Raw genomic sequence first — 106194 nt, 5'->3', positions numbered from 1 at the left:
CCCCGAGTGTCCCCAAACCCACACTCCCGTCCCGAGCCGCTCGGGAAAGCGAACTCAGTTCCTCGCCAGGAGAACCGTGGCCCAGGCCCACCCCGGCAGCTAAAATCATGAGCTTTGCTCAAGTCACGAAGAAAAAATCTTTGTGGTCGGTCAGTGCCCTGTCCCCAGGGAGGTGTCCAGTGCTGTGGGTCCTCCTGGCGTCGCTGGCTTCGTGACCTTCTTGATGGTCACATTCTGGCCCCCACCCCACCCCAGCTTCTCCAAGCTGAAAGCCACATGCTCTTTCCAGGGCTTTCTGGTGCTGCCAGCCAGCCGGAGGTGCCCTCGTGCCACCCCTCCCCCCAGGAGCCTGTTCACAGAAGGAGGGGCCGTGGAGGGGGGGTGGGCCCTGGGATGGGGCAGATGCCCCGGGGGTCCCGGTGCTTGGGGGTGGGGGATAGGGAGTGGCTCCCACCAAGGAGACAGAGGAGGGGACAGAGGAGGGGACAGCGAGGCCTCCCGGCCTTGGCCACAGGGCACCGCCCTGGGGCTCCCGGCTCCCTCCTCCTCCCCCGAGAAATCCGACTCCAGCCCAAGCTGCCTCTGAGGTTGGAAGCAGGACGTCTCCAGGGCCGGGGCTGGAAGGCGGCCAGGCCGGGAAGGCGCGGCAGGCCCGGCCGGGTGCGCCGACAGCTTCGCAGCCGGGAAATGCCTCGAAGGCGGGCGTGCCTCCGAGTTGAGCCTCTTCCCAAAATAATCCGGGGGCAGCTGTCTCGGGCTCCGAAACTGGGTCTGGCTGCCGGGGCGGCGGGAAGCCCCAGGCCCCACACCCGCTCTGCTCCGGGAACAGATGGCCTGACGAATATTTTTTTCTTTTACCCAAGTCAGCTGGTCGGCGAACAGCTTGCCTAGAGAGAAGCGAGTTCCTCCCCCTCTCTCTGTGGCAACAGAGCCAAGTCCCCGCCTCCCCTCCCCCAGCCCTGCCCCCGCGCCTCTTTCCCGGTGCCACTGGGCATCCTTTGTCACTCCCGAGCTCACGGGGCCTCCCCTGGCGGCAGGTTCGCCCCGGGGGGGCATGCAGCCCCTGGGTTCTCGGGGGCCTGCACTGAGCAGGGGCAGCAGCCTCCCGGAGGCCTGGGTGGTAGGAAAAGGAACGTGGGGGGGGGGGACATGGGGGTGCCCCAGAAATGCTCCCCCCACGAAGAGCGGCCAAGCGACCTGGGTGAGCCAACAATTGTGTGAATTCGTTCATTTATTTACGAGCAGTTCAAATCAATTGATACGCTTATTGCCTAAAAAGGCATCAGTGCACGGGTGGGCCTTTATATCCCACAAACCCTTGTTGTGGACAAGCCATTCCTCACAGACCGTCCCCGAGCGCCCGCTGCGTGCAGCTCCGGGTTTGGGGCCGAGAAGGTGGAGGCGGCTCAGGTGCAGCCCGTTGCCGGAGGAGCCCACGGGCGGCTCAGGTGCAGCTTGTTGCTGGAGGAGCCCACGAGATGCTCAGGTGCAGCCCCTTGCTGGAGGAGCCCACGAGATGCTCAGGTGCAGCTCGTTGCCGGAGGAGCCCACGAGATGCTCAGGTGCAGCCCCTTGCTGGAGGAGCCCACGAGATGCTCAGGTGCAGCCCCTTGCTGGAGGAACCCACGGGCGGCTCAGGTGCAGCCTGTTGCCGGAGGAGCCCACGGGCGGCTCAGGTGCAGCCCGGTGCTGGCGGCACTCAAAGCCCCAGCGGAGGACACAGCGGGCCACAGTGCTTGAGTGTGAATCTGAGGCATGAATCCCAGGTGCATCCTCTACTCACTGTGTGACCCTGGGTCAATCACTTCCCTCCCTGAGCCTTAGTTTCCTTCCCTATCAAATGGAAGCAATGGGAATCTACTCTTTGTGGGGTTATTATGAAAGCCAAGAAAGAGAATCCATCTAAAGAGCTTGAAACATTGCTGGGCACATTGAGTTCAATCATGCCAGATGACATCACCATCATCATCATCACCATCATTCTGATCTAATATTCTGAACCATTTAATCATGGAATGAACCCTTACTAGTGGTGAGCTCCCCATCATTAGTGGTATGCAAGCAGTAGCTGGATGAGCACTTGTCAGGGTGCACGGGAGGAACAAAAGCAGGAGGTAGAAAAGCTTAGGACACCCTGAGCTCCTCTCCGAGGGGCTTTGACCTTCCGGTGTCTCTCTCCCTGCCCTGCCACCATCCTTCCGTGAGATGCTGGGCCATGTCCTCCCCGTCTGGGCCCCAGCGTCCCCGTGCTTCTAGAACACTGGAGGTGACAACATGTACGTGGCTGAAGCACCCTGAAGGACAAGGCTGCAGAAGGAAAGACCGATGTTATTCACTGTCACACTCAGCAAGCAGACTGGGAGCCACACACAGACATTCCTAACAGCAGCCACCGGGCCCTGCCTCGGGCTCGGGCTGCAGACCCCTCGTGAAGTCACGGCTTGCTGCCGCCCCCACTGGGGCTTGGCTTGAATATCCGCCAGCCACTCACTCGGGTTTTTTCTGAGGCAGGTAATACAAAGGGGGCGTCCAGCCGCAGTCAGGATGGGGTTTTTTTTTTAAGATTTTATTTTATTTTTAGAGAGAGAGGAAGGGAGGGAGAAAGAGAGGGAGAGAAACATCAATGAGTGGCTGCCTCTCATGTGCCCCCTACTGGGGACCTGGCACGCAGCTCAGGCATGTGCTCTGACTGGGAATCGAACCAGCGACCTTTCAGTTTGCAAGCTGACACTCAGTCCACGGAGCTGCAACCAGCCAGGGCAGGATGCTCTTTTAAAGGGAAGCATGCTGCTCCAGAAAAGGCCCCATCTGAGTGCTGAGCTGCTTCAGGGCCTCACCCTCCTTTTTGGAGTTGGGGGTGCAGGGCAGAGGCAGAGAAAGCCGGGTGAGGGTGCAGTGCCCTCCAGCTGGAAAGGCCCATCAAAGCCCAGGCCGCGTGGGCCAGGGCGCCTCCGTTTGGGTCCCTGCAGTGTGTCTGGCCCCCACTCATCAAGGCCGCTCGGGAAATGTGCTCAGCCCGCTTCCCCGCCAGCAGCTCCTCCACCAGCATCCAGGCGTCCAGCTGGCTCTCCCGTCTTCATAAAAGTCTTCCTTTCTGCTCCCTCTGCCCTCCTGCTCTGTCTCCTCTCTCCTCCCAGCACCAACGCTCCAGGAAAAAGAGCACCATTCCTCCCCATCTTTTTTGACTCCTCCCCGCCCCCCCAGGCAAGCTCTTTGTCCCGTGGGTTCCCTAAAACCGCTCTGAGTGAGGTCCCCAGCCCCCAGCCGGAAGTCCATCGTCGCTGGCCAGACCTCACGTGCTGGCCTGGAAGACAGACAGCAGCTCCCGACGGGCTGAGCGCCCGCTGCCCTCTCCTCCTCCTCCGGCTCCCAGGCCCCCGCATGCATCTGCCGGTGCCTCCTCACTCGCTTGCTGGTTCTTCCCGTCTCCCTGGCCTTGAACATGTTAGGCTCCCAGAACTCAGTCCTTGGACTGTGTGTATCTTAGTGGTCCTGCGCGGGGTTTTAACCACCGCTGAGATGGCAACAGTGTCCATGTGACACCTGGAGCCTGGGCTCCGCTCTGACCGCCAGCCAGGTTCCCACCTGCCTCCGAGACGGTTGGTTCCACCGGGTGTCAGAGCCATGGCCTCTGAAGTTCAGCCCGTCCACCCCGACCTCTCGCCACCTCCCGGCCGCCCCATCTCGGCTGGTGCTGGCGGCAGCCCCGGGCCACTTGCTCAGGCCGGTGCCTCGAACCCACCAGGGCTTCCTCTCTGTCTCTCACCCCCAACCCCATCTGATCTGTCAGGAAATCGTGTTGGCTCTACCTCCAACAACCTTCTGATTCCAGCCCTGGCTGGTGTGGCTCCGTGGACTGAGCACTGGTCTAAGAAGCAAAAGGGTTGCAGGTTCCATTCCCAATCAGAGCACATGCCTGGGTTGCAGGCCAGGTCCCCAGTAGGGGGCGCACGAGAGGCAAAGGATTGGTGGATTGATGTTTTCCCCTCCCTTTCCCTCTCTCTAAAAATAAACAAATAAAATCTTAAACCTTCTGATTCCAGAGTCTGACTGTTTCTCACCACCCCACCGCTTCCATCTGGGTTCATACAAGCCACCTTCATCCTCGCCCTACTGTGCGCTCTCAGGCCAGTCAGATGCAGCCCTTGAAGACACTAACTCAGAGTAGGTGACGCCTCCCTTCAAAACCTTGCCAAGTCTCCCATGTTTCACCCAAAGTACCAGCCAAGGTCCTGACAGGGGCCCACAGGGTCCTGACAGGGGTCTACAAAGCCCGTTGAATTTGAGTCCTGTACCTTGTACCTTGTCTGCTCACTCCCTCGCTCCCCCAGTCGCCATGCTGTGAGGAAGCCCGAACAACCTGTGGAGAGGCCATGGGGTGGGGGGGAAACTGAGGCCCCCCCCATAGCTGCAGCTGAGCGCCCAGCTTGTTGCCTGCTCAACCGCCAGCCGTGGGAGGCAAGCCATGCTGAACCCCGCAGCCACCCAGCGCCCCAGCCCCACGCCCCAAGGAGTGGAGAACCCACGTGCTCACCCCACAGAATCGTCCCAACAAATGGCCGGGGGTGTTTTCAGCGGCTACGCTTTGGGGTGCTTTGTTATGCAACAATAAATAACCTCCACACCCGTCCAGCTGACGACTCGGTTTTGAAATGTGCTTTAACGATGTGAAGACACACGCGTGTGTTTATACATGGACGGTGCACTGTGTAGCATGGGCACGGTTTGCCCCATGGGCGTCCTCGTGTCCCGTCTTCCTGTTTTGCTTGGCTCCCTTCCCCCCACTCGCACACCCTAGGTGCCCAGGTCCCACTGCCCATGCGCATCAGCCTGCGTTGATGTGCGGACACACACACACAGGTTCTGTGCGGGGCCTTAGGTCACAAACACGCGCTCTATCCTGTACTCTCGTGTCTGCACTGTGGGTTCTGGTTTGACAGCCCCTCCAAATCCCCGGTAGACCCCCAATTCGTTCCCTTGAATAGTTGCATACACTCCCACGGTGTGGCCTTTCCTCGCTAGCCAGACACCTCCAGGAGCGTGCTGGAGGTGGCGCACGTGAGCTCGTGACACCGCCTGTGGCTAGTTTTGTGAACCAGTTACTCATGCAGCCCGTAAAAAATTAAATTCTGTACGCTTATAAAGAAATGCGTTAGAAACAAGGGTGACAGACCCTCCGACGCGCTGTGGAGCGGCGTGCCTCTGCGCCGCTCTTCCCACGTCTGCGAGCAGGCACGCCCCGGGGCCCGTGCCAAGGGGGCCGTGGTGGCAGCGCACACACCGTGGACCTTGGCACACGCGACAAGCCAGGGCCTGATTTAGTGCCGCGTGGGCTGTCTAGACTTAAGACACGGTAGCATTAATAACGCAAATGCGACTTAAAACTGTCACGTCCGTAGCGATGGCATTGGGAATAGCGCACAAGACGGTGCTCCCCGGATTCCGAAACTGTTACTGGGTCCCACCAAGAGGAGGGTCCTGCCTCCGGGGAAGAGCGGCGTGCCGCCGCGTCTTCCGGTTTCGCTTCCGCCTTCCGCCCAGACGAGAACGACACTGCGCGCGCGCAGTGGCGTTCGCGAGGGCCCAGCTCTTGTTCACGGATTGGTTGCAGTAGACCTTCCGGGAGGATCAGTCGACTACATAAAACTTACAATAAAGAGTGTTGTATACTGTATTATTATTATTGGTAAACTCTGGGCCACACGTCCTCTATGCGAACACGTTTGATGGTAAATACAGGGGTGGACACGCACGCACACGTTTGCTTCCGGGGAGCTGCGTGCTCAGCGCTCTCAGCGGGGTCCCTGCTGCTCAGCATCATCGTTTCCATGCCAATGCGGGATTCCATCCCCTGCCATCCCGGCTGGGTCGTCGAAGGCTGCGTGTGTTTTCAGTTTTAATAGATATTTTCAGATTGCTTTCCACAAAGGTTAAAATAATTCTCATTTCCAATGGCAGTGCGTGCGTGCGAGTACCCTGTTCTCACCCAGCTGCTAACGACAGATTTATAGATTTGCTTTTTGCCAGTCTGATGGGTGTAGAGTGGCATCTCATTATTTTACTTCGCTCCCCTCTGCACCAGAGCGTTTGAAAGTCTTTCCAGCGTTTGTTGGCATTGAGATTCATTCTGTGAATCGCCTCTTGATGCCCCTTCTCCTGCTTCTGAGGTCGGGTTGTTTATCCCTCTTCTGTCGGTTTGCTCATGCTCCCTGCTAATTAAACATAAGCCATATATGTGTTCTCTGCGTTTACAGCTCTCGCTCACATTTGTGTGATCTTTTGTCATACAAAGAGTAATTGTAATATTGCCAAATGTTTACCATTTCTTCCGTAGCTCTTCCGTGTCTCGTCTTGATTAAGAACATTCTCTACACTGAGGGCGTTCATGTAACCCTTTAAAACTCCTGGCTGAATTTTTATTGGCTAAAATAGGGGTTCAGTTTTATTTTCTTCTGGATGGACATCCAGTCATGCTAACAGCATTTGTAAATACTTGTGAAACAAGAATACTAATTATATATTAATGAGCAATTCCCCACTGTACTGAAACACTACTTCTGTTATATTAAATTGTCATATATACTCACATATATCTCTAGTCTGATTAGTGTGTCTCTCTTTTTTTTTAGGATTTTATTTATTTGTTTTTAGAGGCAGGGGAAGGGAGGGAGAAAGGGAGGGAGAGAAACATCAATGTGCGGCTGCCTCTGGAGAGCCCCTCCCCTCCGCCACCAGGGACCCGGCCGGCAACCCAGGCATGTGCCCCAACTGGGAATTGAACCGGCGACCCTGTGCTTTATAGGCTGGTGCTCAACCCACTAAGCCACACCAGCCAGGGTTGATTAGTGTGTCTCTTCTTATGCCAACAGCATATTGATCTGACCACAGTGTGTTCAGACTGAGTTTTCGTTTGGGGATTTTAGGAAGACAACATATAACAGTTTCTGGGGTGAGGTGCTAAGAGAACCTCCCTTCTCTCTCGACTTCCGTTTGGTGGCGTTGACCACGGGGAAGCTCCGCGTGGAATGCTGAGGAGACAGAAAGCGAGAGCAGTTGGATTCTTGAGTCACTTTACGGAGGGGACTTCTCTAGGGCATTCCTTGGTGATGCCCACCTTTCTCTAGCTGCTTTTAAGATGTTCTCTTTGTCTTTTGCATCTTGAAGGGGTGCTACTTGCTTGAAGTGGCCCCACTTCAGTGCCGAAAGATTACATCCTGTGTAAATCCATTGACAGACATTCTTGAAATGACACAGTTATAGGATGGAGGACAGATCGGTGACTGTTGTTTGGTTCGGGGGCAGGGCTGGAGGGAAGTGGGTGTGGCCATAAAAGGCAACATGAGGGGGCCCTGTGGTGATGCAAATGTTAAGAAGCAAAGATTCTCGAATCTGTGGCTTCATGTCTTTAATCGTTTGTAAAAATGTCTCAGCCTTTTAGCTGTCCAAGTAGCCTCTTCTTCCTTCCCCCTCACCCCTCCTTGGAGCCACAGCTTCCTGCCAGTCGCACGTCTCCCACGATCGGGTGCGTTCGGTCCTTCTGGCTCCATGGTCGTCACCTGGGCATTGTCTTCCGACACATCTTCAGGTTCATTCATTCTTTCTTCAGTGGTGTCCAATCCGTTTTCCCAAATCGAACCTTCTCCTTCCTGGATAACTGTGTATTCCCACGCAGTTGTGAGAAGCAGTGCAGAGGGATCCCCACACCCAGTTTTCCCCGATGGTGACATCTTGCACGAACTGTAGGACAATGTCACATCGGCGGTGTTGCCATTGGCACGCAGATAGATAACATTTCCATCGTCACCAGGACTCCTCCTCTGCCCCTACTTATAGCTGCGCCCACTGGCCTCCTGCCCCTGGCCACCTCAGTCCCTGACAGTCACCAATCTGTCCCCCATTTCTATAACAGTGCCATTTCAAGGACATTCTGCCTGTGGAATCATGCCGTGTGTGACCGTTTGGGACTGGCTCTGTTCACGCAGCAGGATTCTCTGGGGCTTCACGCAGACGGTTGCACAGGCCACTGAGCAGCGCCTTCTGTTTGGTTGCTGAGTGGCATCCCTCGAGGGCATGCACTGTCTGTTCAGCCATTCATGGCTGAAGGGTATTCGCATGCTTTCCAGTTTGGGGGTACAGGTTTTTGTATGAATATAAGCTTTACGGGGGCACGAGAAGACCCCCCTGGTGTCAAAGGCATCTCCGTTTGCCCCCAAGAACGTGTGCACAGCAGCAAAGCTGTGGCAGCAATCTGCCCCGACTGCGCCCTTTCTCTGGTCCTTTTTCTGTCTCCCAGCCCCGAGACCCACTGGGCTGAGGAGGGGGAGGGGGGTGTGCTGAGAGCCACGCCTCACCCACTAAGCCATCACCTGCGGCTCAAGCCCATGGGGGAGGGAGGGAGAGCTCAGACTAGCATTTGACATTGAAGCTGAGCCGATCTGGGCCTGGCCCCTTTGCTTTTGGAGAGCCACGGCTCTGGCAGACTGTTAATGAGGTAGGGACCTGGGTGGGGAGGGGGCCCAGTGTGGCCCCTGGGGGTGGCCAATGCTGGAGGCACAAAAGCCCCCTTTGTCCAATAAACGTGTCTGTTCCCCCTCCAGAGCTGGAGGGCTGGTCCCTCTCTGCAGATGCTCCCGCTGGCATCGGCACGCCGTCACCTTCAGAGCCAGGTACTGACCTGCACCCGCCCAGGAACAGCCATTGTCCCACAGCGCCAGCTCAGGGCACAAGGGTGACATGGGGTGACAATGTAGCAGGGGCCACCGGCAACCGCGCCTTCCCCACCTCGCCTGCCAGCGCCCCTTCACGGCTCTGTCTCCTCGCCGACTTGGCTCTGGCCCCTTGGGGGGTGGTGGACTTGAGGGGTGAACGCTGGACCCCCTGAGGTCTTCAGGGTGGTCTCGTGGGACCAGCTGCCCTGATGCCACCTGAGACAGCTCCTTGCCCACCCTCCCTTGGACAGGGAGTGATGAGGAGCAGGAGCGCAGGTTCCCGTGAGGGCATTTTGAAACGAGGAAGTAAATTTCAATCCAGGGCACCGTGGACAGGACACTCCTTTATTAAAACCTAAGGGCATCTTTATAAAAACTACTGTATATAAAGACAAAAGCAGTGCAACAGCGGTCAGTGTAAAACACATCATTAGTAATACATTATATTATTAATTATTATTATTGATAGTAGGAACATTATTGGTTTTTGGTTTTCCCGGTTATCCACTCTCAGAGAGGCCCCACGCCGGTCCACGTGACGTCAGGGTTTACAGGGGAGAGAAGATGTTTCTGTCCCCCCCCGCCCCCCGTAGCCGTGCGCCCTGGTCCCGCCCACCCGCCGGGGAACCCTGCCTGGTGCTGGCGACTGAGCCCCGCCCTCGGCGTGCGCGTCACCCAGCCCCTGACGGTGTGGTTGGCGGACCGTGACACATCCCGCTAGCTTTGACACAGAGAACGGGGGAAGAGACGGGACGCCACCGTCGGTGAGACACTGGGGGTAAGGTTTCTAGAGAGGTTCTCTTCGGCCACCAGTCTGGTTCCCGCGGTGGCCAAGCCACCTGTCACTCTCCATCAGGTGCACGAGTGAGCCTCCCCAGGGTTGGTCTTCCTCGGACGGGGTCCTGTCATTTTGGGGGGTGGTTGAGGGCCACTCAACAGGGTCCCTCATCCCACAAGCCCCGGAGCCTCCATTCACAGTGACGTCATGGGAACGGTGCCCTGGGATCCTGCGACCATTTATGTGACGGCGCTGTGAACGGTGCCCCCTGGCTGTGGGCCCCGCAGCAGCCCCGCATTTCGGTCCGTCAAGGGCCAATGGGCCAGGGCTTTGGCGTGAAGGTGGGAGTTTTGGATACAGTGGGACTAATGGTTGCAGCTGTTCGCTCACCAAGCATCTGTCTAGCACCAGCTGTCTGGGAGGGTCTTGGACTAGAAACTCGGGGTGGGGGGATCACACCACCTCCAAGGTCACTTTCGCGGTCGGGAGAGGCACGTGCTCCCTGTCTGCTTCGGGAATCTGAGCGTTGCTAACTGTTAGGCACGACTAGCCCCTGCAGGACGACCCCAGCCTCTCCCTCGGACACAGCGCGTTTCCCGACGTCTCCGGCGCCGGCAGGGGCTGCTCCCTGATGGGCGCTGGGCTCGGAGCGGGGCGAGCACTGGCCGGGTAGAGGGGTGAATGCGCATGCGCACAAATGGGTTTTGTAGGACCTTCCGTCTCGCCTGACTGCGTCCGTTCACTCAACTACCGTGTGGCGCTGCGTCCGCATCCGCGCCTGCGTGGCAAGGGGGCCGGGAGGCGTGTTCCGGGGCTGCAGATGGCAGGGACCACAGTGTCAGGCGCTCGTTGGGTGGTTGGCCGCCCCTCTGACCTTTCAGGCGGCCTATGGAGGCCAGGTGGGCCATAAGACCGAGAATCCCCAAGAGTCGCCTCCACTACTAGTCCAAGCCGATCTGCATGGCAGATGAGGGGCCCCACTGAGCTGCCCCTCAGTGAGGGCCTGGCTGCCTCTCAGCGTGGACAGGAAAGGACCCCGTGACCCCGCCAGGAGCTCTCCCGTGAGGCCTCCGCCCCTTCACCCAAGAGGCCACGGAGGGCGTGCAGCTCTCTGCGGGTGGGGCACCGATCAGCCAAGTTGGAAACAGTTAAAATAAACCGATGATCGCGTTTTAAAAGCCCGTGACCCTGGGAAGCTTGTCTTATGGCACGGGCTCTTGTAGACACAGTGAACTGGGAGTCCACTGGGCCAGGAAACGGGGCCAGGGTGGGGACAGCGGGCTGGAGAGGCGGTGAGGGTCGGGATCCCTTCCTGGCGCAGACAGGGGCCTGGGGGCTCTGCTGGGGGCGTGGGGGATGGCGCCGGGCACAGACACCCTCCACGGCCTCGTCATCATCGGAATGACCTAAGTGGATCTTTGGACTTGACGGTGAGCTGGGAAGCCTGTCTGGGCAGAAGTCTGTCACCTCCATTGCTGGCCACGTGTGGCCTGATACCCCTGCCCCCTCAGTCCTCCTTTCCGGTCCTGGGGCGCACGTTCGCCCGAAGCGTTTTTCAGATGATGAGGGGAGATGCCGCCCGCCCCAGCTGGCTGCCTACCTGCTGTGTTTGCAGAGCCACAGGGACAGCGAGAGAGACGGGCTCTCCCTGCAGGATCACGTGGGTGCACGTGTGCGTGCGTGTGTGCGTGCACCGGTGCCGTGTGCACGTGCGTGCGTGTGTGTTTTCAATTAAGGCCTGTTTCACATGGGTCCTGGCCGGCGTCCGATGTTCGCCTGAGCAGGCTGCTCCTCGAGACTCGGGGCGATCCCAGAGGTCAAGGCGAGGGCGAGAGGCCCGAGGGGGCTGCCAGCCGGTGGGTCCCGACGGAGATCCCCAAACGCGCCAGTTCCACTCGGACGGGAAGGAAAGCACAGAACTGCTCACTAACAACACACAGTTCCCCGGGGGGCAGCGTCCTTACACACTCAGGGGCGAGTCACACACACCAGCATCCAACACCGGTTCCTCGGAGTCGCGTCCTCCTCGTCTGTCCTTTTAGTATCATCATTGCCGTCATTCTGACACGTGACACGGTGATAGCCGGGAGCTCACAGTAAAAAGTAAACGGAGGCAGCTTGAAGACTGAGGTGTGGGAGTCACTAAAAGTCACTAACTCTAGAAGTCTCTACTGGAACGTGTCACTACCCTGCATCTTATTCTCGGGGACACTATTCAGTTGGCATGTCTGCTGACCACAGTAGGGTGGGGACAGGTTTGGTGGGGACGGTCCAGGGTCCCGAGGGGTTTGGGGGCCCGCGTGCACTGTTCTTGGCCCTCACCTCCTCCCCCACCCCCAGCCCACAGGCAGGGGAGGCACTGAAACTCGGACAGGAAGTGATTTGCCCCAGGCCACCCAGTGGGAAGGGGCGGGGCTGTGGCCCCGCCCACCTGCACCACCAGCTGCCCTGAATCTGGTTTGCATCCTGCAAGTTGTAGATCTCAGGGCCGCACAGCAGGTGAATCCTGGCTCCAGCTGGTCCGTGTGACAGTGACCTCCTGCTCCAGGCTTCAGGGGCAGGGAGGCAAGGCCACCAGCTCCTTTCTGGCAGAGAAAGGGTCCCAGAATCACAGGAAGCTACACCTGCAGCCTCCTAAATGCCTGGTCTGACTCCTTCCTCTTACTGACTAGGAACCCGAGGCCAGAGAGGGTATGGGACTTGCCCAAGGTCACACTCCTCTTAATGCAGAGCTGCTGTCAGAATCTGGGTCTTGTACCTCCCTGTCCCCTAAGCCATGGGGTTAGGTTCTTGTGACTTCCCAGGCCGCACACGTGGGCGGCAGGTGTAGGCTGATCCAGCTGGGCCGAATGGCAACGGCTCCTCCACGTGGACAAGGCCTGGCACCTGGCCTGGACGACTCGGGTCCGAGGTAAGGGAAGCCATGCCCACCCCCCGTCGAGACCCAAGCAAAGGTTCTCCCACGTTGCCTTGCCCAGGCTGTCCCCCTAGGCCACCGTCTGGAGGAGTCTGGTGTCCCACAGCCCACCCGTGGGGCCTTGGGCAAGCCACTCCACCCACCTGAGCCTCAGTTTCCTAGTCCGTCAAATGGGGAGAGTCCCCTCTTTATGGGGCTGTTGGGAGGATGAGGAGCCAGGCTGCATGGAAAACACTTCACACCCCGGGACGCTCCTTCTGCTTTATCGGGGGAGGGGCCTGACTCACAGTGAACCACGGTGTCCGGGCTCTGTGCCCCTCACCCCTCCCACACTCTCTGGGTCCCCGCCGCCCTGGGCGTCCTCAGATCCCCCAAACCCGCTGAGCCTGCTGCCGCCCCAGGGCCCGTGCACGAGCTATCTCCTCCCTCTGGAATGTTCTTTCAGCTGGCTCTTGCTCATCCCTCCGAGCAGGGCCCGCCGCCTGCTGAGAAAGGCCCTCCCAGATGACCCAAGTGCAGCCCAGCCCGCACTCACCGGCTGTGCCCGGCTTCTCAGCAGAGCGCTCCCCGCTCTCCCCACCTTCCTCACCCACCACCTATTTCCCTCCGGCCCCTGCCCCGGCTGGAGAACCGGCCCCTGAGCAGTAGCGGGGCCTGCCTGCCCGCTGCTGCGTCTGCGGTCGGAGTGGGGGGGGGGAGCGGGCGGCTAAGTGTGGATACTCGAGCTGAGGGGACGCACATTGACAGAGCAGGGCCTGCCGCGCCCAGAGCTGGGGGCGACTTCGGTGTCACTGACACCAGTGGAGTGAGTGCGCCCACACCGGCAGGCAGATGCCCTTCCTTGTGTGCCCGGGGAGGGGGTGGGCAGGGGCCGTGGCGAGCTCCATGGGCGAATGCTATGGGCATCCAGGTCTGTGTGAAAGTCCCACCTCAAAATGAAAGGGTTTCTAGAACCTTCCCCTCTGGGTTTCCGCACACAGACGGTGGCTCCCCTGGGGCGGGGACGAGGACTGCCTGGCTCCTCTCTGTCCCCGCCACCGTCCAGCATGGGGCCTGGCACGCGGCAGGCGCTCCAGCAGAATGTGCTATGCGAACTGGGGTCCAGGGCAGTGACCGTGGAGAACCTGGGGTGATGGCCCGTCCCCTGGGAAGTGACCCGGAGGTGCTCTGGGACTGGGCTGGGTGCCCCCCTCACCGTGTGAGCTGGACACCTCCCCCTCCCAGAGCCGTTTCTGATGGGGGTTGATCACACCCCGTCACGGGCGGTGAGAACGGGTACGCACGAAGACACCCGACCTCGTGCCCGCCCCACGGACGGTCAGAGACACGCCCCTCACCACCACCCCAGCGCGCCCCAGGACTCAGCAGGGCTGGGCCCGGTGCTGGCTGGCTCCACCTGGCTCGCAGCTGCAGCGCCAGCAGAGCGCCGGCACCCAGGACGCCGGCGAGGACCCCCAGCGCACGGTGACACGTGCCCGTCAGAGAACGTGGAGGGACCCCATAAAAACCAACCAACCAAACAAGCAAAAAGAACACCCCAATCACGCATGTGCACACACACACACACACACACTCACATTCAAAATTCTGACACGCACAGGCCCACGAGCCACTACTGGAGGGAACGGAGGTGAGGGAACCCCGGAGATGACGCACAGCCCCGGATCCTTCCGCCTTGAAGGGGCCAGAGCGGCCTTGTGTTGGTCGTCGTGAGTCCACGATGGCGTCACCTCTCAGAAGCCACCAGCCCAAAATGGGACTATTGCTTGCGGACGGGTGGCTCAGAACCCCCTCCCCCGCCCCTCCGGGCTCCCGCCCCTGAGTTTGCTCCTAATCGTAGAAGTCCGCCGAAGGGGGTTTGGGGCACAGGTGGTGTTTCCTCCTCTGCCACCATGGCAACCGCCTCGGCTCTCCCTGGCATCTCTGTTGAAGTTGATCTTCTCGGAGGCTGCGCCAGGCGCTTCGGGTCTCACCTCCCCCATCCTGAGGCACGGCAAAAGGGTTTTCTGGGGAAGCAGAAGGAAACAAAATATCACACGGTGCCTCTTCCCTGGGGACACGCTGGGGACAGTTCTCCCAGGCCTCAGTGCCAGGAGAAGCTAGTGTTTCTCTAAGCCCGTGACTTGCCTTTGTCTTCTGGACACTGAGAATGGTTTGACTTTAAGACTGGAAGCAAGGCAAGCAAGCCTGTTGACACTAGGCTGTTCCATCTGGCGCCAGCATGCCTGCCCCACGCAATAAGACAAGAAAAAAAGCATAGAGTTTCTGGAGGGGAAGAGAAGATTCCCAGATAACAATTATTTGCAGATAATACACATAGAAAATTCAAGAAAATCAACAGGGTAGTTATCAGAACAGAGAGAGCAGATACAAAGATGTAATTTTCAATCTCAGACATCAGATCAGCTCACAAAACCAACAGTGTTCATCTCCCTCAACATGTCTGGGCTTTGGACAGCTCCAGTTAACACCTGTTGCTCTGACATGATTTTTTAAAAAATATTTTTAATTTATTTTTAGAGAAAGGGGAAGGGAGGGAAAAAGGGAGATAAACATTGATGTGTGAGAGATACATAGATCAGTTACCTCTTGCACGTCCCCTACTGGGGACCTGGCCCACAACCCAGGCATGTGCCCTGACTGGGAATCGAACTGGTGACCTTTCAGTTCACAGGCCAGCACTCAATCCACTGAGCCACACCAGCCAGGGCTCTGAGATGATTTTGAATATTGTTCCCCTTTCACACCCAAAAGTTTTCCAGTTTTGATGATAAACTGTATGGCCACCCTTGCTATAACAAAGTAAAAATTATTAAGAGCAGGTCCTGGTACAGTTCACCATTATCATGCCACCCACTATGACTCTTGGGACCGGACCACTGGCTGTGACCCTGTCACGCAGAGCCATGGGGAGGAAACTGGGGGCTCCTGGCTCAGGGACGGGGCGTGGGCAGCTTCGATGGGCAGAGTCGGGTTGCTTCAGCCCTTCCTCCCCTCTGAGTCACTTCCAAACAAGGCCAGTGAGGAGCAGAAACACAAACTCCCGCTGGACAGGCACCGTGAATTCCCTGTCCTGTACCCAACAGTAGGGCGGCCATCCAGTCACGGCCACTCCCCTTCCCAGACTCCTTTGCAGATAGGGGTGATCACATGAGCCATGGCATTGCCATGGAAGTCTACTGGGGAGGGGACACGAATCTAGTGACAGCAGGAGAATGAAGCCCCTCACTAATGCAGGGAGCGACCTGGCTCTGGGGGCGGCCCCCACCAAGCACCTCCCCACCAGGGCCACTGGGTCTCTGCTACTTGCACCTTATTAACGCTCTTAACGGAACACCCATCCTCAACCAAGCTGCAGCGCATGCGGTCAGGGGCGCGGCGGGAGGTCGGGGAGGGCCTGTGACTGAGCCTGCGCGGCCCCTCTTTCCGGAGTGAGTGGCACCTCCAGGGTCCGAGCCAGGGCCTGACTCCGCGTCACCGGGAGCGCGTAGGGAATCAGGGCGGGAGACTCCGCGGAGCTTTCTCTGCTGCCCCGAAGAACAAAGCCAGGTGCCGGCCCCCCACCCCCCGCCACCCGCGCTGTCTCTCTCCGCAGCACATCACGCGGCACACCTCACGTCTCCCGCACTGGTCAGGTTCGCTGTGCACCTCCCCCGCCCGCTACAAGAAGTCCGAGGTGTTTGTGCGGCGTGTTTGTTTTTGTAGCGCCAGGGTCTGGAACAGTAACTGACATACGGTGGGGGCCTCATAAAGGTTTGTTGCATGAACGAACACATGAACCAAGAACTGAAAGCCCAGATGAACCATTTTGAAGTACAAAGTCAACAAAAATGTTTTGAACGTCGTTTTGAATTCTAGTTCCCGCGAGCCCTTCTGATATAAATCGCTAGAGGGCGCACTTGGAGTCGATGGGGTCACTGGGGCGAGACCCCTGGCCGCGGGGCTCTGTCTGACCCGAAGGCTGAGTCCGAAGCAAGTCCGGGGACCGTGACCATCGCAGGAAGGAGCGAGAGAGGGAACAGAGGGCTGGTACAAATGAAAATAAATGGGGAGGGAGACGCAGAGACATTGTGTGTTATTCCTCTATAGTTGGAGGTCTAAAGAATCGCCTAGAGGTGTAAGTAACATTAGTTGCAAAGGTAAGTAGAAAAAATAATATGATGTCATCCACTGAAATCATGTGGGGAAAGAGACAGAAAGTAGAAATACCATATTTTCCCATGTATAATGCCCCTACCCACACGTTTTTAGCCTAAACTTTTGTGGGGAAAAAAAATCTTTCGTTTTAATTTTTTAAAATTCAATTATTTATTTATATTTAGAAACAAAACTGAATATCGTCTTCTAGGGAATTCTTTTGCACACAGATATCATTATTGCTTTCTAGAGTTACACTTTTAATGCATAAGCATAAATAAAAGAGTTAAAAACATTAATTAGTTAAACGAAATTAGTACCACCCTTGTATAACGCGCACCCTTATTTTCCCCTCAAAAATTTGGGCAAAAAAAAGTGCGCATTATACATGGCAAAATACGGTATGTTAATTTGGACATTGCTCATAATAGGGAGAAAATAAACAGTCGAAAGAAAGGCATGATTAAGGGTATCACATCCTTATAGTATAATTACAAAGCTAACCACGGCATCAAAAACACAGCTTCCCAAATTGTCAGAAAGACACAGACACAAAAAATAAAAGAAAGAAAACAGAGACATATGGTGAAAACTGACAACCCCCACGAAAGCTATAAAAGCAGAAAGCACATCGCCAATGATAACGACAGAACCGAGACCAACTGTATCTGCCCGAGCCGCCAGCGTCGGTGAGCCCAGCGCACCGCTTTAAAAAAAAAAAAAAAAAAAGACCCTCAGGCCGCATCGCACACAAAGCCCGCTGCAGGCGGAGTGATTCGGAGGGGTGCGGTGTAAAAGGACCAACAAGTGCCAGAGGAGTTCTGGTGACGGCTGCACAAAAAAGGAAATGGGCTTAATGCCACCGAACAGTGCACTTGCGACGGTTAAAACGGTACATGTTATGCTGTGTGTTTTATCGGCTTTTAAAAATAGGAAGGACTGAAACAGAGCCAACGCGGGCAAACCGAGAGAAACCAGGGCCCTTGAGCGGGCTGTTGGAGAAGGCCGGACTTGGGGCCACCAGCACGGAATGCGGAGAAGAGGGTGCCGAGTGGGCATCAGTGATGGGCCACAGTCGCCGCGGCTACAGGAGCGGGCGTCCAGGCGCCGCGCACACGGCTTCGACCCGCGGCGAGCAGGAACGGGTGGCGCGGGAGGGGGGAAAAGACGGACTGTTCCCGCGTGAGTGCATTTTAAGTCACCGCTCTCTGCCCATCACAGGTGAAAGTGGCCAAAACACCAGCAAGGGTGTATGGGGCCAGATAACCACGTTAGTGACACTGTGTGTGTGTGCGTGTGAGTGTGAGAAGCAGAATCTCCCTTCTGTTCAAACACCCTTGAAAACATACACACACACACCATGGACCATGGGGCCACAAAGAAAGCAAATTCCAAAGGGCAGCATTAAGATAAAATTCTTGGACCACAACGCACTAGAATATGAAAATATTACTAACGAAACCACAAAGCAGAACCAACTCTCCCAAAATCACCTGCAGGCTCCGGAATGGTAGGGCTTTTTGCGGGTGCGGGCCCAGCGCTCCACCCCCGGGGTCGGCGCCCACGCCGCCGACGCCGATGCAGGGCAGGCGCAGGGCGGGGCGCAGCAGGGTGAGGGGCGGCCGTCCGCAGGAGTAGAGCGCAGGGGCCTGCTTGCCACTCAATGGCGTCCAAGCGAATCAGAAAACCTCGAGGCAACGGGTGGGTTTCCAGGAAAACAGAAATCACCCAAGAGATCCAAGAAGAGAGAATCTGGGCAGACCGACTGCCAAGAAGAGGAAGAGAAACTGGCAAATTGAAAATTCAAAGCCAGAAATACGCGCAACGCACGTGGACGCCATCCTGCGGAACTTCTCCAGGAAGCTCCCACGCCTCACCCCGGCCCAGATCTGGAAGGTGGCGTGCACCACGCGTCTTCGGGGTTTTGGGGAGAAGCCTCTGCTGTGCCCAGCATTTCCACCCAACGATTATCCCGCAAAGGGGCTCACGAGGGTGCACACCTGCGAGCCTCCTTTCTGCAGCACCGTGGGGAAAGGTGGAGGAACAGGGTCAGTAACCTGTCCATCTGCCGGGCACCGGCTCCAGAGCAGTGGTCCCCCCTTCCAGGGAGAGCGCGCTGGCGCCAGGGAGGGCCGGCCCGCCGGCGGGGAGCCCCGGCTGCCCACTGTCCGCTGCCTCAGGAAGCCATCCTCGGACACCCGCACTTTCTGATGGCCGTGCTGGAGGGCTGTCCTCAGGAGGGCCTCTGCCCTGAACTTCACACTTGAATCCCAGCAGCTTCCTGGAGACGCCCTGGCGTGCCTGACAGGCATTTCTTTCCTCATGTGTCCAAAACTCCTTCTACCTCCCAGGGTTCTCCCCTGTCGGCTCCACCACAGGCAGCTCCAGCCCCCCAGCAGCTCAGGCAGAAGGACTCGGAGCTGCCCCTGACTCTTCTCTCCCATCCCGGGGTCGGCCAGGCCACCTTCCTCTCCCCCTGGGTTTCTGCCCTCGTAACCGATTCCCTGCCCCACCTCCCTGCAACGTATTCTCAACGCAGAAGCCAGAGCGCTCTGTGCGTTTATGAAAAACGTATATATGGAGGTTAAATCTCTTCTGCTTGAAGCCCTCCAATGGCCTCTCGTCACCAAGGCCCTGGTGACTCTCACGCTGGCCCCCCGTCCCTTCCTGATGCGGTCCCCCCGGCCCCAATCCCAGAGTCCCCATCCTCCCAGGCACTTTCCTCAGGGCCAGGCAGGCCCAGGCCACCAGTGCAGCTGTCACCAGAGCCGGAGGCTTCCTCTGCCAGGCCAGGGCTGGGGACACAGCCCCAACCAGGCGTGAGCTCTGTCCTCGGTGACTCTGAGTTGGTGGGGACCCAAACCAGAGCGGCAGGTCTGCACCTGTGCCAGCAGTGAGCGGCTAGGGGCCTGGGGGCGTGGCCTTGAGTGGGGGCCTGGGGGGAGTGGTCAGGGAAAACCCTCTGGGCTGGTGCCGAGCTGGGCCTGGGCAGATTAGTCAGGAGGATGGGAAGGGGCCCCAGGAGGAGGGTGCTGTCCCAGCCAGGGCCGTTCAGAGGGTCCCAGTGGGCGGCACAGGGTGCTCCAGGCCGCGGTGAGTCTGGAGCGGCGGCCACGGCCGAGCACCTCAGCTGTCAGGCGAGGGCGTTGGGACAGCCCCGCCACCCTCCCAACTCTAACAAAGGCGGAGTGAGGGCTGGTGCGCACTGGGGTTCCTTTCCTACAGAGGTGGCTCACTTAGCTCTCCAGCACCCCTGGGATGTGAGTGAGGCCTTGGCTCCCCCAGGTACAGCCGAGGGAGCTGAGGCTCAGGGAGGAACTGGTCACTTGCCCAGGGTCACGCAGTACGCAGTTAGTGGTGGGGTGGGGACTCTAGCCGGGGCTGCTAACCACAGAGGCCAGAGGTCCCTGATGCAGGGCAGGGGCCTGGGGTGGGGTGGGGGTGGGGGCTGGGGGCAGGGAGGCCAGCTGGGCAGAGGCCGTGTGGCCCTGATGACAGAGGAGCAGAGCCGGGACCTGGCAGTGGCCCCTCCCCCGGGCTGGCTGCACCTGCACCCTCATCGGGAAGTTAAGACAGCACCTTGCAATTTGCATAACAATGAGCACTTCCAGACGCTGAGAGCCCGTGACAAGGGACAAAAGCAGAGGAATCACAAGGCACACCCAGTCTCAATGCCAGGAGAACGCAGACAAGGAGGCCGGGCAAGGCTCAGAGCCTGAGGCTGTTAGTTTAGCCCTGACCGGCTGGGCCAGGCGTGGGGCTGGGGCCAGTTTTCTGTCACATTCCCTCAATGACACTGAGAGGTGGCAACGCGGTCCCCACACCTGACAAAGGAGCAGTCAGTGCAGGGGGAGTGGTGAAACTCCACGGAGGTGGGATCGCAATCCCACAGACAGAGCTCTCAGCCACCGAAGGCGTGGTCCCGGGAGGCTGCATGGAGGAGGTGGGCTTGGGTAATGACGGTGGAAGTGAAGTGCACACAGTGGGTCCGTGCCACGTGAGACTACAGTGAGCTGCTCCTACGAGGCCTCCTGAACCCGCTAAGATGAGAAGGGCAGACCACACCCCATGCCCGGGGGTGGGGGCAGGGGCCACAGGGACTCCTGGGTGCCTGGGGGAGCCCCAGATGTCTGGCTGCTGGGGGAACTGGCGGGCAGCACACACCGAAGCCAACCATCGCCTGTCCTGTGACCCCACGTACAGGTCTGGGCGCCCCGCCCAGATCCCCAGAAGCGGCGAATGGAGCCCTGCATGGTGAAAGAGACTCTGCCGGTGCCAACAGATGGAGGACCTGGGGGTGGGGCGACGGTCTGGCTTCCCCCTGCAGGCCTAGTGCGATCCCAAGGGGCCTTAAAAGAGGGGGGACGGAGGTTCAGAGTCAGAGAAGGGTGCGTGTCCCCTCCTTAGGCTCCCAGGGCTGGGACAGAGCAGCGAACGCGCCCCCACAGAGGCCCCGCCCCTGTGGATCGGACCAGCAGGTGGGAAGGCGGACAGTCCCCGAAGGACAGAGACAGTCCATGGGCGGCGGGCAGTGTGGCAGCCGGAGCAGTGACACCGGGGGTCAGGAGGGGCTGGGGGCATGGGCGGGTTGACCAGGTACCTCTGCAGATGCAGGGCTGAGGCAGCTCTGGCTTTGGCCTTGGCGGGGGGTGGGGAGCAGGATGGGACGAGGGCTCCGTGGGGCGCTGTCCCTGGCTCTGGGGACTTCATTCTTCACGCCCCGCATGACGCCCGCCTTCCCCTCCCTGCCCCTTCCTGACGTCCGGCCATCTCTGGGGAGCTCAGGGCCTTTAAACATCTACATCCTAAAGGTTAATTTTTAATGCCGCTTTGGTAAATATTTGATGTCCTTGCCTTTCCGGGAGATCTGAGCCCTACATGCAGCGGCTCCAGAGCTTGAGGCGCTGTGCTCTCATCCCCGCCTCCGTCCGGGACCCCTCCTCCGCCCGCACAGACGCACTCTCCCCCCCGCCTCCCGCCATGAATTTTTCAAAGCACTTCCCACGTCCATCCTTGCCCCTGACTGCGTCCCCATCAGCCGGAAAGAAGTGCAGAGAGAGACCTTTGGAGTTGAAAGACCCTGTAGAAGCGTCTCATCCCTTCCTTTGTCCCACACGGGGGGCAAGTGAGGCTGGGAGGGGCTCGGCTGCCCACGGTGACACGGCATGCCAGTGGTGGGCGGGGGCAATCGAACCAGTAGGTGCAACCGCAGCCCCGGGCTCGGCTCCAGGGCTGGGGTGTCCGGGAGGACTCAGCTGGTCCCGGCCCTCGCCCCACGTAGTGGGCGCAGACACCACGGCAGGCCGAGCTGGAGCGGGCAGCAGGGAGAGAAGGCCTCCAGAGGCGGCGGGGTGGGGGGGGGGGGGGGGAGGCCTGGGGAAGCAGAGGGACAGGGCAAGGATGACTAGGAGCCCGTGGGGGGCTGGGGTGGGGAACCCAGGGAGGTGCTCCCACCGACGTGTAGCTCAGAGAGGTGAAGCCACTTGCCCGAAGACACACAGCTGGGCAGCCCGGATCCCAGGCCCCCGGCCCCGGTGACCCAGAGCCCTTGTTGCCACACCCAGGCTACAGCGTCCAGCGATAGGCCTGACGGAGCCACTCCCAGACCCCCAGGCCGAAGCCGCCCAGCAGACAGTGTCCCCAGCTCCTGCGGGGCCCCTTGGGAGCAACAGGAGGGGCGTTCTGGGGGGCGTTCCTGAGGTCACCCGGCGAGCGCCGGGTCCCAGCACCCCGACGGAGCCGCAGGTCCCCGTTGGGAGGCAGCCGCTGCACCAACGAGCGTCTCTGCTTAGAAACAAACATTTTAGCAGTTTCTCTCTAATGGGGGGATCACAAGGAAAGGCTCCGTGGCCCCCCCTGCCCCACACGGGTGGAGGTGAGTCCTTCCTCCTTGCCCTGCTGGGTGGATTGGGGAGCTGGGCTTTAAGAGTCCCTGAACTCAGCGGTTTGGGGGCCATAACAGCCACCGCCCGACCACGGTCTCCCTTCCTGGTGGCCCCACTTCCTGGAGTTTTCCTTGCAGCCAGAGCACGACCGCGTGTCCGAATGACCCAGAGGGGTGCTCCTGGCCGGCGGGTAGTCCGGAGCCCCCAGAACCACCCGGTCCTCGGCGGAGCCTCTCTCTGCTAACTGCCCGGGCGAGCCGGCCCCTTTGTCTTTGCTAACCGGGACTGCGGTCGCCAGGTTGGGAGTCTTTCTCAGCTCCAAACTAGTGCACGGGGCAGGTGGCAGCAGGGGTCTCCTCCGGGGCGGGATGGCAGGCGCCCCTCCGAGGACGAGGTGTACCTGGCAGTGTGCCCCTGGGAATGGGGGTGCTATGGGGCTGAGCACCCCCTCTGAGCCCAGCTCCCAAAGGATATATCTCCACGCCCTGATGCCCCCAGCTCACAGGCATGGGGGGAGCGAATGGCAGCCCTCGGTCACCGGTCCTGCGGATCGGGCTGGCCAGACCCCAGGCCCTCGCTCACCCACCCCGCCGAGCCCAGATACAGCGGGCCCTCGGCTGGAAGAGGGGCTGTGGACAGCCGGGCTCAGTCTAGTTTATTCTAGAAGCGCATCCTCAGAGCGACGTGTCCACCATTTCCTCCGACGTGTGTTCATCCTGTGGCTGGAGGCATCGATTTTCCCTTCTCTTTTATCCTCAGCACTTAGCGCCGGGCACAGGCAGCCCTCCCTGAGTGCTTGTTGAAGAAACGAGTGGGTTTGCAGAGCCCAGGCCGCCCCCTCGTGATGGACTGCGTCCGAGAAAGAAAAGCAAGATGGAGCTGGAGTGTTTGCAAAGGGGCCGACGACCCGAGACGTTCCCTCCGGGGACCCAGCGCGGATACGGGACAGCCCAGAGGGGCCACTCTTCCTGCTGCCCGTCTCCCCTGCTCTCTCTGCTCGGAAGGGCCAGGAGCTGCAAAGGGCGGGAGAATCTCCTCCCTTCCAGACCACCTGGCCTCTCGTCCCAGCTCCCCGGGTCCCCGGAAGCCCTGGGCTCCCGCGTGCACAAGTGCACGCGAGCACACGCCCGTCCCCACGGTAAGGAGCACAGAGCACTGGGCCGGCGCGTCCTTCGAGGTGCTGAATGGGTGAGCTCCGGAGTCACTGTGGACGGCCGGGCGCCGGCAAACCCCTCGTGGCCAGTTCTCCAGCGGGAAACAGAGCCCTGCCCTGTCGTGCTTGCCGCCCATTCCCGTGGTGCAAACCCCGCCCACACGAGGTCAGGGACCTCGGGGCTGGGAGGAGACAGGGCGCGGCCACCCGGTTACAGCTCGTCGGTCACTGTGTGATGCGGACTCAGTAGCTGTAGGGCCTCGGGGACATGGACAGCAGCCAGTGCCGCCGCACAATTAGGAAGCGGAGAGGTTCCAGGGTCTATTACTTTTGTGTTTTATGTAATTTACTTAATTGCACGTTTGCATCCTTTCGCGTTCGTCCGCGGCCGTGTGGAACAACGGGCTCCCACAATTCCTGAAAATCGAACAGCGGCCCTCGCGGGCCAGGGCGCGGTGGCCCCCGCGGCCCTTGGCTGCGTTTCCGGATTTATTCTCGCGTGCGTTGGGGAAGGTCTGGCTCCTCCACCCCAGATACGACTGCTTAAAGCAAGTCGGAGTTTTCTGAAAGAGCGACTTGATTTAAAGTCAATTAAAAATGTATTAAGTAAATAGTTCCCGGGGAGAGAGCTATGCAGGCGAGAGGGGCACCCAGGAACCTGGGGTTTGGGAAAGACTTCAGTTACCACCTGTCTTGAGGGCAGAGCGAAATCAACGCATAAACGCTCAACCCACAGGGGAAAGATATGATTAATTAACAAAGGAAAGGGAAGCCGCTGGACAATCAGAGAAACAGCAAACCGTGTCAGAGCGAGGGTGGGAGCGCCAGGTGCCGGAGCCGGGGCTGCGAAGTGACGAAGTGCGGTCCCCCAGCGCCGCTGCTTTGGGAGGGACGGAGCTGGCGCCGACAGGAAGAACCAGAAAGCTGTCGAGGCCCTGGACTCAATAGCTTCCCGCTGGGAATCTATCCCGAGGCAATAATCCAAAAAAGGAAAAACCATTAACACCTACAGGTGTTTGCTGCCGCCCCTGCAACATTATTCATCACCGTAAAAAAAAAAACAACCCCAAAAACTGTCAGCCTTATAAACGCCTCCCTGGCAGGACGGCTAACCTCCTGCTGGCCGGCACATGGGATCTGGACGACGGGGCAGCTGCTAACATGGTGTTTACAAAAATTAAGTTAAATGGCAGGATAGTGGCTAGTTTCATGCAAGTGAAAAAAATCAGACCGCAAACCCACGTTAGGGCATCGTCGGGAAAGAGTAACAGCTGCGCCTAGAAAGTAGCCAACGGGAGAGGCCTGCGGGGGTGGGGGTGGGGGTGGGCGTGGGCGGCTTTCTTCTCTCTGCTGCTCCTGACCTAATAACCTAATGACCCCCGTAACTGCAGTCAGCACGCACGCACGGACGCACCTGTCCCTGGCCGCCCCGCCCTGAGCCTTGCTGGGGAAACTGAGGCTCAGAGCAGTTTGGCGCTTTGCCCGAGGTTCCTGGCTTGCAAGCGCAGGGAGCTCCGCACTCCATCTGAACCCAGCTCTGACCCCGAGACCGTGTGGGTCCCTCTCTCCGCTGGGTTTGCAGGGGTGTAGCCGTGAGGCTTCCCAAGTGAAACTCAACTTGCAATGGCCTGCGAGTTGCCTCCTCTGAGGTCCTCCCCCGAGGGGGCGGGGCTTCCAGAGGAAGGAGGCAGGTGGCCAGCTGCCACGTGGATGGACGGGTCACCGTGCCACCCAGCTCCTCCTTGGGGTTCCAGAAAGGTTCCGAGGGCTGGGACAGACCTCACAGACGGTGCAAGAGAAAGGATGACGACCCCGAACCACACCAAGCCAACCTTGCAGGCAGCCCCCACCGCTGGTGGCCACGGAGGAGACAGTGCCTGGGGGGAACCTACTGCGAGTTTCAGGTCGATACTGGGCCCTCGCCAGAGGGGAGCCCCAGACCTCCCGGGCTTCAGGGACTCCTCGGGGCCCCACGCCCACAGTGGGTAAGCCCAGCCCTGCACAGGGACGCCCTGTCATCAGGTGAACACAGGGCGAAGGCTTTGTGAGCACCGTCCTGGGGTTCAGCTCCCCCAGCAGCAGCGGCGCAGGCAGAGGCTGCTCCCTGTTCCGGGGAGGGGGCTCTGGGCAGCCGCACCTGGGCGTGGCTTCCAGCAGCCCTCCACGGCGTGGGGCTCTGGGCTGCTTGCTAACCCTCCACGTGCCTCAGCTTCCTCCTCCACGCACGGGGCTCAGGGTGACCAAGCTGCTGTGTTCCTGGGGACCTCAACTGGCTCCCTTTGTCGCAGCTGCTCAGCTCAGCAGCTCCTCCACCAGTGAGAGGTACCACCGTTAGCCAGAACAGTGCGCTCGCTCGCAGACCTGATACCTGCTGGGCGCCCACCCGGAGCCGGGCACCGGGCACCGGGCAGGAGGAGACGCGTTGACTCCATTCTTTCTTACTGGGCACCTGCGACCGGGTGCTGAGCTCACAGCAGACCGACCCCCACGCTCTTGGGGCTGCTCACTGGGGAGAAGACAGCAGACCACACCCCAAACACGGTGGCCGGCAGCGAGCACCCCGAGGAAATGGAGAGAAGATGAGGGGGTGGAAAGCGATGGCGGGCTGGGGGCCGGTGCTGTTCCATGAGCCCCGGTCGGTCGGGGAAGGACTCTCGAGCAGGTGACCCCCGGGCAGGCGCCCAGCGGGGCCGAGGGAGGGAGCCGGAGCCGCGCTCTGCCTGGATCGCCCATTGTCCCCTTCCAGGAAACGCCTGCTCATCCCCTGAAACCCTTTTTGGGTGTCGATTGCTTCCTGGCCAGATGGCACTCGGCCCGGAGGGCTGGGGGCCCCTCGGGACAGCTGACTGCAGTCTTCAACACCGCAGAAAGCCCGCCAGCCCCCGACTCACTGACGGGGAGCCAGGAGGGACATTTTCGGGGCAGTTCCTGCGCACAAGGGACTCCCACGTCTCCTCCCCGTGAGCAGACAGCACCTCGTGAGGCTGAGCCCATCACCCCTGTTTCCCAGGGAGGGGGGTCGGCCAAGTCACCCGCTGGAGCACCCCCCGCCCCCGTCGTCAAAAAACAAGGCAGCGAGATCGGAACCCGAGCCCATTAGCCTCTAAGAGCCCTTGCGCCCACCCACTCTGCGGTCTGCCTGTACGAAAACGAGAGTTTCGTAGTAGGCGGAGCTGTTCCAATGTCGGTGCTTGGCTTCTGGGGGGAGTGAGGGCTGGACCCCTGGTGGCCCCCGCCTGGGCAGGGACGGGAGGGGTTCTGAGGCCGACAGCTGGGGATGCTCTGGTCCAGGACTGGGCCACGCTCTGGGCGTGGGGGGGGGAGGGCCAGAGCAGGTGGGGAACCGAAAACCGCAGGTGGCCGGAGCCAGGGAAGTGGGTCACTGAGTGATGGACGGTCATCTCTCGGCGGGCAGTGAGCACAGCCGTGAAAGCAGTGGTTACACAAAGGTCTTGACGAGGCAGGAAGCGCGCCAGGACGTAACATCAAACGAAAGGCCCACGACCCAGTTTCATGAGCGGACGGCGGCGACCGTGGAGGGGAAATGCGCAGATGGGGGCGGGTGCTGCAGGGACAACTGGCGGCCCTCGGTGCCAGGGGACCAGGAGAGAGGCCACCACCAGGCTGAAGGGGCCGGGAGGCAAAAGCAGGAAGAGAGAGAGAGAGAGGGGGCCCTCGGGCACAGCGGTGGGCTGTGGGGGCTTCTGGGTGGGACGCAGCGGGGACAGGAGCCGTTGGGGGCGCTCGGTGAGCGTTCTGGCGGAGCCTCCCGGCCTTGCGCTCACGCCCTGGCACTTCCTGACGCGACTGTCGGGTGAGGACACGCCTGGGTGGCGAGCAGCCCAGAGTGTCTGCTGGGAAGGACGCACGTGTGAGAAGACCCACCTCGGGGGCCAGGCCGACGGGCGGTGCGCCGTCCCCAGCCGTCACCTCCACGTCACCAGGAGCCCCCCGCCCGGAGGACCTGCTCTGTAGACGTTTGTCAAACTCTGCTGAGCAAGGCCGGGTCTTTGTGTCCTGCGTGATCGATGGGGCAATTATTTGATCAATAAGCACAAGCTGATTTAAGCATGCCCTATTAATTATTTAAGTCATTCATTATTGAAAAGGTCACTGCCTGTTAGCTGTTTAAGTGGTCATTCCCTAGCGGGGTGGCATCTCCCGTGAGGATGCAGCAATGGCGAACTGAGCGCCTACTATGTGCCGGGCATTTCATCCTCAGGACAAGCCCAGGGCGAAAGGGGTGCATTCCTCCCAAGGACTGGAAGGTTAAGGGGGTGAAGTAACTCGCCTAGAGTTACGAGCAGGTAAACGGCAGGGGTGGGACTTGAACCTGGCTCAGGTTGCTTTCAAAGCTCATGGACTTGGCAGTGACCTCTGTGACATAGGTTTTTGGCACCTAAATCTTACAGCCTGGGCTCAGGGTTATGCCCTCCCGGGGTCACCTGCCCGTGGCTGCAGCTCAGCAGCCCCCCTGCACCCCCATAGAGTCAGAACCGCTCCGCCCAGCCCTTAACTGGAGCCCCTGCACCCAGCCCGGCTCCTGCAGGGGCCGACTCCCGCCAGCTGCGCAGAGGGTCCCGCTCCACGGTACACAGGCCCCGCCCCCTCCTTCCGCCTCTGCTGCCAGGGCTCCCCAGCTCAGGTTACTCCCGGCCGCCCATCAGACTGGGGCCAGGCAGACATGAGAGTCGCAGCAGAGCAGGTTGGCCTGGAACACGCCCCCCTCCCCAGCCCTACAAGGCCAGTCCCCCAAGACCACCCCCCTCACTGGCTTGCCCCCCTTCTCCTGAGGCTCACTGAGCAGGCTGCTCGCACTGCGTCGCCTCAGACGCCTTCCAGTGACTCAGCGCATGTGCACAGTGGAACCCCTGATAGGCTCGCATTCTAAATTCTTTCTGAAAAACCTTCTCCCCTGCCCCTCACAGACTGATTTGCTTCCTTTGACCAAACTATGAAAACTTGGAAAATCATCTGATTTCCCCTCTTGCCTAGGCAGCTGGGAAACTCACAACTCCATTTAACGCTCAGTGGCAATGACTCTCACACCAGGCTCTAGGTGCAATCAACTTGCAAGCTATGCCTCCAAGCTCCGTTTCCTCCCCTAATTTTGACTTCCCTGCCCAGGCACATGTTATGATGGGCAACTTCAAATCTTTCTTGGCAAATAATCAGGTAACCGACGAGTCAAGCACGGTGGCAACAATGATCTAGTATTTTCCAAGCTCGCGCGGGCAGCCTGGGACCCGATTGCAACCACTCACCAGGCAGACGAACTCTGGAAGGTCACCAGCGGTGGGCTGTGGGTGTCTCCCTGCAGTGTGTGCACAGCCTGGGGGGCTTGTGGCAGGGAGCCCGGGGGAGGCTGGGGCTGCGGGGCCGGCTGCGCTGGCCGGGGCCCCCGGGCAGGGTTCCCCCACCGCCGGGGGTCCTGCTTCATCCAGCGTCCGTGGATGCCCCACCGCGCCAGGTAAACCTTGCAAATGTCGTAGTTCATGGCGGAGTAATACAAAAGATCCAGGACCAGCAGCATCAGCACGAAGAAGCCATAGATCCACACTCCCAGCAGGGCGGTGTAGTTGCTGGGGAAACACAGAGCGAGAGAGAGAGGCTGAGAGGGACAGCGGTCCGTCAGCTGGGCGATCAGAGCACACGGCGCTTGTCCGGGTCCCGGGGGGGAGGGCCCCGAGGACTCCTGGCCCCCTCTCCTCACGCCCCCCCTCCCCTTCCTCTCCCCGACCTGCCCCGTGTGCCTCCTCCCAGACCCTGGAATCCACCGCCCTGGACCCTGTCCCGGCCTGAGCAGCTCCCCCCACTCCAGGTCCTTAGGCAGGGTCCTTGGAGGGGACAGAAGGGGCGGACACTGGTAAACCTTTGACCAGACCATGAAAACTCGAAAAGCCACCCAGTTTGCCCCTTTGGAAGGAATTCTCCGTCGGGCATTCAGGGCTCCCAGGCTGTGGCGGACTCTCCCTTCACCCTCATGCCTCCCCGCCACGTGGGTGCTCCTCACAGATCTGCCAGCTGTCCCTCGTGGGTGCCCCCTGCCCGCCCAGCCCCGGGGCCCTCCTTACGCTGCCCCTGCCCCCAGCTCTCACCAGACGGGGCCCCTCCTTGTCCTAGGTCCCCACCGCAGGTCCCTCCAGACCCTGAATGGGGCCGGGGAGCCGGGCCTGGAGCCAGGGAGTGGGCCTGGTTCTGGCTCCTCATTGGCCCGGCTTTGCTGTGTGGCCTGGGAGAATCCCTGCATCTCCCTGGGCCTGGGGGGCAAGGAGGTGGAGCCCTCCCGGTCTCGGTTCCCAGACCCTGCACCTGTCTTCTGGCTCGGTTCACCCCAGCCCGGCCTTGGCCTCAGCAAGGAGATGGGCTGCTCCCCTCCCACCACCTCCCGGGGCGGACCGGCCGGGGATGCTCACTGTGCGCACCTGTGCCCTCTGCCTGGGACGCCCTCCTCCCAGCCCCACCCCTGGCGGCCCCTCCAGGGAGAGGCCTCTGCAGGCCCGAGCCCTCGTACGGAGCAGAGCAGGCACTACGGGAGATCAGGGCTTCGTCTCTGCCCGAGCAACAAGTAACCAGACAGGTTCCATCACAGCCACCTGCCTGCAGTCCCACCACCAGCCACCACCTCCATGAGGCCCGCAGGAGTCTTGGGGGCTCGTTCAGGCTAAGGTGTGAGTGACTGCCAGCCTTGTTGCAAGGGAAGCCACACTCACTGGGGGACACCCGGATATGGAATTCCTCCCCTGGAACAGAGGCTGGCAGCCGGTGTGGCGTGCTGCGGCAGGCGTCCTGGGGTGGACGTCCACGAGGACAGAGGAGGGCGTCCCGGAAGCCCCCACAGCGGTGTGTAAGCACCGTGCCTCCCTCAGGGGTTCCCAGGGCAGCGGCCGACGGGCCTGAGGTGGGGGTACAGGGAGGGGGTGGCAGAGGCAGTTGTTTTCCGATACTGCCCTGCAGGGAGGGAGTCCAGGACGGGGCCGGCTGGGGGTGGCAGCTGGACCACAGCTGGGCCTGGAGCCTCCCGGACTGGGAAACGTGGAAGCAGCCTGGGCAGGCGTTGCTCTAAATGCTTCCGCCTCTTAGCCCCTCCCACACCTGCACCCGGAGGGAGGGTTATTGGGACCGCCCCTGCCCCCCATTTACAGATGGAGCAGGAGGATCAGAGGCGTCAAAAGGTGTGTCCGAGGCCTCACAGCCATTCAGTGGCAGAGCCGGGATTGAACCCTCAGCCTAGCTCCCGGCACACGTGTCTAACCTCAGCCACAACCTACCTGGGACAGGTGCCCCCCAGGTTCTGAGAGCAGACCAGCCGCCTCCAGCACTTTGTCTATGCCGCTCCTCTGCCTGGAACTCGGTCCTGACCTGCTGTGCCCCCCAGCTGGCCCTGCCTGCATGTCTCAAAACTGCTGTCACCTCCTCCAGGAAGCCACCCTGGGCTCCCAAAGCTGCTGGGTTTCCCAGAACACAGGGTGCTGCCTTCGCTGTTCTATGGGACTGTCGGCACCTTGTGCTCACCGCTGCCCGGGGCCAGGAGCAGGTCGCCTTATCTTAGTGGGCCCCGATGTCAGCACGGGGCCACCTCTGCCACTCCATAAGCCAACACACACGAGGGCTGATGGCGAGCTGGTGGCCACGGTGGCCTGCACACTAACTTCGTCACTAGGCTGCACCTTCCCTGCGCACGCTCAGTGAGAGTTAACAGTCCCGCAGCGATCACGACACGCCAGTGCCCGGGGTCACCCGGGGCTCCCCAGTTCACAGAAGAGGAGGTGACACCCAGAGGGACAAAGCCCCTCGCCAAAGGCTGCACAGCCGGAGAGTGGCGCCGTGCTGGGGTTGGGGCCCGGGTCCATCTGACTTCAGACTCTGCTGAATCTTGGAGAAATCCCAAGGTCAAGTCCAGGACAAACGTCCAGGGAGCCTGCCCGCATCTGTGTGGGTACCCACCTGTCCCGGCTCACGCACCACCGGGACCTGAGGACGGGCTCCAGCCCCCCACCCCCGCTGCCCACCATCTCATCGCGTCCCCGTCCTCACGGACAGGCCTCAGCGGTGGCACAGATCTCAGAGAAGGGGGCGGAGCCCCTGCAGGAGGGGCCCCCTTCCCCGACACCCCCTCCCCTGCGAGGGAGGCCAGCCTGGAGGTGGCAGCCAGCTGGGAAGCCGGGCCGCAGGTGCCGTCCACCACGGCTCTCTTGCCTTCCACCGCCAGCCCCGTTCGTGGCTGGCTGGCTGCGAGCATCTTGTTTTTCTTTTTTAAATTTAATTTTAAAAATATGATCTGGAAATTAATTCCGTGCAGATGCAGAGGTCTTTTATGGGTGTGTGTGTGTGTGTGTGTGTGTGTGCGCGCGTTTAAAGGGCAGAAGTTAAAATAGAGGCTGTTTTATGGGGCAAGATGTGAAGCCAGCCAAATTTCCAGCTCTGCATTCTATTTTGGGACATCTACTGATGTGCATTCTTGTGATGTCTCCGGAGCCATGAACGAGACCTTCCCTGACGGAGGAACCTCACCGGACACCTTGCGGGGGAGGAGCAAGCCGGTGAGCGGAGGAGCAGCTGTGGCCCGGGGGAGCCGGTCGGCACCCGGCGGGCCATCCCGGGGCGGACGGACGGACGGAGGAGGCGACCTCCTGGAGCCCCCGGGTCCCAGAGGAACAGCCTGGGCCTGCCTCACCCCAAACACCCCAGCACCCAGCCCGCTGTGGGGCAGCCTGCGGGCCAGGGCAATCGGCTAACTGGTGCCGAACTGTGGACCAGGTCAGGGCTGTCCGAATGCCAATGCCAGCTCTGCAACACGCGCTCGCTGTGGCCTCGGGAAGCCGTCTGCAACCTGGGTGACAGGGGTCCCTGGCTGTGGGTGTGGGTGTGGCGCTGAGGCTTAGTGAGATGCCGCGGGGCCCGGAGGGGGCGGCTCCTGCGACTAAGGCACCTGGCGTGCTCACTGCTCTCGGCCCAGAGAGGCAAGGCGGCTGGCCCAAGGTCACACAGCAGGACGAGGTTGTCCAGCGCCCAGAGAAACATGGGCTCGGGGCCGTGAAGTAGAGTCCACAGTACTCACTGTCCCCCCTGCAGGCCTGCCCCCGGGATCCAACCTGGGTCTCTCCCCCTCGCTGGAAACAGACCTGGCCCAGCGATGTGCTTTGCCCAAAACAAACAAACAAAAACAAATTTAAAAACACACACACAAAATTAAAAGCAGGTTGTCCCAGCTGCTCCTGAATGGGAGTCACCCTGTGGTTCTGCTGGCACTGTTGCCCTCTGCTGTGGGGACTGCCCCATCGGCCTGGGGCACAGACACCCGTGTCAGAGCCGCAGGGGACCCCAGGGAGACGGGGTGGGTGGGGGCCAAAAATAAGCCTCTGCGCCTCGAGCCCTGGGACGGCCCTGGGGCTGCTCATTCTCACGGCGTAACTGAGCCCCAGTCTCGAACCCCGCTCTGCCACGTGGGTGCTGTGTGACCACAGGCAAGTCTTCGCCCTCTCTGAGCCTCAGCCCTGGTGTGGCTTGGCCAGCAAGGCCTCCTGTATGGACAGCACCTCTACGCGAGTGAGCGGGTTGGTGGGAGGCCCATCGCATCACCCCGAGTGCAAGTAAGTGCTCACTTATCTCCCGTCCCCATCCCCGTGTGGGGGAGGGAGTGTATTCAGGTCAGGAAACCTGGATTCTAGACCCTCCCCTGTCCTTACAAGGCTGCCGGTGTGAGCAGGTTTTATGCCTAACGGGCCTTGATGGGGCTGAGCAACCGGCAAGATCACCTGAGGCTTCTGACGGTGCCCCCGGGGCTGGACGCAGAGTCCAAAGTGCGATGGGGGGGATGGGGGGGGGTGCCTGGCCCGCAGGACCGGCCCAGAGCAGCCGGGGCCCTGCCACCCGGCCCTCCGTGCGGCTGGCATGCTCCTGAGCCCTGGGGAGGGGCAGCTTCAGGGAAGAGGTTTCATGCACAGAGCGAACCCTCGTCCAGCTCCCCCTCCAAGGCCCCTGAGCGTGCTCTGTGGCCCCAGAAGCCCTCTCCCACGCGCCCGCCCGAAGCCCATGTGCCTGGCGAGGGAGCACCCAGGTATCCCACAAAACCGCACTCCTTGGCACCAGGGCCAGCGAGACATTCCCTGTCCCCAGAGAGCGGACTGCTGACCCCTCACACCCCACCCCGCCCCGCCCCACCCTGTGCCCAGGACAGACGCTGCTGCCCGGCGCCCGCAGGGGAAGGTGAGCGGCACCTCTGTCCTGAATGAACGCCAGGGGTCCCTCGCCTGGCAGTGGGCTAGGGGGCGCTGCCTCCCTCGCTCGGCCTGCCCTTCCGCCAGGCGGCCAGAACCCAAACAAAGCATTCTTTTCCTCCAGGAAACACAAATAAATGTCATCAGCAGCACTCTCCCGTGCCTTGTTAGTGGTCCCGCCTCCTGGCCAATTCACAGGCGGGGCGGCCGGGTGGGCAGGCGCCAGGCCGTCCTTGCCCCTGACGGACCCCCTGCCTCTTCATGGAGCCCGACCCGGGTCACGGCTGCCCTGGTCCGTGCAGACTGGCAGCCGGCGGGCGCTGCCCTGTCTGGGGTGTGGGACCGGCTGGCCTCTAGGCTGAGGTCCGGTGCATCAGACACATCCTGGCGGTGGCAGAGCCGGTGGCCAGAACAAGGGCCTGGGTGTCCCTCGGGTCATGGGACTGGAGCGAGAACAGGTGAGCGCACCTGCCTGAGCCCGGCCCTTCCTTCTCCCTCCTGGAGTGTCTGTGAGGATTAATGACTCCCCCAGGGGATGACCCATCCTGAGATGGACTCCACCTGGCTCCCCTCACACACCAGGGCCAGCCAGGACCTCCCGGCCTCGCAGGCCCCGTCCCTCGGGGTCCACGGACCCATCCCGAGCAGAGCTCCGGGGCTCTGCTCTCCGCTCCCCATGGCGCAGCTCCGGTCGCCCCTCTGCCACACCCTCCCCCACCCCTTGTCACCCTCAGGAGAGAGTCTGAGTGCCGACCCCGGCCCACCCCGCTCCCTCCCAGACCCTGCTGCCTCTCACCCCGGGGAGGGGGGGCTATCACCTGGGGGGCTGATCCTGCACCCACACTTCATCGTCGGAGACCCGGTGACTGGCACAGCTAGGGTGCTGGGTGGGGCCAGGGGTGCAGCCCCTGCGGGGAAGGGCGGGCCCAGGTGCCAACACAGCTTCGGCCCGCACCCCTGCCTGGGGCCCCTCCGGCTCCAGCCTGCCTGCTGCAGACCTGGGCTGGCGCTGGGCTCCACCATGGACCAGCGGCCCCGACCAGGCAGCTTCCTCGGCCTCCCCTAGCCTCCACCTCCTCCGTGTCCAGTGGGCGAGGGATGGGGGCCCAGAGGGGAGGGCCGAGCACAGAGCCCGCCCCCCACGCCACACGCTCTGCAATGCCGTCTGAACCTCAAGCTTAAGGACTGCACTAAGCATCTGATCTTCAGTATTTCCGGTCCCCCGAGGGAAGGCCTCTGTTTGGGGGTCCCGCTTTCCGCCAGCGCAGCCGGGGCCCGCTGTGTGAACCGGCGAAGCGCTCGGTGTGAGATCCCGTGTGAACATGCGCGTGTGTTACAGAAAGCTGCGGGCTCCCAAACGAGGGTCCCGGACGCTGGTCGCCAGAGCCTTGGAGACGTCTGGCCACACCCCTGTCTGGTGTTTGGCCGGCGACCACAACACGACACGTCGGGGTCCTGGCATTGCCCTCCCCCCACTGCAGGGAATCCGTCATTGGTCTTATGAACGGCTTGGGCCAGATTGTGGGCCCAATTCCAGCCCTGGTCACAGACAGCCCTTGCTGACAGGCTCCACCCACAGGGTTATTCGAAGGCCCGAGCAGATCGGAAGACATTCACCCTGCATTTGAGGAAGGAAGGCTGGGGAGCCGGCGGTGGCGGGAGGAGGGGAGACTGGGAGGGAGCCCGACCTCCTGCCTGACCAAAGGGAAGAGAGAGGCGACTTCCCCGAGTGAGCTGGGCGTAGAGGGAGAGCACTGGAGCCCCAACAGCAGGGAGACCGGGACTCAGAATCCCTTCAACAGTTACTCAACAAACACTCCTTCCGGGTGGGTTTTTTCCTCACCACGAAAACAGTATGTTTGCCCTAAGAATCAGCCTCAGAGTTACTAGCCAAACATCTGAAGCACCCCCATCCAGGTGAGGAGGAGGATAAGAATGCCCGACAGTGTCAAAGCCTGTTTTAGAGGTACTTGCCAACACGATCGGACAAGAAAAAGACGTGAGGCACAGACTTGGAGAGCAGGACATGGTTACCATTGTTTGCAAATGGCAAAGTGAACCTAAGAGAAACAACTGAAAAAGTACTACAAAGATGAGAAATATTAGTAAGTTGGCTGAGTGTAAAATGCATGTACAGAAATCACTGGGTATGACCATCTGAACAGCAGTTGCTTAGAAAATCTAGTGGAAGAAAAGACCCTATTTATAGCAGCATAAAAGATGCATAGCAATAAATGTGAAAGATACGTGCGATATCTATATGAAGAAAACTCCAAATTACTATGAAAGAAAATTTGAACAAATGGGAAGATACAGCATGTTCTGGGAGAGGGATATTCGGCATCATGAAAAGTCAAGTCTCCTGGAATTAATGCATGAGTTCAACACAATCTCAGTAAAAAATACTATCTGGATTTTTTCTGGGCGGTGGGCAGGGGCGCTACACAAGCTAACTCTAGAGCTCCTGTAACGGAAGAGCCACAGAGAGCAGACCAAGACGACTTTGAAGCACATAAAGGCACAGCGCGGTATTGATCGTGGTGCGGTGCTCGCGTGTGGGTAGGAACTCCATTCCACACTCAGTCCTCCGTGCTTGATACGTTAACACTCAGAGTGAGTACATTATAGGGTATGAGTTCGCATTCCTCACCAGGGGGAAAAGGACAGACAATGCAGTGGCTGGTGTTGGGACAGCAGCCTATCCATTTGGAAAAATTAAAAAACAACGTTTGATGTCTGCCTCAAAGCTGACATCCAAATACATTTCTGACAAAGATTTGAAGGCAAAAAATCAGAACATAAAAGAAGTTAAAAAGGCGGGGGGTATTTTTAATGATCTCAGAGTAAAGAAAGTCTTTCTTAGTATGACACAAAACCCAGAAGACATTAAATAAAAATTAGACCCAACTGACTACATAACAACTACAAATTAAGCACGAGCCCTGGCTGGTGTGGCTCAGTGGATTGAATGTTGGCCTGCAAACCAAAGGGCCACCGGTTCGATTCCTAGTCAGGCACATGCCTGGGTTGCAGGCCAGGCCCCCAGTAGGGGGCACTCGAGAGGCAACCACACATTGATGTTTGTCTCTTTCTCCCTCCCTTCCCCTCTCTCTAAAAGTGAATAAATAAAATATTTTTTAAAAATTAAGCATGGGAAAAAAGCATCACAAATTCAAAGACACATTGAGAACATCTTTGTAATGCACATTTCCTTCACATATAAAGAGTTCCTGTAAATAAATAAGAAAATGGACAAAGATTCAATAGGAAAACGACGAAGGACATACAGGGCTAGCTCAGAGTGAGAGAAACACAGGCATCTCTCGAACACACGACCACATGCTCAGTGCCCGTCAGCGTGAGAGAAACACAGGCTGCTTCCTCCCTCCTGAGCACGCGCCCACCGCTCTCCTGCCCGAACCCTCCTCTCTCCGACCACTCCACAGGGCCCCTCCATCGGGCCGGTCTCCGGTTCTTTAATCACCCTAGGGAAGGAGGCTGTGTCGGATTAACCTCTGGGTCAAGAGCATTGCCAAGAAACTATTGAACATATAAGGGACGAATGAAGGAACTTGGGCCCCCTGGGTTCCAGGCCCAAGCACTTTTTGCCTAAAAGCCTTCCACACACTTGGCCTCATTTAATTTCGCAGCAGCCCTGAGAGGTAGGCGTCATGCGCCCATTTCTCAGATGGAAAGGCTGAGGCTCTGAGGATAGAACCGGCCAGAAAACCCGGTCTCCTGAACTCCCCCAAGTCCTTTCCAGCCACCCCCCATCCTGGCCGCCCTTCTCCAACAGCTGCCCTGGGGCAGGGGGCGTGCGGCCCACGGCGCGGGGTCGTGGGCCCGGCGGGGCACTTACTTGTGCGTGTAGCCCTCGGAGCTGGCCGTGAGGTTCGCCTGCATCACCGCCTGGAACTCCGTCTCGTTGCAGCAGTACTTGAAAACCGTGTTGTTATGGTGACAGCACAGGATGAAGGTTTTGTTGTCCGAGAGCCGGGGGCAGTGGAAGCCGAAGTGGTAGTGGCCTTTGTGGTCCGTGTAGGGCTCGCAGACCCGGAAGTGCGCGGACAGGACTGGAAAACAGAGGCCCGGGGCTCGGCGGGGACGCGCACAGGCCGGAGCACCGGCGGTGGGGCCCGGTGGGGCCCGGTGGGGCCCGGTGGGTCTGGCCTAGGCTCCCGCAGGTCTCTGCCCACCGAGCGAGCCTCACCTCCACCAGGAAGGCCCCTCTGGGCTCCCACCCCCTCCCTCCGACCACAGCCCGGCGCGCTCTGCGGCCCCTGCCCGGGGCTCCTCCTGCGGACCCTCCCCGGCATCTCTGCGTGCAGCAGGCGCTCACCTAGGAAGCGTTAACTGTGGACGGGCCGGCTCTGCCTCCTCCGTTGGGCCAGCTGGCTACTCTAGCGGGCAGATCTGAGGGCCCACTTTACAGATGTAGAAACTGAGGCTCGGAGGCCTGCCATGACCTGCCTGAGCTGGGAGGTGGTGGTGGAGCGGGCACCCACTCAGGCCGGCCCAGGGTGGGGGCCCTCTGCAGGCCGCCATCACCGGCTTTCCCCACCCCTGCGGCCATGTGGCCGGGGTGGACGGGAGGCCTGCTGACAAGCCCGGGCTGGCTCGGGGGCAGGCGGCGTGGGTGCAAGGACCGGTCCCCCTTGGGGAGAAGGGACACCCCCTGCGTACCTTGGTCTCTACTACAGCAGTGCCCTGGGCCCGAAGGTGCCCGGGAGCCTGTCCCAGCGCCCCACCCCCCCGCCCCGTCCTAGGGCCAGCTGCCCTGGCCTCAGACGGAGGCCCCTATTCAGCCACTGCTGCCGCTGCAAGCCCAGGACGGCATTCACCGCCGTGCCAACGGTGATAAGCAGGAGAGAAACTTGAATAAATATAACAATGGAAAAATCCTGGAGCCGCTGTCTCGGCCTTAATTAGTGTCTTCATAAAAGGGATCGCTGTATCTCATTTGTATTGCTAAAAAGGGCCCTCGCTGGCTGCGTGCACTTCTCCAACCACAAAGGCGCTGCTTTGGCACCCGCTCCTCTGGCTGGCTGGGAGGTCTGTCTCCCCGAGGGGCGGTCAGGATGCAGCCCACCCAGCTCCCGGTGTCCGCCCGAGCTGCCCAGGGGTGTCCCAGCGGGGCCGTGCTGACCGGTGGGCGGCTGGGCGGCCTGGGGAGCCCCTGGACCCTGCCCCAAGGCCGGCACCCTCTGCTGCAGAAGCGAGCACGGCCACTGCGGGAGCCGGGTCCCTGCATCTCAGCAGTCAGGGGAGCTCCAGGCCCCCGGCTCAGCCACCTCCTTGGGGAACAGGAGGCCGCTCAGGGGACGCAGAGGTCACCGAGTGAGCCCCTGGAGGACACGCCTTCTCATTTAGTCCCATGTGCTCCCATTGTATGGAGGGGAACACCGAGGCCCAGAGCTGCGGTCTCCAAGTGTGAGCTGCCGCGCTGCACGCCCTGAGGGCCGGTGGGCAGGATCGCGGGGCCTCAGGCCCCTCGGTGGACATTCTGAATCAGAAGCACTGGGCTGGGCTGGGCTGGGGGAGTGTGGACTAGCACTGCTGATGGGCGTGGGTTTGGGACTCGGGGCCTGGGGAATGGCATCCTGGAGGTGGGAGATGAGCAAGGTGGCACGGAGGTACCGAGAGACAGACACAGAGAGAGACAGAGACGGGGTGACAGACGGGGCTAAGCCGTTCAGGGCTCAGTGCACGCGGCCGCCCTTGCCGTTGGGATTAGAGCAGCTTCCCCGGTCGGCCAGCGCTGCTTTGGAGAAGCTGGAGGACTTGGTTTCTGCCCACCTTCGTCAACAGGAGAGTGAGGCCCCACCTGCAACCCCAGCCGGGGTCACAGCATGGTCTAAGAGGCTGGTGGGGCCTGGGCGTCAGGCAGCGGGGGTTCGAATCCCAGCCCCTCACTGGCTGGACTGTCTCCGGCCCGCCGGCCCCCTCCCCAAGCCTCGGGGTCCTCATGAACACAAGGGGAGGCCTACGACATCGCCGGCCTTTGACTTCCAGGAGCAGGGGAGAGAATTCGAGCAAGGTCCTCTCTCTCCCAGGTTGGCTGGCAGCCACCGCGAAGCCCGCAGCCTCTGAGAAAACGTCTCAGTGGTGCCCCCGGGCAGGTGCATGGGGTGCCGCACCGGCACCGAACAGAAGCTCCTCACGAGGGGAATGCCAGGGGGGCAGGGGACCCAGAGCACCCCCAGTCAGCACCCAGGACCCCGGCTGGGCTGGCACGGGGCCTGGGAAGGGACGCCTTGCCCCCCCCCACCCCCGTCGCCCCCTCCCGCCGAGCACCCGCGGAGGCCCTACCTGCCGAGACCAGCAGCGACAGGACGGCGAGCACGTTCAGGGACTGCTGGCCACAACTGGTCATCATTCGGCTCGCATCGGTCCGCCCGGCGCCGCCTGTTCAACGAGACCCGGAGAGGCCGGTGTGGGCTGCTGCCGGCGGCGGGGACAGACACTGGCCGTGCCGCCCACAGCGGGGAGCGGGGAGCCCGGGCGGACGGGGACGCGGGTTTGCTGGGAGCAGGGGCCGGGCCGCGGAGGATGGAAACACGCCATCCAATTTCCTTTCTGGAACGCGTGACCTCCCCCCCCACTAGTCAACTGCCACCTCCTCTTCTTTTCACGGCGAAATGAGACTTCATCAGTGGACGGGTGGCGCAGGTGGCACAGATAACCGAGGGGCGGCTGCGGCCGGCGGGCAGGGCGTGCCCGTGGGGAGGAGAACGCACCGCTCTGAGGAGGGCTCCCGCACCCCCAGGGCGCACGGGCCCCCGTCTCCCTGCCCTGTGTGAGCCCTGACTTCCGTTAACCCGGTTGCCGTGTGCATCGGGCCGGGCCGGCCACCTTCCCGGCATCCGGGGCCCCGCGGCGAGCTGCGCAGACACAGGCAGAACTAAACAGAAACCGCCCCTGCCCCGGCGGGCGCGCTAGTGACAGCCCGCCAACAGATGGACATTTAAACCGCTCCGAGCCCCCGGGGAGATGGCCGGGGACACAGAAAGCAGGGGCTCTCACCGACGCTCGTCCACCCCGCACAGCAGCACAGCTTGCGGGCGCCGACAGGTGGGGACAGCCCAGCGTCCGCGGACGGATGAGCGGGGCCGTCCAGGCGACGGAGCGCGAGTCCGCCTTCAACAGGCAGGAAACTCCGGCTCTGGCTGCAGCACGGAGGAACCTGAGGACCTCGTGCTGGGTGGGCGGAGCCAGTCACGCGCGCGCTGACGCCGCGGCCTCCGCTCCTGTGGGGTCCCGCAGGAGTCACACTCGCAGAGACAGACGGTGGGATGGGGGTCTCCAGGGGCTGGGGTGGGAGAACGGGGAGTTCGTGGTTAAGGGGGTCGGTCTCGGTCTGGGGAGACGAGAATGTTGTCCACCCGTGTGAACGCACCTAATGCCATTGAGCTGCGACTTAAAAGGGGTCAAATGGTGAAGTGTGTGGGTGTTTTACAAAAACCTAGGAGGAAAGATAAAGCAAGGTGTGTGCGTGGGGTGGGGGTGCGGGGTGCTAACACGGGCCGCCTGGGCGGCCTCACTGCGGAGGGGGCTGCTGAACAGACGTGAGCGCCGCCAGACCAGCAGTGTGGCTCCTCGGGAGGGGGCTGCAGCCTGGGGTGCCCCCAGGGCAAAGGCCCCGAGGTGGGGGGGGAGCCAGTGTGGGGAGGGGGGAGGTAGAGAGGATGAATTTGCTGAGCACCTACTATGTGCCGGGCCCTGATGGCACCCCACTATGGGGCATGAATTTTGTTCCCCCACAATTCACATTGCTGTCTGAACCCCAGTAACTCAGAACGGGCCCTTACTGGGAAGGGGGGACTGGTGGAGATGGAATTAGCTAAAACGAGGTCACACAGGAGGAGGGTGGGCCCTGACCCAACGTGACCCGTGTCCTTACAAAGAGGAAACACGGACACAGAAGTGCACCCAGGGAGAAGCCATGGGAAGGGGGAGGCAGAGAGGGGGTGAGGAGCCTGCAAACCAGGGAACCCCAAGGACTGCCAGCAAACCCTAGTTTCCCCTAAACTAGTCTGCCCCAGAGCCCCCACAAGGAGGCGGCCCCGCGGACCCCTGGCCTCGGATTCTGGCCTCCAGGCTGGCGGAGCATTGGCCAGGTGAGGCCCGAGCCTGGGCGCTTGGTTCCCGCAGCCCCTGGAGGGGGGAGCATCCTCACCGGCACGGCTGGGAGCAGGATGTGACCGGAGGTGGCGGACCCTGGGAGAGCCAGGACGCGCCTCGGCGGAGACGCTGCGGGCCCTCTCGGCCGGGCTATGCCTCAGCCGCAGAGCAGGCTCCTGCACCCACCCGCCTTGGTGAGGCCCTCCAGCCCCCGGGGAGGGGGTGCTGGCCCCAGAGGTGTGCACACTCAGTGCAATGTGCTGCCAGGGAACACGGTTCTGGAAAAGGAGAGGGAGCAGGGCCACACGCGGCCCGCAGGAGCGGCCCCTCTGGCTGCCCATTCTGTCCTGGGGCACCGGCCAGGGCTGGGGCTGGGCTGCAGGGGCCACCAATAAGCTGGCCCGTCCTCGCTCACACAGCTGCCAGCCTGGTCAGGGAGAGTGCAGGGACCCCAGCCGGACCCCAGGCCGCGCTGCCTCCTGCTCGGCGGCTGGCAGGGCAGGAAGCCACCGGGGCAACCTGTGCTCCAGGGACTCTGCCAGGAGGAGGCAGGGCCGGACGCAGGGCCGGACTCAGGAGGTCAGGATCGGCCCCGGTCCCTCTCTCTTGGGTCCTTGGTCTCCTCACCGGCGCCCGGGCAGCGTGGAGGCGCAAAGGGAGCAGGAGCCCTTCTTCGGTGTTTGACCCAGGCTTTTTAAAAACGGGGTGGCAAGTCCCAGGGATGAAGCTGAAATGCCTTCGCGCGACACTGGCTCCCAGTGCCCCTGCGTCCCCTCTGGGGAAGGGCTCTTCCCGTCTCCCCGGCCGGCCGGCCTCTTGCTCCCACCCGAGCCTGCTCTGCCCCACCCGCTGTAAGCTGCTTAATTGCTCTGAGCCCCGGTGTCCTCCGTGCCTCCCTCGGGGCCCTCTGGCGAGGATGGAGGAGATTAAAGCGTTCCGAAGTGCTTAGGAAGGGCTTTCTGCTGGGGCACCTGGGGATCAGGCCTGGAAGCGGCGGGCAGGGGCGGAGGAGGCCAGGCCCTCTGAGAGGGCACCCTGCCCCGTGGCCCCGCCCCACAGATGGGGGGGCAGAGATGAGTCCCCGGACTCCAGGTCCTTCTGGCCCCTGCAGGTGGGGCTGCCCCACTTTTGGAGTTGAGGCTCCAGGCTGAGAGCTGGTGGGTTGGTCCAACGCCAGAAAGAAGGGGGTCCACCTCTGCCCGGGGCTCTCTCCTGCTGCTCCCACTCCCTACGCAGCCCTGCCTATATGGGGGGAGGCTGCCACTCACACCTGAGTGCCCTCCCCTCATTTCTGGGAGTCCATATCCTGCATCCCTTTAGAAGCTGCTCCAACGCCACCTCCTCCAGGAAGCCTGCCTTGATTCCATCAGCTGGAAGAAGTCTGTCTCCCCACTGAGAATTATCATACACCATCTCTTACAGTAATGCATTAATTCACGTGATCATTCATCGACTCTCTCAACACCTACTCACTGACTGCTGACTGTTGAAAGGGGTCTGGGCTGGGCTCTAGGGGCTGGGAGGATGGGGGTCCCTGCCATCAGGGGCACCAGGCAAAGACGCCCGCCAGTAATACCTGGAGTGGTTGGCCCCCATGCCCTACTCCATCAGCCCCCGAGGGTCCCGAGCCAGGGCCTGGCCCGCTGGGGGCCGCAGCCACAGAGCTCGGGCTCCGGAGCCCCTCACAGACGGGTGGGAACCCCAGCCGGGGACACCGGCCCCGGGCCCCAGGGACAGTCTGGGGGAACTGAACAGTGGCCGGGGGCCTGTGGTGAGGGTTACCCTGCCTTGTGGGTATCCGGGTCCTGCACACCGCTGGTGTGCCCTACCATGACACACTGTGGCTGCGTCTGTCCCCTGCCCGCTGGCCCACGCCTCGAGGTCTGCTCAGTGTCCTCGGCCACCCCTAGGGCTGCCTGACCAGGGTCAGGGTGTGGAGTCTCTGGGTTGGTGGCCGGGGGCGGGGGGGTCCTGTCCTACCTGCCCGGGCTCCCAGGGCAGCCCCGGGGCCAGAATCGAAGGCTGAATCTGGAGGGGAAGAAAAATCCACCCATGGGAAGTTACGTAAGATGCCCTTTCCAGCACCCGGGCAGCGACGCCTGGAGGCCAGCGCCCCTTCCCTGTCCGGTCAGGAACCCCGTGGCTCGGCCTCCACCGGAGAGCCGGCCTCAGAGATCACGTGATCCAGAGCGCTGACATTCACAAGGCCAAAGCCATCACCTCGTCCCTCCGCAGGGCAGCAGAGGGGGACCTGGGCTCCGGGACTTTGAGCTCCGGTGAGGAGGGCACGTCACGCCGGCCAGCACTCCCCGCTGGGACACCCACAGGGGCCATCTGCTGGAAGCTGCTCCAGCAGCAATGGGCGTGTGGGCGGGAAGGGCACGCACCCCACCTCGCCACCACCCCGTCCCCCCAACCAGGCGCTGCTGCTGGGGGCTGCAGCCTCAGGGGCCTCCGCCCGGGGCTGGCTTTCATTGGCTGAGCTCGTCACGGGTCTCCAGCTTTTCACCGGGTGACTTCATGGGAGTCAGGGAGGTGGATCGTCAGACCCCCCAGCTCATGAAGAGGGAAACTGGGGCTCAGAGAGGAGCAGTGACTTGCCCAAGGTCACACAGCCACTCAGCAGCTCAGACAAGAGGCCAACCCAGCCTTCAAGCTCACTCTCCCTCCCAGCCCGAGGGGTCTGCGGCCCCCACACCAACGCCCACCAGAAAGCACATGCGCCACAGGCAGTCCTTGTATCATCCAGGTTCCATTTCTTTGAAAATTGGTGAACTGCCCAGGATGGCCGCTCACGTGAGGCCAACCACAAGCTCCAATGGCCGTAAGAACATTCCGGCTAGGGGCACGCCGACGGATCCACAGTCACGAGCCGGGCACGCATCTCTGTGGTCTGCCCCCGGGGTCAGCCGGGGACTGCAGTTCCCAGATCTGAGGATTATTTTTAAACACCGAGTTTGGCGAGGCCAGCGAGGAGAGGAAGGAGGGTATGTGAAGAGACACAGAGCTGGGGAAGATGAATTCAGCCCCAGCGGGAACCACAGATCTGTTCTGGTCGGTCGGCCGGGCTGGGCAGGGGAGGGGTGGTGGCAGGGGCAGGGCCTGGGGGGTGTGCGGGAGGGGCAGCCCTGGGCACCCCAGGCCTGACCTCTGGCCCCTGGCCCAAAGCCTGGAGGCTCCCGGCGTCCCCCGGCCCACCCCTCCTCAGCACCACGCCCTCCGGTGGGCGGGGCCCAGCGCAGCACCTCGGGCCTGGACCCAGTCAAGGGCGGCACCGCCTGCGGGTCAGGCTCTTGGGCTCGAGCCAGACCGCCCGGGGCCAAGTCCCGGCTCCACGTTTTGTAACCATGCCCCACGTGACCTGGGACAAGTCTCCTCAGTGTTCTTGGCTAAAATGGGGACAAAAATAGTATCTAATCACTGTGACGACTGAAGGAAGCAACGCATCAGAGAGCTCCGCATGGGCTGGCGTCCAGCAGGTGCTCCGAAAGTGCCCGCGGCGCGTGCTGCCTGCCTCCCCCCGGGCCCCGCCCTCCGGTCCAGGTCCTAGACGGTCCTCAGGGCCTGCTTTCTGACCACCCGCCTGCCTCCTGAGGAGTCCGGGTGACTCGAGTTCAAGTCCGTGCTCATGCCTGAGCGCCCTACCCCCGGCTGCCGCTGATCCCTCTCTACGCTCCTCCAGCCCAGCCCAGCCCAGCCCTCGGGGACCTAGGGCGTGGACCCAGTGCTCGGGACGCCTTCCCCTCCCTCTCCGGCCTGGGTCCTGCCCCAGTCTCTCCCATCGGAAGCAGCTCGGGCACCACCAGTCAGTACTGGAGCAGAGGCAGGGCCCTGTGTGGCCTCGCTAACAGGCCTGGGGGCAGCAGGTGCCCAGCAGACAGGTCTGGAACTAATGACAGGGGGACAGCAGCGACAGCTGTGGGGTGCCCACCCGGGGCAGAGCCCCCTCGCCCCTCGCCACACCCAGGCTGCACTGTCGCCTCCCCGGGGTGCAGGTGGAGGGGGAGGGGCGGAGCCAGCATTGGAGCTGCGTGCCCCGCCTACACCGACGGACGGGCGTTCACGTGTGCACACGCATGTGAGCACACGAGGTGTCCGTGGCGAGGGTCAACCTCCAGCGAGCTCCCCAGGTCCCAGGGCCCTTCGCTGGCGGGGCAGGCCGCGTCCCCAGTCTGTGCCCGTCTGCTTCCGGGACAGCGTCCACTTCGCAGCTGTGAAATGTCCCTCTGGAGCCTCACGTCCAGGAGCCGCCGCTTCGGAGGCACAGAGCCCGCGTGAAGCTTGCCCTCCTGACCCCTGGTGCCCGCGGGCGGAAGTGGCGGCGGCGGCAGGAAGGCAGGATGCATTGTCACTGGGCCCCGCCCGAGGTGGCCGAGTGCACGCACAGAGGACAGACACAGGCTGGGGGGCGACGCATTCACCACGGGCAGCCGGGGCTCTGGGCTGCCCGGCCAGCAGGGACGGCCGCCGCGAACGGAGCCCCCGCTGCCGCCCGGCCCTGCGGCAGCCCCTCACCCACATCCTCTCGCTGAACCCCGTGCAGGCCCCGAGGTCCCGTGTTGTCCCCATTTCTGCAGTCCGCAGGCCGAGCCTGCCCCTCCTGACGCCTCCGCATCCCCCTCCCCGAACCGCCCAGGTCTGTGGGGTCTCCCTGAACTGCTCCTGTCCTCTGCGACCCACCCGGAGCTTTCAAAAGGCAGATCCCATCCCATCAGCCCCCGGTTAAAACCCTCTGAGGGCCTCCCATGGGGCCTCAGGGTGCAGACCAGACTCCTGCCAGGGTACTGGCCCCTCCGGCCCCCTCCGGCCCCCTCTGGCCCCTCCCCCACGCTCTCGCCTGCCCGGCTGTGCTGCGCCTTCCCTCCCCCGGGCAGGCTCAGACTCGTCTCCCAGACCTGCGTCCGCCACGCGGCCTCCCCGGGCCCCGGCGCACGGCGGGGGGCCCTGCTGTGTGCACTCAGCGCCGTCCACCTTTCCCGTGACCCCAGAGGGCGGCACGGGGCCTCCCCGGGCAGCGCCTGTCCCCTCCCACAGTCCACTGGGCTGGGACCCGGACAAGGGCTGGGACCGAGGGCAGGCGACATACTGTGCAACGTGCGTTGCAGAATGAAAAATGCACAGCCCTTCGTTCAGAGCTGAGGAAGCCTCTCTGGACAGGGGCAGCGGGGCCTCCGGCCAAGCGGGCAACCGGCCTGGCGTCTGAGCTCTGTCACTTACTAGCTGGCCGACCTGGGCTCTGGGCACGTCACCCCTGGCCTCAGTTTCCTCACCTGCACCACAGGCACCGGGCCCCCACCTCACCGGGGAACCGAAGGGGGATGGGAAGGGCCGGAAGGGCTGGCGGGGCCGCCGGCACATGCAGCCGGTGCCCCCTGAGCGACTGTTCTCCGGAGCTGCCCGCTGCCCACGACCGGGGAGGCCCCGTGCGCCCCGTGGTTTGAACGCCACTCCTGCCCGTGCGGGCGTCCCTTTCTCGCTGCGCCTGGGCCTCCCGCCGCACCCGCTGCTGGCCGCCCCCCTGTCTGGAACGCCCTCCTCGAGGCGGCGACGGGGCCTCTGTGGACCCCCGCCATGCTGGGCACACAGCAGGTGCTGAAGACGTGTTTGCTGCCCAGAGAGAGGGAGCTCCGCCGACACTCACCGGCCGGCGTGCCGGGGTCGCCGCGCCGCAAAGCGCGCGTGCTCAGACCCAGGCCGAGGTCTCGGTCAAACTCCCACGTTTCACTGCCACCGCCAGGAGTGACCTTGGGCACCAGCGTCGTGGCTGCAGCCCTTGCTTTAGCCAAGAAACGCCACCTCCGGGGCTCCGGCGGGAGGGCTCGGAGTCCTGGGTCCGAAGACCTGGGCCCCTGGGCCCATGCCAGGCAGGCACGAGGACCCTCACTCCGAGGGGCCTCTGTGGGGTCAGGGCGGCGGGGAGAAGCCGGCTCCGCCCACGGCAGTGGCGGGGAGGGGGGGGGGGACATGTCAGGGCTGGGACGGTGTGCAGGTCACCACCAACATTTTCTCCCCAGCTGGGTCCTCTCCCCTCGGCCACACCCACACCTGCCCCGCCCACAGGCTGGGCTCTGGGGTCAAGTTCCAACCTCGGCTTCCTTCCTCGGCTCCCTTCCTTGAGCCCCTCCCCACGTCACTGGCGAGGAGACTGAGGCCCAGGGAGGGGACCGGTCTGCCGAGGGCACCCCGCTGACGGAGGCCGAGCTGAGCGTCCCCTCCTGCGGAGGCGCTGGGCGGACGGAAGCCCAGCTCCCGGCCCCAGGCCACGGGCCGCGGGCTTCCACCCCTGCCCGCTCCCTCCGGGTGACGGGCCAGGGCCCCGCCGGGACCATCCCGGGCCTCGGCGGCTCAGCCGCCGCCCCCGCCCCCCCCACCGCACCCTGCCCTCCCAAGTTATCGGGCCGCGGCAGGTGGGTGAGACAGCCCTGGGGACCCCGGCTGTGCTTTTCCCCACTCGAGAGACACAAACACAGCACAGGAAGAATGAATCGATGACGGTGTCAGCGGAGAGAGGAGAGGCGGACACACAGAAGGAAGGCCTGCTGGGGGTGGGGGGGGGAGGGGGACTGGTTCCTTTCCACTCTTGGCCTCCGTTACAGCCCCTCCCTGTGAGGGGCCGGGACCCAGGACCCTCCTTCAAGGGGGCGAGCGCTGAGTCTCAGTTTCCCACCTGCACACGGGGATAACACACCCCACCTTGCAGGGGTGCGGGCGGGGCTGAGGAAGTGAGGGAGGCCTCTGCTCACTCGCTCGTTCATCAGGCGCTCCACGCTGATGGGGGGCCGAGGACTTCACGCTCCGCGGTGGGCCCGAGAGGCCGTCCGCCCTCATGAAGCCACCCAGACACCCACATGCCGTGACGCAGGCATCCCAGTCGGGGGTGGGGGGGAGTTGCCCGGAGGAAGCCGAGCTGACAGGGCAGCAGGCCTCATCCCGGGCAGGTGTGTGTGGGCCTGGGGGGGGAGTGCGCCCACCGTGAGCCCAGCCTACGCACAGGCCGAGGGCGGACGGAGCCGGGGAGGGGCCAGTGCCCTGGGGAGATGAGACCAGACCACAGCGGCAGGTGGGGCCGGGTGGGGGGCGCTCCTGGACCCTGACCACCCCACTGCTCCTGAGCTCGGGTGCTGGCCTCTCCGTGAGAAAGGGGCGGGAAGCAGAGCAAAGGAGAAGGACAGTGACCAGTGAGTGACTTTGGACAGGTAAGCCACCTGAGCACCAGGCACTTCCGCACGGTCCTGGGCCTGCTTGGGGTGGAGGAGGGGCGGGGGGGGCTGGCCCAGCTCACACAGCAGCCAGTCGAGACCCCGAGGGGGGCCCGGGGTCCATCCCCCTGCCCTCTGCCCAGCCAGCCAGGTGTGCCCACAGGATGGCACCGCCGCCCCGAAAGCTGGGGCGGGGGCAGCAAGGCGAGAGAGTGGGCAGCATCCAAGGCAGCGGTCGCTGCGGGGGGGTGGGGGGGTCCTGAACTGGGAAGGACCTCAGAGGAGGCGGGAGGAGCATTTCTGTTGTGGCCAACGTCATGCGGGGCATTGAAAGCCGGGCCGCAAAGGAGGCTGGCTCCCTCGCCCTCCTCCCCGTGGCCGAGAGCCTGCTGTGCTGAGCCGGGCCGGGGACAGACGTCCTTCCCCGTCCCTCGAGGACGCCAGCGCCCTGCGCACGGCACGTGGCTCCCAGGTGCCCGGCCGGGTGCCCCTTGCCCAGGCCGGTGAGGACCCGGAGGCACCGGGGGTGGGTGACTGATTGCCCCGGGTCGCCCAGCAGCCAGTCGGTGGTGGGACCGGGACCGAACCCACTCGGGGGGTCTGGCGGTGGGCTCCCCAGGGGAGGGCGAGGTGCTCCGGCGGGGGGGGAGCCCAGAGACAAAGGGCGGGGAGGGGGCGTTCGGCACCATCCACGCAGGACGGCGTGGCGCGTGGCGCAAGGGCATCCCCTCCCGCCTCTGGCTCTGAGCCTGCGTCCCGGCCGCTCCGGCTCCTGTCCCCTCCTCAGCTGTGTGGCCCTGGGCGAGCGCCTTCACCTCTCTGATCCCGGGCCGCCTCCCTGTTTTCAAGCTGCTCTTTGCACGGGAGCCACGCCCCGAGCATCTGGGACAGGGGACGGCCCAGCTACATCATGTTCACGCGGTCAGCCCCCCAGCAAGGGCAGGGAGCCCCGGGGAGTGACTTCCCCGCAGCAACACCCTCCTGGGCTCGGGAGGCCCTGCCGGCCTGCCGGCCTGCCGGCACCGGGTCCGAGAATGTCCTCAGACGCACTGTTGGTAAGAGAAAACCCCCAGAGACAACCCAAATGGATAGATGGGAACGCGTCAGGGGCACCCTACAGCCGCCAGAATGAGCCGCAGCCACGAGGAGCGTCAGCGGGCGTTGTGGCGACGACACGGGGCTGGGGGAGGGGCCTGAGCCCCTGATTACACTCGGTCTGACGCACTCGACAGGGCTGGAAAGAACAGGATCGGGGGGAACCCAGGCTTCTGAGGAATGCTCCGTGTGGGGTCCTCCAGGGGCAGGGGGGGCGGGATGCCCGGGCCCCTGTTCCGGCCCTGATGCTGGGTGCCGGGTTCGAGGAGGCTTATCCCTGGTGCTGGGATGGTCCGATCCCAGGAAGGACTGGGCTGCAAGCAGATTCCCGGCCTCTGCCTGGAGATGCCCAGACACCCAGTCCCGTTGCCCTGTGCCTCCGTTTTCTCATCTGTTCATTGGGGACATCTGGTTGTGAAACGTCTTCCTACAACGGCAACTGGACCTGAGCAGGTGGAGCTGGTGTCGCCCAGGCACAGGCCCCCCAACAGCCGCCTCTCACCGGCATGAGGGGGGGGGGCGCCCAGCCACTGCACGTGGGCGTCCAGCCCCTCCCTGCTCCTCCCAGGTCAGGGGAAGGTGAGGGCGAGGGAGAGCGTCCGGGGACAGGCTGCCTTTGACCGCTCACAGCAGTGTCAGGTGATTCAGGGGGTCACAGGACGGGTCTCCGGCCATGAGAGGTGAGGACGCCCAACCAAGGTGGCTAGCCCAACCGAGGTGGCTAGCAAGACCCACCACCACTGCCAGCTGCTCTGCAGATGCCGGGGAGGGGAGGGAGCCAGCCTGCTGGGCGCCGGGCACTCCTGGCCGTGCCCTTGACACCCTGACCTCCCCACCCTGTGAGGACCAGGCATTCTGCGGTGGGTGAGGCATCACTATGACTGACAGCAGGTCCCGGTGCGGAGCCCCGGCCCGGAGCAGACCGAGCCAGGCAACCCAGCTGGGGTGTGCTGCACCCTAGGGTGTCACACCCAAAGCCTAGCGTGTCCAGAATATGCTGCACTCTGGGGGGAGGTGGCTGGGCCAGGGTGCCGCTGAGGTGGGGAAGACTCAGAGCTGATCGGCTCAGGGCCTGAGGACAGCAGGGCCCCTCCCAGACCCTCGGTTCCCTCTTCTGTCTAACGGGGGCGGTGCTCAGAGTGGCGCGCGATGGGTGGAGACGGTCGTGGGGGACCCTGGGCGGACCTCGGGGGGTGTGGCCCTGCACCCCCGCTGGGAGCTGGTTACAGACGCAGGCTCTCAGCCCCTGGGACCTGCTGGATTAGAGCCGGGCCGGGGGCCCGGGGGCTGCGCCTGTACCGGCCCTCCGGAGGGTTCTGCGTCTCGCTCAGCCCGAGGGCCGCAGCGCTCGACCAGAGGTCAGGAGGCTCCCTGCGAAGGGCCGGGCAGCGGCTGTCGGCAGCCTGGCGGACCACCGAGCCCCGTGCGGAGCTCAGCTCTGCAGTTGCAGGGAGACAGCGGCGGAGACGACGCCGAGGCCGTGTCCCGATAAAACTTTATTAACACAACCAGGCGGCCTCAGTCCCCGAGCCCCTGTGTTGGAGCCCTGGCTCCCCAGGTGCAGCGCACCCAGGTGCTCCCCAGGTGGGCATCCTAGGCACCTTCTCCGGTCTGGCTGGAGAAACGCAGGCCCTGGGGCCACCCACCTGCGGAATCAGAGGCCGGTGCCAGCCCACCCCCGGGTGCCGGCAGGTGTGAGAGAGAGGCCCAGGGCTGGGCCCGTACAGGAGGCAGGCGGCAGGATTCCCGGCAGCTCACAAACAGGCCTGTGGTTCCTCCCGGTCTGATGAGGGGGGCGGGGCGGTGGAGGAGCTGGGGGCGGGGCAGCCCAGCCAGGGATAACAAACGGTGGTGGCCAGAGGGGAGAAGGCGCTGCTGCTGCTGCTGCGGTGGGAGCCGAGTCCGTTGTGATTAAGCGAAGCCGCCTTTCGGCCAATCAGCTTCAAACTCGCACCAACACAGCTGCAGCCCGGACCCCAGGGGCGGCACCAGCCCACCCCCCACCCCAGCCTGGCGCCTCGGAACCCCACGGCGGGCCTGGAGGGCCCACGTCCACACGCCGCCCCTGGACCCAGCTCCACTTCTGGGGGCTCAGGAGCCTCCCGCCCACACTCTCCGTAACTGGCACCAAAGCTGCCGTGTGGGAGGCGGGCCAACGACTGCCCAGAGCCGGGCCGGCACCAGACGCACCTCTCAAATGTGTCAGCCGCCCCACTGGGCAGCCGCAGGGACCCACCATGAACCAGGCGCCCCACACCCGAGAGGGCTCGCTGGTGGCAATGGCCGGACAGCAAGGGAAATGGGACACTTCCAAAGGGGGCAGGCGGTGGCTCCAGCCCGTCTCCTGAGCACCCGCAAACCCGTGCTCATCCCCACCAGCTCTCGGGGCCCGGGCCTGAACAGACCACAGCCTCAACCTGTTCATCTCACTTCTGAGGCCCCCAGCACCCCAAACTCATGGCACCCCAGACGGAACCTCTCTCCTGTCCCTAGCCTGCGGTCCTCCGTTCGGCTTTGCTGCCTCTCCCTGCGGGCCCCGCCCGTGAGCGAGGGGTCAGCTTCCCGGAGGGAGTGAGGGGCAGCAAGACCAGGAGACAGGGAGACCCCCTGTCACTCACGCACCTGCAGAAACACTCTCTGAGTCCTCGTTCCGGTCCAGGAGACCCGAGGGAGGCCCAGCCCTCGGCCCAAGGAGGCCGCCACGCTAGGGCCTGGGCTCTGGTGTCAGCCACGTCACAGGCACTGTTCTCTTCCTGTCCGCTACCCCCCCGCCCGCCCCAGCCTGGGGCCCCTCCCCAGCACAGCCAGCCCCGGCGAGCACCTCCTCTGTCCACCTCCACTTGCGCGGCCGCCCCACAGAGGAGACCCGTCCTGATGCTGCACCTGCGCCCTGGAGAGAAAAGACGCACTAACGAAGGTGTTGGCCTGTGTCCACCGAGCAGCCGGAGCCCCTGCCCGCCCCCCACCCCCCACCCCCGCCCAGGTGGGCTCTGCAGCCCTCCCGGCCCACACGCATGAGGGAGCAGCGAGCCGGGGCAGAACACTGCCCGCGGCCCAGCCAGGAAGGCCCGCCCGCCGCCACCCGGTCACCGGGACAGAGCCCGGCACCGGGAGTGCTGAACGCGACTCCCCAGCCCTCCGGATCAGGCTTCCTGCGTGTGCAAAATGCACCCCACTTACGACAGGGAGAGCCGGCTGGACCAGAACGATGGAGGCCTCGGTAGTGTGCCGCTTCGGGGGACGTGGGGTCCCCATCTTCCGGGGAGCGGAGGTGAGGTCGGAGAGCGTCTACGAAGAGCCCCGTTGCCGGGAAGCCCCAGCGGAACGGAGGTGCGGCACGGGGGGCGGGTGCCACGAGCGGGCAGGGGCTAGACCCGGGCCTGGTGCGGGGCCACCGCGGGCTGGACAGGGGGCCGAGAGTGCAGGCTGGACTGGGGGAGGGACACAGGGGCCCTGGGACCCTGGCCTGTGCCACAGCCTCCCTAGGACTCTTACTGTACTGTGGGGGGGCTGACCCCAGCCTCACTCGGGTGCTGGGAGGATCGGGTGAGACGATCTTCGGGAGGCCCAGGGCCCTGCTGGGTGGTCAGCAGGTGGCCGGCACACGACCACGGCTCCCTCTCCCTGCCATCCTCTCTGGCGGCTCAGCGTCTGCTTAGAGCTGCCACAGCGTTCTCTCAGGTGAGTTGCAGCGCCCCCGAGACTCGGCCCTCGGAGGAGGACACAGGCCTGAGCTGCAGGGGCTGTGGGGGGGTCACACAGCTCACCCACCGGCACCCGGGTCTCTCGGTTCCTGCCGCAGGGCTCCCTGCACGCCGCCAGGCCGGCCACAGCCAGGCCTGCCCTCCACTGGGGCCAGGCTCCAGCCCGCAGGGGCGGGACCCACACCGGACAAGGCAGTGGGTCTGCCGCCCTGGAGAGACGGGGAAGGAGGCCCGAGCTGAGGACCATGAGGACCGCCTGAGCGTCCAGCCCCCAGCTGGGCTGCTGACAAGGGCTGTCTCCTCTCGTTTTCTAAGAGAGACGGGCCACTGCTCCTAGTTTGCGGACTGAGGACACTGACTCTCAGAGAGGTGTGTCGCCTGCCCAAGGTCACACAGCTGCTGAGCTCCTGGGACTGGGGCCCAAGCTGGTCTGTGTCCCAAATCCAAGTTCTTCCTGGGCCTCAGGCCTTTTGACCTTGGGGCATTAGGGGAGGAAGTGGTGGTGGGAGGGAGCTGCCGCTCCCCAAAACCAACCCAGTGGGAAGCTCCCTCTCTCCCGATGCCCAGGGCAGAAAGAAAGAAACCGTTTCTTTGCCATGGGCTGGCCTGCTTTCCGGCCTGTCCCCTGTACTCAGGGGGTCGGGCAGATGGAGCCCCTCCCCCACACTCAGGGGGTCGGGCAGATGGAGCTCCCCCCCGGCCCCCGCTGGCTGAACTCCTCCAGACAGAACTCACATCAGCACAGCACCCCCCCTCCCAGGGAGCCCCTTCCCACTGGGGACAGGTCAGAGGGTGGAAGGCTGGGGGACAGGGGAGGTCTGCACTCCCGCCCTTCCCCCATACTGGTCTGGCCTCACACTGAACATGCTTCTTTTGAAACAATCAGCATCTGGCCAAGTCATGAAAACTAAACGTAGGCATCGTGTTAGGAGCTGTGGGCTGGACTGCGCCCAGGACGAGCCGGGCAGCTGGCGTAGGAGGCCCCTAGACATCTCCAGGCCCCAGGGAGAGGCGTGGTGGGGGACACCCAGTCTTGGGGTGGCAGATCTGCTCCCAGTCCCCGCTGCCACCACTAACAGACTCGAGACCACGAACAGTTGCTTCATTCCAAGCCCCCGGTCTCCTTCCCGCCCCGGCCTCCCCGCCGCTCTCTGCCTCCCGTCCTCCATTGCGGCAGGACACTGACCCTGAGCTCCTGCTGTCGGGCTGGCGCAAGAACCCATTTCGTTTTCCCGTAAACTAAACGACTCCTTTTTCATTGTCACCCACAACTTTATTGACTTGGATATTCTGAGGATGTCAGCTGTCTCCCACTATCGGCTTCTAGTGGGGAGAGGCCGGGGCTGCTGCTAAACATCTCCCAGTGCGTGAGACAGCCCGCAGCAAAGAGTTATTGGCCAAAATGTCAATAGCACCAAGAAACTTTGCAAACCACTTATGACACGTTCCATCAGTCACGGCGCCTCCTCCACACACTACACAAATCTTCATTTTTGCGATTCAGCTGCATTTTTACCTTTCTTGAAACAATAAATCATAATATGCCAAAACGTTGCATATTTTCTTCCATCTTCAATATTAAAATGGCTACAGAAAAATGCACCAATTTCGATAAGTTCTTTTAAATGCACGCGGATAGGCCAGCTGTCGCAATGCAATCTAACAAAATGGTTTCGAATGAAGTTAAAGACAAGTAAGTGATACGAGAGCCATCGAAGGCAACAAACGTAAAGGACATGTGGCCAACCCGATACATGCCAGTCCCTGCTCTAGACCCCGAGGGCACAGGACCGAGCTAGACGAACACGCCTGTCCTTGGCATGGAGGTGCCGCAGTCTGCCGAGAGGGACGGCCCACCACGTCCCCCCGCCCCGCATCTGCCCAGGGGAGACCTCCCTCGGGGCGGCTGCCTTGGCTACGTCACGACCCACGACCGAGGCCCCCGCAGGCTGATTGCCCTCTGAGGCCCCGCTGCCAGCCCCGCACCGGGCGTGCAGGAGGAGGGGGCGGTGGTGGAGGGGGCCGCGAGAAGGTGAGAGGCCCCGGCCACAGCCTTGGACGGTCCGAAAATAAACGCCAGCTCATCCCTCTTCCCAGCTGCGAGAGAGAGAAAATAGCTTTCACACTGTATTTTGTTGTGTTTTTTTTTTCCTTCTTTCACTTCAGTGCTTCTAAATCGATCCAGAACAGATTGTCCAATTGTTTGAATTTCAGGAGAAGAGTCTCCTCATCTTTCCCTAGGCCTTCCCAGAATTCTGCCAGGCCCTGGCCCTCCCCCAGTGCCTCCGCTTTTGGGCCAGGCCTCAGCCGGACACCTGGGCTGCCCTGGGGACTTGCAGGAGACGGACAGGGGCTCATGGGGGGCTGGGGCGGGGGTCCCAGGCAGCACTCATGTGCACCCCACCCCCCGGGACTTCTCTGGAAGAGAAGGCTTTGCTGTCTCTGAGGGACCAGACTGGCCAGGCACTGTAGGCGGCGGCCACACGGGAGCCTGCGGCCCAAGTGGAGTTAGAGGCCGCGGCCAGCCCTCCGCTCCCGCCGGGGAAGCGCTCTGCTTGCAGGGCTGAGCCATGCACCCTCGACGACCACGCAGGACCGTCACGGTCCCTGCGGACCGCAGCGGCGGGGCAAACAGGTGTCATCCCGGGCTCTGCAGGACCGACAGCTGGGGGCTGCCCGGCCGCCTGGGCTGTGATGGATGGGTTGGTGGCGTCTGCCCCAGACCACCCAGCAACGGCCAGCTGCAGCCCTGGTTCCTCCCCTCCCGGGGTGCCGCCTCCCCTGAAGTTCCACCCCTCCGCCCCAGGCGGAACGGCTCCGCGCCCTGTGTTGTGACCCGCACTGGCAGAGGCCTTCCCACAGGGCTCCCCGCTCGGGCACCAAGGGCACGGTGCCCAGTCTTCCTGCAGACTGCGGGCTGCTGACCGGGGCCTTGGGAGCCGTCTCAGGCGTGAGTGATCACGTGGCCTGCACCCCCCAATGGCTTACCCACTCCGGTCTGACACTGGGCCGCCCCCCGAGGAGCGGGAGCGAGCCCAGATTGTGGAGGTACAAGACCCTGCTGCCCTTGACCTCTGGGCCCAGACAACGCTGGGACCACCCCGGTGGCGCTCCTCGCTGGCTCCTCCCGGGCCCCCAGGTAACAGGAACGTGAGTGACAGGGATGCTGACAGACGAGGGGAGGCATGTGGAGGACTCCGTGCTGGGACACTCTGCCTGGGGCCCCCTGGCCCAGACGCTGGGGACCCCGTTTCACAGAGGACAAATGGAGGCAGAGAGTGTGGAGGGGCTGGGCGGGGCTGCAGAGCAGTGAGGGGCCAGCACAGGTGGGGGCCCTGCCTCCAGGAGGGGGACCTGGGCCCCAGCTCTGCCGTCCAGCCGCTGCGTGCTGCTGTGGGGAAGTCACGTCCCTTCTCCGAGCCTTGGGAGGAAACGGGACCCGCCCCAGCTCGCGGAATGCTCCGGGGAGCGAGCCAGGTGTGTTTGCTGGCACCCGGGACAGGGCTTCGGCGAGGACAGGGATGGGGGGTCTCCCCGGCAGATCAGAGCCCCTGGGGGGCTTGGACACACGGCTCCCGTCCCTGGGGCTGCTCTGTGGCTCCTAGAGGGCCTGAGCCTGCCCATCCTTCCCCGACCCCTTGCCTCGGCCCCCAGGCCGGAATCAGACAGCCCACAGGCTGGCCGGCCCCACACCATCCATCCCCTGCCGCAAAAACCCGTGCAGCCGTCACCCTCCCTAGGGAACCCGAACACCTCCTCTGACTGTCACAGCACAGCCGCACCCCCTTATCCTCAGGGGACACGTTCCAAACTCCCCGGTGCATGCCTGAGACGCGGATGGTACAGGCCCTGACTATGCTACTACGCCTTTCCTGTACAGACACACCCATGGTGAAGTTCACCTACAGATCAGGCTCAGCGAGAGAGTAACGCCACCAACTGCAGCAGGACGGAACAGTGATAGCCATGAAACGGGGGCGCCTGGGCGCCTGGAACGCAAGCACTGCGATGCCCCTGAAGCCCCTCCGACACCCGGGGCGGCGGCTGCGTGACGCACAGGCAGGGGCGTCTGCAGCGGGCGCACGGCAGAGGGGGCACGATTCCCGGCCCCGGGTGGGGCGGAATGGGATGGTCCGAGATCTCAGCACCCTACACAGAAGGCGCACAAGTTAACGCTCATAAATTGGTTATTTCTGGAATTTTCCATGTCATATTTTGGACTGCGATGGGCCGTGGGAGCGGAAACCAGGGGACGTGAAATTCGGGGCAGGGGAGACTACTGCAGCTTTACAGACTACAGAGGACACTCAAACGTGTCCCCCCGGCACTCCACGATGGCCCCAGAGGGAGACCCCGCTGTCCCCGTGTTATGGAGGGACCGGTGGTTCAGAGACACACAGAATCGGGAGCCACAGCTCTGTCCAGCTCCAGAACCGCACCGTCGAGGACACCAAGTGGCCCGGGCCCCTGGGCTCAGGCCACCATCTCCAGTCCCCTTACATGGGGACAACAAATGTTCCTTTAGAGAAGAGAGATCGTATCTGGCGACAAGACTCATTCTACTTCCCTGCTCACGGCCCCCAGAGCGAAGCCCCCGCCCCAGTCCTGTGTTCCTTCCTGCGCTGCCTGTCTCAGACTTTCGATGGTCCTTCACAGCCGTCACTCACTCGCTCACTCATCCGCCCACCGTCCACCCACCCACCATCCTGCATCAAACCACCTGTCCATGCATCCATCATCCATCCATCCATCCATCCATCTACCCATCCACCCACCACCCCTGCATCAAACCACCTGTCCATGTGCCATCCATCCATCATCCACCCACCATCCCCCCACCATCCATCCACCATCCATCCATCCACCATCCATTCCTGCATCAAACCACCTGTCCATGCACCATCCATCCATACTCCATCATCCACCCACCATCCATGCAATGAACCACCTGTCCATGCATGCATCATCCACCCATCCATCCACCCACCATCCTGCATCAAACCACCTATCCATGCACCATCCATTATCCATCATCCACCCACCCATCCATCCATCAAACCATCTATCTATGTATCATCCGTCTATCATCTATCCACCCACCCACCCACACATTCATCCATACATACGCCCATGTATCCATCTACCCACATCTTCACTCATTCATCCACCCGCCCGCCCGCCCGCCCGCCCACCCCGTCAATCACAGACACGTCCAAAGACGCCCGGACTGGGTGTGGCCTGCAGAGCCAAGCCAGGCACGGGCCAGCCTCCGTCCTTCGAGGACAGAGAGAAGCCCCTCTGGTCCCATGTCCCCCAGGTGTGTGCATTCAATGTCACGGCGGTGATCATCGTACCAGTAACATTTACTGAGCACGTGCTATGTGCCGGTCCCTGCACCGGGCGCCTTCCTCGAACAACCCATTTCGCTCTCGAGAGACCCCTGTGAGGCGGCGCTATTCACCCCACGTGGAAGCCAAGACACAGGGGCTCCGAGAGCAGATGCAACGGGCCCCGGGCGGCCGCGCCCCGCCGGGCAGCTCCCCCGCGGCCTGATGGCTCACTCGCTTGGCTTGGTTTCCTCGCTCAGTCAACAACCAACGACCCCCTCTCCGGGGGCTGGGGAGGGTCCGGTTCGGTTCCTGCCTGGCCTTTCCCCCGAGGGCCAGGAGCGACGTGGGCGCGTGAGCAGGAAGCTGCTGGCAACAGCGCGGAAGCAGTCGCTGCTGTGGTGTGGGGCGCACGCCGTGCGCCAGCGAGCGCCCGCGGCAAAGGTGTGGTACCGGGTCCACACAGCGACCCGCTCGACAGTTGGGGAAACTGAGGCTCGGAGGCTACGTGACTTGCCCAGGGTCTCGGAGTCCGGAACGAGCACAGGGGAGCTCTTCCAGGGTGGAGCCCGGGGCACAACCTCCGAGACTCCGAGACTCCCGGCTGCCCCTGGGGCCCTGGGGCCAGGAGCCTGCCCGTGGCTCTGCCCGTTGCCCTGACGCAGGGCCTCAGCTCTGAGGCTCCGCTCAGTCCCCGGAGGCCTCTGGGTCCCAGGGCTCAGATTCAGACAGTCACACCCAGATGACGCCATTCCCGCCCTGCCCCCTGCAACATCTAAACAACGGAGGCTTTCCAAAGCAAGCTTGGGCGGGGGGTGGGGGTGGGGGGGGGGCGGGGAGTCGTGCCGGACTCTCACTCAGCGGAAGGCTGAACACCACTGCAATGATGCTAGGGTTCCCGCAAATGGGCAGAGAGGGGCTCCATCCCCCCACCTCCTGGGTGCAGAGAGGGAGTGGAACACGGCTCAGATGGAGGGAGAGAGGGGACGTTGTAGGCTTGGTGTTAGTGCCCGCGGGTCTTAGATGGTTTAGGATCTCCATATAATGGCCTACCACGCTTGCCCCCCAGCCTAAGGCTGTGATCCCGAGCCCTGAGCCCCATCCGGCAATGACCCTGGCCGCCTCGCTTTCCCCCGGGTTGCCCGAGGGTGCCTAAAGACAATGGGTATGAATGAAAGGGCTCTGTAAGAAAGGAAACCACAAACAGTAAAATCCCAAACTGCCCCCGGGAGGCACGCCTGTCTGTCTGAAACCCACTTCAAGACGTTCCTCAGGCTGCTCCTGTTCTTGAGGTGTCCTCTGACCCTTCCACCTGGCGCCCTCCTATCTCCACCCTTCAGGACCCAAGCCAAAAGTTACCTCCTCCAGGAAGCCCTCCCTGACCACTCAGGCAGGGTGGGGCCTCACCGACGTCTGGTTTCCTTCTGTTCTCCTGCCTGTAACAAGCACACTGCAGACCCCACAGGGACGGGCGGGGGTGGGGGTGGGGGCCTATTGTAATCATCTCTTGTCTCCGGGACCCAGCACTGGGCCTGGCGCAGGGTGGCTGTTCTGGAAACACGGATGAAAGCTAGACGCATTTCCCGCGGCTCTGCAAAGCCAGCTGCACACGGAAGCGTCTCCCGAGGAACGGAAGGAACCCAAAGTGAAAGCAAATCTCCCGGCTTCCGCAGCCCGCCCAGGGAGGCAGGGAGGGAATCACTCGCCCCGGAGTATGCGAGAGATTTGCCTTTTTAAAATTTGTGCCAGCGTCTAAGAAAGCGACACTTTATTTTGAGCCCATTATGCGACCAGGAGCTGGGGACCTGGCACAGGGGACAAACTTTCCCAGCCCAATTTCCCGGCGCAAATCTCACGGCCCAGCGGAGCCAGAGCGCCGTCTCCGCGGGCGAGGTTCCGCGGCCACCCGCGAGGAGTAACCGGATCATGCAGCTGGGTTTTCAAAGATCCCGGTTTGTCTCATTTTCCAGGGAAGTGTGAACCAAAAAAAATAAAATAAAATAAAATGTTTTTTTCCTCCCAGGGCTCTGTGAGAGCTTCCAGAACTTAATTCAGTGTTAAATGGGTGTAATTTGAGAAACTCGCGCATTATTTCTTAATTTCTGGAAAGCGAGTTTGCGTGCCTCTGCGGAGGTGGCTGGCTGCGCGTGCGGACAGACGCGCGGCGAGGGGAGGGCGCGCCCCGGGCGGGAGCGAGGGAGGCGGGCTGCCGGGGGCGCGCGCACGGGAGCGCTCCATTCATGTGTGACGTGGGAAACGCGGGCGGGAGGCATTTGCATGTCCTCTGGCTTCTGCTTTTCCACTTGGCTGGCCAAGGAGGGGGAGATTCCGAAGGCTTGTTTCTGGAGCGAGAGCCTTGGGGCCTTCAGTGAAAATTTCATCTTCCGAGGAGTGTTTGCGCCCCCTCCCCCGACTCCAGGCCGCGGCCTCAGAGGTTTGCATCCTGTGCGTGAACACCCTTGGCCTTCCAAGGCGCCCCATTCCCTGCGACCTTGAGCACGCCCCCAGCGGGCTCTGGGCCTCGGTGTCCCCCTCTGTCCACGTGCAAGCCGATGAGCCCCAAGCCCCCATACAGGCCATGCAGCAGCCACTGCCCGCTTCCCTCCACCGCAGCGCAGCACGCCGGCCTCCCACAGCTGGGGTCCCTGTGTTTGCCCCTCCCCCACAGCTCTAAGCTCCGCAGAGTGGGGACTGCCATGCGGAAGTCCCCTACCAGCGCCTTCCCCACCACGGCTCTCCGTCCCCACCCTGCTGAGCGGGAAAGCCGGGGCCGAAGGGCAAGTTCTTTGCCAGTGAGTGGGGAAGTCAGGAAGCCCAGGGGAGCCGCCCCAAGTGTCCAACCTGGCCAGAGCCCAGGGGAAGAGGAGGGAGGACACTAACAGGGCCAGGGCCATGTCCGTCATCAAACGCATCCAAGCCCTGGTCCTGTCCAGGCAAGGAGCTCCCTGGGGACAGGTCTGAGGGGCCTTGGAGGTCTCCTTTATCTCCCCCAGGGGGTCACACCAGGAGAAGGGGTCCAGGAGTGCACGTGTTGGAGGAAGGGAAAAAAGAGGGAGGGAGGGAGGGAGGGAGGAGAGAGCACTTCCTCCCTGCCAGGCCTGAGCCGGGTGAGAGCCACGGCAGCAGTGAGGGGCACACGGCGTCCCCAGCGGGGCACAGCCCGGGCCACGCAGGGCCTCAGTGACCCCGCTCGTGCTCACTGGCTCTAAAGTGCCTGCAACCCCACCTGGTGGAAGAGAGTGTCGGCAGCTGGCCCCGCCGTTCTTAGGGGCTGACTACTGCTTCAGTCACTGCTAGGGAGAGCAGCTAGGCTGGAAAAAGCCTCTCTGGGGGTGGGGTTCGTGGTTCATTCTCAAATCGGCTCGGCTGTTCCGCGGGACTCGGCTGGGGGGAAGCTGAGGTCACAGAGGCGGAGCCACCTTAGATACCACCTCTAAGAGGAGAGGTGGTATCTTTCATCCGAGTGTAAGACGGGCTACACCCTGGGTCTGTCCAGAGTTGATAAATAGGACAATGACCAGCACGTGAGACCCGGAGGTCCTGACCTGCAGTGGCTTGCTGCCCTGTGTCCAAAGAGCCACGGTGACCGCCGTCAGGCATGGGCCGGGCTCGGGGCGGTGTGGCGCAGTGGTTAGGAGTGGGGTCGCAGCTGGGTTATTTTAACCTCTCTGAGCCTGTTTCCTCGTGTGTACAACAGCATCAGTAATCACCAGCTTACAGGGGCGGCGTGAGGATCCTTCAGGAGATGAGGCAGCTCAGCACCTGCCCAGCACCGAGCCTGGCACCCAGGGACGCGGCAGGCTCCCCCCGGCAGGTGCGATCCCGTGGCCTCGCAGGTGCAGCCCCGGGCGGGCGTCAAGTCACAGATGCAGACAAGGAAGCACCAAGGTCTGCGTGCACTGGCGGCCTCCCCTCCCACCGCACAGCCGGGAGGGAGGAGAGGCTGGCCGGGCTGTGACCGCGCTTACCCCAGAGATGGAAACCAGATTCCTTGCGTCCACACTACCCCACCCTCTGCCCACGCCACCCACGAGCTCCCACCCACAGGTGGTGGAAGCCCCCGAGCTCCTCCACCCTCCCCGCCCCACCTCTATGGTCCGAGCCCTCCCCGGGCAGGGTGGGGGAGGCCCCGGCTCCCTTGGCCTGGCTCGGCTCCAGCGGCTCGCTAGGCCAGCAGCCCCACCCCTGCCGCACCCCCCTCCCCCTCCCTTCTGGCTGATTCATGCCTGCCTCTGGCCCGGGGTCCCCGCCGACCCCTCCTCAGGCTCTCTGGGGCAGCCGCCCCCAACCTGCGCTCGCCACGTCGGCCCTCCCCAGGCACAGCTCCAACCCCCCTGACTGGGTGGGGGCAGTTTTCTCCAGGGCTGCCCAGGGCAGAGCTAAAAACGCCTTCAGCAGCAGACATGGCGGCTTGCTGAGCTGGCTAAAGGGGCGCGAAGGAATGGATGGACAGACGGAGGGACAGTGGGTGACCGAGGGAGTGGCTCTCAGAGGTCCCCCGATGGCCCTGGGGCAGCCTCCCTCCCTCCCCCTCCCACTCAGGAAGGTCTGAGCAGCCTGGGCCCCGCTCCCCCTCCTGCCCAGTCCAGCCGCCCCGATAAGACCCAGGCCGGGTGGCCTGGGAGCTCGGGAGGGGGGCGCACACGCGCTCACACGCCACACACATTCTCACACACGCACGCACTCCAACACACGCACGGCTCCGAGCCAGGCGGCTTCCCCTCGCCGTCCCTGGAAGGCAGTGCAGTTCCCCCCAGGTGCCTGAGACAGGGCCAGGAGGAGCTCGGGGCGCTGCTGACATTCCAGGACGGGCAGGACCCCCACCTGGACTCAGCCTGAGTCGGCAGGGGCAGGGCCGCCCGGCAGCACGGAGCTTTCTCGTACTCCACCCCCGGCCAGGACAGGCCCGGCCAGCGGCCCCTCTGGAGCATGCACTGCTCACAGAGAGGGGTCTGTCCCGAGCAGTCACACAGCCCGGGGACGGTGGGGGAGGTTCCCCCGGATTCCGGGCAACCCTGCATTGTCCTGGGCCGACCCCAGGACTCACGGGTCATTCTGACTCTGGTGTCGAATGACACGGCCAACCAAACCGCACTGCCCGCCCGAGGGGAAGAGGCCTGTGGTGTCTGCTGGGCTGCCCACGTCCCCGCCGCACTGAGACCGTGGGGCAGGTGCGGGAACAAGGCAGGACCGAGGGCCTGCCCCGGCAGGCCAGGGTCCAGGCCGAGCCCCACCGGCAGGCTGACGGCACAGGGTGGCAGTTGCAGCTGAGTGAGAGTCGCAGGGCACCAGCGCCCAAGGGCGTCCTAGTCAGCGGGGGTTGGGGGGCCTCCCTCTAAACCCTGGGAAACTGAGGCCCAGGGAAGGGCGGGCAGCGGCAGGGGTCACCCGGCCAGCAGCACAGGGGCCGCACAGGGCTTCCTCAGCGTGACCTCACTGCACCCCTCCTAGGTGGGAATGGCTCCCGCGCTCCTTTACGGGTGGGGAAACAGAGGCTCAGAGAGGTCAGGCTCCTTGCTCAAGGTCACGCAGCCAGGGGACAGGAGGCACCGGCGGCTCTTCCACACCCCTGTCCGGGCTTCCCTGGGCACGAGCCATCCCTGAGCCGGGAGATCAGAGAGGCCGCGAGCGGCGGGCAGAACGGAGGCTGGCAGACGCGCTCCCACCGCGGATTACGTAACTCCCCTTCCTGGCCCCACCGCCCCAGGGGTGCCAGGGGGCAGCCGGCACTGAGAACCCGACCCCGCGGAGCCGGCGGCACCAGCTCTTTCCAAAGACATCAGTTGGAGCCGCCAGGACGCGCCGGCTCTTTCCCTCCTTTCTTGTTTCCTCCGGCTAAGTACCAAATACTAATACTGATAATGATAATAATAATTATAATATAACCTGAAGACGCTTGGGGTCTCGTTGCCACGGCAACCGCTGGCGCTAATGAGCTTCGGAGGCGGCCTCCGGGCCACCCGGCCCCAGGCGCCGGATCAATATTGAGTCGGCCCCGGGAGACGGCGGCGGCTCCTCTGGGACCACACGGAGGGCGGGGAGCGAGGGGCACCCACTTGGAGGGACCTTCCCGGGCGCTCGCGCCACCCAGCTGGGACCCCCGGGACCGGCCCGCTCTCCAGCGTGGCTCCGGAACCCTGTCCGGTGCGCTCGCGGCTCCCGGCGCGCGCGGGTCTCCCAGCTCGCTGCGCTCTCTGCTGACTCGGTGCTCCGACTCCGGTCCCGCCTCGGACGCGGATTCCGGCCCCAGCAGCGGCGTCCCGGCACGCTGAGCCCGGGACTGCCCCTCCAGCCCGGGCCCCGTCCTCTCTCTCCGGGGTTCAGCGACCTCGACCTCTGCCGGCCCTGGCGCGGACCCCGATGCCAGGGCACCGTCTGCCCGGCACGGCTCCCGCCCCCGGCGTCTCCCTACGGGTGTCCCCGGCCCCTTTCCAAAGCACCCCAGACCCCCAAAGCACCGAACCGGCCTCCCCAAGTGCGCCCACCCACCCCTCCAGCCGCGGGATTCCGCACCCCTTCTCGGAAGCCAGGGCGCCGAAGACGCCGCCCCCAACTCTCCGGGACCCTCCCCCGCCAGGAGCTCCGCCCCCCGGCCCCTTCCCTAAAGCGCGGGGACCCCGGCCCGGCGCGCCCCCGCCCAGCCCTCCCGGGGCGCGGCTCACCTCGTGCCCGCCGCTCCGCTGGTCGCTCCGCAGCCGGCAGCCGCGCCTGCGGGGCTGAGCCGCCTGCTGGGGCCCGGGGCCGCCCCCGCCCCCGCCGTGCCGCCTCTGCCGCAACAGTTGTCCGGACTCCGGGGGCTGCGGGGACTCGGGGGCTCCGGGCCGGCGCCGGGAAGGCGCCCGCTCCTAGGCTGGCGAGGCGCGGAGCGGCGCCGGGGCTCCGGCTCGGGCTGGGGCTCGGGCTCCGGCTGGTGGTCCGGCCGCCGGCCGCATGCCCCTTCGCCCGCCCGCGGCTACTGGGCGGCCCGCGCCGCCCGCCCGCCCGCCGGCCCCGCGCCCCGCGCCGCGCCCGCCGCCGCCGCCGCGTTCATGCTCGCGGGGCCCTGCGCTCGCCGCCGCCGCCGCCACTTCACTCTTTGCCGCTGGTCGCTCGCTCGCGCCCTCTCTGCTGCCCCCTCTCCGAGCTCGCGGCTCCCAGCCGGCCGGCCCCGCCGCCGCGCCGCGCTCCCCCTTCCTCCTGCGACCGCGGCGGCCTCCCTCTCCCCCTCTCTCCCTCTCTCTCTCTCTCTCTCTCTCTCCCCCCCTCCCCCCGCACCTCCTTTCATTTCTCCTTTCGCAATCTCTTTTCTTCTCCTCGCGCGCGCTCTCTCCCTCTTTGTGCTTCTCTTAGTGTCTCTTGAGCAACCTCTCCCTCGTTCCTCCTGCCGCTCCTTCTTCCCGGCGCCTTCCTTCCTTCCTCCCTTCCTCCCTTCCTGGCCGCGTTCACTCCTTCCCTTCTACTTTTTCCTCCCTTTCTTCCTCCCCCCTCTTTTCCTTCCTTTGCTCCGTTCCTTCCTCTCCCCTTTGTCCCTTCTTTCTCTCCGCGTCTCGCCAGGCCCACCCCGCGCTCACCTGCCCGGCTCCTGACGGCTCCCCAGCCCTGGGCCAGGCCGGACTCCAGGGGCGCACCCAGCCCGCGCTGCTTCGTGCCCCAGGGCGGCCCCACCCCGCCGCGCCGCGCCTCCCCCAGGGTCATCGTCAAGCCACACATTCCTTGCAGTCCGACCCTGCGAGAGGTCAACGTCAGGGCTGGGCTGGGCTGGCACGGTAGAACCCTTCTCATCAGGCAGGTCCCTTGGCCCGCTTTCCTAGGGAAAAGCTCCGCTCCTCCGACCACAGCACGACCACGGCCTGGGCCTCCTCTCCTGCTACAGCCCCCTCCTCACCTCTCCCCGCCCCCCCCAGGCCCCCATTCCTGGGGCCCCTCACGGCACCCCTCACCTGCAGCACAAGCCCCTGCCTGACTCGCTGTGAGGCCTCCAGCCAGGGAGCCAGCCTCAGTAAACCTGTTTCCCCACGTTCCGTCCCTGGCCCAGCGACCTCCAGAGGTGACGAAGGTCACAGAGAGGCCACATGGCAGTGTCTTGAAGGACCCCACAGAGGGACATTCGTTTGGGGAGGGGGAGGCCGTGTGAGTGCCTGGGAGGGCAGGTCCCCGGGAATCCCTTGCTGCCCAGGACCGGGCTGCGACTCACCAGGAGCCGGGCTGAGCCCTTCCTGCCCGTTGTGACACCGGTGCCTCACCGCAGCCCGGGGAACGGGCCCCGGACTGCAGCTCAGACCGCTGACCTCGAAGCCCAGGACTGAGTCCCAGACCCCAGCACTCCCCTGGGGCACCTTGGTCCTCGTGGAGACAGCCCGTCAAGGGCGACCTTTCACCTTCAGACCCCAGCATGGATGGCACTGGGGTCCGGACGGGTGCCTGGGGGACCCACCTGGAGGGTGGGGTGGGAAAGAGTCAGGGTGCCTCCCGAAGGAAGTCTGTGCCTGTGGGGTGCCTCAGTTTCCCATCTGCACCCCAGGAACCCGTGCCCCTTCTCTCCTCCAATGGATGTGGTCCGAGCAGGTGCGCTGGGCCAGAACTTCGAGTCCACCCTGGTAGACCAGACCTGGGCCCTGCCGCGGGGACCATCTTCAACCAGGGGCAGAGGGTCCCTGTGAACCCTCAGCACAGGGAGGCCCAGGCTGCAGCCCCGGGCTTGTCCTCGGCCGGGGACAGGGCGGAGGGGCGGTGTCCAGCGCCTAAGCTTGTGGATTTGGAGCAGGGGGTACTTCCTGCTCGCCAGCCACGTGACCTTCAGTGCGGCACAGAACCCCCGGTTTCCTCTCCACGGTGACGGTCGCAGCAGCGCCTCCCTCGCCGATGTCACCAGGAATCAGTGAGCCGGCAGGTGACGTGGTGCACTCCCCGCCCCACGCCTGCAAACCATCCCTGGATGGGGCCTACAGTCGTCCCATCTTAGGGAGGGGAACAGAGGAGCCGACAGGGGACGACACAGGGCAGAGATCCTTGCGCTCTAAGGGGCGGGGCTTGGGTTGGGAGCCGGCGGTCCAGACGCTGGGCTCCGGGGTCATTCACGAGGCGCTGTGTGTAGTGTGTGTGCATGCATGGACACACCACAGGTGTGCACGCGGTGTATACATGGTACGGGGTGTGTGTCCCCACGTGTGCGGGATTTGTGCGCCCATGTGTGTGCATTCAGGGTGTGTTGAAAGCCTCCTCACCGAGCGGCCCCCCCGCCCCCACGGAGCAGGGCTCTGCGCCTGCCCCGGGTTCAGGTGCAGTGCTGGGCACCTAGAGACGAGCCGAGAGCTCCCTGCCCGCAGGAGTGCACCCCTGGGTGGGTGACACATGGGAGGTCACACCTCTGTCAACACCCATTTCCCCCAGACTGAAACACAGTCACCTGCTCCTGGCGTCCTCCACCCCACCCAACCTGCCTTCCCAGCCTGCTCTGCGGCCAGGTGCCCAAACCCGGGCCTCCTCAAGCCCACGGGTCCCCAGGGGCTGGGCTGGCCCCTGCATGGGCTCCTCAGCCCTCCGAGGCGCACCCAGACAGAGCTCCTTTGCCTCCCCGAGCCTCAGTTTCCTCATCTGCAAAATGGGAGTGATTCCGCCCATCTCCAAGGGCCAACCTGAGGATCACACGGGAGGCTGTGGCAGACAGGAGGCCGTCCCGCCGATCACCCCGAGATAAATGCGCACCGGGCGCTCAGTAGGCACGTGAGCGGCTCCGGTTCCCCTTCTGTTCTGTGTTCCTTCAGAGCGGGCAGGAGAAATCGTGGGCTCCGGGGTTTAACCTCAGCCTGGCCACTGAGCAGCTGCATGGCTGTGGGCGGGCCCATTCGCCACCCCCAGCCCCCCAGGCCGCCATAACCAGTGATCACAGATGCACGTGGCGCTTTCAAACAACAGGTGTGTATTGCCTCACAGACACCCCGAGACTAGGTTCACGGGGCCGACGTCATGTTGTTGGCACCTGTGGGTGCCTCGAGGGCACCCTGGCTAATCCAGGACACTCTCCCATTTCGAGGTCCGCGACTTGACCACACCTGCACAGCTCCTTTTGTCTTCTTGCCGTAGAGGGAGCACCCTCAGGTCCCAAGACTAGGACGGGGGCCGTGGGGTGGGGACCTTAGGCTCCGGTGCATCCAGGGACAGGGCATGGTAGGCCGGGGAGGGGGGGGGCCGGGACTTAGGGGTGACAGGCAGGGGCACTGGCTTCGGTGCAGCCTTCAGCAAACGTGTCGTCTCCGCCCTGGGCCGGGCCGGGCCGGGCCGCGCTGGAGGAGAGGGGGCGGCGATGGGGTGCAGGTGGCAATTACACGGACCGCCATGAGAACCCTCACCGCGCTCGGCTCCTCGTCCCCCGGCGCCTTTAATCCTTCCCTATTTACTATTTCTCTGCCTTCGGGAGGACTGCTCCCCCGCAATCGGCGCGGCCCCCCCCCCCACAACGGGCGGGCAGGCGGGCGGGCGGGCGGCCTGGAGGATGACTCACCCGCTCTGCTGTCGGTGAAGAGCAGCCTTTTCAAAGGGCTGGCTGGGGAGGGAGCTAAATTTAAAGCCAGGCTTCCCGAGAAGATCACCTGCCACATCGAACTCACTGCCATTTCATCAGAAGCTGGGGGCGTGAGGCATTCCACCGCGGCCTGGCCCCAGAGCCCGAGGGGGGCCGGGGGGAGGGGGGGCACTTAGAGGCCGAGACCCCGGGGTGGGCGTGGGGCCGGGGGTCATGACTGCTGGCCTCCAGCCTCCGTGTCACCTTCTCCCCGTCCCCATCTTCCTCGGGAAGCCACTCACCCTCCCAAGGACCCCCAAGTCCCCCCTCTTCTCTCTTCAAGATCTTAGGGTTCCAGCCCAAATTCGAGACGCAAGGGATCAGGCCGTGGGAGGCTTTGAAAGCGCCCACCGAAGACACCCATCGAAGACGAGGACGTGGCCGAGCCGGGCTGGGCACAGCTAGCCTGGGCCGCTGGCCAGGCCGTCCCTCCTGTGGAGTGGGTGGGTGTGTGGTGGTGGGCGAGTGGCCCACCTCTCGGAGCCTGTTTCCGTATGAACCCAAAGGGAGTGGAGTGCCCGCACGGCAGCTGCCCCTCGGTCCCCATGCCCACCCCAAGCAGAGAGGCCCTGAGCTGGGGAGACGGGGCCCAGGGCCCCTGGAAGGTGACAGGGGCTGGCCCGCTGCCAGGCCTCTGCCTCCCGGCGCTGTCCCTCCCCCCCAGGTGGGAGGAGCTGCGAGCTGCTGTTCCCCCCTCCCTCCCCACCGGCCCCTGGAGCTGCAGGTCACAGTAAGCTAAGCCTCCCTGTGGCCGCGGGACCAGGCCGCAGGGGCGGCCGGCGGCCCAGTGGTTAGGGACGCTGGCTTGGAGCCCTGAGCTTTCTCCCCGCCCCTCCGCAGCCTGGGCCGTTCTCTCTCTCCGCCTGTCGGCCCCTCTGTGAGGCAGGCGCAGAGCAGATGTGCAGTACAGGAAGCCACTGCTGGGGCCGCAGGTTCGTAATCAGTTCTGGGGGGCCGCGACGCTGGGTCCAGGCAGCCTCTCCTGAGGCCAGCTGCAGAGCCCGGGGCCTCCGCAGAGTCTCCTCCCCCACCCCCGGCCCGCCACCCTCGGGCCACCGGCTGTGAATGCAGCTTCTGTTCTGGCCCCCATCCTGCAGGAGGCCTGGCCGGGCCCCTGGCCGCCCTCGGAGCCCGGAGGAGACGGGGCTTCCTGCGGCGGCCAAGGAAGTGCAGCTGCAGCCCCAGACCTTCCGCCCCGTGTGACCCGGGATCACAGGAAGTGGCCAAAGAGGTTTTGCAGATGCAATTAAGATTATCCGTCGGTTGACCTTAAGATGGATTACCCTTCACACCTAACTTGATCACACAAGCCCTTTAAAAGCCCGAGTGCTTTCTCCAGGTGGCGGTGGCGGTGGAGGGAGTCAGGGAGGCCAGCGTGAGGAGGGACTCCACGCGAGGCAGGCCGCTGCCGCCGAGATGGGGCTGGGGTCGTGCAGGGCCAGGAGGCGAGAGCAGCCCCCAACCAACACCCAGCAGGAGCAGGGACCTCAGTCCCGCAACCGTCAGAAACGGCATGTCGCCGGCAGCCCCCAGGGGCCTGGAGAGGCCTGGAGCCCAGCTCGGCTGTGCCGGAGAGCTCGCCGAGCCCCTCACCCAGACCTCTGACCCTCAGAGCCGTGGTGATAAATGGCCGCTGTTCTAAGCTGCAAAATGTCTGTAGCAATAGGAAAGCCATACCCCTGCCAGTGACGTACCTTTCCATGGGGTGAAGATCTGTGCAGCCCACCCCTCCCACGGCAGACCCCGAGGTGGTCTTTGCACAGCGCAGCCCTGACCTGGCCACCCCCCTGCCTGCTGACCTGCTGACCTGCTGACCTGCTGTGGTCATGCCTTCTGAAATAGTCTGAGACCTCGGTTTGGCATTCAAGGCCCTCCGTGTCCGGAGCTGCGTCCCGAGCCGTGTCCCCTCCCCCACCGCCCCACGACTGGCCCTGCCCCCTCGTGCCACACTCCCCGGGTCCACCTGGGCTCAGAAAACAGGTCCCTCGGCAGACACCAGCGGTGGATCGTCGAGGTTTCCTGCCTGTAAGGACAGGCCCTGCTTGCTCTCGGGCGTTTCCTACCCTTGGAGTGCACCTGCTAGAGCCGCCTGGGTGGGTACCAGGGGCGTGCTGGCCCGCGCCACACGGTCCCCGCCAGCCGGCGGCAGGCGGGCAGCGCGGACTCTGCAACGCACTTGGGCAGCGGATCCGGGCAGACAGGGAGAAGGGGGACTCCGGGGGGCCGCCCTTGCAGCCCGGCCCGCCCCCGGCCCCCGAGGCTCTGAGCCCACTGGCGACCAAGAGTCAGGAACCGCTGCGGGGGTGGGGGGCCTGCCTCAGAGCAGCAGCAGGAACCAGGAGGGGTTGGCGGGGGGGTGACCACCTGCGCTTCCCAAAGCTGAAAACCAGAGTCCCACGGACTCAGTGCGTCCCTGGACTCCTCCAGCCTCCGTTTCCTCACCTGTCCACTGTCACTGGTGATGACCTCTGCTCGGGTCACGCCAGACTCTAGAGTCGGTGTCTCGGTGCATCGTGCATAGTAAGTTAGACCAGGCCTGTGGGGTGGGTGCCGTGCCCCGGTCTGTCCTCATGAGTCTCACGGTGAGGCGAGACGGAGGTGACACACTGTGTCACCAGCTCCAGGGTCCTGGGGAGACCTGGGGAGGGACAGAGCCCTGGCTTCGCCACCAGGTGCCCGAGGCTCGGCTTCGGGCTCCCGTGTGCCGGCCGGGGGCCTTGGGCACATTGGTGCTCTCCTCTCTGAATCGGGCACCGGACGGCCTCAACCTCGGGCTCACAGGAGCCTCGGCCCGAAGGAGGACAGGCAGGTTCTACCCAGGGAGATCCCCACCCCCCACCCCTCGGAGCCCCAGCCAGGTCTGCCCCAGGGCACACGCCCCCACCCCAAGCCTCCTGGCATCCGCTTATATGGGCGGTGACAGCGTCCCTGCCCGGTGTCCACCCGGAGTAGGAGGGCCGCTGCAGCTGGCAGCCCTCTCGGGCTCGCTGCGTGCTGTGGCTGCAGCCCCAGCCCGGCGCACAGATGAGGAGAATTAACGTGATGCACATTGGTAGGCTGAGCCAGGCACCCCGAGCTGGAGGCCTGATTCCCGCCCCGCCCGGCGCTCCCGCGAGCGGGCACAGCCGTGACAGCAGCCACAGCACCAGTCGGCATAATTGGCACCCACGCCTCTTCGGTCCTGTGCCCTGTGCACCGTTTACACCCAGGAGAAACGTGGGGCGGGGGCAGGGAGCTGCAGCGAGCGGGCCCACGGAGGTCGTGGCGGGCCCGAGGTCACCCCGCTCTGAGGCCAGGCGGGGGAGGAACCTGCGGACTTGGGGAGGGCTCTTTTGACACCCCGCCCCCCCGCAGCCCCTTCTCAGGAGCCTCTGTGTTCCAGGCTGGGGTGGGGGCTTCTCTCTAAAGACGGGTCGTGTTCAGTCTCCAGCCCAGAACAGGAGTCTGGCCTCTGCAGCTGTGTGGCCCTGGACAAGTCACTGACCTCGGAGATGACCGTCTGTCTACCTTCTGTTTAGAATTAATTCGACGGCTACTTCTCTGTCCTCCCCTCCTGGGCTGTGCACATAGCATCAGCTCAGCAAATGTGTGTCTAATGGACACACAGTGAGGCTTCCGCTTCTCAGGCGCTCTGTGCCTCACGGCACCACTCGGATGGGCTCCCTGAACCCACAGCCGTCCTAGGAGTTGCTTCTGTGCCTTTCTCTTTGACAAGACAGGCCCAGAGAGGTTAAGTGACTTGCCCGGGGTCACACAGCTGGGACGTGGTAGAGTTGGGATTCGAACACGGGTCTGCCCCTGCCCTGGGCCCAGGCACTCGACCTCCCTGGACCGGGAGCACGCCCTGGCTCTGCCTGCCCAGGCCTCGGTCCCCCCACCTGCTCTGGCTGGGCCCCTTGGGCTCAGGCCGTGTCAGGCGCTGGCAGGCTCAGCCCGGCGCTGGCTTCTTGCGGGCTCGGCCCAGGCCCGGGGAGGCAGGTTGTCTGGAGTTTGACAGCTCGGGCCCCATGGCTGGGGTCGGAATTCCAGGCTCCTTTGATTGTGCTCAGCGGCCTCTCTGAATGTTGTAAATTGTTTGGCTTGGCCTCACACAGCAACCTTTATTATTGCAAAATCTCGTGTTTCCACGGAGCTCGGGGAAAGGGGAGCCTTGGGTGGGGGGTTCCAGCATCCGTCTGAATTCCGTTCTGATGAGGCTCCGGCTGTGGGGAAGCTGGCCTGGCCCCGGCTGCAGGGCGGAGCCCCTGGCCCCGGCCAGGTAGCCCCCGCCTGTCCGGCCGCCTGCCAGCCACAGCCTGTGCACTGCCAGCATCTGAGATGAATCAGAACCTCCGAAGGGCGGCTCAGGGGCCTGCCGGGGTGCGGCTGGGACATCCCACATGCCCAGTCCGGGGCTCCCCTGGATGCCCGGTTCCTTGGAAGGGGGGAGGGGAAAGGCGACTCCAGCTTCTGGAGCCCAGACACACGCCCCGTGTCAGGCCTGGGCTTTGCGAACATCACTCCATGAGCCCCGCCGGCCCCCCATGAGCCAGGCACTATCATTCTGCCGCAGCTGCAGAGAGGGAGGATCAGAGAGGTTAGTACCTTGCCTGAGGTCACACAGCAGGTGGGCAGAAGCTGCTGCCTGCCCTGGGTTGGCGTTCAGAACCATTTACGCCAGCGCCCCTTTCCTGATCAGAGACATCACGGCCTCAACGTGGGGCCCAGGAGACGCCTCCGTGTCAGCCCTCCCGCCCTGGACCCTGGACCGCAGGAGGGGTCCAGGCCTCTGCTGCCTGTTTTATTCACATCTTGCTCTAAGTTTCTCCCCAGGACACGATGCCTGGCACCGGAGGCTGGGCCAGAGAGTGCGTGGGCTGCCTTCTGCCCCCCAAGTCCTAGGGGAGGGTCCTGAGGAGCCACCTGCAAAGATGGAACCCCGGGACTGGGGCACGAGCCCCAGCTGCAGATGAGGAAACTGAGGCTCAGGAAGGCCCAGTGGCCGGCCCAAGGCCACCGGCAGCGGAAGCCTGCTCACTGCCTTGGTGTCCCATTTCACTGAGGACGCTACAAAGTCGGCCCCAGGTTCAGGGTCAGACCCTGGGCCTGCCTCATGCCAGCAGACGGTCTCGGACAAGCCGCTTTTCCTCTCCGAGGCTCAGTTTGCTCAGCTTTAAAAGGGGGACAACAGTCCCTACCTTTCAAGGATCCCCAAGAAAAATGGTCAGCGGCAGCTGTGGTAGTGCCTTTGCACAGTCTGCACACAGTAGGGATCCAACCTCTGTCCCTGCCGGTAGCAAATGCCTGCAGCTGCTACATCCCTGCTCAGACACCAGCGCCTAGATCATAAGCACCTACTGTGTGTGAGGCCCCTCCTCCACCCAGGAAAGCTGAGGTCCCGTCCTCCACCCACCGGGGGACACCTGAGCCAGCCTGGGGACCTGCACATCACGGGGGAGGGGAAGAAGCAGCGGCACCAGCGACACCGCAGGGAGTCGGGCGGGCAAGGGCTGCAGCTGGCAGGCGCCCTTGGCCGAGGCCTGCCCCGGGACCCGGAGCTCGGTGTCAGCAGGACCGGGTGGGTGCCAGGGACACAGGGACCAGTCTGTGTGGAGACACGGCCCCTGACGGCACACCTGTACTGGTCGCCGGCTCCAGCCCCTCAGCCCCTCCCTCCAGTGCCCACCGGTGCTGCGGGTTCGAGGCTCTGTCTCCTGCGTGGACGTGGGCGGTCGCCAGCTGTTTTCCTGACTCCGCCCTGTGCCCCCCCCGCCCCCCCGGCATCCTCCAAACAGGAACCAAGGGATCTGTGCGAAACCCAAACTCGACAGCACCATGCTCCTGCTCCAAACCCTTCTACGGCTCCCGGTGCCGCAGGGTAACGCCTGACTCCACCGGCTACCAGCTCCCTGTCCTGCCACAGGCCGCTGCCGGCCGGCTCTGTCTGTCCCGGGTCCTCCCTGGACGCGCCATCCTCCCGCGTCACCGGGTCCCAGTCAGTTCTCTCCGCGCCTCTTCGGGGACCATCTCCTTTGCTCCTGTTCATCTTTGGGGACCCAGATCGTTCACCCCTTCCTCCTGGGAGCCTGCCCTGAGCCCCGCGGGGTCTCCGAGTCCCCTGGGCTCCCTGCCCATCACAGCCCTCGTCACCGCTGACACTATCTGCCTGTGCATCTGTCTCCACCAGGAGCTCCCTGAGGACGGCCCTGGGTCCCGCCGGCTCCACGTCCCCAGCCCAGAGCGCCGCCGCTGTGTGACTGGCTCTGACCGGCCCGGGCGCCCCTCGCCAGCCCAGGAGGCTGGGAGCGCCTGACTCCCCCCAGCGGCAGGGACGCCCGGCCCCGCAGCTCAGCACCACGTTTTATTAATCAGCACATTTAGCACTTGCCTTGCACTTCTCGTCCTCCGCTCTCTGCGTGCGTCCCCGACTTCAATTAATTCTCCATGAGCCCGTTTGGCCGCTCTCCCTCCCCATGGCAGCCAGCGACGAGCGGATCCACAGTGAGGTTAGGGGCCCGTCTTCTGCACCCCCCCGGGCCCCTCCCAGCTCTAAGGCTCCCTCCTCTGGGCCAGCAGGTGGGCTTGGGGCTTTCAGCGCAGAGTGGCGGTTTATTATTGTTGTTCTAAAACCATGCGCGCACTGGCTGTCTCACAGCTTGGTTTTGTCACAAGAAGTAACAAGTTCGTTTTTTCACAGGTGACAGAAGCGGCCCAGGGGGCAGTGGGGGGAGGGGAGCAGCCCTGGGTGCCCTGAGGCTGGCCAGGCCCCTGGGAAGCGCACTTTGATGCAGGTCTCCCTCTTCCAGGAAGACCCCCCTGATTCGTCTGCTCAGATTGGCCTTTTCTGGTCTCCTCTGGAGTTTAGGGTGGAGGTCCTCGTTCTTGTAGGTGATTGCTCTGTGCTGGCCTCCCTTCCCAGCGACACGGACAGTCCTGGGTCAGGTTCAAGGTTTCATGTCTCCGTGTCCTGGGAGAGGAGCAGAGGGCTGGGCACTCAGGTAACGGAGCTCTTGTGGGCGGATGCGTGGAGGAATGCGGGATGAGTGGAAAGGTGGCAGGTACGTGGATGAAAGGGTGGAGGCATAGATGGGTAGATGTGGGTGGGTGAGTGGATAGGTAGATGGATGGATTAGGGGTTGGTGGGGGGGTGGATGAATGAATGAATGGGTGGTAGGTGGTTGGATAAAGGGGGGAAGGATGGATCAGTGGATGGATGATGGGTGGATGGTGGGGGAGGGGCTCATGGAAAGGGAACACGCAGGAGGACCGCTGGGTAGACGGAGGGCTTCACGGGGAGATGAATGAACGGGCTGTTGAACGGGGGAACAGGTGCGTGCGTGCTGGGTGGGTGGGTGGGCGAGGGACGGGTGGCTGGCGGGTCAGTGGGTGAGGGACGGGTGGGTGCGTCTGGAGAGACAACACGAACAGCAACAGTGACTTAGCCCAGCTGCGTACGGGGGCACCGGGCACGCCCCAAGCACTCCTGTGTGCTAATGCGCTGGCTTACCCCGTGCACCTGCTGCTGTGGGGCGAGCACGGCGGGCTGGGGGATGGCCATGCCTGGGGGTGTGTCCCGGTGGGCGGACTGGCCGGGTGTGTTCTGTGAGGGAGAGGTGAGCAGGTGCTGACCGAACAGACGGGCGTTGGGTGGGCTGGCGGGTGAGGGGGGAAGGGAGCAAGAGGTCGAAGGGGTGGGCAGGGGGCTCGACGTGGAGCCTGGATACTTTTCCGTCTCATCACGCCTCAGGAAGGACGTTTCTGTTCACCAGACTCCCACGGCAGGAAGCCGGTGCCACCAGTCCACCCCTCCGCCCCTCGGAGCTGCAGCCATCCCACTGGGCCCTAACTTCAGACCCCACCCCCTCTTGTGGGTTCGGCCCCTCCCCCACCCCTCCACAGGGCAGCCCCGGGGGTCCCACCTACACACCGTCCTCACCCAGTCCCCCGCCTGACCCAAGCCTGCTCTGGCCCCATGGACCCCATGGACGCCCAGCCTTGGCGTGCCCAGCCAGCGTCTCAGCCAGTGCCTGTGGGTGTGCCCAGGCCCCTTTCCGGCAACACCAGCTCTGCCAGGCTCCCGGGTCGCTGCTGGCTGGGCGCCTCTTCTGGGACGCTGGCCCCCCACGTCTGCCTCAGGCCCAGAGAAGGGCCGTCCTCACGTTAGCGCAGAGACCCCCAGCCTGGCGCCCAGCAGGCAGCCCTCGGCTCCCCCTCGCCGGCACCCCCCCCTCCCCCGTGTGCAGCAGCAAGGATGAGCGACCCTCTCTGTCCACAACCCTTCTTGTCGGCGCCCTCGTCGGGTGGGAGCCCGATGAGGAAAGCCCCGGCAAGGGCTCCGAACAGACAGCAGGGACGCACAGAAAACACCTCATAGACCCTCGGCGGCAGTGATCGCCATTAACAACGCGCCCGCCTGCCCCCAGCGCTGCGTCTCTCACAAGGAGACGGGGGTGGGGGGGCCCGCGGGTACCGCGCAGATCTATCCGTTCGCTCAGCAGGTGCCCGTGGAGTCTTTCCTGTGCACCAGGCACTGTGCTCCGTGCTGGGGACACAGTGTCACTGCAGCACCCGGGGCTCGGGCCCTCGGCACCTGTGGGAGAATGGCTGTCGTTTTGGGGGGGATCGTGTATCTGCCTACGTGACAGCGATCGGGAGGGGCGAACAGGCTTCCAGACGGGAGTTTCCCCGGCTGCACGGCCCGGCCCACACCCGGGGCCAGGGGCAGGGGCAGCCGTCGCCTTCCGGAGCGGGGCAGGCTGCGGCGGAACAGGCCCTCCGTCGGTGAGTGTAAATCTGAGTCACCTCTCTCTCGGGGCAGGAGAGTGACCTTGCTTGTGGGCCCCGAGAAGCTAAGAATAGCCCGGGAAGCTGAACATCCAGTCGCCCCTGCCCCCCCCGCCCCCCCCGCCGTGCACGGCAGGAGTGAGAAGACCCTTCCCCCCCAGGGGCGGCCAGCTGCTGCCTCCTCTTCTTCGGCACACACACACACCGCTGAGCCCTGCCAGCTGTTTGGGGGCGGAGTTTCCAGCCCCGAAAGCGCTGAGCCCTCACTTGGCCGCTGTCCTTGAGGCCCCTCCTGGATCAGGGCAAGGTGTTTGCATCTGGGCTTTGTCTCTTCCTTGTGGGTGACTTTCAGCCCATCGTGGGGAAACATCTGCTTCCAAGGTGAGAAAAATGTTACCCCCTCCACTGAGGTTAGGGAGCCGGCTCACGGTGCCCACCTAGATCCTGCAGCCCCTCACCCGGGACTTGGGGGCTGGGGGCCCCTCCCAGGCCCCTGCCTCCACCCTCCCTCCTGCTTTGCCGAGCGCGCACATCCGCCCTGGCCTCCTGCGTCTCCGTCTCCGGCTGGGCAGGCGGGACGGTCTCAGGGCTCAGAGCGCAGCCCTGAGACCCGAGGGCCTGGGGCAAACCCCGCAGGGCAGCTGCTCACGGCTTCGTAACCTTGGACTAGCGGCTCCATCTTCCCCATCCCATTTCCTCCTGGATGAAATGGGGATCTGTCCGTTATGGGGGTGCGGCACTATGGTGTGAGATGCACATGAAGGGGCACCTAGTAGGTGCTTCTGAAGCACGTAGTGGGCACTCGGTGTTGGTATTGTGCTCCCCTGTGGCATAGGCTAGGCGTGGTGACTGGCACGGATGACCTCCACAGGGCAGAGCTGGGGAGGACAGGACGTGGCTGGCCCTCTGTGTCTCCGGTGGGCAGGGCTGGGACCAGGAGGGAGGCCATCGGAGCAGATTCAGAGGAACAGTTCCAACTGTCAGAGCTGAGAGAGACCTGGGCTGGTCTCTGGGTCTCTGGGCTGGTTCGCAGGCCGGCGCTCCATCCACGTGACATCCACTCCAGCCAGGGCTGGGGTGCCCTTTGGTGGCCCCGTTTCACAGAGGCGGTGACCCAGGCCCAGAGAGGTTAGGTGGCCCCCGCAGTTAGGCCCCAGGCACTGAGCGGCCCCCAGCCTGCTGCCCCCTGGGTGTTGCTGGCGAGGAGCCGTCATCTGGCAGACTGGGGGTTCCATGCCCTGCTGCCTGGCTCGGGGTCCAGAGCTCTGCAGCCAGGGCAGGGAGGTCCCTGCCGCCAAGGGTGTCCCAGCAGCTGCTCCAGCCCGGCCACCGCCCGGCCCTGAGGCTGCACAGAATCCCCACCTGCCAGCAAATCCACGGTCAAGCCGCACTCTCTCCCGAGGACCAGCCGGAGGTGGGGGCACAGGTGTCTGCAGCCCATGCCCCTGCCCTGCGGACGGAAAGGTGGGCTTCTCTGGGGGTCTGAGACACCTGCCAGGGCTCCTCCTCAGCCCTCCTCCTGACCCCCGGCGGTCTCAGGCGTATTTTATACAATCGATGTAACGAGGGCCGGTTTCTGCTTTAAAGTATCAGCTTCATGCACTCCCCCGGGGCCTGGGAAGAGCGTCCATCACTCAGCAGGGACGGGCTGGTGAAGGCCGTGGACCAGGAACCGCTCTGGGCCGGATGTCTCTCCTGTGAGTGCCCGGCTCTGTCTGCCGTCCAATCGGGCGCTGCCTCTCCTCTGCTTTCCCGGGCGCTGTGGGCTCAGCCTCAGGGCCCCAGCTGGGCTCTGTCCAGTGCCATCCGCCTCAGCCCCGGCCGAGACACTGCCCCTCTTGCTTGGACCTCTGCAGCAGCCGCCCGGGGTCACCCTGTTCCCCGGCCCTCGCGCCCCTCCCCCCGAGTGCTGCCGTAGGCCGGGGTCCACCCAGCACGTGTGCGTGGTCGAGCAAAGGGAACTTCTGACCGAAACTCCGGCATTTTGCACGCGATGAGGTGTCGGTGAGGCCGTGGGAGAGAACCCACGCTTCCTAACCCTTAATGCAGCCTTGTCTCCCGACCCCGGGGCACCCCAATCCCCGGGGAAGCCTCCAGGAGGTTTGGAGAACTCGGACCCTCACAGCTGAGATGTTTGGGGAGCAGAGGGGTGAACACACCCCCTCCCCCGAGTCTACTCTCAGTGAGCAGCCTGAGGGGATGCCTGTGCAAGCAGAAGGACCACACTACTGGGTGCCCCAGCCCTCCACGGCCCCACCTCACCCAAGCCCGTCTCGCAGCTCCCCTTCCCTGCCACGCTCTCGCCCTGAGACACCCCCAGCTATTCCGTCCCCCGACCTCAAGGCGCTTCTGGAAGGTGTCAGCTGGTCTCAGTGCCTGCCACGGAGCCCCCGCCCCAGTACGCCTCCCCTTCCCCAGTCCCGTGGTTTCAGTCTGTCCCGCAGCCAGAAGCTCCCTGGACCCTCCGGGCGCTCTGCTCCCCTGGTACATTGTTGCAAATGCCCCTTCCAGCAGGGGGGGCTGGTCTCCACCTGCTTGCTTCCTACTGTCTGCTGGGGCCCGCCACATAGCAGGCAAAAATTTGCTCAGCACGCCACGCCTGCTGCTCCCGACTGTGCAAGTGTGGTTTTGTTTTGTTTCGTTTTAATATATCTTAGTTTCATTTATCAGAAATCAAGTATGTGTCAAGCACGGTAATACATCTAAATTGGTTGATTAAAACATCAGGAAGAAAGTGGTACTTTGTGGCAATTAAACTGGAGCCGCGAGAGGATTTGGAAATATCGTGAGCCCTTCTGTGGTTTTGCAAATGGGGTTTCTATTCGGAGTGAGTCCGTTGTCTTTATTTTGTTATTTCTGGGGGTTTTCTTCACAGCTCTTCCCCGGGGCTCCATGATGTTGTTACATAAAGTGGAGGCAATAATGAAAACCACGCACTGTTTGTTCTTGCCTGTTTGGGAGCCAGGCTGGCTGTGCAGCGAGGACCAGCCTGGGGGCCTGGGCGAGAGGCTTTGGGATTCCGGGGCGAGGCCGCCCCTGCGCCCCGATGGGGAGGTCGAGGGGAGCAAGAGGAGTCAGAGACTGGGTCCTGGGAGGGGGCGCACAAGGCACCCACCCATCTCCAAGGCCCTTTCCTTGCCCGCCTCCCCCCCACGCCTCCCCTCCCTCCAGCTGTGCTCTCGCTGTCCCCCTACGGCTCTCGGGGCCTTTGCAGCGGCCACTCCTGCCCCGAGGTGCTCCGCTGTCTTCTGACATCTCCACGGCAGCCCTGCTGCCTGCCTGCCTCGGTGGGCAGGTCGCATCCCTCCAGAGGCCTCTGTAGGCGTCCCTCGCCTCCTGACAGTTGCACCTGCCGTTCTGGCTTTTCCTCCCGCAGGGTGCCCCCGGCCATCAGCGCTACTCTACACGCACCTGCTCATTCGTGAGTGGTGAGCGGCTCGGAGAGCTGTGAGGAGGCGGGGTTGGGTCTGGGGGCTGAGAGAGGGGCGGGGCAAGGACAACCCCGGGTTTGTGGTTTGTGGTTTGAAAAGTGGGGTGGGCGTGGAGCTATTTGTGCTGATGGGGAAGCAAGGCCACACCTCCGTGGCAAGTAGCTGGTCTCCCATCACACGGAGCCCCCGGGGCCCTGTTGGTCCCCTGCTCCGGGCGCCCGTCCCCAGGGCCCACCCGGCACTCAGCCTGACCTCAGTGAACCCGTGGCTGGCCCAGCTCACCTACAGCCCCCACCGGGCATCCTCGGAAAGCTGTTATGGGTTCGATTGCATCTTTCAAAATTCATACATTGAAGTCCTAGCCCCAGATAGGGTTGTCACAGACATAATTTACCCGAGACCTCACTAAAGTACGCCCTGGCCCAGTGTGACCGACGTCCCCGTAGAATGGGAGGGCGGGGATTTGAACACAGACTCGCACACAGAGCCGATGCCATGTGACGATGGAGGCAAAGATGGGGTGATGCATCTGTGAGCTGAGGGACCAGCAAAGATCACCGGTAAACCCCAGAAGCAAGGGGAGGGGCTGGGAACAGCGTCTCCTGCAGACACCTGGACCTTCTGGCCCCCACACTGCTGCGGGAGGAAGCATTGCTGTGGTTGCAGCTGCCCGGGTTGCGGGGAGCGATTCGTTCTCGCAGCCTGGGACACCGTGTTCCCGGCTCACGCCCGCCGGGCCCTGCCTCGTCCTGCGCCTGCTCCCGGCCCCACCCTCCCCGGAACGGTCTCCTTTGCGGGTGACACCGGGGCTCCCCAGAGGAATCAGGTCTCTGAGTCCCTGGCCCCTCCTGTGAAAAATTAAAGTAATAATGCCCACCTCCCACGCGGTCTTAGGCCTTCAATAAAATACGGTGGCAAATGCACCTGGTTCACAGTACGAGTCTGGGAGCCAGTGGTGGCAGTGACTTTGTTGTGGTTATTATCCGTAGTGTTGTTGCAATTAGCTGTCAGTCGCCCGTCTGAGCTGGCTGGAGGGAAAAGGGCCTCTCGGTCAGGTCTCTGCCCGCCACCCTCCAGCGCGTGTAGGAGGGGAGCAAGTTTGTGGGCATTCATTCATTCAGGCAGGGGAGTCTGCCGGCTCAGACACCTGCCCCCCAGAGGGCGTGGCCTCAGCAGTGACTGCCTTGCAGCCTCCGATTGGGGCTCTGGCGGCAGCACCTGGTGGGCTGCAGGGGGGCCCCAGAGGGCCCCTGATCCAGCCTGGGACGGGGCCGGGAGGTGCAGGGAAGGCTCCACGGCGCAGGCCACTTTGAAATTGGCCTGGAAGGAAAGGCATGGACCTATCCCAGCCCCCAGCTCCCCCGCCCATTTGCGGTGTGACCTTGGGCTGGCCCGGCCCCTCTCTGGGTCCCCATCTTCCAGCAGGAAGAATGCGGGCCTCCAAGAGCCAGGCTCCCAGGGGACCTGGAATTGTCATGCTTGCCAAGTCTCACGGTCCTGAGGCCCTACCCTGGAAGCCCCCGGGGGTAAAGATGAGGATCGCCGGCGAGGCACTGGCACGGGGTGGGCTCCCGCAGACGAGCTGGCCGGTCACAGAATTGTGAGCCGGGGGGTGGGACACACCTGACAAACATCTGAAGCGTGGCAGACCCCCTGCCCGGCCGCTGCAGCCGAGGAGAGAGCAGAGCCTGAAGCCGGTCTCATTGAAGACCGCCGCCCCGCCGGGCCGGGCCGGCCCTGCAATAGCTTCCCGGCCCTTTCATTCCACTCGCTCTGGCTCTGTGGCGGCCACCTGCCTGTCCTTTTGAGCGCCGAAACAGAGAGATGAATGCAGGAGCGGGGGCAGGGCAGATGCCACCGTTTCTGAGAGCGGCCGCTCGCGCGCCACCTGGGGTTCTGTGGTCCCGGCGGGAGGACGGATGGGCCCGGCGACGCGGACGCCTCCTCCGCTGGCAGGTTCCAGGCGCCCGGTTAACGAGACCCGGAGAAGGAGACGCACACGCGTGCGCCGGCGCCTGCTCCGCCTGCCTGCCGCCTCCCTCCCGCGGTGTGCGTGTGGTGCCGTCGCCCCGTCACCCCTCCGCGCCCATTTCACAGGTGCAGGGTGCTGAGCGCGCCCGCCGGGGAGGGGAGCCGGGGCTCTGAACTGGGGCACATGGGTAAGAGCTCAGGGGTGGGCAGCTTTGGGGCGATGGCGGGGCTGCTGGGGCTCAGGGGCTGTGTTAGAGAGGAAGATGGCGTCAGGCACTCCCTAAAAACAGCAAGGGGCTTCATTCAAGACCACTGCTGTGGAGGTCCACACCCCTGCAACAGGGGCAGGAGATGGAGCTCGACTCCCAGCCAGGGAACAGGGAGGGGTCAGTGGGCGGAAAGGACTTGCCTGGATATCAGGAGCGGGGCAGTTCTCGCCGAACTGGCCCAGCAGGGTTCTTAAAGGGCCAGGGACTTAGATACAAAGGGTGGGGGGATGGGGAACTGGGGTCACCCCTCCTTGCTGACCCCTGACTCAGTTTCCCCGTCTGTTCAGTGAGGCTTCCGTGCGGATTGAGCACCACACACAGAGGCAGCGACTGAACACACCTCAGGCGCGGTGAACCCTCCGCCGGGTCGCCACCCTGTGGCCTGGGGGTTCGGGAAATTCTGTTCTCACACAGTAGGCCCGCGCTGTCGAGCGTCATTTGGGAAGAAAATTCCAGCTGGGACCCAGACAAACGTCCTTTGCTATTGCGGCCCCCGCCCACGCAGTCCTGTTAGGCTGCTTATGGCTGGCAGCTGCTGGGACCACAGGTGGCCAGGAATTCGGGGCTGGGCCTGGGGGCTGTCATGCTATCAGGACGCATCCTCGACGGTCTTTCTGGGTGATGCGGTGACGGCCGGAGCCCCGGCACCGAGGGAGGGAGGCGGGCCAGAACGTGTGGGGGCCAGATCTGCCCGCTGAGGAATCCCACCCACTCCTGTCACAACCCAGTTCTGTGAGGGCGTCACCCAGCTCGGGCCCGCACGTCCACGGGGCGGCGGTCAGCTCCGAGCTGCCTGCCAGGGCCCAGGCTGGGCAGGCTGGCCAGGGGAGGTGGCCTGGCCCTTGGTGGGGGGGGGTCCCCGGCATTCAGACACGTGCGGCAAGCTGCCTTCCCCTGGAGCGAGTGTCCTCCCAACCTGCGTCGGTCGAGACTCATCCAACAGTTCCTGAACAGCTGAGTGAGTGCCTGGCAGGGGCCTGCGCCGCGGGTGCCAAAATTAGTGGCTGCTGCTCAGCACCCTCGAGCTCGTCCTGGGACTGAGCCCCTGGCTGCCATACCACCTGGTGGAACACGCTGATGGAGTCACAGCCCAGAAGGCAGCCGCGGGGAGCCCAGAGCCTTCCCCGACTGCTCCAGGGGGCTGGGGAAGCTCGGTGGAGAGCCAGGGGGCTGTGCACCGAGCCAGGCCGGGCCCCAGTCCTGCCTCAGCCCCTGGCAGACTGTGTGCCTGGGGGCCAGGCACGGTCTCTCCTGGCCTCGGTTTCCCTGCAGGAGGCAGAGCGCTCACTGTTGTCGGGGGGGGGGGCCGTGTTGTAGGGGGTCCTAGGGAACAGTCCTGGGGCTCAGCATGCCTGGTGCCCCGTCGGCTCTAGGATTACGGTGAATCACCAGTGTCACGAGCTGAACTGTGCTCCTCGCGCGCCCTCCAGGGGGTGGAGTCCTCACCCCCGGATGGCAGACCGGGGCTGAATTAGGAGACAGGTCCTCAAAGAGATGATTAAATTGAAATGAGGCCATTCCAGGCGGGCCTTCATCTACAGTGACGTCGGTCCTTAGAAGAGGAGGAGGTGGGGACGCAGGAAGAAGACGGCCAGTCTACCAGCCAAGGAGAGTGGAGCAGAAGGAGCCGACCCTGCCGACACCTTGACCTTGGACTTCTGGCCTCCAGACCGGTGAGACCGTAGATGGCTGTTGTTTCAAGCCCCGCCCACACACAGACACGTGCGCTGTGGTGCCTTGTCACAGCCCCGAGGGAGACAGCCCGTGCAGGTGTTCAAACAACGAAATGATGATCAGACCCTGTCGCCTGCCCGAATCACCCTGCCGGGTAGCAGCTGGGACCCAGGGACACCTGTGGCCGTGGAGGAAGCGGAGCCGTCCCCCCACCCAGACGCCAGCCCCTCAGGCCAACCTGAGCTCCCCCCTGGGAGAGTTCCCACCCTGAAGACCCCCAGTCCTTTCCTCAGAGGAAACGCTTCCTCCCGTCCGGACGGGGGCAGAGCTGGTTCGCTGCCCCTGAGCCCGGTGGCGTCCACTTCTGGCGCCCAGAAGTGGACGCCACCCCTGAGGAACCTCTGGGCGCAGAGGCGCTTGCTGTGGGTTTGCTGTGGTTGCAACTCGTTTGGAGAAACGAACTGGTAAGTGGGTCGTGCGGGTCCGTTCAATAGAGTTTAGTCTTTCAAATTCGGTTAGGGTCGGGGTGAGGGTTAGGGTGGGGGTCTGGAACCACGGAAGGAAGAGGGAGGAGGGGACTGAGACCTAGTGGGTGGCCGTCCGAGGCCTGGCTCCCGGAAATGCTTTTGTGCGATTTCGCATTCCTTTCTCCTATCCTCCCAAGTGAGGTGGACGTCTGGGTCCCTCCCTATTTCACGGGGCTGCAGGAACACACCCGGGACCACACGCCAGCGAGCAGCAGAGCAGTGGGGGGGGGGGCACTGTGAACGGAAAACAAATTCGCGAAGGACGGAGAAGTCACGTGACCGCTGCCCCCCCAACCCTGTGATGTGACTGCTGGGGACGCGTCCCGAGGCCTCCTCACGGGGGTGGGGACAGGGACCAGCGAGGGGGAATCCCTCTTTCCCGAGCCTTCCTTCAGTGCGCCCCCTCTGCTCACCAGGGAGAGGGAAAACACGTCTTGGTTCCCAGACACGGGCCGAGGTCTGGCTCTGGGTCCCCTGCAGAGCAGGGCTGGCGGCGGCGGCTGGACGGCGCCCAGTGCTCTCCCAGGGTGTCCCCAGGTGCCGCTCAGGCCCCCGCCTGGTGCCGTTCGAGTCAGCGAGCCGGCCACCTGCTCTGCGCCAGAGTCAGCAGCCGCCACACACCACCGGGGGCCTCCCAGCTGCCACCCTGGCCTCCTCACAAGCAGAGCATCGACAGGCCTCACCTTGTTCACGGTCAGAGTGGTGGGACCACCCGCATCCCATGTCCCGCTGGGGGTTCGTCCCGGCCTGAGGAAGGGGGACCTGAGCAGGGCCCGGGGCTGTGGGACACCTCCCCAGGCAGTAGGACTTCCCACAAGGGAACCAGTCCCTGGAGATGCCCCAGCTTCCACGGGGCCTCCCAGGTTACAGCGAGGCCCCGCCCAGCAACGGGAGGAGGTGGGTGGGGGGAGGAGGAGACTTGGACACACCCTGGCCCCCGGACCGCAGCTGAGCTGAGCTGAGCTGAGCTGGGACGGTGGGAGCTTCAGATCCCACGAGAGTCTGAAGTCCGAGACTCGCCTGGACTTGGTGTGGCCCCGAAGTGCCTGGGGAATGGTGGGAAATACCTGCGGTGTCCCTGCTCCCCGAAAGGGCGGGGAGGATGGGTGGGCCAGGCAGGAGCAAGGGGAGAGGAAGGGAGCCGTCCTGCCGCTGTCCCGAGTCCCAGTGGGAGTTCCTAGAGCACGGACGTTCACCGAGGGCCAAGGAGCGACCAGCCAGCTGATGGGGGCGGGCAGCGGGGCAAAGCCCAAGGCCCCAGCCCCTGCTGCGGGAGGTCCGGGGGGGTTTCACGGGGCTCTTAGCACAAACGCCCTCCGGGATGTCAGCCACCATCGGGCACCACCCTGCTGCCGCCCTGGCGAGGCGTGGCCCCTGGAGCTGAGCCATTACAACAAGGGCCTTGAACCTGAGTCAGGGCACATCCGAAGGGGCTCTTTTGTTTCCAGAAAGCTTCAGAAAGCTTTCAGATGCCAGCAACTCCTGGCACTCCCTCCCTGGGATGCGCCGGCGAGCAGTGTTTGCGGAAGTCAGGCTTTGGTTCGCAGTCTGCGCTTTTGTTCCTTAGCCTGTGGGTCAATCCATCAGCTATCGACTGAAACACACACACACACACACACACACACACACGCCAGTGTGCACACACACAGACACACGCGCACACACACTCATTGTCCCGCTCGCTCCCCAGCCCGGGGCCTCTGCAGGGAGGGCGGGCCGCCCCCGGGCCGCCTGCGGGCGCATTAACAACCGAGCTCCCCGTTGGTCTCTCCCCCTTAAGAACCTCAGCCCTTCGGTCCAGGTTGATCCTTCAGAGGAGGATCTCCGGCGGGAATGAAACGCAGCCGGAGAGAAGTCCTCCCGCCTTGAGCTTTGCACTCGGAGACGGCCTGCCAGGGGCACCCCGCAGGCCTTGGGCGGCGGGTGTCTGCTCCGCTCCCGGGGGTGTCCACGAGGCCCCTCCCAACGGGTCATAGGTCTGCAGGGAGGGACCTTGGGGTCCTCGCCTCACCTGGCTAAGCCCTCCCCGGCGGCCCCCTGCCCAGCTCCCGACACCCGTGCACCGCGTTCCCATCGTGTCCCCAGGTCCCCCGGCACAGGCGCGGGCGTGTCAGGGAAAGGGCTGTGTTCTTCCCGCCGTCACACACAGGTGGAAACGGGGGCCTCGGGGGCAGGGGGAGCGGAGACCCACTTGGGGGTCACACGTGGAGCTGCTCTGGCCGCTCGGATCTCCGGGAGGCGCTGGAGGATGCCGGGGGGGAGAGACTGACCCTCGCCCAGCCTCGGGGCCCACCCCCAGCCCCACGTTCCCTGCGTCTCAGCTGCCGCCACGGCCTGGGGGCTCTTTGGGGAACACGCTGGTCCAGACGAGCCTGTGACCCAGCGCCCCGCAGGACGCACACCAGACCTCACGAGGGAAGGAGCGCGCGGACGGACGCTTTCGGAAGAGGAGCGACGGACCCGAACTCCACGGCCACTCGTGCGGCATCCGGATGGGCGGGGCTCTCCCAGGGCTTAGGTTTGTCCACGCCCTGGGTCGGGGGCGTCATCAGGCCCACTTTCCAGATGGGGCGACTGAGGCACAGAGAGGCAAAGGACGCCCCAGGGTCGCACAGCAGAGCAGGAATTGGCTCCGTCGCCGCAGTGCCAGCACCTCCCGGCACCTCCTGCGAGGCCCCGCTCACCAGCCGGCGGAGGAGTCGCGGCCGCAGAGAGAAGCCCGTGAGCTCGCGGCGAAAGCCCAGCCCCTCGAGGGGCAGATGCGGGAGAGGTTTTCCAGGAGGAGCGGGCCCCCCCGCCCTGCAGACTCACGCTGCGAGGGGCCGTCACACTGGCCGCAGAAACGGCACTGGGCAGGAGGCGGGGGTCTGGGTCTCAGTAATGACATAGCCGGTGGCGCCGGCACACGCCCTGTGTCAGGGGACTCGGCCCCAGAGCCGAGGGCACCACCTGAGGGCACAGAGAGGGAGAGCGGCCAGAGAGCAGGGCCCGCCGTCCCCCCGCCCACCCTCCGCCGCCCTGGTGTGCATCGGCAACTCGGCGGCTCCCCCACCGCGGAGAGTCCAGAGGTGGGATCAGACCTCTCTGGTCTCTGCACCCCGAGACCCCGCCCCCAGGTCCTCCTCATCTCCCCATCACCCCTCTGCCCCCGGCCCGGCCCGGCCCACCGCCCAGTGCGGCCTCAACTCCCCCGCTGCCCGTCCACTCGGAGCAGAGCTGGCTGGGTGTTTTTAAACATTTTATTCTGTAGGACATTCTAGGTTCACAGCGATGACGACAGGAAGAGGCAGAGACTGCCCACGTACCCTCTGCCCCTGCTCAGGCACGGCCTCCCCGATTATCCACACCCCCCTGCCCCCAGGGGCGTGTGTGTCACAAACGAGCAACCTGCAGGGACACGTCACTGTCACCCCGAGTCCATATGGTACGTCACGGTCCACTCTTGGTGCTGTGCATTCCGTGGGTGTGGGCAAGTGTGCAATGCATGACACGTGTCCATCATTCCGGCGCCCGACCGAGTTGTTTCGCTGCCCGAAACTCCCCTGTGCTCTGCCTGCTCACCCCTCCCTCGCTCTCCTGGCCCCTGACAACCTCTGACCTGTCTCCACTGTCTCCACAGTGTTGCCATTTCCAGAAGGTCGTAGTGTCGGAACCCTGCCCGCTGACCTGTGACCTCAGACGCTGGTACAGACCACCCAGCAGAGATGGGTTGGGCCCACCCAGACCCTCCCAGACCCTCCCACTCCTCAGGCCACACGCAGGACCGTGAGCTAAACCAGCAGTTGGCATGTTGAGCCGAGAAGGCTCGGGATGGTTTGTTACGCGGCAGCCGCTGACGGACACAGTCCTTAACGGTGAACTTGGGGATGAGGCTGTGGGCCTGCGCGTTCAAGGCCTCTGGGCATCGGGCGGTTGTCTTCAGCGCAGACAGGACAAGAAATCACTCTGTGCCCGGCACAGGCCTCAGAGAGCGGCTGACCGTGCAGACCGCCCAGACCACCCTGACGAGTGAGGTCCGGGGCAGGCGCTGTGCAGACCCCTTTGGGCGGAGGGGGCCCTGGAAACGTGGCTGGGAGACCCCACGGGCAGCTACACCTGGCCGGGTGCCTGAACGCTGTCCGGCGTGAAAGGGCGGGACCCTGGGGAGGGGATGGGGGCCGAAGGACAGCGCGGCCCCCACTCCACCCAGAGGTGGCCCCTGTCACCCAGCCAACCAGGAGAGGGCCCGGGACCCACGGTGCATCCTGACCTCATCGCAGGCGCATTCCCGTGACCTACAGGGGGTGTCTGCTCAGCTAACGGTCTGACCGCCCTCACACGACAACACCGCCACGGACCGCTCTCCGGTCTGGGGGCCCACCGCATCCCCAGAGGTCGTGGTTTGCTGAGAGGACAAGAAGGCTGGGTGCCCCTCCCCCGATGAAGTCATTAAATCTCCCCTGACCCTTGCGGCAATGTGGGAGCCCATTTTACAGACAAGAAAACTGAGGCCCAGAAAGAGGAGACGAGCTGTTTCAAGTCCTCCAGCCTGGACATGGCCGGGCCGGACACCCACCATGCTGGCACCTCAGACCTCACACCCAGCGAGCCTTTCCAGCATCCCACGTGCCAGAATCGATGCCGCTGCCACCCCGCCCTGGTGGAGGGGCGGACCCCGGCTGCCCTGGGCCCCCAGCCCTACAGCTGGCCGGCCCCCAGGTCTCCTTCCGTGCAGCCCCTGCCAGGCGGTGACCAGTAGCAGACAGACAGTGGAATCCCTCCAGCGCACGGTCCGCGTCCAGCAGCCCTGGAGAGTTGTCAATAAGAACCTGACCTTGAATGGCTCCTGGGGCCGATGGCAGGGCGTCCTTGGGCACAATGGGCGGGGGCGCCACCTCGGAGGGCCAGGGCAGGAGCAGCTCAGCGGTGTGCCAGGCCCGCGTGGGGCCAGGCGGGGCACAGGGCTGGTTCGTGTCCCGGGCCGGGGAGGGGCCTTCGCAGCCCGTGGGCATGTTTGTCAGCTGCTCACAACCTGATTAATTCCTTCCTGCCTCGGAGGGGCCCGGAGGCCCAGGCAGCAGCCTTCTCGTTTCCCGGTCTGTGGTCTGTCGGGGCAAGCGCGCTGCCGGGGAGGCGGCTGGGAGGGGGGCGTGTGCGTGCAGGGAATGCTGAGCACTGTGTGGGGGGGGAGGGGGGAGGGGGCGTCTCCTCTCCCCTCCCTGGGAGAGGCTTGGGAGGCCCAGGCGGCTGCCAGGAGAGTCTCCCTGGGGGCCGCAGAGCACAGGTCTGCTGGCAAGTGACGGCCAGGAAAGCGGAGCTGCTGCCCTGGGTGGGGGCCGAGGCAGCTGGGCGTTCAGGCCTCTCCCGGCCGCGGCCAGCACGGGCGCACAGCCCCGAGCGCTGGGTCCCCAGCAACCTGCTGCCCCGGCCTGGCCTTGCTCGCCTCCAGGCCGCGGCTCCGGCTGCCCACTCTGGCCCAGTGCCTTGCGGGGAGACTCTGGTCTTTCTGAAGGCCGTGGGCACCCAGCCACGCTGGGCCTGTGGCCTGTGGCACCTTCACGGAGAAGTCTCCCAGCCTCCTTGGCCCAAAGCAGCCGCCTGTGCCCCAGCCACCTCACCTGCTCACCTGCTCTGCTGTTAGTAACTCCTACAGCGTCACCTGTCGTCTGGGGCTTCACTGTCTGCCCGCCCCCAGGATGTTAACCTCAGAAGGGCAGGGATGTCTGTCTTCGTTGTCCCACAGCTGTGTCCCCACTGCCTAGAAGAGTTCCTGGCGCACAGTCGGAGCCTGACTCCATAATCGCTGGCTACATAAAGGAGTAAAGAAGGTGGTCTTGAGCCCCCGGCTCTTTTCAGGAAGGCAGACAGACCGGGATTCGAACCCCTATTTTGCCAGTAGGAGGAAAAACAAAGGCTCACAAAGAAAACGGCGTGTGTGAGGCTGCGCATGGAGTGAGGGGCGGGGGCAGCAGGAGCCCAGGTCCCAGGCTGCCAAGGCCGGGTACCCATCACACTGTCGCCCAGCAAGTGTTCCGGGGGCCCCAGTCAGGTGGCAGGTGCGGTGCACGTCAGAGGGACACGGTTGCAGGTGTGGTGTGCGTCAGAGGGACACGGTGGAGGTCCAGTTCTTGGTGGTGCTCACGTTTCCTCGTGAGGGACACCCCACGGTCATCACCAACAACGTGCAGTTGCAGACTGCAGAATGGGGAGCGTGGCCCTGGCCGAGGACACGGGAGCTGAGCCCCCACGGTGGGGAGGAGTCCCTGCCACACGGAGAGGGTGGGGAGGGCGTTCTCAGGCTGGGGGCGGCTTGTGCAAAGGGCCTGAGGCAGGGCGCGTTTGAGGCAATGCAGGCCTTCCAGGGCAGCCCAGGCCAAGGGAGAGGGAGCGGCGCCGGGGGCGGGGGTGGGGTCAAGGCTCAGCCAGAGCCCACAGGCCCTTCCGGCCACAAGCCACACCGAGATGTTTGGTCTTTATCCGAGAATAACAGGGCCTTTGAAGGACTTATATGCGGTGATGTCACCAGCCGAAGCCAGCACGGGCTCTTGCCTGCCTGTCTCCTGAACTCCCAGCAAAGACGACAGACAGACGAGATGCGGGAAACATCTGTTTGAAGGCGAGGAAGAGCCAGAGGCAGCCGAGACGGAAGGGCCCAGACCCTGGAGAGAAGGAAACGCATCCAGGCGAGACTGACGGCTGTCACCCCTGCCTTGTCCCGGAGATGTCTGCCAAGGTGCAGGCAGCTGTTCAAGAGGCTGAGGGGCCGAGCCCCAGGCCCAGCAGACGGGGTAGCTGGTCTGAGTTCTCGGAAGTCTCCAGGGGCTGGGGGGCGCAACTCGGAGGTCGGGGTGGTTGGGCCGTCCGGGACTGAAGGGTCCAGACTCCAGGCGGGGGAACTGCGTGCAGGGAAACCAGCCCAATACTTTCTCCATCTGCCCTCGGTGAGACCTGCCGAGTCCTGAGCAGAGTGAGCCCTGCGGAGAGCGGTGGCTGAGAGACCGAAAATCTAAACAGAACTTCCAGCAGATTTAGGGTCGCGTGGGACAAAGTATTAGCGCTCGGGGACCACCGCGGGGCAGAGCCGCCACCACCTCGGAGGGACCTCGGAGGGACCTCGGAAGGCCGCCGGGTCCTAGGAACAGGGTGAACCAGAGGAAAAACGTGCCTAAGCAACGCTCAGACCCAGGCGAGCACCAGCGCCAAACTGATTGGATTGAGGCTCTCTCTCCACTTCCAAACGCCTTCAGAAGCTAATGCAAACCCTCCCGAGGGGATTAAAACATTATACAGAGGCTCTCCAAGTTTGTACACAATGTTCAAGAATCCCTAAAACATTCCCAGACATGCCAGTAACTGGAACAAGAAAAAAACACAAACGGATAAAATAAACAACCCACCAGCGCCCCAGACGCTGGAGTTATCAGACGCAGACATGAATGTGACTGCACTTGGTGCAGGCAAGGAAAGGGGGGGCAAGGTGAAGAATTTCGGCCCAACGCTGGAAGACGTGAAGGAGGAGGAGGAGGAGGAAGGAAATAGGGACAGGAGAAATACCACCACCGAAAACAAGGATTCACTGGACAGGGCCGAGAGCAGAGCGATCTAGGCAGAAACGCGAGGTAATTAACTTCAGAACAGCTGAGGAAGAAATACCCAGATGAAAGCCCAGATGGACAAGAGAAGGAAAAACACAGAAACGATGATCAAAAGGCCCGGGATTCAGTGAAACCATCCAACCCATATGCAATCGGAGTCCCAGGAGGGGGCGAGAGAAAGTGGACGAGGCAGAGGCAATATCTGAAAGAGGAACTTCCAAGAAGTTTCCAGATCTGATGAGAGACGTCAGGTCAAGATCCAAGAAGCCAGAGGAACCCCCAGACTGCGCTGAGGTGCCTCCTAGCGAACCAGAGACGAAGCCTTATTGCGGCCGGAGAAGACAGACAAGACACGCCGCCTTCCGAGAGGCGGCCGGAGCATGGCAGGTGGCTTTTCAACAAGGCGATGCCATCGGGAACCCAGAGGCCGGCACCCCTCATGTGCTGGGAGAAAATGACCGCCAACCCGGAGTCACAGACCTTGTGAAACGCCCTTCAGGAACGCAAACCGGATGTGGGGGCGCAGAGGCGAGCCGCCCCGTCTGCGGGACCGAGCCCCAGAGCCCTCCGGTCACGGGGGGTGGTTTCGGTCCATGCGCTCCGGTCAGCGGCGGAGGCGGCAATGGTGACTAACACGAAAGAAACGTGGAAGGGCAATCCAAGGGCAAACGATGGACGAGGCAAACATCTCAAAGTATTACCAAAACGGGATCTGGCCGCACAGACAAAGAACCGTGCCTTGGGGTCAAGGTGGCTTCCTGGGGCCGCGAGCCCGCTGGGACATTTGACAGGGAAGCCAGGTGGTCCCCCACACTCGGGGACTACCGTGCACAGTGGAATATCTCAACAGATGTACGCAAGCATTTGATAAAAGGAGACACCCACTTGGGATTTTTAATGGAGGCCATCTGGGAAGAGAGGGAATTTCTCTAAGCTGATAAATGGTTTCCACGAAACCTTCTGCAAACGCAGCAGTTAGTAATGCAAGACTGAGAACCCCTCCCAAGACCGGGGACGTGCACTCGCGATGAAGCGGGCGCCATAAGTCAGGGCGAGGAAAAGCGTGAGGACCCGGGGGAAAGGAATAAAACTGTCAGCGCGTGCAGACGGCGCGGCGAGCGACGGTAGGCAGTCCAGGGGAGTCGCAGATAATCCATCGGAACAAATTCGGGGAGCGAGGCTGCTGCCCACAAGGTCAACACGCCCAGGGCACCTGCATTTCTCTACCCCGCCCACAAACACGCAGGAAACAGCCCCTGAAGAAATCATTTGCGATCGCGTCTGAGACACAGCGCACCCAGGAACAGGCCTGAAGGGAGGTGCGCAGGGCATCTGCAGGGAAAACCAGATGCGGAGGGGGAGAGGCCGATCTGGTCTTCAGAGGGGTGACACGCGCCTGGTTCGCAGATGAGAAGGCGGACCGCCGTGAAGAGCTGGGAACCCACGGACCGGCCGGCCCACATGCCCCTGCACGCCCGTCTCGTCCCAGCAGCCCGTGCGCCTGTGCATGGATATGCCGACCCTGATGTTTACATGGAAATGAACGGGCCTGTGATACTCAAAACAGCCTTAAGAAACAGGAGCAGAAAGGGAACTCCCAGTCGGCACTGGATTCGAGACTGACCTTTAAGGCAAATGCACACACACCCCTTCGAGCACACAGGGCAAAGGCCAGGAGGCCTGTGAGGGCCGAGAAGGTGGCAGCCTCGGGGGAGGGGCATTGTGACCCTGGGAAGAAGGTGGGCTCAGAAGCCGCGGGTGTGGGGGCAGGGGCAGGCGGGATGATGAGGAGAACGCCGGCGTTCACTCGGTTCACTCAGCCCCGTAGCAAACGCGTCGCAAGCTCATGCTCTCTCTTTCTCTCTCTCTCTCTCTCTCTCTCTCTCTCTCTCTCTCTCTCTCTCTCTCTCTCTCCCTCTGTCTGTCTGTCTGTCTCTCTAATGCTCAGTGCAGCCTGCAAAGCGGGAGTGACCACCCCGTTGTCCAGGTGCTAACACTGAGGCCCAGAGAAACGAAGCCTTTTGCCCAAAGTCACGTGGGGCCGTGATTCGTACATAAATCAAACTCTCTAGCCTGTGCTTCTAGCAGCAGAGATGGGCCCAGGGGTCACTGGGGGCCACATGGGGGCGGGGCTGTGTCCCAACAGAGCAGGACTCCCGGCGTGGGGGCAGGCTGTCTCCAGGGTGGGCTGTGGCTCTCTTACCCCTCCCGGCGGGCCTGTGGCTCCTGCCGTCCCCACAGCTGGACCACGCACGGCCCAGATGTTGTCTGCTTGCAAACAGCACTGGGCACCCCAGAAGGGAAGGGGCGGGGAGGGGCGGTGGCTGATGCCAGGGCAGCCATGTTAAGTGCTGGCAAACGAGTCCACTCTGCACTCTAAGAGGAAGCTCCTCTGATGCTCGAGATGCAAAATAAAAATTATCCTCAGCAAATCAGGTGTCTTTCTTCACCCACCCAATTCCGGTCCTGCCGGACAAAGGTGGACCCAAACGCTGGCTCCAAACAATTTTCTGTCCCCACGGGGGTGGGGGCAGGAGCCCTGCAGGGATGCAACCAGAGAGCTCTGGGAGAAACGGGGCAGGAGGGAGGGCTCAGCCCCGGACCCCCGGCCGGGAGTGGGAACCGGAGTCAGCAGCTAGAGGGCCGGGTCCGCCCCGACCCCGGTTCCACCTGATGGGGCCCTGAGTGGGACAGGCCTCGGTCTCCTCTTCGGTGACAGCGGGCGTCACCTCCTGACCCAAGGACTGGTCCAAGGCAGTAGGCGTCTGCTCCGGGTGCCCGGCACACAGTAGGTGCGCCAGGAACAGAGGTGCTTGGCCTTCAGGGGCCGGTGGAGCTGAAGGGACTCTGGACTGGAAGTCGCCTGCCCAAGTCACACACGAGTGGTTGGTGTTAGGGCCAAGCTCAGGACCCTGAGTCCCCCGTCCCCTCCAGACTCCAGGGAGCAGAGCAGGAGCCTCTGGACTCCCTAAATTATCGGGGAACAAAGAGGGTCTCCGGCATCATGCAGGTCCTTTTTAGTAAACAGCTGCCGGGTGAAGGGAACTGAGTGGGGGGTGGGGGGCTCTGCAGGGCTGGGGGTGGGATCAGGGAGCCTGTTACCAGGAAGGCCCCGCACACGGGAACAGGAGCCGGCGCTGTGGGCACACTGCTCCCCAGGGTCGGAGGTCTCCCTCAGGGACCGGGAGGCACAGATTCGCCCTGCTCCCCCACACCGAGGAAGCGATGCGGCCTCAGGTGAGCGACACGCTCTCTGCATCTCAGTGCCCCCAGCAGGAACATGGCATCCTCACAGGGCGCCCTGTGAGGACTGTGAAGAATGGTGGTGAGCCCCCTGTCACCAGAGGTGTGCAAGCCTTGGTGCTGGGTGCAGGCACAGGCCTCTGGGCTGGGTCTCTGCCTCTGAGAATGGGATGCTACGGGCTGCTGTGGGGACTCAGCGTGTTCCCCTGAGCAAGGGACCCAGCTGGGGTTACTGTCACACGCACGGAGGGCGGGGTTGGATGGTGGCTCGGACCTCACACTGCACCGGGCCCGCTCCGAAGCCAGGCCGGTGGCGCGGCAGCAGGCTGGGGGTGGGGTGCGGCTGCTCACTTCCCGGCGCATTAGTCTCCTTCTCCATCGCAATTATCATTCCTAGACCGCAGGGCGGCTTGATGGAGTGGAAAAAATCCATTAAGGTTTTTAAAGCAAAGCTCAAGACATAATCACCTCATTGTCAAGGTCTTAACTGCTGCTCTGGGCCGCCCTTCCCCCAGCCGCCGGGGGCCTGGCTCAGGTGGGGGCCGAGCTTCTCAGGGCAGCCAGGTGAGCCAGGTCCCTGCTGCCAGCCTCCGGTGGTCCGTGGCAGGCTCCGAACGGCCCAAAAGGTGTCCCCAAGGATGCCTTTCCCCACCTTTCTGCCGCAGACGGAGCTGGCCTCTCCCCGCCGCACCCGTCTCCCCCAGAGTCCCGTTTGGAAAGTAGGAGTCTGATCTTGCTGTCTCCGGCCTACCGCCTCCAGCGGCTCCCCAGCGCCCTCCGCCCACCGCCAGCTGGCGACGCCCAGTCTGCGTGCAGCGCCCCGTGGGCGGCCTCGACTGGAACCCCTCGCCGCCACTTCCCAGCAGGGCACCTAACCTCCCAGAACCCAGGTCCTCATCCCTAAGTGATACAGAAGTACCAGCTGAGGGGCGGGGCTGCCCAGACAATAGTGAGATGACACAGAGGGGGGTTCACGTGGCACCCGGCGTGATGTCAGCGGCACGATGTCTCCTGTCCACCCCTCCCTCCATGCTCTCCCTGCTCAGCCTCGCTGTGCACCAGCTGTGCCTCATTCCTGGCCTGGCTGGCTCGCCAGGCACAGTTCAGGTAGCCCTCTTCCAGGAAGCCCTCCCGGATTACCTGGAGTAGCCCTGAGCTTCCACATCGGTTTTCCTGCCTCTGGGCAGAGGATGCACCCCTCGAGTTCAGGACCCATCTCTGCATCCCCAGCACCCAACACAGGCCCAGGCGCCAAGGGGTGTCCTTGAGGGCCGGTTGATCCAACACGGCATCTGGAAGCTTCTAACACAGCTCTGAGCACGTCCAAACCCTTGAAGGCCTTTGGGCCTGCCCCTGGCCTGGCATTCCAGTCCCTCCGAGGGTTGACGCTAAGACTTGGTCCGCCTCCTCCTTGCCTCAGGCCTTTCCCTGCACACGCCGTTCCCTCGGTCTGCAGTGTTCTCCCTCCCCTTTGCCAGCCCCTCCCCCCGTGAACTGCCCTCCCTGTGAGACAGCAGAGAAAGAAGTCAGCAGCACGGCTGACAAGTGGGCTGAGGAACCAGGAGCGGGCATCACGGGCCGATAAACCGGCAGGCCCAGCCCCACCCCGGATCCGAGGGAAGCAGCTGCCGGCAGGAACCCCCGCGGGGGCTGCAGGAGTCACCGACCGCGAGGACGGGCTGGCTCCAGGGCAGTCCTAGGTGGAGGGAGCGTCGGACAGAGCCTGGGCCCACAGCTCATCATGCTGTCGTTACCACGAGAACCGACACACCAGAAGGAGAAGGGTGGCCCGGGGTGGGGGGACAAACACCACAACAGGCTTCCGGAACAGGCCGTCTTAGGACAAGACCCCCCCTGACCCCAACCCGAAGGCGGGCAGAGCCAGAATCTGATCCCACACAGGCCAGCAACAGCTCCTCCTTGGAAACAGACAGAATCCCAAGCACCGACCAACCGTGCGCACAGCTCTCTCCTGAGCTCGCCCAAGTCCCCTGGGACGTGCACGTTCGCCTCCGTCAGGGCGGGGCCCGCGAGACTTGCGGCCGGTGGAGCGTGGGGCGAGAGCCCCGGTCCCGTCCCCAGCAGCCCACCGCCCGGCCTCCCTGTCTCTCCCTGAATAGCAGCTGCTCAGCTCCCGACGAGTTCTTGGACTCTCTCCTGCGAGAACCTAGAGCTAGGAGGCCCTGGATCTGCCGGGGCAGGGCCTGCTCCCCGCCCCCTGGACCCTGGCCGGTGACACAGCCTCCCTGCCCAGCCGAGAGAAGCCTCCCTCCTCCCCTCGGCGGTGGCGGCAGCGGCAGCAACGTGGGGTGAGGGAGCCCATCCCACAGGCCCTCACGGGAGTTTGGGTTCTGGTCTGCGTGCATGGCATGACGCATGACCGGGGCCCACGGGAGTCTTCAGCGGGAGGCAACCACGTGGGCGGGCTTGGGTCTTGGGAAGGTGGACCCCGGCACCCAGCAGGTGCTTTTTATCCGAGAGCCTGAGCCGCCTTCCCAGGAAGGACAGACAGACAGAGAGGAGGCGCGGGGGGGGGAGAGCCGCACGGATGTTCCGAGGGCCCAGGAAAGGCGGGCGGGCTGCTCTGCCCCCGGCGTGGCGGGGAAGGGCCGCCGTGCTGGGAGGGCGGCCTCGTCAGGCATCTGAAAGCGTTCTTGATTGAAGCCAGAAGAGCAAAGGGAGGAATCCAAACCCAGACAATCCATCCCTTTGCCTGGATTAGTTGCCTGGAGGGCAATGATTTTCACTAATACCATCAGCTTATCTCAAACCTGATTGTGATTACTCTCCAGCCCGCAGTCCCCTCCGCCGAGTGACGCTGAGGGGAACCTGCGTTAATCACAGACCGCGTCTGAGCGCCGACACGGCCCCGATGCGGCCACGGGAGAGGCCGGAGGGGCGGGACGTCCATGGAGGTGATGCGGCCCCCCGCGGCCGCCAGCCTCCCCTCTGGTTCCCGGGCCTGTTCTCATTCGTCACCTGTTGGGCCCTCCCACAGCCCCTGGTGGCAGGAAAATTGTTTTTGGTTTCAGATGAGCCGGAGCCTCCGAGAGGCCCGAGGGCTTCCCGGGGCCACGGAGCGGGTTGGAAGTCGATGTAACAGCCGCCTGCCGACCCTCCTCTTTCCTGGGCATCCGGATTGCCCCGGAACGTGGCGGATGGGGCTGGTGCGGGAGGGAGAACAGGGCAGGGAAGGCTGGGCGGGGGGCAGCGGGGGGGCAGGCTGCCTGACCCCACCATGCGGAGTCCTGAGCGCTGGCGGACGCCTGTCCCGCCCCCCGCCCTACCGCCCTCCATAGATGGCATTCCTGTCCCTCTCCCGCTGCACTCTGAGTGGTTTTTGAAATGTAGATGTGACTGTGTCACTCGGGGCTCTGAGCCCCAGCTTCCGGCACCTCTGCCTGTTCTCCAGCCCCTTCCTGTCCCGCCTGCCTCCCCACCCCCGTGCCCCCCCACCTTGCGCTGCAGCAGTCCTTGCCCTTCGCGTTCCCCAAACCCACGGCTCAGGGGCACCCTCGCCAGCTCGCAGCTGAGGGTGGGGTCACCTCTCCCTCCCTCGGGTCTCAGGCACACGTGGTCTCTCTGTGGCTTCAGTTGCTTAGATTTGTGCCAGTGACAGGGCTGGAGGCTGACGGGTGGCTCTGGCCCTGTGGCCGCCTGCCTGCCGCTTGCCTGCCGCTTCAGGCACAGCGTCTGCCTCTCGAGGCCTCAGTTCCCCCTCTGTGAAGTGGGCTGATGAGAGCACCTAACCTGAGAGGGTGGGAGGACTCGGGGAGGGGAGAGGAGGGCCCATCGCAGGGCTCGGGCACTCCCCGCGCGCTCCCCGCCTCCCCCCCAAGGCTCCCTGGGTAAGTCTTTTCCACGAGGAGCTGGTTGTCCCCCGCAGAGCTCCCAGACCCGAGAGCAGGGACTTTCCTTCCTTCCCGTCTGGGAGGCGAGCTCCGAGCCCCACGCACCGCAGGGGCTCAGCAGCCGAGCGGGCTAGCCCACGCCTTGCGCCTTCCAAGGCCTTGCCGTCCTGCACAGGAGACACCGCCAGGACCCCACTGGGCAGCTGCCTCTGGGCCAGGTGCTGAGTGACGTCACAGGTCACCCTGAGGGAGGCCCCCCCCCAACACCCCCGCTCTGGAGCCCAGAGAGCAGACAGCAAATCCTCCAGGGAGCCAGCAAGGCAGCTGACAGGTCCACACCCCCAGGTGAGAAGTAAGTACGGCGAGCCACGCCCACCCAGGCTGCCAGGGAGCGGGTGAACCTCTCCTGTCTGACAGATGACTGGGTCCCTCGGGTACGCCACCTGGGGAGGCAAGTAATGCTTCAGAGTCGCGTTAGGGGACAGAGACAGAAATACTGTGACTCCTAAATCCACTCCGCCAGGAAGAGTGGCCAGGGCAGCCTGGCGGCCTGGGCTTCCTGCCCGAGCTGCGCCTCGGACCTCCCCCGCGGGCCGTACAGGGAGAGTGACCCGGCTGTGCGGGCGGAGGAGGGGAGGGGCCGCCAGGGCTCCCCCACCGCAGGTCAGGTCAGGCAGCTCCGGGCTGCAGAGGCCGGGCGGAGCCATGCCCAGCCAGAGACAACAGGGAGCATGGGGCCTCCCGGTGGGGCCCCGAGAAGCCCAAACTGGCACAGACAATGGGACTGGTCGGCCTGCAGGAGGGTGGTCCCACCTCTCTTGTTAACCTGCATTGCGGTTGACCGTGACCTTCGATTCCCCTGGCCAGGGGCCAGGGCGCCTGGGTGGGTCCTGCCTGGGTGCTGACTGGGTAGAGAGAAGGAAAGGAACGAGGGGTGTGGCTGGGATGCTTGGAGTGCTACGAAGATGCTCAAATTAACAAACAAACAAGCAAGCACGCATGAGGCCGAACAACCCCGCAGCCGCACCCGGAGCTCGGGCTGGCTCCCTGCAGACGAGAGAGAGAACCCCGGGACCTGGAGACGGAAGCGAGCGAACGACGGGGGGACGTTTGATCTCCAGATCCCATAGCACCTGCGAGCGGCTCTCGGGAGGGCGAGGCTCAGCGCAGAAGAGAAACACGAGTGCCAGCAATCCTGGGAGTGCCACTCCCCGCGCGCCGCGGCAAGATGCACGGTTCCAGCCGGCAGGGGCCCGGGGGGTGCGGAGCGTGACTGATGATGGAAAAACACCCACACCTGGCGGGACTCAGCACGGCCACAGAAGGAGAAAAACCCCGAGCACTCACCTGGAGAAAGCGGTTTCCCGATCAGGGGACTTGCGTCAGACTCGAGTCAGATTTCTCCCGACTGGCCCTGGGAGCTAGAGGACAAGGGAGCCGGGTCGGCGAAGTTCGGAAGGCAGAGGTCCGAACCGAGTCCCACTCCCGGCTAAGCTGTGCACGATGGTGAGGGGAAATGGACCCCTCTGCTGAGGGGAAGGCAGCTGGCTCAGCCCCGGCCCTGCGTGCACGCACAAGTCCAGGCTGCACACACACACGAATCCAGGCCGTGTGCACAACTGAGTCCAGGCGAGCTGCTCGTAACCAAACCAGGCCCAGGAGAAGGCAGTGCGGATCAGGGCGGGGCTGAAGCAGCGAGCCCCAGAGCCACGTGAGCCACGTGAGCCACGTGAGCCACGTGCTGGGACTCGGCGCCACGCCGGTTTCCTGCCCCGGGGCCTGCGGTCAAGAGTTGGGCTCACGCTTCCGGGTCAGCAGGTGCAATCACACTTCCTGGCTTCTCAGGGAATACTATTTGCATCATGTCCACATAACAGGCCCCCTTCACTAACCCCCAACGCGCAGACGTGGTCCATCGCCAAAGCGAGGGGGGACAGTCATCGCTGTCCCACCTGGAGCAGAGCCGCCCCTGACCTGCACTGTGGAGCAGACCCGTCGGAGGGGCAACAGGGGGAAGGGGAGGGACCGTGGGCTGCGCCCTCCACGCTGGCCGGAGTCGGCATACGGAGAGGCGGGCATCTCTGCTCGCCGGTTCAGCCAGCTCCTTCTGCCCTGCGCCCACCGCAGGCCGCAGCCCTGGGGCCATGGCCATGGTCAAGGGTGAACTGGTTGTTCCTGCCATAAGGAGGGTCAGAGAAGACCCACCAATGCAGAAGAGAAACACCAGGGCAGCCAAGAGCCACCAGGAGAAGAGCATCTCTCTGGGAGGGAACCCCAGGATGGGCTCACGGGGGGGGGGAGGCCCCAAGGGAGGGGCCTTAAAGCTCAGAGTGAGGGGCCAGAGGAAGCCAGCAGGGAGCAGACTTCTGTCCGGGCAGCAGCCAGCACGGAGCCGGGGAGGCTGAGTGGGAGGGGCCTCAGAGGGCTGCAGGGTGAGTTCCAGGTCTGGAGGCCACAGCAGGGCCTGGCCCTGGCCCTGGCCAGCCCTGACCCGGTGAGCTGCCCCCAGTCAGCGGGAGCCGGTGGCCAGCGGTCTCTGCTGTAAATCGCGGGCCGGTGGGAGCCTTGCTGAGAAGAAAACACCCACCGGGAGGCGAAGGGGCGCAGGGGAGCGGGGACGAGTGGGTGCGCGGAGCCTGGCATTTCGGAGCGGGAGCCAGCAGACGCCGTGCGGAGTCGGTAAGGGAGAGGCGGAAGTGTATTATTTAAAGTTACAAAAGGAGCCGGAGCTGAAAGCAAACACGGAGAGCAGCCGGGGAGCAGCCGCGGCTCACGGGAGAGCGTGTGGGCGCGGCGCCGGCTTTTACTCTGCATCTTCCACGTTTCCGTGACATTTGCGTGTGCATCACACATGCCAGTGCCTATGCGACGTGCGAAATCACCGGGGGGGTGGGGCGGGGAGAGAGCAAGAAGAGGCAGGGCTCCTTCCAGAGCGCAGTGACAGCTGAACACCGTCTCTCCGACGGGGTCCTGGTGGGTGCTGTGCAGGAAGGCCGACTGGGTGGTCTGGGAGCCCCCCCCACCCTGAGGTGGCGCTGGAGGTGAGCCTGGAGGATGAGGAGGCGCTGGTCCTGGAAGTTGAGGGGTGGGGAGGGGAAGGGGGAGGGGGATGAATGGGGAGAGGAGCAGAGGGAACCACGCAGGGTCTGGACGGGACCAGGGGCACGCAGAGCCCTTGAGGATGCAGGACCGAGGTCCTGGAGGAGGGGGTGCAGCTGAGCAGGCGGAAGGGGCTCCCTCAGGCCCTGAGCTTGGGCTTGACCCTGGGCTGAGGGCTGTCGGAGGGCGCTCGGTCCCATGTCGCCTGCGGAATTCCAAACAACCTCACGGCAGCGGACGCCAGTGGACACGCGCTCTGCACCCCGTGCTGAGCACCGAACGTCAGTTATTTTATTCACTCCTCTCGCAAACCTGCATAATTGTGCCCATTTGAGAGATGAGAAAACCGAAGGTCAGAGAGGTCGGAATTAGCTCGCCCACAGCTGGACAGCTGGGGGATGGCAGAGCTGGGGCTTGAATCCAGGCCGCCCAATTCCTGCCCCACGGCCCCACCTCTTGCAGGCGGGCGGGGCCGTCCCCTAGGGTCCCTGCACCGCGGCCTCTGTCCAGCAGCTGCACCCGCAACAGGTGGAGGCACAGATGGGAGCCCCGCCCCTGCAAGGAGGCTCCCGGACTTCGAGACCTGCCGCGTCCAGAGGGCCGGCCCCCGGAGTCTGAAATTCAGTCGAGTCACAGATACATGAAAGAACCCTCAAGGCTTCTGTAGTCAGAACTCCGAAGGCTTCTGACTACAGACACGGAGCCTCCCAGAGCACCACAGAGATGAGCCTCTAAAATCTCCGGGGCCGCCTGAGGCTTGTTGAGGGAGGGCTCAGCCCCCCAGGCTCGCTGAGGCTGGGGGGCAAATGGGCTCGAGCCCTTGCAGGGTGGGAAAGCCCACCAGCTCCCCGGATCCCTGACAGAACAGGGCCAGCCAGGCGCCTGCAGCCCCCGACCCCGACACACCCAGAGGGGCTTCTCCACCTCGAGGGCAGAAAACAGGCCACTGGCCAGCACCGCACATAAATGCCACAGAGGCCGAGCCTTGGGGCAGAAATAACATTGGACAAGGTCCAAGGCCTGCATCTGCACCCCCTGCCTTTGCTGTGTGACCTTCAGCAAGTCACTCTGCCTCTCTGAGCCTCGGTCTCCTCTGCTGTGAAGTGGGAACAACGTAGAAGACCGGCTTCACAGTGCTGTCCAGACGGCCGTATCTGAGAGTCCTTGGGGGCAGCTGGTGTGCTCAGGTGACTGGGGGCCACGTGGGACCGCCCCCCGCCTCATGGCCTCACTTCAGTTTCTAGCGATCCACCAGTCTCACCCCTGCCCTGAGGTCTTTGCACATGCTGTTCCCTCTCCCTGGGATGCTGTTCCCTGCTTCCCCCGGCCAAGGCCAGCGGGTCCCAGCTTGCCCATCACTCCCTCAGCAAGGGTGTTCCTTGCCCTCCCGTCTATACTGTGAGATTGCTGCCCTTTCCTGCAGGGCCAGATCGGCTGACACCACGCGGCTAGAGTGCAGCACCTCCTGACGTCGGAGTTCTCCGAGCCGCCACTGTTCACGAGGCCCTGACCGCTCTCACTCCATCGTCCATCCCATTAACGGACCAGGCCCCTGAAGTCCAGAGAGCTTGAGTCGCTTGTCTGCGGTCACACGGCCACTGCATGCCAGAGGGGGGACATCCGCTGGACCCCATCAGGCTGGAAAGCCTGAGCTCGCTGCCCCGCATCCCACCTGAGAGCCGCCCTAAACTGACCAAGTGACTGAGCTGGCACCTTTGCGGGTGACCCCTGGGTCTCCTCAGCCCTGCGCACCCTGTGCCTCGGCTCTGGGGGGCAGGTCCTGGAAGAGCACGAGTCTGAGAAGAGCCGAGTGGCGGCGTGGCTGCTCTTCTCAGGAGCCAGCGGCGGCGTTCACCCGGGGGCGCGGGGAGGCTTAACTGGCCTCGTGTCTTTCGTCACCGGCACCCACCGTCTCGGTCTCCGAGGCCTCTGCGGAACTCACCAGCAGGCGGGCGCAGGAACTCCACAGTAGCAGCAGCAGCAGCAGCAGCTGGCCCCTTTAAGGGAC

At 63.6% G+C, this 106194-nt stretch overlaps 1 protein-coding gene across 4 annotated transcripts; it reads right to left on the bottom strand.

Moving 5' to 3' along the window:
• Positions 1 to 9321: 9321 nt before the first annotated feature.
• On the bottom strand, positions 9322 to 102479 carry SHISAL1 (shisa like 1). Of its 4 annotated transcripts, none has more exons than XM_045835068.1 (5): positions 102435 to 102479; positions 40108 to 40203; positions 37658 to 37871; positions 28843 to 29160; positions 9322 to 14409 (listed from the first exon to the last, which is right to left on the bottom strand). In XM_045835068.1, coding segments are annotated over exons 2-5 (600 nt in total). In that variant the 5' UTR covers positions 40175 to 40203; positions 102435 to 102479; the 3' UTR covers positions 9322 to 14408. The 4 variants fall into 4 exon arrangements, with proteins under 4 accessions (XP_045691024.1, XP_045691023.1, XP_045691027.1 ...); XM_045835067.1 differs by lacking the exon at positions 102435 to 102479 and adding an exon at positions 66795 to 66845; XM_045835071.1 differs by lacking the exon at positions 102435 to 102479 and adding an exon at positions 65907 to 66014.
• Between the last annotated feature and the right edge of the window lie 3715 nt (positions 102480 to 106194).

Source organism: Phyllostomus hastatus, unplaced genomic scaffold (genome assembly GCF_019186645.2).
Source record: "Phyllostomus hastatus isolate PE091 unplaced genomic scaffold, TTU_PhHast_1.1 phas_contig_198, whole genome shotgun sequence".
NCBI classification, from domain to species: Eukaryota; Metazoa; Chordata; class Mammalia; order Chiroptera; family Phyllostomidae; genus Phyllostomus; species Phyllostomus hastatus.
Note: the sequence above shows the minus strand (reverse complement) of the source record. Positions and strands in the feature narration are given on the sequence as shown.

What these genes read in the sequence shown, in the direction of transcription:
- SHISAL1 (XM_045835068.1), bottom strand. Translation starts at nt 40,174, where the DNA reads ATGATGACCAGTTGTGGCCAGCAGTCCCTGAACGTGCTCGCCGTCCTG. An exon ending in GTCGCTGCTGGTCTCGGCAG is followed by an intron (nt 37,872 to 40,107) that starts GTAGGGCCTCCG and finishes TCTGTTTTCCAG; the next exon opens with TCCTGTCCGCGCACTTCCGG. An exon ending in TCCGAGGGCTACACGCACAA is followed by an intron (nt 29,161 to 37,657) that starts GTAAGTGCCCCG and finishes GTGTTTCCCCAG; the next exon opens with CAACTACACCGCCCTGCTGG.